At 37.4% G+C, this 116,570-nt stretch overlaps 9 protein-coding genes, 1 long non-coding RNA gene and 1 other non-coding gene across 15 annotated transcripts; 4 read left to right on the forward strand and 7 right to left on the reverse strand.

Moving 5' to 3' along the window:
* Positions 1-235: 235 nt before the first annotated feature.
* On the reverse strand, positions 236-15,908 carry LOC127431429 (B-cell receptor CD22-like). Its single transcript, XM_051681812.1, has 8 exons — positions 15,894-15,908; positions 15,572-15,644; positions 15,032-15,412; positions 14,622-14,939; positions 4,727-4,999; positions 4,482-4,572; positions 4,139-4,190; positions 236-3,837 (listed from the first exon to the last, which is right to left on the reverse strand). The coding sequence occupies exons 2-8, from the start codon at positions 15,633-15,635 to the stop codon at positions 3,613-3,615; spliced, it is 1,404 nt and encodes a 467-aa protein (XP_051537772.1). The 5' UTR covers positions 15,636-15,644; positions 15,894-15,908; the 3' UTR covers positions 236-3,612.
* LOC127431437 (uncharacterized) lies at positions 6,491-29,677 on the forward strand. Of its 2 annotated transcripts, XR_007895606.1 has the most exons (6): positions 6,491-6,608; positions 9,106-9,191; positions 14,280-14,366; positions 15,255-15,343; positions 28,090-28,176; positions 29,542-29,677. It is a non-coding gene; the product is annotated as an uncharacterized LOC127431437 (long non-coding RNA). The 2 variants fall into 2 exon arrangements; XR_007895607.1 differs by lacking the exon at positions 15,255-15,343.
* LOC127431430 (B-cell receptor CD22-like) lies at positions 26,392-30,356 on the reverse strand. 2 transcript variants are annotated; one of them, XM_051681813.1, is made up of 8 exons: positions 30,211-30,356; positions 29,862-29,934; positions 29,319-29,702; positions 28,429-28,740; positions 28,028-28,291; positions 27,689-27,773; positions 27,412-27,472; positions 26,392-27,229 (listed from the first exon to the last, which is right to left on the reverse strand). In XM_051681813.1, the coding sequence occupies exons 2-8, from the start codon at positions 29,923-29,925 to the stop codon at positions 27,011-27,013; spliced, it is 1,389 nt and encodes a 462-aa protein (XP_051537773.1). In that variant the 5' UTR covers positions 29,926-29,934; positions 30,211-30,356; the 3' UTR covers positions 26,392-27,010. The 2 variants fall into 2 exon arrangements, with proteins under 2 accessions (XP_051537773.1, XP_051537774.1); XM_051681814.1 differs by lacking the exon at positions 27,689-27,773 and having other exon boundaries at positions 27,038-27,229.
* A 3,421-nt stretch (positions 30,357-33,777) lies between these two features.
* On the reverse strand, positions 33,778-43,432 carry LOC127432116 (flap endonuclease 1-like). Its single transcript, XM_051682930.1, has 12 exons — positions 43,297-43,432; positions 42,919-43,028; positions 41,189-41,291; positions 40,786-40,888; positions 40,603-40,666; positions 40,412-40,521; positions 40,122-40,258; positions 39,702-39,768; positions 39,439-39,570; positions 35,323-35,474; positions 34,386-34,500; positions 33,778-34,023 (listed from the first exon to the last, which is right to left on the reverse strand). The coding sequence occupies exons 1-12, from the start codon at positions 43,368-43,370 to the stop codon at positions 33,946-33,948; spliced, it is 1,245 nt and encodes a 414-aa protein (XP_051538890.1). The 5' UTR covers positions 43,371-43,432; the 3' UTR covers positions 33,778-33,945.
* A 294-nt stretch (positions 43,433-43,726) lies between these two features.
* On the forward strand, positions 43,727-53,254 carry LOC127432003 (transmembrane 9 superfamily member 1-like). 3 transcript variants are annotated; one of them, XM_051682723.1, is made up of 10 exons: positions 43,783-43,798; positions 43,958-44,152; positions 45,179-45,399; positions 45,808-45,939; positions 46,234-46,356; positions 47,282-47,640; positions 48,776-48,930; positions 49,229-49,414; positions 50,000-50,273; positions 51,858-53,254. In XM_051682723.1, exons 3-10 carry the CDS (start codon positions 45,187-45,189, stop codon positions 52,249-52,251), a joined length of 1,836 nt encoding a protein of 611 aa, XP_051538683.1. In that variant the 5' UTR covers positions 43,783-43,798; positions 43,958-44,152; positions 45,179-45,186; the 3' UTR covers positions 52,252-53,254. The 3 variants fall into 3 exon arrangements, with proteins under 3 accessions (XP_051538684.1, XP_051538683.1, XP_051538682.1); XM_051682724.1 differs by lacking the exon at positions 43,958-44,152 and having other exon boundaries at positions 43,727-43,798; XM_051682722.1 differs by lacking the exon at positions 43,783-43,798 and having other exon boundaries at positions 43,908-44,152.
* A 940-nt stretch (positions 53,255-54,194) lies between these two features.
* Positions 54,195-58,157, reverse strand: LOC127432004 (homeobox protein Hox-D12a-like). The gene is made up of 4 exons (XM_051682725.1): positions 57,642-58,157; positions 55,838-56,181; positions 55,439-55,558; positions 54,195-55,167 (listed from the first exon to the last, which is right to left on the reverse strand). The coding sequence occupies exons 1-4, from the start codon at positions 57,994-57,996 to the stop codon at positions 54,838-54,840; spliced, it is 1,149 nt and encodes a 382-aa protein (XP_051538685.1). The 5' UTR covers positions 57,997-58,157; the 3' UTR covers positions 54,195-54,837.
* LOC127432214 (small Cajal body-specific RNA 11) lies at positions 55,267-55,398 on the reverse strand. Its single transcript, XR_007895723.1, has one exon. It is a non-coding gene; the product is annotated as a small Cajal body-specific RNA 11 (non-coding RNA).
* A 2,331-nt stretch (positions 58,158-60,488) lies between the features above and the next one.
* Positions 60,489-73,171, forward strand: LOC127432014 (importin-4-like). Its single transcript, XM_051682744.1, has 30 exons — positions 60,489-60,839; positions 61,105-61,191; positions 61,303-61,382; positions 61,472-61,513; positions 62,344-62,473; positions 62,795-62,974; positions 63,144-63,209; positions 63,404-63,505; positions 63,647-63,730; positions 64,809-64,958; positions 65,049-65,102; positions 65,281-65,390; positions 65,498-65,606; positions 65,705-65,834; positions 65,944-66,057; positions 66,138-66,251; positions 68,042-68,165; positions 68,264-68,375; positions 68,622-68,746; positions 68,829-68,906; positions 69,346-69,403; positions 69,499-69,604; positions 69,936-70,129; positions 70,785-70,835; positions 70,953-71,078; positions 71,278-71,504; positions 71,618-71,750; positions 72,285-72,389; positions 72,471-72,540; positions 72,636-73,171. Exons 1-30 carry the CDS (start codon positions 60,774-60,776, stop codon positions 72,758-72,760), a joined length of 3,252 nt encoding a protein of 1,083 aa, XP_051538704.1. The 5' UTR covers positions 60,489-60,773; the 3' UTR covers positions 72,761-73,171.
* Positions 73,172-73,407: 236 nt separating this feature from the next.
* si:ch211-196f5.2 (uncharacterized protein LOC556372 homolog) lies at positions 73,408-79,333 on the reverse strand. The gene is made up of 3 exons (XM_051682227.1): positions 79,035-79,333; positions 78,173-78,402; positions 73,408-73,893 (listed from the first exon to the last, which is right to left on the reverse strand). The coding sequence occupies exons 1-3, from the start codon at positions 79,331-79,333 to the stop codon at positions 73,781-73,783; spliced, it is 642 nt and encodes a 213-aa protein (XP_051538187.1). The 3' UTR covers positions 73,408-73,780.
* Positions 79,334-83,253: 3,920 nt separating this feature from the next.
* LOC127431960 (meiotic recombination protein REC8 homolog) lies at positions 83,254-99,978 on the reverse strand. The gene is made up of 18 exons (XM_051682635.1): positions 99,923-99,978; positions 99,513-99,581; positions 99,219-99,361; positions 97,146-97,221; positions 96,851-96,971; positions 94,659-94,713; positions 94,503-94,573; positions 94,057-94,138; positions 93,442-93,523; positions 92,330-92,498; positions 92,003-92,143; positions 88,159-88,231; positions 86,506-86,672; positions 86,294-86,342; positions 85,442-85,517; positions 85,097-85,213; positions 84,874-84,980; positions 83,254-84,110 (listed from the first exon to the last, which is right to left on the reverse strand). Exons 1-18 carry the CDS (start codon positions 99,976-99,978, stop codon positions 84,034-84,036), a joined length of 1,731 nt encoding a protein of 576 aa, XP_051538595.1. The 3' UTR covers positions 83,254-84,033.
* An 841-nt stretch (positions 99,979-100,819) lies between these two features.
* LOC127432041 (programmed cell death protein 6-like) lies at positions 100,820-115,656 on the forward strand. Its single transcript, XM_051682810.1, has 6 exons — positions 100,820-101,019; positions 105,082-105,143; positions 110,325-110,369; positions 114,294-114,452; positions 114,622-114,731; positions 114,936-115,656. Exons 1-6 carry the CDS (start codon positions 100,937-100,939, stop codon positions 115,032-115,034), a joined length of 558 nt encoding a protein of 185 aa, XP_051538770.1. The 5' UTR covers positions 100,820-100,936; the 3' UTR covers positions 115,035-115,656.
* The last annotated feature ends 914 nt before the right edge of the window (positions 115,657-116,570 follow it).

Below are 116,570 nucleotides of genomic sequence, written 5' to 3' on the forward strand. Positions count from 1 at the left end.
TGTAAGTTAAATCACATAACCTTTATCATCATTTGGTGGCTTGTCATGAAGTGAAAGAGTGAGATGTGTTCATGGCATGCATGTATATGGTGAGTAAACTGAGTTGTAGGACCAACAGTGGTAGAGGGAGTATGACGGGAAATGCATGAATACATATGACTCCAGTAGTTCTTGATTAGGCCATGCCTGTGTCATCATTAATTCATGCTTAAGTGAGTTTTAATTCAGGCATTAATTAATGATTATTCATGTGCCCTTTATTGTAAAATGTTACTGTCCTTTCCTTTGCAACACATTTTAAACATGATTTGATGAGCATGACTTTATATAATACTGACAACGCCCTAAAGTGGATGAGAAAGACATATTACAAAAGTGGTTTCTTCATTCTCTCTCTCTCTCTCTCTCTCTCTCTCTCATATTGTGGATTGTCATTAATCACCATAAATGATTTCTGTCCATATCGGTATGTGTTTTCATGTGTATACTTTCTATGATAAAAATTAATATATATTATTATATATTACAATGACATCTGAAGTTTTCATCTTACAGTAAAATAATTAGCAGAAGTCTATTTTCTGGGAGTAATGAAGAAAGCATTTAAGGAACATCTAAAGTTATTTTCTGCAAAGAGCCACTGTGTCCTGTTGGCTGATGTTCAGTACGGCTGCAGCACTTAAAACCCACAAATGCGCAACACTGTAAAGACAGCATGTTATGGCTTTAAAACTAGGAAATTGTGGCTAATTGTATTGACCTCAAGGTGGGAAGATGTACGCCAGAAAAAGAACTAAAACCAAATCTCCAAATAGATACACACTGGCCAGAGACACCGACACCTCTTCATTGTCACAAATAAATTGTCATGTTGGTTTCTTCTTGACAGCCAATGTGTAAAAATAGCCCACATTACCTACAGTGTCGTGGAGTATTTGCCCTTACTGTATTTCTGTATATTTTCACAATAGATCTTAACTTAAAAAATGTAATAGAACACCAATAAATGACCATTTAAATTGCAATGTGCAAACCACTGCTTAATAAGTGAAACAAAAAAGCACACTGATTACCCACATGCATTATGGAATAATGTTCTGTGTAAAGATGAGTAAAAAGTGATACTTTTTTGGAAGATACAGGTCCTGTTATGTCTGGCATAACGCAAACAGAATATTTAACAATAAGAACATCATAGTCAAACATAGTGGTGGTACTGTGATTAGCAGAGAGGTCATGCTTTACTGTCTCTTGGCCTGGAAGACTTGATATCATTTAGAACAACCATGAGTTGTGAAAATTCTGAAGGAATGTGTCTTTTCATCTGTAATCAAAAGTGGAAGCATTGGTTTATGAAACAGGAAAATGCCCCAAACATAAGATTAAAGGAATATTCTGGTTTTAATACAATAATACACAAGTTTTAACAAAATAATTAATGTAAGTGCTTTTATAAAAGTATAAGCTTCACATTTCTGCCTTAATACCCTCCAAAAATTGGCCCAATTCACTTTCATTGTAAGTGCTTCACTGTAACCTTGAGTTTTGCTTTTTTAAAGAAAAAGAGGGATGAGTGTAAATATTTTTTTGTGGTAATCAACTTTATGCCACAAATGCTGTCGATTGAGCTTAACTTGTATTGAACCCGGAATATTCCTTTAAGTCCCCTTTAGAAAGCCTCAAAAGAAGTAACAAAATGAATGTTTCGGAAAGGCCTAGTCACAGTTCTGACTTAAACCTCTTTGAGAAGCTGTTGCAGGACCTTAATTGAGTAATTAATACCAGAAAACCCTCCAATATCACTGGATTACAGCAATAACAACACGATTATCGTTCAGATCAAGCAGATTACACTGAATATTATTTGACCTTTAATAACAGGATTACAAATTGCAGTGCCTCACTGAAAACTTCACTACTGAAAAGTTAGATTGTTACTTGATAGCCTAATGTTTAGCACAGCAGCAACTGGGATGCTTCAGTATGTATATTACTCTTCACAAATCTGCTGTGTCATCTTGATCCTTAAAACAAATTACAGAATTACAAATGTTTTTGTGGTATGTATATATATATATATGCTTGTTTACATGGCTTCGACGCACGTGTGAACAGCCTGTAACTCGCCCTATACCCTTCTTGAAAAATAAGGGGAGGCCTTCATTGTGTATTGGCCCATGGGCCTCTCAGTTCTTAATCCGTCCTTGCTTGAGGTATAGCTTGGTTAATAGCAGCTATTTGAAGACTTTGGTGTCTTTCAGTTCCTTATTCTAGAATAAAAAAATAAAAAAAATAAAAAAATGAAATATATATATATTTTGTTCGTGTTTTGAGTTTCTTATGTTTATTTCTCTGAGTTTTTATTTAGTAAGCCTGCAATTAGATCCTCCTTCTCTTGCCTCATTCCTGCAAACATTACAGTTAGGGTATTAAGGCATCTTTCGCTTTATTATTAAACATGAAATGCATGCAGGACTTAAACATTTTAAATTCCTCCATATTGTTGCACGAATTCTGTCGCTTATATGAATTTAAACCACCAGCTTTGTACACAGCCAGGGTAAACTGCACCTTATTTTTGTGTTTGAAAGCGTTTTGTAAATCAAAGTCTGTTCTCTGTAGTCCTTCAAATAAACTCATTGCACCTGTGAGACACAGATTCCCTGAGTGCGCACTCCAGTGCCTGTGCTTGCGCTGCTGTAGCCCGGCACGCATTCGGCCGAACAAATGGGATTTCACATAAGGCTGACATTGACGTGGATATATAATAGATATCTCAAAATAAAGAAATAATTAGAATAATATTTAGAGCTCGGAGCCCTTTGGGTTTAGAGGCCCCTGGGCAATGGCCCAATCGGCCCGGTGGTTAATCCGTCCCTGACAACAAGAATGTTTACTTCAGTTTTTGTCGGTTCCTTGACTGCAACAATAGAATGTAAAAGGAAAAAAAAAAGATCTGAAAACATTTAGCAGCACCAGCAGCAGAAGACAAGATAATAATTTGTGTTTCTAATGCATGTTAGTGATATTTTGTACTAATGTTAACCCCAAACCCCATACATAAACCTAACCACAAATTTGAACCTGTGACCATGATTGTAATTGCTAAATATGTTTTGTGTACGACAGAAGAAATGAAATCTGAAGGTTTTGAAGGAGACGAGAGAAGCATAGGTGATTGGTTGGTGTAAAAGTCGTACGTTTTTGTTCGAACAAAGTCGTACCATTTCTTACGAATTCACAATCTCATACTATTCTTACAAATTCTCATGAGACTTTGGCATTTTAAGATATCAATGATGTGTTACTGACATGAAGGCTGAACTAAAAGAAGTAGTGTGATTATGCCTCTTTCAAGGATATGTTCTTTTACCCAAACGCTGAGGCAGCATCTCATGTATCCTTCACTATTGGCTTAGCATCATGCCAGTGGCAAACTCAATTGAGTCGATTGTCGTGCATTTTGCATTAGGAGCGCTAATTATATGACACACATTTGAGTTAGGATGCTACCTAAGAAGTCATCTGCCTATGTAGGCAGTAGACAGTAAGACAAGGTTATGGAACAAAGCAATATATTTTTTCAATTCTAGCGTTGGAAAAAACTTTACTTCAGCGGCACACTTGCAACTTTTTGCTGAATTGGATTTCAGCATACATTGGGCCTATGCTGCGGTTTAAATATTTCCTTGTGTTGTAGCTGGTCTGAATGTTGGAGAAGTCAATCTCGACATAGTGGATTTTGTCCATTTCATCGTCAGAAAATTTGCTGTCCTGGTTGATCACAATATCAGTGTCAGAATGTACAGGAACCAGGTCTAGATTTTCACTCCAAAACTGAATAAAACAGACAACATTAAATGTAGTTTGTAAATGGTCTTAAAATGTTCTGTTTTGTAAAATTAAACATCTTTATACTGTTTCATAGTCATTTCCACATTGGGAAGTTCCACCATGAGAAACAATAGGGATTAATGCACAAGCAAGGAAATGCTTTGTAGAGAAAATACGTGAATATTTAATTAATCAGACACATTACTATGTATTCTGAGACAATTATTTACATAGATAGATAGATAGATAGATAGATAGATAGATAGATAGATAGATAGATAGATAGATAGATAGATAGATTTACCTGATTAGAGGCTCTATGTTGAATGACGTTAACAACTCTGGAGGTCTTTCCCCTGGAGTATCAAGGAAAAAAAGAAAGAAAGCTGTATTCAGAATTCACTTAAATTAAAAAAATTATAAAACAAATTTCAGCTGCAAAATATGAAAATAGTTCACTGGAGCACCACATGAAATACCACAATTTAGAGTCTCTGTCATTGAACTTTGATAAGTGCTTCACTGTGACCGTTCTACCATTATAATGTTGTTAAAATTCTAATCAAGTTCAACACATTAGAACTTTTTTTTTTTAATGAAATGACATATTCTGCAAACAAAGCAGGCACATTTTTTTTTAACCTAACCTCATGATGAAAATAACCAGAGAAACCAGAAGTAAAACCAGAATTCCTCCCACACAACCAGCAATCCAAAAATGTGCCATCTCTTGTAAACCTGTAATACATGGAGCGGAACAGGAAGTTGGTGCTTCAAATGCTCTGAATTGACTTTGACGTAATAAAACTCAGTTCATTTAAGCTTAATTTACATGTAGACCTAATATGCATCCATATCAAACTGAAAAGAAACAAAACAATATGTCACATACCTATGCCAAACATATCCTTAATTTCCAGCTTGACAGCAGTTGAGGAATGGTTGCCACATTTGTTCTGTGCCACACAGAAATAATGTCCAGTGTGTGTTGCAATGAAGGAAATCTTCTTTTCACAAGCTAGAGGCGAGTCCTGTCCATGTTTATACCATGTGTAGGTTATGTCCTTTGATGGACTGGCTTTGCTTTTGCAGGTCAAAGTTACATTAGTGCCAACAGAGACTGAAGCAGATGGCTTAATGATGACATGAGTTTCTTTTGGGGGGACTTTTAAAGAAAACACAGATTACAAATGTAAAACTTGTGTCTGAGACATTTTGGTGAACAAAAATGTTATATCAAAGGAAATAAACTTACACAGAACTCGTAGCATCATGGTGGTCTCCACAGTTGTGTCATTAGATGTATTTCTTGGATATGTAACAGTGCAGGAGATGTTCTTTCTGTGATCCATGTATGAAGGTTTAAAGGTGATTTGTGAAAACACTGACTGGGTTTTATCAGGTTTCTCCTGTAACTGTGTTGTAATGATGGCAGATTTGGGGATGTTTGACCAGGATAATTTAGGAGGTTGTTTGGGACAGGGGGCTTCAGCAGAGCAGCTTACATTGACTGTTGTGTTCTCCATCACATACGGCAGATCTCTGGGCTTAAGTTCAGGAGGCTGCAGCGAATCTACAGGGTAAATGTTCATCAATACATTATAATCACTCTGACTCATGTTAATTATTACATGTCTGAGAAGCACCTTAAAGTCTGCTTTAACATTTCAAAACATACGTTGAGATAATTCTTGATACCTTGGACAGAAATACTAACATAACCGTGGGCGAATGTTTCTGAAAATACATTATTTGTCTTTGTTTCCATTCTGAAGAACTGGGAACTTGCATAACTTTTTATGATGTTCTTTAGGAAAATGACACAGTCACACAGAGGATGATTCCTAGTGATGTTTAGAGTATTAAAATAGTCAGTCGTGTGAGTCGTTGAATACACAAGTTATCTCTACACAACAGCCTTTAAGTGCAAGAATATTCCCAAACAACGTAACAGTATTTGATATACTGGTATGCGGAGTTGCTCTGTCAAATTAAGTTTAGTCTTTTGGAAATAATTATTCAAACTGTAAAGTTCACAGCACAATTTAAGAGAAGTAGTTGCCCAGTATGGTGTAAATTGTAAAAACAAAAACAAAGGGGAACCAAACTTGAAGCCCCAAGAAACTTCCTCAATCCCTCCACCACACACACAACAGAAATCATTATTAGATTTGCATATTATTAAAGGAGAGATTTACCTACCTAGAGTATCCTGTAACACAAAGCTAAAGAAAATGAAGGATCTTATACTGAGGACAGCCATTGCAAAACCTTCAACACATCCACACATGTAAAGACAGAATCAGTAAGGTTTCATATTATTGCGAAACTGATTTATCTGAGTATCCCCGAATCAAATATTATTAATCTATGTCCAAATGTGTGTCTTTGTTTTTATTTTAAAAGATATTTTTCCCCCAGAGAACCTTCTTCTTTTCATCAAAATAATCAATTATTTTTAACCCTCATAAATGCCATTTTCAACTATTGAATGTAAATTTTTACCTTTATGGCTGCTGTAGCTATTGTAATGTTTCGGTATATCAACATTATTAAAAACTAATTAATAAAAAGGTATTTAAATAACCAGGAAATATATAGGTCAGAGTTAGTGAAATGAAATCCTTACCACAGAACAGCAGAGTGTGTTGCTCAAAGAAAGGCTGATGTACATAACATTGAACTGACTGTTGTAACTCAAGCTGAACATGTGACTCAGTTGATCCAAAAAAGGCACTGCTACACAAACATCTAATGTATGCTGAATAATCACGGTACGTCATATCATGCTTGTTATAATGAATACCAATTGTTACATGATGTTTATTAGATGGTTTGATATTAGAAATTAATACAGAAAGGACAAATTTGGTGCTCTTGATTTTGATGCAATTGAACTGAAAATAAATTTGCAAGACATGAATAACTGTTATACTCTGTAATACTCTGAAAAACAAGTAAAAAAACTAAACATGATAATATTAAATAAGTCAGCCCTTTAAGACCAATGACAACAAAGCCTCTGTCAGACAGACAGTATAAAAGGTTACAGGATATGCTGTACATTTACATTTTTATCCAGTAAAAACACAATTGCAAAATTTTTCTTTCCACAACACTGCACATGCACAATCAAAGCAGACAAACATAGTACTATTCAGTGTCATTTTGTGATTTTAATCCTGGTCGATCTCTTTTCCTGGGCAGTGAACATAAAGTATACAGTTTCTTGACCTGGGCTTTCTCTATGGTGCAGTTGGTTTGGTCTCCTCATTGTGGATTATGAGAAATATTTGCATAAATGTCAGGAGAGTAGATATGTGCAAGGTTCTAAGAAAGCAAAATGTCTAAGTTTAATTTGTTATCTAACATTTTGGATATCAGCAGATTACAAATGAGAGAAATCCAATGAGTTAAAATAAAGATTAGACCAATAGAACATACCTGATATGTGCGGTCATTTTCCTTAACAATGGATTCATCAGATGCCTTTGCTCGATGTACTCTGTACAAATGAAAGAATCAGATATCCATATATTACCAGTTATGCACCTTTTTTGTATGCATTTAAGTAGCTAATTTCTCATTTTCATCTAATTTTAAAAGCACTTATTAGGGGTTGAAACCATGCACTTGACTAAACAAGACTTAAAGGGTCAAATAATTTTAATTTATATTTTAAAATAATAGGTTAATGTAAACATACTTAAAACAACCCGAGGTAGAGTAAGTGACTGTTATCCAATATATATATAGCAACATTACAATAATAATCAATTTGACCCCAGTAAAAAACACTTTAAGGTAGACAGTTGGCTACTGTGTTTACAGTAATCAGAGAATCTTTGCATGTGAAAGGCTCTGAGACCCCAGATATAAAGCAATACAACATTTTTAATGGAGGTCATGTGATAAATGTGATCAAGTTGAAATTTTGTACAGAATCAGTTCTCATAAAATTAGGAAAAGTCATGAAGTTTCAACATTAGCGATGTCATAAAATATCGATATATCGATTATTGATCGGCACATTATTTTATCGATAAATTTGTTGGGCATCGATATATTAACATTAGCCGACATTTAAATTAGAAGCCTAATTTGTGTGCTTTCAGTTCACTGCCAGTTGCACTCCATTCAATGTAGTCTGATGTAATAGCTTTGGGAGACCACAAGTGGGCAACATAACATTTACTGAAGCAGGTCGCAGCATGGACAAATGTGGTTACCACAATATTCTCAACGAGTCCACTGTATTTCACTAGGTGGTCGGAATATCCAGTTGGCTAGTGGAACTGCGATTGGTTGGCGTTTTGAGTGTAGCCGGTCTCTGCTTGCTTGCGTGTCATGCGGTTAGATTCTTGCTTTTTAAATGTTGTAAGATGTCTTAAAAATTCCCCGGACAATGTGTACAGTTAATGGTTATCCTATTAATCAAGTGAAACTAGAGTTTTATCTAAAACAGCAATGTTATGATCAGAAGCCACACGCAAAGCAAAGCACTCCAGTCCCAGATGCTTCTTCTTCCATCGGCTGCCTACAGAAGGATTGACTTAGGAACATCTGTTTGAAAAAGCTTGGAATAATTTGTTTGTGTGCTCTTTTCACTTTATTGGCAAGAAGTCAAGAGCGGGGATTACTTATATTATACACCGTTACGGTCCGGCTACGATAAACGTCCAGAAATGGAGCGCAATTAATTACATATAAACTATAGCATTATTGTGCTAACAGGTGTGTGTATACATGTGCTGAAAGTTCATTAGAAATGTTGAGAGTTTGTTCATTTCTATTCAGCGTTGGCTTTTCTGAATGCTCCACATGTTTTGAAATGGCATTATTACTGAGTATAAAAAGGAACTGTGTTTTTCCTGAACTGTGTGAATAGTGATGATGTTTTCAACTGTTTTCATACTGTGATGCTAAATTGATTAATTCTACAGTGGAAGACCATAATTATTAGATGAGACATGTACAGTAGTGAGATGTTTTATCATGTTTTAAATTAATTGTATTATGATTTTCCTCTTTCCTGCATTTTTCCTGCCTGCAATTCACTTTCATTTGAGTGTCTTTGCAAAATATGCATGTCTTCCCTCAAGGGGAAAAGGTGATTTGGAAAACAGTGTGGACATTAATTCAGTATCAGTTAAATTTATTTGTACAGTGCTTTTAATAATACATACTATTTTATAGTTGCTTTACAGAGAACATTGAACTTTTGTGTACAATGAGCTTACTACACATTCATCTCCCTCAAAATAATTGTAGTTTATCCGAAAAATGGCAGCATGAAAGGATCATCGCCTGAGTCCTGTTATACACGAGCATCCTGCTGGACCTCCCCTGTATCTGCAGTAAGTACATAATCTTGGTGCAACAAACTCTTCTGGTTCTGACTAGATATGCTTTTATATGCTTTAAAATAACAAATTATCTACAGCTCTCAAAACATGTCCAACTTTACAGCTGTGAAGGCACTAATAGGCTACATAGCTTTTCAGGTTAGTCTGCTCAAGTTTTTACATCGATGGATAAAGACTCAACAAAATAACTAAAATGCATCTATATTTGCGATATTTGGCCATCATCCTGAAATCCATAATCATTAAACAGATAGGTGAGGAAGAACAATATCCCCTCGCTATAATTCTGTGATCATTTGTTCTCAAGTTTCCGTCATTTTTAATGCTGCATTAGTAAAAAATTTACGCTTAAACGGAAGATCCACCCACATCATCCGCAAAGCGTCATGGGACTCAAGAATATTGTGGATAGCTGCAGGCTGGAGACCTCCAAATGGGGGTGGAATCTCCATAAGAGGGCGGGGTTACTCCAAAAGGGGGTTGTGCCAACTCCAAAAGGGTTAAGTTTAGGGGCTCCCTATATATCTAATGACGATTTGGAGCTCATGCCCCTTTTTGGAGCACTGCCTGCAGCTATACCCTTCTCCATGTATAAGGGACAGATATCACACACACATTACGAACTGATGACAGTCCAAAGTTACAGAGGTTTTTGTAGGCCAACTTCAAGAATTAACAAAGTGACACTGATGAGTTTGCAGGTTAGTGTATGAAACTGGTGTAATTGTGCAAACTGAACAATTAGAAATGGCAAAGTTTATTATGCAATTTCCCTGTATGTAGCATTTAATAGGTCTTTCTTTCAAGCTGTCAGTCCACAAAAGACATACTTGTAACTGAAAATACATTGTGTTGGCTCTATGAAAGATACGTATACACAATGTATCTTCCAGTAATGACTAGAGTAAATATTCTATGTCCATTGATAATGATTAGGGTTGAATTTAATGGAAAACCATGCGAGTTGAGCTCTGTGGCACAGCAGAATTTTTAACTGCCTCCGGTGGCGGTGAGCCCACAGTGTGTGCATTATAGAAAATAATTGTTTTTTGCATCTGGTGTGTGACCCACTTTAATTAACCCTGCCGTTAACAAAGTTTTGTTGAGAAAATGTTTGGAAAGACAAAGGCTTTTTTGCAAAGAGAAACCCTGGCTGAATTTGATTCAATCATGGACAGTAGTTCCAAAAAACGTTTTTTTCTCGAGTGTTTGTGCTGTGAGATGTTAAATGTTCCTCAGGGTATCAGACCCCATAGAGAATATTTTATTTTACACTAAAAATGTATTGACAAAGCAATTTCACAAAGAACAGAGAATGACTGTATCTAACTGTACATACCTTCTGAAAATCGTTGCCAGTAGAAATAACAAGAGTAAAACTAAAACTCCTCCAACACAGCCTGTGATCAAAGGTATGAAGTATCCTAAAATGAACCAGTTTAAATAAGGCAAAATTAGGCATGCTGATGTTCAGTTAGTTTATTAGTATTTGAACATATTACATCACAAGTTTGGACTCAAGATGGTGCCGAGTATGGCTGCTGCATTGCAAGCTCCGACACAACATTGTAGTGTTTTGTTTGTTTTGTTTACAATTCTTATGTTTTTTGCATTGGATGTTGTCTGCCTTATTGTCTACGACAGACAAACACTTTTGGAAATTGGTTCAGCAATTACACACCGTACACCGGACTTTCCTCAATGCCGACCCGCTGTTTACAAACACACCAGCGGAGCCCTTTGTCTGGGCTGCCCGGCCGCGGAAACGTAGTAGGAAAAGGGGATATAGAGCCGGCATTCTCATCAGAGTAAGACATCGCGCAAATCGACCCCTGCTACCCAGTATTCTACTGGCAAATTTTCAGTCTCTGGATAACAAGCTCTGCGAGCTGAAAGCACGAATCTCTTTCCAACGAGAGATGAGGGACTGCTGCATTATCTGCCTAAAAGAAACTTGGATGTCTGCTGAGATTCCAGATTCAGCCATTGAACCCGCAGGGTTCTCCGTGCGCCGAGCGGACAGAGCGAAAGACCTCTCAGGTAAAAGCAGAGGTGGTGGTGTATGTTTTATGATCAACAAATCCTGGTGTGATCAGAGGAACGTACATTCTATCAAGTCTTTCTGCTCTCCTAATCTGGAATTTCTCATGCTTCTGTGTCGACCATTCTGGCTACCGAGGGAATTCACAGCGGTCATTATCACTGCTGTGTACATCCCGCCACAAGCCGACACAGACCGGGCAATCAAGGAATGTACGGGATTATAAGCAAGCAGGAAACCGTGCACCCTGAGGCCGCGTTCATTGTGACCGGGGACTTTAATAAAGCCAGTTTCAAATCAGTCGCACCAAAATACCACCAACATATTAGTTTTAACACACGAGGGGACCGGGTTTTGGACCATTGCTACTCTCCCTTCCGGGATGGCTACAAATCCCTCCCCTGCCCACCATTTGGCAAATCGGACCACTCTTCCATTCTGCTTCTGCCCACTAACAGGCAGAAACTGAAACAGGAAGTACCCACCCTCAGAACGATCCAGTGCTGCTCAGACCAATCAGACTCTATGCTACAAGACTGTTTTGATCACGCGGACTGGGAGATGTTCCGGTCCGCCTCTGATGACGACATCGAGCTTTATGCTGATAGTGTAACGTGTTTCATCAGAAAGTGCGTAGAGGATGTCGTTCCGACCAGAACAATACGGATCTATCCAAACCAGAAACCTTGGATTAATAGCGATGTTTGCGGGGCACTTGATGCGCGGACCTCCGCTTTTAATTCCGGGAACGCGGAGGAGCATAAACAAGCCAGTTATGCCCTCCGAAAAACAGATCAGATCAGCAAAATGTCAGTACAGGAACAAGATTGAAGGACAGTTTAACTCCACCAACTCTAGAAGCATGTGGTAGGGAATTAACATCATCACGGACTTTAAAGGGAATAAAAACTCCGCCGTGAACACCGCTGCCTCTCTCCTGGATGAGCTTAATACTTTTTATGCTCGTTTTGAGGGAAATAACACCGCCCTCACGGAGAGAGCTCTCACAGCCGAAGCTACAGAGGTTAGTTCACTCTCCGTCTCTGTAGCGGATGTAAACCGATCCTTCCGACGGGTGAATATCCGCAAAGCCGCGGGTCCAGACGGCATTCCGGGCCATGTCATCAGAGCGTGCGCGAACCAACTGGCTGGTGTTTTTACGGACATTTTCAACCTTTCCCTCTCTTTGTCTGTAGTCCCCACATGCTTTAAAACATCCACCATTGTGCCTGTTTCAAAGCAATCAAAAATAACTTGCTTAAATGACTGGCGTCCTGTTGCTCTGACCCCCATCATCAGCAAATGCTTTGAGAGACTAATCAGAGATTACATCTTCTCTGTGCTGTCTCTCTCTCTTGACCCACTGCAGTTTGCTTACCGCAACAACCGCTCCACTGATGATGCCATTGCATCTACACTACACACTGCTCTCTCCCACCTGGAAAAAAAGAACACTTATGTGAAAATGCTGTTTGTAGACTACAGCTCAGCATTCAACACCATAGTGTCCTCCAAGCTTGATGAGAAATCCAGGCTCTGGGCTTAAACAGCTTGCTGTGCAGCTGGATCCTGGACTTCCTGTCAAGCAGACGCCAGGTGGTTAGAATAGGCAGCAACATCTCCTCATCACTGACCCTCAACACTGGAGCCCCGCAGGGCTGTGTTCTCAGTCCACTCCTGTATTCCCTGTACACACATGACTGTGTGGCAACACATAGCTCCAATGCCATCATTAAGTTTGCTGATGATACGACGGTGGTAGGTCTGATCACTGACAATGATGAAACAGCCTACAGAGAGGAGGTGCACACTCTGACACACTGGTGTCAGGAGCAAGAACCTCTCCCTCAATGTCAGTAAGACAAAGGAGCTTGTGGTGGACTTCAGGAGAAGAGATAGAGAACACAGTTCCATCACCATCAATGGAGCACCAGTGGAGAGAGTCAGCAGCTTCAAGTTCCTGGGTGTCCACATCACTGAGGAACTAACATGGTCCATCCACACTGAAGCCATTGTGAAGAAGGCTCATCAGTGCCTCTTCTTCCTGAGACGGCTGAGGAAGTTTGGAATGAACCGCCACTTCCTCACACGGTTTTACACCTGTACTGTAGAGAGCATCCTGACTGGCTGCATCTCCGCCTGGTACGGTAATAGCACCACCCACAACCGCAAAGCACTGGAAAGGGTGGTGCAAACTGCCAGACACATCATCGGAGGTGAGCTTCCCTCCCTCCAGGACATATATACCAGGCGGTGTGTGAAAAATGCTTGGAGGATCATCAGAGACTCCAGCCGCCCGAGCCATGGGCTGTTCTCACTGCTACCATCAGGCAGGCGGTATCGCAGCATCAGGACCCGCACCAGCCGACTTCATGACAGCTTCTTCCCCCAAGCAATCAGACTTTTGAACTCTTGATCTCCCACGATCAAAGTACATCAGCACTGCACTTTATTACTCTTACTCTTATATCTCACACCGGACTGTCATAAATTATATTATTATTATATTATATTCTCTCTTAACAACTTACTATCAACCGACAGCCTGAATGTCAATACAATAGAATACAGCCTACTGTACATTCTATATATTCTATATATACTTTTTTATTGTTTAATTTGAATTCTATATTGTGTGTATTGTATACTGTACAGTGTATGTTATTATATGTACATTGTGTTGTGTGTAATTATGTGTATATTAGATTTTAAATTGTGTTGTAAATCTGATGTTTATTGTAAATTGTCTCATCACTGTCACGACTACTAAGTTGCTCGGAACTGCACCCAAGAATTTCACACACTATTGCACTTGTGTATATGGTTGTGTGACAATAAAAAGTGATTTGATAAAGTGTTGATATGTCTTTGAATGTCAGATGGTAATTCAGTAACAATGAGCCAATTATCAGCCTTCATTTCAATTTACCGTATGCCACACATGGGGATTATGTCAAATATATGAATTAAACTCACCTTCCACGATCAACTGGACCTCTTCTGACTTCTGGGCACCATGTTTGTTTTTTACCATGCAGAAGTACCAGCCTCCACTGGTTTTACCTACACTGAAGGTCATTTGATCTCCAAAAGCCAGATGCCTCTGCTCTCCACGCTTATACCAGGTGTAGTTCATATCATTTGATGGACTGGCTTTGCTTTTGCAAGTCAATGTCACATTAGTGCCAACAGAGACTGTAGCAGATGGCTCAGTGATGATATGAGTTTCTTTTGGGGGAACTTTGGGGGCAAAAAAGAAACATGTTTGTTGGTCTCTTAAACATAAATTGTGTGACTAAATTACATCATAATTACATTATAATGGCATCAGAACATGATAGTGCTTATAAAAGAGAGCAAAACTCCTTCAAATCTCTTACACAGAACTCGTAGCATCATGGTGGTCTCCACAGTTGTGTCATTAGATGTATTTCTTGGATATGTAACAGTGCAGGAGATGTTCTTTCTGTCATCCATGTATGAAGGTTTAAAGGTGATTTGTGAAAACACTGACTGGGTTTTATCAGGTTTCTCCTGTAACTGTGTTGTAATGATGGCAGATTTGGGGATGTTTGACCAGGATAATTTAGGAGGTTGTTTGGGACAGGGGGCTTCAGCAGAGCAGCTTACATTGACTATTCTGTTCTCCATCACTTCCTGTAGATCATTGAGTGTAAGTTTAGGTGGCATTGGCACATCTACAGAGCAAAGAAAACAATGTTTAAAAACAATATTGTTAAATTTATGGAACCAAACACAACACTAAAACAACATGATAGACCCCACTTACCTGAGACAGATATGTTGATTGGACTGTTGACAAATGTTGCTCTAAAAACATTATTTGGCTCCATTTGCAACCTAAAGTAGTAGATGTCTGAATGATTCTTCATGATGTCATAGAAAACAGTGGTGCATTCACGCTGACTAACATTTCCAAGCATCTCTATGTGACTAAATCCTCTGATGATGTTTTGACTACCATTGAAAACGATGTTGTCTGGTTTTGTTAGGTCGACCTGATCTGTCTTTATCCAGCAACCAAAAGTAATGTCTGCAGTCTTCAGTCTGTCTTCAAAATCAGACACTTTGAATGTACAAGGTATCTCCACACAAGAACCGCTCAATGCTGTTATACTTCTTGGCAATATTGCATCATATTTTGGTGTTTCTGAAAACAGAAAATAAATCATACACAAAACTGTGTGACATCTTCAAAATATTTAAAAAATAAAATTGTGATTCAACTAAAATCATGCATAAAAGAATTCTTTAAAGTCTTCAGCTTTCTGATCACTTTAGTTTCTGTTAGACAGCACTACGAACTCACCTGAGGATGAATGTAGCAGCTTAGATATGATGACAATAAAAACCATGAATGCAAAGATAGACATCTCAAGTGTCTAACAACAAACACACAAACACCAAAACACTTCAGTTCTCACTATATGAAAACATTCTACTAAACTCCAATTGGGTGCCACAGTTTTTTGACTGGCACCTCTTAAAAAAGTGTTAAAATTTTCTGTTCATATCTAAGTAATACTTTTCATTATGATTTAGTACATAACATGAATATCTTTAAATGTCGTAAAGTTTGAAATGTGGCAAAAGACAGAATACAAAATATCTAGTTAATTGCAAAGTCTCACCTACAGCAATTCGATCTGTCAAAGAAAAGCAGAAGAAGAATGATTTCCTGTTAGAACACTGAATTTGTCCTACCTTTACAATTATTATGCAAATATTTTCAGACACAGAAGTGATGTGGAGATTAACTTTTTCCAGGAATATGTGGTTTTCACTGGTAAAGCCTTTAACATTTACAAATGAAAAGTAAAATGAACCTAACAAGTCCAAAAGGTGTACAACATATTTCAATACATACATTTATACTTCTATACACAACAGTATGTGAACACCTGAACACCACACCCATTTGTGCACACCAATATGTGTAGTAATTAAAAAACTTTCTTCCATTCTTTTGGGAAAGCTTTCCACTAGAATAGATGTTGGAACATGTCTGCAGTGATTTGCTCCCATTCAGACACAAGCATCAGTGAGGTCAGGCCCTGTTGGGTGATGAGTCCTAGCTCACAGACAGTTTTCCTATTTGTCCCAAATGTGTTCAGTGAAGTTCACATCAGGACTTTGTGCAGAGGGGCCATGCTAATCTTCTCTGTACGTCTTCCTCCAATCCCGGGTTTCGGCACCACTGTGGCAAAAAAAGAGGCTTAGATTAGCATGGCCCCAGTCCTGTCCATAAAATGATATTTAGAAAGATCATATGTGAATTGATTGCTATGATTTTTGATCATTATATTTAAATATCTTGATCATTGCATTAAAAACTTCTTGTGATGGCATAAAGACGTTGAATTAAATTAGCCTATTTTAGATGTTAAAATATAACCTCAAAACATGCAAGACTCGTAAACTCCATCTAAAATAAAATTATATATCATATGTGAATTGATTGCTATGAGTTATATTCGTTATGTATTATGTATTAAAAGTATGTGGACAACCCTTCTTATAAACTGGTTTGGCTATTTCAGGGACACTCATTACTATCAGTTGCACAAAATCAAGCAAACTGCCATACAATCTCCTTAAACAAACACTTTAGTAGAATGGGGGGTACCGTGGCTTCTGATGTGGAAGAATTTGACTGGCGGATGACACGCAGGTCCGTGTGTCTCTCTCTCTCTCCCTGGTGTCTCTGGCTCCTCCTTATCTCTCTCTCCCGCTGATTGGGGCAACTCAGCACCATTTTGAAAAGTACTGATTTAATATCTTAATTTCATGTGACGGAGTTGAGTTTTTGTGCTTCTGACTATAATATACTTCAAAATATTAATACAAATTATGATATTTCTTACCTGATTTTGCACCACACTGTTGAAGAAAGCTGAATGATATCACTTCTGGCAAATAATATCACATAGGGGTGGAACCAAAACTTTTATGGGCTGAAAATGGTTGGTGTGATGGGGTTGAGTTCAGACTGAGGGACAAAACTTTATAGCCTTGTTTTTATTTTAAAAAATCATGCATTAATGACAAAAATTATAGACAGTGCGCACATTTTATATATTATTTAGGTACAAATTTTGTGACAAAATGCTTGGTTTATGATAGAAGACATTGTTTTATGATAAAGATTGTTTTAATGCAATAATTATTTTAATTCATTATAATGGACATATATATGGTAAAAAGCTTTTAATTAGTGCTGTCAGTTGATTCAAATTTTCAATCACGATTAATCACATAATTGTTTTGTGGTTAATCACAATTAATCACAGATTTTAAAAGTGCTGAATTTGATATATATACTTCTTGTCAAAATGTATGTATTTTCATCTTAGGAAAGAAAACAAAACAATATGATGCTTTATTTACATTTTCCTAACAAAGCCACAATATAAAGACAATGCACTAAAATTGCACCAATTCAAGTAACATTAAACGTTTCCCAGAGTCTAAGTGGGAGTTTGACTAATTAAAAAAAACTAGTCCCTACATAGGTTGCATATTCATTGCAATGGACATTAAATCCCTTAAACTGTCATCCTCCACAATATTAATGTAGACTGTGGCAATCTGCTTTGTTTTCAGCAATCGTGAAGCTGGGTTCATGATTCTCTTCAAAATGGCAACGCCAGTGTTGTGCACTGCTTTGAACTCACAATGAAATGCGCTTGCAAACATAAACATCTCATTCTGCGTTTTGGTGATAGTTAAGATTTGGTGTGCTTCTGTGATAATTAAAAAGTGCCTTACATAATCTGAAAAATACTTTCTATCCCAAGTCCCATCTGTGCTTGTTTTGTACATCAAATAGTGTTAAGACCTCCTTTCTCCATCATTTTATCACTGACAGGGAAGCACTGTCAGAGATTCTTTTATATACTGAAATAACAACCTCCGCGGCTCTATCATAGGAGAAAGCATAACGCCAGAGATTATTAAGCAGAGATGGTCCTCTTCTATTAAAATAAATGGGAGAAATTAGAATGCTCAACCAAGGAGCTCTGTGAGCCCAACGGGCAATGGATGTAGATAGGAAGTCCCGCCTTAAGCCCCGTTCACACTGTCAGCAATTCTGTTGCTGTATGCAACGGGAAACTATTAATTTTCAATGAGAGCTGGGGACTTCTGGCAACCCAAGCGACAGCAACCGTTGGCGACAGGATGTGGGCGTGTCAAGTGATGAGACAAAGTTGAGAAAAGTTCAGCTTGATGCAAATGCGGAACGATATCGCACAGCGACAGCCAATGAGAAGACAGTGAAACTCACGTCATCTGTCTCCTGTGAGACTAAGTGCAATGGTCTGGTTCCGGAAGTAAAAATCCCATACATTTATCCCATAGACAAAATGATTTTCAATGATAACTTATAAACCTTTAAAGATGGACATACTGTGAGGTCGATGGTATATGCTTCCGTTGAAGCCATCCGTCTGCATTATCTCAACTTTATTGTTTAAAAAATGTGTTTGATAACAGAATTCATGGTAAACAATTACATTACCCATGGTACATCAGAGAAAGATCCACCAATCAGAGAACAGCTGCCACCGAAAACCACGAAACGTGCTGACCGCGCTCCCATGATGCACTGTAAATGAAGCAATCGAGTCGGTATCCCTTCACCCTTAAACTATTTATATATTTGTACATATTGGGATATTTTGCAATAAACAAAATATATATTGTTCTATACTAATACAAAACAACCTAAAATCAATATTTGTTATATATTTCCATAGTTTTATATTCAATTACATCATTCGAAATGCTTCATGGCATTGTAGTTTGTGCCTTCATGAAAGACGGTCAGTACACAGCCTTGTACCTTTGTCTTTATGTCCAATTTTCTTTTTTGATTCACCTTGGAGCTGGATGGTTTGGTTCATGGCTCACAACTCTTTTATGAAGGATTTTATAAATTCTTCTATGGAAGAAATGAATGGAGAAAATACTTCCGGAACCCAGATGGCTGAAAAAGTGGGCGGTCACTGTAGCGTTCTATGGAAATGTGTGCAGGAAAGAGGAAGGAGTTGTTGTTTTCATCGATTTCACCTCTCTTTATCATGTTTCTGTTACAGCTTACATGGATATAATAAAACAGTCATGCGTGGAAACCCGTGTCAGACATTGTCAGCATTCTGAGTGAGTTTGATTGATACACTGAAAGATCGATCTTTGTGTTGATATAATGCGTGAGTATTGATGCAGTTTATAAAAATTTCCCTTCCAAAATGCTAATTTTTAGCAGCAGGTAAATTCATTTCTTATCAAATTGGATAATGTACCAGAAACTGTCAACATTTATAGTGGGTTTAATGCATACATTAATAGACTGTTCGTCTTGTTCATGATAGGATGCACTGAGCACAGCTGTAGTTTATACAGTATAAAAGCACTCTCCTCAGCAGAATGTTCATTATTAGAGGCAAAGCAAATGATTCCTTGTCAACTAAGAATTATACATTTGTTTTACTGGCAATCTAGCTCATCTGTGATTAAATCTTCTGAAGCTATGGCCAGTTGTGCAGCCAACCAATAATGTTAGAGCGACAGCAGTAGGAACGCCCACTAACGACAAGAAATACAGAGACTAGCGAAATCTAGCGATAAAATCGCTGACAGTGTGAACAGGGATTACTGTTAAAAGAGTCAGTCACCTTTTAGATACAGACATCACCTGTCAACAGGGCCGGACTGGCAATAGGGAGAACCTGGACTTTTCCCGGTAGGCCGGCCGCGTAATGGGGACGAATGGGCTGCGATAACCTGAAACGGCTTTTTGGGACAGTTTCTATGTCAAATCCAGGGCCGATTTCTCTTCCCAGTCCACCCCTGCCTGTCAATCAACTTTAGAACGTGCATGTGCAAGCTATACAAGCCGGGGAAATGGCGTTTTTTTTAAAAAAAAAATTTATTTTATTTTTTTTATTGTAATATGAGGTAAAGAATCACAGTTTATGATTCCAGTATTGTCAGATTTTATTGCTGATTTGAAATATAATCTTGACCAACCGTTTTTTTAGATTTTGGTCTTTCTCCATTCAAGTAGATAGGAGCTGTACTGTCATGAATGGAAATAGCCTCCCGAGAGTGTTCCAAAGATGGCCGACAGTAGACTGACTTGCTAGAAAGACTTTGATAATGGTCAAATAGCGTTTTAAGACAGTTCCACCAATTGAATGTCTATGGGACCGCCGCCTTCTGCTATTTTATGCTAAGCTTAAGGCTCTCTTGGTTGAAGTGCTCTGGCACTGTGGCATGTGTGTCAGTGTAATGACTCCGGGCGGACACATTACAAGGGTTCTGCCCTTCACACCAGTGTTTATGCTGTATTAACGGTAAATGCGTTAATCGCAATTAAGAAAAATTTAACGCGTTAAACTTTTTTAATTAATCACATGCAATAATACACTAATTCTGACAGCTCTACTTTTAACATTTCATTTGAGTGAACCACCACTTTAAAAAAAAGTCTGGGGTTAAATCCCAAATTAGATTCTTCTAATCTTACTGCCCAATCAGAGATTTTCATCCTGGACAAAGAGACTACACATATTATACAAATCCACATTCATCATACTCTAGAACTGATCATTTTTTGGCATTTGGAAGAGACAAATATAGAATTGGTAACTGTGCTATTGGTTTAATTGATATATCTGACCATGCATTGATATCACTTTCACAAAATTTAGGGAGTAAACTGAAAAACACTCTCTGGAAATTAAATTCCAGCATTCTGAATAACAGAGAGATTAAACAACATCTTATAGCAGAAACAGAACAATATTTAGAGCAGAATGATAATGGACAAGTGTCCCCTATCATATTATGGGATGCTTGTAAAGCGGTCCTCGGGGGAAAAATTATAGCTATTACTTCTAAATTGAAGAAATGTAGACAAAAAAACTTAACACACTTAAAAATAACTTAAATCAATTAGAAATGAACAATAAGATATATCCTAATAAAAAATTATTTCAGGAAATTAAGAGAATTAAAGTGGAAATAGATAATTTATATACTCAGGAAATAGAGAAAAAAAAACGAATGTTTTAAAGCAGAAATATTACGAGTCTGGAGGGAAAGTAATGAAATTACTGGCTAGAAAGTTACGCAAACAACAAGCTGATTCAACTATACAGAAAATACTAGATCCTATGTCAAAACTAATATTTCATAAATCAGAAGATATTCAGAGAGTGTTCGAAAATTATTATAAGGGATTGTATTCCCAATCACAGACGGTAGATCCTTTGAAAATTGATTTTTTTCCTCACAACTTTAAAACTCCCTTATATTGGTGATAACCTGAATGCTAAGCTTCTAGAAGATATAACTGAGGAAGAAATAAATAAAGCAATATCCGGACTCAAAACAAATAAATCCCCAGGTCCAGATGGATTTACTTCCAAATGGTATAAGATATTTAGGCAACAAATTACTTCGATCTTATTATCGTCTTTTAATTGTGTTTTACAAGGAGGCGAATTGCCGCCCTCATGGCGTGAAGCTGTTATTTCTGTGATTCCAAAAGAGGGAAAAAATAAACAGGATTGTGCAGCATATAGACCAGTTTCTGTTTTGAATGTGGATTATAAGTTATTTGCTTCTATTTTAGCAAAAAGGATTTAAATGGTCACTAATTAATTCAGACCAAACAGGTTTTATTCGAGGTAGACAAATGCAAGACAATATTAGATGGACTCTCCATACTATCAACCATACCCTAGATTGTCATTTACAGGCTGTTCTTTTAAGCCTTGATGCCGAAAAGGCCTTTGATTCAGTTAATTAGTGTTTTCTTAAGAGTGTACTTTTCAAGTTTAAATTCCAGGAAAAGTTTATTCAAGTAATACAAAACATATATTCTAGACCCTCTGCATGAATTAAAATAAATGGTGATTTGTCAAAGATGTTTACACTAGAAAGGGGCACAAGACAAGGGTGCCCTCTTTCCCCTCTGCTCTTCGCATTATTTATTGAACCCCTGGGACAGTGTATTAGGCAAAATTCAAAAATGAAAGGAATTAATATAAAGGAAGATGAGCACAAAATAGCACTATTTGCTGATGATGTGTTAATGTACTTAAAGGATCCGTCTGGGTCATTTATTGAGCTCATGGAAACACAAAATTATCTTTGGATCCTTTTCAGGATTTAAATTGAACATTCTAAAAACACAAGTATTGACTTTTAATTACAACCCCCCAAAAGAAATAAGAAAGGAGTATAGTTTTAATTGGGATCTTAAATATATTAAATACTTAGGAATATATATCCCTAAGGATATAAAAGACTTAGAAATGCTTTATTATGGTTCCATTAAAAAAACAAATTTAAACAGACATAGCAAGATGGATTCTTTTACCTTTTTTTAATATGGGATCTAGAATAGACTCAATTAAGCAAAATATACTTCCTAGGCTTCTGTATTTGTTTCAGTCTCTACCCACTGCCTTGCCTAAAAAACAGATTACCAACTGGGACAAATTGCTCTCCAGATTCATATGGCAGGGTAGGAAACCAAGGATAACATTTAAAACCCTGCAGTTAAGTAAAGAAAAATGTGGGGTGGCTCTACCATGTATACAAAAATACTGTTGTGCTGCACAAATGAGATTTATAGTTTGTTGGTGCAACCCAGAATATCAGGCAAGATGGAAAGACGTAGAGACTCATTGGTTCAGAGAGACACCTTTAAAATCGTCCATTGCAGATGAAAACTAATCAAAAAGAAATAAGAAAATCAATGGATTAAGGTAACTCTAAAAATTTGGTATGAGATTATTAAGGAATATAAAATAAAGGATTCGGTGAAAATACTGAAATGGTGCTCATATGATTCAGAATTTAAACCAAATACGTTAGACATGCGCTTCAAAACATGGACTGAGAAAGGGCTCACAGCCTATTGCACTATTATGAATAGAGGACAGTTATTAGATTTTCAATCTCTTAAAGAAAGATTTAGTTTAGAGTCAAAGGATTTTTACAGATACCTTCAACTGCGTCAACATTTTTATCACAACATTAAAAAAGATACTGATGAAGTTCCTAACAATAAAGCTATCATTAAAATAATCACCTCAGCATATAAGGCTCAGCCATTGGAGAAGATTATTAGGGGCCTGGGTAGCTCAGTGGTAAAGACACTGGCTACCACCCCTGGAGTTCGCTATTTCGCTAGTTCAAATCCCAGGGTGTGCTGAGTGACTCCAGCCAGGTCTCCTAAGCAACCAAATTGGCCCAGTTGCTAGGGAGGATAGAGTAACATGGGGTAACCTCCTTGTGGTTGCTATAATGTGGTTCTCACTCTCAGTGGGGCATGTGGTGAGTTGTGTGTGGATGCCGCGGTGAATAGCGTGCAGCTATGTCTCCACAACAAGCAACTGGGATTCATCCTCCACCACCCGGACTGAGGCGAATCACTACATGACCACGAGGACTTAAAAGCACATTGGGAATTGGGCATTCCAAATTGGGAGAAAAAGGGAAAAAATCCACACAAAAAAACCCACAAATTATAAAAAGCATTTTTAAATTAAGACACATCCCTATACATTAAGGAGAGATGGGAAAAAGAAAGCAGCATCACAATAACAACTGAGGAATGGGAAAACATATGCAAAATTCAATGGGCAACCTCCTGCTCCTCATCCATTTTTCTTCACTCCAAAACAGAAAAGTATATTTTTAGGTAACTCAATATGTTGGAGGCAATGTGGTTCTCAAGATGCCAATCATTACCATATATTCTGGGACTGTCCTAACATCAAACGTTTTTGGGAAGATATACACTCTGTTTTAGAAAAGATTCTAGACACCTCAACTGATTTTAATTTTAAGGTTCTCTATCTAGGCAAAGTTTCTTTGGTCTCCTGGGAAAGTAGGAACAAATATATGTTTAGGATTCTTCTTGCATCAAGCAAAAAAGCAATAACCACATGTTGGTATAAACCTAAGCCTCCACAAATTCAGGATTGGATTGAAGTTTTAAAAAATATTTTTACCATGGAGAAAATTACGTTTTATGTGAACTTTCAGAGAGACGTATTTGTTGATTATTGGTTTAAATGGATTGAATATATAAACCCTATTGAGCCAAACACTTTTTGCCTTTAGATTGTATTTTGTACGAGCATCTGTGATTGTTGTGACCCACTTCCCCTTCTTTGTACATAGTTTTTTGTATTGAATCTGTAAATGACTTAAAGAGATTCATTGTATTGTTTTTTCTTGTATTTTTTGTGAGGAATTTGTCACTTTAGAAACCTGATACTCTTGTCTTCGAGATTAATGTACTCTGCTTTTAGAGGAGTTATCTCTAGAAAAAATGTTGTAGAGGCTGTGGAAGTGACAAATGTCATAAACAAATGTTGAAAAATTTTATCCTTTATGCAATAAAAATTTAAATAAAAAATATTTTAAAAAAATTCTGGGGGACTGAAATATTACAAAATCCCAAGAATTACCCTAAAATCAGTTACCACCTGATGTTTCAACTGATGTTTCAAACTTTATTCGAATAAGTGGCAGCTTATAAATCTGAAAACAAGAGACACATCATCACGGCATCTCATGTCATGTTATAATAAATACATTCCAACGAGGGGCGGGGCCAGAAGGGTGGCACGGGATGGCAGCTGCCACCCTAAAAATTAGCTTTGCCACACCAACTCGGACCCCGCTCGCGTCCTGGTGATGGTGCGCAACGGCTTAACACGTCCGTGTCGTGCATGGTCCATAACAACGTTCCGCCCGTGTCTGGCAGTACACAGTGTTTCGCCTCAGTAGACAAAAAAAAACAAAACAAAAAACACATTCGCTTACCACATTAATTTTGCCCATGTTAAAGTTCTGAGGGGGCCTTGCAAAAAAGCTCACTGGATGTTTATTGTTTTTGGCACCATTTTAAGTAAACTCTAGAGAATATTATGCGTGAAAATCTCAGAAGATCAGCAGTTACAGAAATACTCAAACCAGCTCATCTGACACCAACAATCATGCCACGCTCCAAATAGCTGAGATCACATTTTTTTCTCCATTCTGATGGTTGATGTGAACATTAGTTGAAGCTCCTGATCCATATCTGCATGATTTTATGCAATGCACTGCTGCCACATGATTGGCTGATTAGATAATAATCACACACAGTAAATTAGTTGGTGTACAGGTGTTCCTAATAAAGTGCTCAGTGAGTGTACATTGACATGTTTATCCAGTAAAAACACAATTGCTAAATGTTTCTTTCCGCAACATACTTACACATGCATAATCCAAGCAGACAAACATAGTACTATTCAGTGTCATTTTGTGATTTTAATCCTGGTCGATCTCTTTTCCTGGGCAGTGAACATAACATATACAGTTTCTTGACCTGGGCTTTCTCTATGGTGCAGTTGGTTTGGTCTCTTCATCATGGATTCCAAAAGGATTATACTGGGGGCCTGGGTAGCTCAGGAAGTAACAACACTGACTTCCACACCAGCATTTCTATGACCATCTATACAACATGAATTCAATTTAGTCAAATTTGGAATGTGCCAAAGAATACAAAAATAACCATTTGACAGAGAAATCTTACCTACACTCATACAGTCTGTCAGCCAAATGAAAGCAGAAGACCAGAATGATTTCCCCAAACAGAACAGTATACATTTCTTGTACATTTACAATTAGTATGTAAATATTTTAAGACACAGAAGTGATTTGGAGATTAACTTTTTCCAGCAGAGCCGTTCATTTCTGGCTCCAATTTCATATGAAAAATAAAATTAATCAATCAGATCAATTAGAAAATTATATTTATTACTTTTCTAGATATGTCATGATCTTGTTCATCCATGAGTACACTAACTACAGATTTCTTAATTAAAGAGCATTCTTATAACAGTGAAAAGACATTCAGGGCTCAGGAAATACAGTAGCAGTCAAAGGTTTAGACCTCATAAACCTGTTATTTACTTTTACTATATTCCACATTTTAGACAGATGAATAAAAGAAAAAGAAATGGGATGGAGAAGAAAAATGACACGGCAAGTGGCAAAGGCTTAAAACAAGCTTTATACTGTACGTTTTATTTATCTAATAGAATCATGCAAACCTGTGTAGATATGAAACAGATATGGTTTTATATCCAATCATAAACGTGTAAATAAACATGAAATACACAAAAGTACATCCCTGAAAATATAATTTTTTAGCCAGTCAAATTACATCATTTCTTTTCATGTCTTAACTAGGAATCCATGCATTTGTTTCAGCAAGAAGCACTATATCAGGAGTGATTTTAATAATTGCAATATATCATTGTGCACTTTAAGTCTGTTGTGTGCCTTTATTTTCATCATGTTTCTTTTTGACAGGCACTGCGTTCCAAATGGCATAGATGATGCTTTCGCAGACTGACTTCACAAACTATGTGAAAATTGTGAACAACTATGTGGATATACAGTATTAGCCCTATGACTTTTAATCTAAACAATATTACACAGATGGGAACTACAGGATAAAGTTTATGTGCTATACATTAATAAATAATTTTAAATTAATTCTTTCAATTTTATTTTTAAAGTATAGCATTAAAATTCACATTAAATTCAGATTTCTATCCAGATTAAGCCGAAGTTGCTAAATAATATCATCCCACAATGCACAAAATACACATGAGACAATCTAAGCTGACAAAATCTTTTACTATTTATAACCCATGTTATCTGATGTAGACTAATCCCTGTTCATCGCTTTCCCTGGGCTGCAAACCAAAGCATAAACCGTCTCTTGACCTAAGCTTTTCTCTGGAGTGCAGTTAGTTTTGAGGTTGGAGAAGTCGATCTCTCCATAGTGGATTACGTCATCCTCATCCTTAGGGATCACTCGCTCCTCACTTGTCATGTAAGCACTATTATTATAAATGGAGCTGATCTGCACATGTTTTTTATGGTCCTGAAAAAAAAAAAAAAAAAAAAGGAACTTGATGATTACTGTGGATCCACTGTTATTACATTCTGCAAATAATATACCATTTCTTCTTACAGAGCAAAATGCACATTAGAGTATTGATATCTGCTTATGACAGTTCCTATTACCATAATAATGGCAGTAATGCAATCTAATAGTGAACATACCTGATCTGAGAGTCCAGTTTCCCCTGTAATGGATTCACTGAATGCCTTTGTTCGTAGTAATCTGTATCAATAAGAAATACATCCAATACTGCAATAGACCATCATATTGTGGACACCATATTTTATTTATGTTGGAAAGTGAAACTAGATAGCTCTGATTTTCCAAACTGTTAATAAGGAGCTGAACTACTCCTTTAAGATTTTATGCCTTTTCTTTACACTCTTCAAATGACAGTAAAGAAAATAGAATCACTATTCAAACAATAGTAGTCTCTACCTTCTGAAAATCGTTGCCAGTAGAAATAACAAGAGTAAAACTAAAACTCCTCCGACACAGCCTACAACCAAAGATATGAAGTATCCTAAAATGAACCAGTTTAAATAATTAGGCAAAATTAGTTAGCTTGGTTCAGTACCCATCACAAATAATGACAAATGAAGTCCAATCCTAAAACTGGGGCTACTCATGATCCTTAGTTAACATTTAGTACACATTACAATATATCATAAAGTTCTGATTGTAAATTCAGTAATATGAAACCAATTAGCAGCCATCATCTACGTACCAAACTATACCATAAATACTAAGTATGTCAAATGTCTGTTTTAAACTCACCTTCCATGATCAGCTGGACCTCTTCTGACTTCTGGGCACCATGTTTGTTTTTTACCATGCAGAAGTACCAGCCTCCACTGGTTTTACCTACACTGAAGGTCATTTGATCTCCAAAAGCCAGATGCCTCTGCTCTCCACGCTTATACCAGGTGTAGTTCATATCATTTGATGGACTGGCTTTGCTTTTGCAAGTCAATGTCACATTAGTGCCAACAGAGACTGTAGCAGATGGCTCAGTGATGATATGAGTTTCTTTTGGGGGAACTTTGGGGGCATAAAGGACAAATTTGTTAGTAGGTCCTTTACACATAAATCTTTGACAAAATTATAAAACATTTGACATTACAGATCTGGGGATAATAATGCTTATGAAATAGAGCAAACTCCTTCAAATCTCTTACACAGAACTCGTAGCATCATGGTGGTCTCCACAGTTATGTCATTAGATGTATTTCTTGGATATGTAACAGTGCAGGAGATGTTCTTTCTGTGATCCATGTATGAAGGTTTAAAGGTGATTTGTGAAAACACTGACTGGGTTTTATCAGGTTTCTCCTGTAACTGTGTTGTAATGATGGCAGATTTGGGGATGTTTGACCAGGATAATTTAGGAGGTTGTTTGGGACAGGGGGCTTCAGCAGAGCAGCTTACACTGACTGTTGTTTCCTCCATCACTTCCTGTAGAGGTGTAAGTTCAAGTGGCATTGGCACATCTACAGAGCAAAGAAAACACTGTTAAAAATACTGTTAAATTTAAGAAAACAAATAACAAAAATAACACATAAAAGATGACCTGATGTACACTGTTTATAATAATAATAATAAAACAGTTTAGTTTAAGCTAAATATAAGTATTAAGCATAACTTAAGTAGCAGTCTAGATGTGATGGGTCTTACAGATCTAGGAATGCCGCTTTATTGTTCACTGTAAATGTAAAGGCAGTTCTTCCAAAAACTTGCATTACCAAAAATGCATGTGATGTCTTTTTAGATAAAGTTTTTACAGTGAATTGTTCATGATTATTCAATTCACAGTTTACTATACATTATTTGCATCATTCTTCCAGTCACAATATTTTATAGTGTAAATAAGGTCATCGTTAATACAATTTTCAAGCATGTTGCAAATGTAACCAATACTGCAACACATTTTATTCGGATATTAATTGTAATATTTAGTTGTGATGAAACCCATGTCATCTTGAGTGGCTTCATCTATGCTACAGATATGATTATAGATTAGTTTTAAAGATATTATAAAAGCACATTATAGTTTTCAGTGAAGCTTTACCTGAGACAGATATGTTGATTGGACTGTTGACAAATGTTGCTCTAAAAACCTTATTTGGCTCCATTTGCAACCTAAAGTAGTAGATGTCTGAATGATTCTTCATGATGTCATAGAAAACAGTGGTGCATTCACGCTGACTAACATTTCCAAGCATCTCTATGTGACTAAATCCTCTGATGATGTTTTGACTACCATTGAAAACGATGTTGTCTGGTTTTGTTAGGTCGAAATGATCTGTCTCCTTTATCCAGCAACCAAAAGTAATGTCTGCAGTCTTCAGTCTGTCTTCAAAATCAGACACGTTGAATGTACAAGGTATCTCCACACAAGAACCGCTCAATGCTGTTATACTTCTTGGCAATATTGCATCAAATTTTGGTGTTTCTGAAAACAGAAAATAAATCATACACAAATCTGTGTGACATCTTCAAAATATTTAAAAAATAAAATTGTGATTCAACTAAAATCATGCATAAAAGAATTCTTTAAAGTCTTCAGCTTTCTGATCACTTTAGTTTCTGTTAGACAGCACTACGAACTCACCTGAGGATGAATGTAGCAGCTTAGATATGATGACAATAAAAACCATGAATGCAAAGATAGACATCTCAAGTGTCTAACAACAAACACACAAACACCAAAACACTTCAGTTCTCACTATATGAAAACATTCTACTAAACTCCACTTGGGTGCCACAGTTTTTTATAGCCATCCCTTAAAAAGTATTATTTCTCTTCATGTCACTTGCTGATTTTTCATAAGCATTCTCATCTATTAAATAATGTTGACATTTTTTAATGAAAACAATACAAAATAGTAGTCTTACAGACTGTCACTCAAAGAAGAGCAGAATCCCCAAATTATTTCTTGATATAACAGTTGATTACTTACACCTTTACAACTATTAAGCAAATGTTTTCAGACACAGTGATGATGGAGAGTATCTCTTTCCTGGACTGTGGTTTCCACAAGTAAAGCTGTTAACATCTACAAGTAAAAAGTACAAATGAACCAACCACCCAAGTCCACTAACTGTAAATGCTTCATAGTTGCATCTAACAATGAATGACATTGCTTCTTGTTTTCAGCACTAAAATATCAGGCAACACTTATTATTCTGCCCACAACAGTCTGTTCTTCTTCCTCATTTGCAAACCTGTTTTTCAACCCGACAGCATAGACACTTTTCTATGGAGTTAATGATTATTAACTTTAAAATAATGTTGTGTTGAAGTATAATGGTTAGAGATCAGATCTGGGTTAGCAACTTAAAGGTTTAGGGGTCAAGAGTTACTCAACAGGGCCCACAGGCCTCCTGTGCAGTACCATGGCTCTAGAGTGTTATAAAAACAAAATTGCTGTGACAAACTGTCTAGAAAAGGATGTAATGAAAACAGCCTGATCTCACATAAAATTCGGCAAGTGTGTGTCGATTTTTCTTTAGCCGAAATCGGTTTACGTTGACCGAATTTGAAAACACTGCCTCCAGAGGCTAAAGCAGTAAGTGTTTCAGAGCATATAAACAAGTGCAACGTGCTAACAGTCATGCCACGAGGGAACATTATTGTTGATGGGAGATAGGGCATGTCAGTGAGACGGCATACTGTTGCAAATCCTAGGGTACTGGAACATTAAAAATCCAAATTTTGATTTTAATTCAGATTAAACCAAAGTTGCTAAATGTTATCTTTTCACAATGCATTTGCACAAAATGCACTTGAGACAATCCAAGCTGACAAAACATACTACTGTTTATTCATAACCTTGCTCTAAATTTTCAATCATAGTCATAAGATTTTATGCCTTTTCTTTACACTGAAAAACAATATGGCATTCTATAACTGTGTGTACCTTCTGAAAATCATAGCCAGCAGAAACAGCAACAGTAAAGCTGAAATTCCTCTGACACAACCAGCAATCAAAGGCACAGAGGATTCAAATGATCTTAAAATGAACCAGTGTCAAATTGAAATCAAAAGGCAAAATTAGTCAGGTTGGTTCAGTAAATAACATCACATGAGGTCAAGTCATATGCAATGACAATGTTATATGATGTCCAGTCATCACTATGGCTACTCATGATTCTAAGTTTGTTTAGTATCTGTACACATTACACATTTTAATTGTTGATTTAGTTACAAGAAATCAGTGAGCACCATTGATATCAAGCTGTATACCACTCATAGGAAGTTTGTCAAATGTCTGTTTTAACTTCACCTTCCACAATCTGCTGGACCTCTTCTGATTTCTGGGCACCATATTTGTTCTCTGCCATGCAGAAATACCAGTCTCAACTGGTTTTACTTACATAGAAGGTCATTAGTGTCAATAGGCACTATAGTACATTGCTCAATGATGATATGAGTTTGTTTTGGAGGAACTTTGGGGGTAGAAACAAGGGGGCTTCAGCAGAGCAGCTTACATTGACTGATGTTTCCTCCACCACTTCCTGTAGAATCTAGATCATTGGGTGTATGTTCATGTGGCATTGGCATGTCTACAGAGCAAAGAGAACAATGTTAAATAATACTGTTACATTTTTTTTAAAGTAGCAGATGTGAATGGTCATACAGTTACATCGAGGAATGCCCCTTTGTTTTTCACTATAACTGGAAAGGCAATTAATCAAAAAGTTAACATTACCATAAAAATACATGTGTTGCCTTGTTTATTATATAATACAATTTCCACATTAAAATGCCCATGATTATCCAATTCACCATTTATTCTGTAAAAATGTGTACATCCTTTTTTCCAGTCATTTCAAACCTTATGCAACGTCGCAACATTTATTTCTGTCCAGAGTTTTGGCCGAGATCTTGTATTGATGACGGGAGAGTCGAACCACTCTGTAAAGTCTTCTCCAGCACATCCCAAAGACTTTCAATGGGGTTGAGGTCAGGACTCTGTGGTGCTCAGTTCATGTGTGAAAATGATTCCTCATGCTCCCTGAACCACTCTTTCGCAATTTAAGCAAGATGAATCTTGGCATTATCATCCTAGAATATGCCCATGCCGTCAGGGAAGAAAAAATCCATTGATGGGATTTCCTGGTCATTCAGTACATTCAGGTAGTCAGCTGACTTCATTTTATTGCTGCATAATGTTGCTGAGACTAGACCTGACCAATTGAAGCAACCCTAGATCATAAAACTGCCTCCAGAGGCTTGTACAGTGGGCACCATGCATGACGGGTGCATCGCTTCATGCGCTTCCCTTCTTACCCTGACGTGCCCATCGCTTTGGAATAGGGTAAATCTGGACTCATCAGACCACATGATCTTTTTCCATTGCTCCACAGTCCAATCTTTACGCTCCCTAGCAAATTGAAGTTGTTTTTTTCCAATTAGCCTCACTAACAAGTGGCTTTCTTGTGGCCACACAGCTGTTTAGTTCCAATCCTGTAAGTTCTCGTCTCATTGTGTGGGTGGAAAGGATCTTAATTTCACAATTAATCACAGCCGTGAGATCTACAGTATTCACAGTCAGCCATGATTACTTTAATCAATGAGTGAAAGTGTCAAATAACAGGACGGTTACTGAGATTAAGTGTGTCATATTCAGCTGGTCATGTGATTCTAACATGGCAGCCCCCATGTGCGGACCCTCTCCATGTAGAATAAAACAGATTTTATAAGGTTACTGATATGACTGGATTCTTCATTTTAATGTGAGTGGTCATGATTTCTAACATATATTGCAAAATTACAATTCATGTCTTTAGGAGTTAAACTTTTTTAATGAGGAAAAAATTACAGAGTGCAATTTAAGGGAGAAAAGTATTATTTCTATTCATGTCACTTATTTTGCTTTTTCTTAAGCATTCTTGTCGATTACCTAATGTGAACATTTCTGAATGAAAACTGAATACAAACTAAATATATCTGACAGTGAAGTTATACCTACACTTTACTGTCTGTCAAAGAAAAGCAGAAACCCAAAATTATTTCTTGTTTGAACAGTAGATTTTTTTTAGTAGAACTATTAAGCAAACCTTTTCAGACACAGTAATGATGGAAGTTAACTCTTTCTTGGAATGTGGTTTCCATAAATAAATCATTTCACATTAACAAATAAAATTAACATGAACCACCCAAGTCCACAAAGTGTAAAACATGCTTCAGTGTATGCATCTAAATAAAATTACAGGTATTTAAATGAAATCAGTTGCATTCATGATTATTTAACCTAAAACATGTTGTTCTACCTCATTTGCATGCCCATTTTTTAACCTGACAGCAGAGAGACTTTGCAATGAAGTTATTTATTATTAACACTAGAATAATGGGGCATTGTAAACAGTGGTTAGAGATTCTACGGAAAGGTTGTGTGCAAACCCCAAAGAGAAAAAAAAAATGTCTGTTTCTGTTATTTGTGTTCTTAAAAATATAACAACATCCTGTCCTACCACGCCAGCATGTGTGCCAAACAAACCAATCAACAAAAAACAAAACACACTGTCATTAATAGTTTTCTTTATTCAATATAGAATGTAAACAGAAAACAGGGTATTTAAAACTTTCCCCAGCAAGTGCATTAAAAGATTTTCAAAGGTAACACAATGTTTAATTCCTCAATATGACTAGGACACTGTCAGCTCTGAACTCCTTATATGACTGAAATATTTTATTTGCCCTTTTTGAATTTGCCTGGTGTAGCACCTGTCTTCTGCTTCTTCTTGGCAGAGCCCTTTATTTCAGGCTCCTGTGTAATGAAAGAAACAAAATTAGCTTTAAAAAAACAAAAACAAAAAACAAATCATAAGTAAATAGCTATATCCATAATGAAGGAATTCATACAATAATTAATTACAAAAACCTGCACAGGTCAAAATCCTGTCACAATCCTAATCGAGCCCTGATCTTAGAATACATATACTGTATAAAACAGAGGTTTGACACACAGAGGTAAATAAACAATTTAAACTACACATATATTGCGCCATCTTGCTTTTGCTTGCATACCAATGAATCTTCAATTTGCCGATAGTGACACACATGCATAAGGTTGCAGAGCCTGGCTCTACACAATCTTCAGCATGCAGATATTACCGTAAATCAACTTACCTTGCGTTTGGAGGAGACTGATCCAGTAACAGAAAAGAAAGTGTCAAGTCTGCCCTGGGTGCTTCCTTGTCTACTCTTCATAATTTTCTTGCAGCCATTACGGATACGGTCCTCACTGACAACAAATGAGTTAAACACTTTACACATCTAGCACAACTTTATTTTAAACATTCATCACAGACATCATTTTAAGACCCTGTTTTTCTCTCCCTGTCCTATAGTGGCAGTTTGGGACCATTAAAAGAACCCTTTAGGCTCTGAGGGTGTTTTTAAAGACTTCCTGTTTCAGTGGCATAACCAAAATTAAAGGCTTATAACAAAAAACAAAGGCCACAAAAGGGTCAAGTGTTTGGTATCATTGTAAAGAAAACATAGATTACAATTATGCAGAACAGAGAGCTGAGGCTGCAGTGGGCCTACCATCTGTGTACCTCAGCATAAATCGATATTTATCAGACTAGGCTGTTTTTCCAGTCTTTAACTGTCCAGTTTTGGTGAGCTTGTGCCCTGTGGCCATATGTAACCATCACCAATCACATGTCTCTCTGCCCAAATATGGATGATTTTTGCACCGATCTGAACCCAATCCCATTTGTTTAGCATTCCATGATGCTATTATTTATAAATTATCAAAACAGAACACTTCTGATTTGTCTGCCAATTTCAAAGCACTTGTTCAGTTTTGGTCATAATGCCTGCATGCATTGGAAAGTACAGCTTTCAATCTTTAAAAGGATACCTATGTGTAGGTCAAGACAGCAATTATTATTTTGACAATAACTTTTTTTCTCACGGGCCCATCCAAGCTTAAAGGGTTAACTGATCTGATTGGGGGGGGCGGGGTTACACAGTGTTGACAAATAGAAGGGACATTGTTATGTCTGTCTGCACAAAAGGCTTCTTTGAGAAGATTTGAGATGTTTAATACAATTCATACCTGAACTGTTTTTCAGCACACATGAACTGAATCAGTCCCTCCTCATCAGGTTCATTCCACTTGAGATCGACAGAGCTGCCGTCTACGACCTCAGGCTCCAAGAAGAGTCCTCGAGCCTCTTTATACAGCCAGTCCTCTGGAGCTGGGTGCTTCTGCAGGACAAACCAAAGACACAATATTTTAAAGACACCCAGCCTTGTTAAAAGATGAAGACTGGAGACAGTAGTGGTTAAAAATGCAGTAACATTCATTTGAGTGAAAGACTTGTTGTGGGTAAATTGCCTTCAGAGTAATGTGGCCAGGGTCTAAAATTAACACTTGCCAAGTGCAAGTAAAAATTGGATTTGGCAAGTAAATTGGAGTTGGCTGGCAACTTCAATAGAAACTCCCGATTTAACAACTTTTACCACCATGGTAGCTTTACAATTAGAGGTTTATTTAGGATGCCTAAAGTTGTTTTCTCCAGAAATCCATGTGGTGACAGATACACGATCAGCCACAACATTAAAACCACCTGCTTAATATTGTGTAGATCCCCCTCGTGTCGCCAAAACAGAGCCAATCCGCATCTTGGAATAGCATTCTGGCCTGGGCTCATAGTCTGAACCCCTACACCACCAAGTTCAGCCGAATACCACTGCTATCTGTGAATATTGGTTCTCTACATTCAACCACACTAAATAAAAAACAATGTGGTATTTCACTGTTATAGTGAAGCTTGAGTCTGTAGTAGTAGGAATCAGTGCAAGTGCAACACCATGTGAACTGTCTATTGAAACGTTTCCCCCCCTCATTTTACTTTTGATATAAACATTTGAGAATACGGACCGACTAAAATGTATTTATTTTATAAATGCTCTTTTTTTTAACAGCCAGGATAGAAATGATCTATGCAATAATATAACGGTGATGAATGGTTTATGTATTTATTGCACTCTCTTGTGGACTAAGGAAACAACGTCAATTTAAAAATCAGCTGAATTTAAAAATTCGGATATCAGTTCTTATATATTAATATTTCTATATTTATTTCATTTAAAAATGTACAATACATTTTCATGGTCCAGTCAGTATGGTTTAATTTTGTAATAAAGTTCAGCACTATTTTACTTTGAATGTTATTTTTTCATTCAATTTTAAAAACTATCGGTTGATTAATCAGTTATAGGCAGGTACTGCCCAACTTGGTTATTGGTATCAGTAAAATCCACTATCGGTCGACCTCTAGTTTCAAGTAGAGTGAGATTGGCTCATTACTGTTCGTCACATATATACAAGGGTATATACACAATAAAGCTAAATTCAATTAAAGGGAAAATGTTTTAATTAAAATAATTAGAGCTGTCAGAACTAACACAACGCATGCAATTAAATAAAAGTTTAACGCATTCATTTTTCTTAATCACGATTAACGCATTTACCGTTAGTACAGCATAAACACTGGTGTGAAGTGTGGAACCTTTGTAATGTGTCCGCCCGGAGTCATTACACTGACACACACGCCACAGTGCCAGAGCCCTTCTACCAAGAAGAGCCTACAAGTTTAGTATAAAATAGCTTAATGCAGCGATCCCATAGACATTCTCTCCTATGATAGAGCCGTGGAGGTTGTTATCTCAGTATATAAAAGCTTCCCTGTCAGTGATTAAATGATGGAAAAAGGACCTCTTAACGCTATTTGATGTACAAAACAAGCACAGATGGGACTTTTTTTTCAGCCTATGTAAGACACGTTTTAATTACCAAAGAAGAACATAAACTCTTAAATACCATCAAAAGGCAGAATAAGATTTTTGTTTGCAAGCGCTTTTTATGGTGAGTTCAAAGCGGCGCACGACACTGGCGTTGCCGCCCTGATGTGAATCATGAACGCAGCTTCATGATTGCTGTAGGAAAGCAGATAGCAACAGTCTACTGGCAGATTAATATTGTGAAGGATGAGAGTTTTAGAGATTTAATGCGCATTGCAAGAATATGCAACCTACGTGGGGACTAGTTTTTTCAATTATTCAAACTTTCACTTAGACTCTGGGAAATGTTTAATGTTACTTGAATTGGTGATAGCTTAGTGCATTGTCTTTATATTGTGGCTTTGCTTGGAAAATGTTAATAAAGCATTAAATTGCTACGTATTGTTTTGTTTTCTATACTAAGATTGAAATAAATGAATTTTGACGAAGTATATATACAGGTGCATCTCAATAAATTAGAATGTCGTGGAAAAGTTCATTTATTTCAGTAATTCAACTCAAATTGTGAAACTCATGTATTAAATAAATTCAATGCACACAGACTGAAGTAGTTTAAGTCTTTGGTTCTTTTAATTGTGATGATTTTGGCTCACATTTAACAAAAACCCACCAATTCACTATCTCAAAAAATTAGAATATGGTGACATGCCAATCAGCTAATCAACTCAAAACACCTGCAAAGGTTTCCTGAGCCTTCAAAATGGTCTCTCAGTTTGGTTCCCTAGGCTACACAATCATGGGGAAGACTGCTGATCTGACAGTTGTCCAGAAGACAATCATTGACACCCTTCACAAGGAGGGTAAGCCACAAACATTCACAAAGAAGCTGGCTGTTCACAGAGTGCTGTATCCAAGCATGTTAACAGAAAGTTGAGTGGAAGGAAAAAGTGTGGAAGAAAAAGATGCACAACCAACCGAGAGAACCGCAGCCTTATGATTGTCAAGCAAAATCGATTCAAGAATTTGGGTGAACTTCACAAGGAATGGACTGAGGCTGGGGTCAAGGCATCAAGAGCCACCACACACAGACATGTCAAGGAATTTGGCTACAGTTGTCGTATTCCTCTTGTTAAGCCACTCCTGAACCACAGACAACGTCAGAGGCGTCTTAGCTGGGCTAAGGAGAAGAAGAACTGGACTGTTGCCCAGTGGTCCAAAGTCCTCTTTTCAGATGAGAGCAAGTTTTGTATTTCATTTGGAAACCAAGGTCCTAGAGTCTGGAGGAAGGGTGGAGAAGCTCATAGCCCAAGTTGCTTGAAGTCCAGTGTTAAGTTTCCACAGTCTGTGACGATTTGGGGTGCAATGTCATCTGCTGGTGTTGGTCCATTGTGTTTTTTGAAAACCAAAGTCACTGCACCCGTTTACCAAGAAATTTTGGAGCACTTCATGCTTCCTTCTGCTGACCAGCTTTTTAAAGATGCTGATTTCATTTTCCAGCAGGATTTGGCACCTGCCCACACTGCCAAAAGCACCAAAAGTTGGTTAAATGACCGTGGTGTTGGTGTGCTTGACTGGCCAGCAAACTCACCAGACCTGAACCCCATAGAGAATCAATGGGGTATTGTCAAGAGGAAAATGAGAAACAAGAGACCAAAAAATGCAGATGAGCTGAAGGCCACTGTCAAAGAAACCTGGGCTTCCATACCACCTCAGCAGTGCCACAAACTGATCACCTCCATGCCACGCCGAATTGAGGCAGTAATTAAAGCAAAAGGAGCCCCTACCAAGTATTGAGTACATATACAGTAAATGAACATACTTTCCAGAAGGCCAACAATTCACTAAAAATGTTTTTTTTTATTGGTCTTCTGATGTATTCTAATTTTTTGAGATAGTGAATTGGTGGGTTTTTGTTAAATGTGAGCCAAAATCATCACAATTAAAAGAACCAAAGACTTAAACTACTTCAGTCTGTGTGCACTGAATTTATTTAATACACGAGTTTCACAATTTGAGTTGAATTACTGAAATAAATGAACTTTTCCACGACATTCTAATTTATTGAGATGCACCTGTAGTGTCAAATTTCAGCATTTTTAATCTCAGATTAATCGCGATTAACTACAAAAAAATGATGCAATTAATCGTGATTAAAATGTTTAATTGACTGACAGCACTAAAAATAATGTAATATACAATTTAATAATGGGTAAGAAATATTTATGTCTGGTAAAATTTTGTAATATCCTGACCACTGGTAGGTATATTTGAGTCAAAAACAGCAACACACTGACAATCACAAGAGGTCACTACAAGAACAAAATCATCCTGGATATGTGATTTGGAATTGCAACACTACAACATGGAATTACCACTTTAATAATGCAATGATCTAAATTTAGCCAGTGCCTTAAAATATACTTACATTGGAGTCAATGTTATCAAGAATCTCTTCAATAGAACCGTGCTGTTTAATGAGGTCAATGGCTCTCTTGGGTCCAATTCCTTTTATAGTGCCACAGTAGTCACAGCCGAGCAGGATACATAGGTCGATGAACTGAGGAAGACATTAAATCATACCAGCAGTTTAAAATAATTGTAACATCTACACAGGGTAGATATATTCATGTACAGATGACAAGAGAATGGGAACTGCTTCAGTAGTAATTGGAATAAGTCAGGTCTTACCTGCTGGTGTGTCAGACCCATTTCTTGTAGAATACGACTGAAATGAAACTCCTGGATAGGGAGCTTTCTTAAATAAAAAAGAAAAAAAAAAAGAAAAACTGTTTTAAATCTGCTTGTGCATGTCCAAACTAGGGATGAGCATGAGTAATTGAAAAACTGAGTGCTCGTTCTGCACAGTCGACTATTAAGAACACTACTCAAATATCACAAACTATTAATTTCATAAACGTGTCATACCTGTGTTGCATTTTAATTTAAGTGTAATCAATTACTCGTTTTTTTTGTAGGTTAGAGTACTCGACTACAAAATCACTCGATAATGCCCATCCCTAGTTTAAACAGCTCCATATATATATATATATACAGACAGATAACATCTGCATGAAGAGACACTCAAATTCAATGAGCATGCATTCATACTTTGCTTCACTGGCAGTTAAGTGCCTTAACAGGACTGAAGTTCCAAATGTCAGACCGTCCATATCTTCTGTTGCTGTTCCATACACCTTCCCTGCTTTTACCAGAGCTGCACAGCTAGCCTCAGCCTCACATGGAGCCTTAAGTTGAAACACATCACATTTTGCTCATATGCGAGCGTACAAATTCCTTAAACAAACAAATGTAAGTATATCTCATTTACACCATTCCTAATAGTAAGCGTGTATATTATTTTTAAGTATACAATTGACCGCAGGCAGCTAACGCAGTACCTCGATGTACGGCACTCCCATTAGACAAAGAAGCTTCTTGCATTCCTCATTGTGTTGTTTGGTGACCTTAACTAAGCGCTTGCTAAACTTGTCAATGTTCTCCTGTTCACCTGTGAGAAAGGAGAATGGCATCAGGACAAAAATCTCAGATTATTTTCTTTTAAGAAGTGCTGTTTTGAATGTATCTGTACCTGCTTCTTGAGCCTGAGCAAGAAGTTTCTCAGCCTCTGCTCTTCTCTCTCCTCTCTTCTCCAGCTGCAAGGAGAAAAAAGGGAACATCTTAAAAACATGTGAATGCTCTCCAGCACAGGTAACACATCATTCCTCATTCCCCAATGTTATATTGTTAAACTGATTGCAAGTCTCTGAAACACCTCTCCTGACTTCAGCTGAGGAGGTTTCCCATCAAACACATAAACCGGCTTGATGCCACTCTCAAGCATTCGGATGGTCCTGTAGAACATGCCCATGAGGTGGCTAGGGAGACAGAAGGGCAAATATGCACTTTATGTTATAATGCAAATGTCAAGAGGCATGTGGTTTATGAAAAGTCTTTAGCCTTTTTTATTTATAGGATAGTACAGGTAGAGAGATTGAATAGATGTTTAGGAATAGAGTTGAGACAAGACACATGCCAGACTTGAACGGAGCCTACCATGAGCCAACAGTTTTGTATGTGTGCACCACAGCTTTGACATAAACAACATATTTTATCTCAGTTAACTTGTAACGTGTCATTATAGACAAGGACAGGTAGTAGAAGACAACTCGACATACCTAGTGGTCTCTCCATCTTCATTCTGCAAGACATTACCGTCCTGTCTGACCGCGATTAAAAACTGGTAGATGCACATGGATGCATCAATGGCGATCTTCCTGCCTATATGCATATCAAAATAGAAACTATTGGTTTCAAAAAAATAAAAACCACGTAAACAATCAGAATGGGAAAGAACATATTTCACTCCAAAAGAAATAAGAAACTATATTTTGGTTTAATTTAATTTAAAATGAAACCTACTTTAGGACCATTAAGATTGTTTGCATGGTGACATTATTGTCAATGTAATAAAAAAAAAATAAAAAAAATTATATACCATTTAATGTATACTGAGTTTAATCAAATAATAAATAAAATTGTCCCATTAAGATCATTCTTATTAAAATGTGCAGAAAAGGGAATCATTATTACACTCAAAAGTAAAATCCAACTGTTATGAAAATAATGTCACAAAGCAAACTTAACCATTGTGTGTCAGTTTAAAAAACTTAGAGGTCCTGCCATAAAAATATTTATTTATTAATATTATTTTCCACTTTCTCTGTGAAACTTAGATTCTTTAACCAACATCAGTCCTGATAACTATAACTACCAAATATTCATTCATTTTCAGGATTTTAACTCTTTAAAAGCCAGTTTGTTTATATAATGCCACTTGTTTTTTATGGGGGGAAAAAAATACACAAAAAAAATGAATTATTTTCCATATACTAAATGCTAAGGGGATTTTCTCTTTTTTGGGGGGGGGGGGGGGGGGATTATCACAGTCTGGAATATGTCAATGATTAACAACAACATTGATTTTGATGCATATTATTTTTTGTGCAGTGTCAGATTTAAAAAACAAAAAACACTCGGGACCTTAGAGGACAAAAATGTGCGTGTCAAAAAACTGCCATAAAAATATGATATATCAATATTATTTTTCACTTTCACTTCTCACTGATTTTTTAAACCAACATCAGTCCTGATCATAACTACCAAATATTCATTCATTTTCAGAATTGTAACCCTTTATATGCCCGTTTGTTTACATAATGCCACTGTTGTTGTTTGTTTTTACATACACACAAATTTCTCAATACACACATAAAAAACACACTCTGACATCCATACCAGCATACACACACAAATTTAGCTGCATCATTTATTAAATTGGCCTGCAGTGCTCTATAATACAGCAAACAGAAAATAGGAAAAAAGCATGTATTTGCTCCATAGGCCAAACATGGAAAAATGGTGCCATATGGTGGAAAATATAAAACATTTACAATTTAAAGCCAGGGCTCTGGAATGAAAGCATAATATCAATGATTTTATAATATTTATAATATAACATAATATGAAGGATTTCATGCTTTAATGGCACTGGGATCAAATATTGCAGTTTTAATGGGTTTCAATGGGGACATTTTGTCCTTAAGGTCTTGTATGTAACTATTTTGTGTACACAGTGTATTATAGATGTATTATAGGAACTGAGGTTGAAATATCAAAATTCCCCAAAAATACACACATTTGGCAAAATGTATGCCGTTGGCATTAACACAGCCAAAATGATCGAAAAAATAAATAAATAAATATCCCGAAGGTCGCACAAGAGTTGACGGTCCTAAAAACAGACACAAATTTCTTTATGCGAAGATGTATTTTGACTTTGGGGTGAAAATGAGCTCGACATGTTCATCTTTATATTCACATAGAAAACATACATAAAATCGCTCACCAAAATAGTTTTTGATGTCTTGCTCCTTGATGGCTGAAGGCGCGTGATCTGCAATCAGTTTTGCAAGCCCGTGAATTCCCATAGCGATGAACTGTGTGACTACCAGACACCTATACAGGACAAGAACAATAACTTCAAAGAAAAAAAGTATATATCTTCGTCAAAGACACATGAAAGCGTCTTAACTCGAAAACTGCAACCAATATGAACCAAAGTTCATACATCAGTTTAAATAACAGAGAATGGACCAGCAGTTATTATAAAGCTTTAAAAGCCCTAAAGTGCCTCATAAAGCGGGTTATCCATATGTCGCATTTCTGCTTCAACGTCGTACAAATTGCAATAAATCGTAAATCACTAACATAAAAGAAAACTTACCAATGAAAATATGTGTATAGTAGCTCACTGTTCAGCGATATACAGTTTTTCGCGCGAAATCCAAATACAGGCATTAATAATCAAATTCCTCAACACGACATTTGGGAGACGATTGAATCGATTTCTCAAATCGTTCAGCTTCGCCTTCGCAAGGAAGAAAAGCAGAAAACGCATGTCGATCGATTTTCCCCCACTCAAATTGTATTTGTTTAATGAGTTAATAAATAATGAGGGAAAGTGCAAATACATAATACCGTAATGCACAGAAGATATGTAAAATAAAAATGTATAAATACAAAAAATTATAATAAATTAAATTGACAAATATAAGCAGTTTTGAGGATTTTTCAAAGAGTTTTCATGTTAATCTAAAAATCAAATTGAAAAAATGTGAAAGCTTTTTATGCTATTTTCACATACGATTTGAAGCGATTAGTCGGGCCTGGAGAGACATCAGCGAAAGCGAGTGAATGACACAGATGTTGCTGGTAATGTTTATCAGGTATTTAAACCGTTGCTACATATTTTCTTTTATTGAAGAAGAACTTGAAAATGTTAATTAAATGTTTAAGAACTGAATAACGCTGAAGCAGGTGCAGATGTTATGTTGTAGCTCCGCCCACCCCGGAAAAGTACGAATGAGCATATTTTTATTTTTAAGGTGACGTGGATTCGTCTGAAGTGCTGCTGCTCGCGACCTTTCGGCTATTTCTTCGCTTAAAAACATAGATCGGATTCTCCTGCGCGTCTTTCCAAGCAATGTCCAGATATGATATTACATGTACGCGCATGTTGTTGACTGGATTTTGAGAAGAAAGCAGCGATTCTGAGGAATCCGAAGAAGCATCTGAAACAGGTTTGGTGCATTTCTCTGATGCGGAAGTGTTCAAAGCAATACTTCAAAGTACCGAGATTGCTCGATTTATTTCTCATTTGTTTTGTTTTTTGCGATATGTACCCTAAATCGAGGGGAGGACGGAGGGAAAATTGGTGCAGTCGGAATATTTGGACTCTCCACAAGATCTGATTTGGTTTCAGTCGTAAAGCTTTGCATTGTAGTTCGTTTATATATCTATATCATGATCCAATTGTAATAATTATGTAAATGGTTTGTTTCTGTATTATAGCCTCGCATTATGTTTGTGGGTAATTGAAAACAAAGATTTTTGTTTAAAATATGTATGAATGTGTTTGGGAAAGTATATTATTGGAGCTGTAACAGGTGACTGGTTTTTACAATGAAACTGAATGGGGCCAATTTTTGGAGAGTTTAAAGGCAGAAATGTGAGGCTTATAATGTTACAAAAGCACTTGCATTAATTCTTCTGTTAAAACTTGTGTATTATTTGAGCTGTAAATTTCATGTTAAAATCATATTAACACACATATTGTGTCTACACTTCTGAAACAGTGAGTATTTTAACATTTACAGATTGGCCCCATTTACTTCCATTGTAAGTGCCTCACCCTAAAACGACTGTAAAAACAATGATTTAAACAACTTTACAGCTCAAATAATACATGAGTTTTAACAGAAGAATTAATGTAATTGCTTTTATAACATTATAAGCTTCACATTTCTGCCTTAAAACCCTCCAAAAACTGGCCCCATTCACTTCCATTGTAAGTGCCTCACTGAAACCTTGAGTTTTGCTTTTTAAAGAAAATGAGGGATGAGTCGAAATAATTTTTTGTGTCAATAAACATTATGCCACAAATGCTGTCGATTGAGCTTAACTTGTATTGAACCCGGAATATTCCTTTAAATGGAGCATACCATGTCAAACCTCAAGACAGGTCAACTTCCCAAAAGTCAGCTGTGTTGTTTGCATAGTTGTTGACTTAAGTTCCCCTTTAACTGTCTTGATTTGCTTTCTTACAGGTGTTGTCATGACAGCAAGACTGGAATGTTTAGGACCACGAGTCGCTGGTCGATCCATGAGTTTCTGTGTGCTGTTTCTTTGCCTGCTGCCTCACTTTGTCTTGGCAGTCAGTTACAAGCAAGGAGACCCAGTGATTCTTTATGTTAATAAAGTTGGGCCATATCACAACCCCCAGGAAACCTATCACTATTACACTCTGCCAGTGTGTAGACCTAAAGAGGTGAAGTGTGCATTACAAGATTATAATAATTTGAATGATGTGTTGTTATTGTGTTGTATAGAGAAAATTCCCCAACTGGGGGTAGAACTCACTGTCATGTTGTACCAAACCTATATTACTTTCTTCCATGGAACACATAAAGAGGAATTAGGCATTTTTCTCCTTGTATGGAAAAATATTCAATGAAAGTGCATGAATGAGGGTAACATTCTGTCTAACATCTCCTTTTGTAAAGTCATAATGACATGAAAGTGAGTAAATGGCGACAGCATTTTCATTTTTGGGTGAACCCTCTCTTTAACGTTTGCTATTGTGTACTTGGAGTTATTTAGACCTATTAGTGTCAAACACCTATGTGATTATCTCTTCTGGGTTTATGACCTCCATGGATGATTGATGTGTTTGCAGGTCCATCATAAAGCCTTGAGTCTGGGAGAGGTGTTGGATGGAGATCGTATGGCGGAGTCTCTATATAACATCCGCTTCAGGGAAAATGCTGAGCGACAATCACTGTGCCAGCTCACACTCTCTGAGAAAGAGGTATACAAATGGGAAATGAATATTAGTCTTACTTAAGGCCTATGTTTGGGAGATGATTGGTGCAGTTTGTTTGAGCCAGAGAATTATTTGTCACCCTCTGTGGCAGAGATAGACCATCCTGCTCCTACAGAGATGCCTTCCTGTGGAGTTCAGTTCCAACTCTTCTCAAACATAGCTAAACCTGCTAGTCAAGGTTTTCAGGTTCATTAGGAAACAGGATTTGTTGAATGTGGTTCCACTGCAAAAGGATTGGAATCACTTCAGATGTCTTTTATTTTATCTGTGTAATTACAGGTGGACCAGTTGCGAGAGGCCATTGAGGAGCTGTATTACTTTGAGTTTGTCCTAGATGACATTCCCATCTGGGGTTTCGTGGGATACATGGAAGAGAGTGGATTCCTGCCTCATAGCCACAAGGTTTTTTTCAATGCCTCTGTCACTAATCTAATGCAATGACATTCATACATTGTTTAGTATACATTAGTTAGAATAGTTCCCCCAAAAATGAAAATTACTCACCCTCATGCCATCCCAGATGTGTATGACTTTCATACTTCTGCAGAACACATTTTTTTTGAAGAATAATTCAGCTCTGTAGGTCCATACAATGCAAGTGAACCAAATGCAATACAATGCAGAGGGTACCAAAATTTTAAAGCTCCAAAAAGCACATAAAGGCAGCATAAAAGTAATCCATCAGACTCCAGTAGTTTAATCAATGTCTTCTGAAGCGATCCAACCGGTTATGGGTGAGAACAGACTAAAATCTAACTACTTTTTCCACTGTAAATCTTGCCATTTCAGTCTCTAGGCACAATCATAATTTTGAGCATGATTACACTACTTAGCGCCATCTAGCGTTCTGCACATGCATCAAATAATCAAGCTTGAAATCATGATCGCCAAGGAGACTGCTGATAGATTGGATCGCTTCAGAAGACATGGAATAAACCACTGGAGTCTTACGGATTACTTTTATTCAGCCTTTATGTGCTTTTTGGAGATTCAAAGTTCTGGCCACCATTCACTTGCATTGTATGGACCTACAGAGCTGAGATATTCTTCTAAAAATCTTTGTTTGTGTTCTGCAGAAGAAAGTAATTCACACATCTGGGATGGCATGAGGGTGAGTAAATGATGAGAGAAATTATCCTTTAAGTGTGCCTTAAGTTGTCAGATACTTGGGGTCACTGTATAGCTCTTTAGTCTTGGCCTTTTTTAGTTCAACATGTCTGCATGTTGCATTATACTATTTGACTACTTTATAGAGTTTTACTATGTCTCCTAAAAATGTTGAAAATGTGTCTGAGTCACGGTTCTCTTTATTCACACTGTTCTTCAGGTGGGGTTGTGGACCCACTTGGACTTCAACATAGAGTACAATGGCGACTCTGTGATCTTTGCCAATGTGTCTGTGAAGGATGTAAAGCCGGTGCCATTAGAGGAAGGTGGGATAGGGGCAGGCCATGGTGCTGCTGGCGGCAGTGGTGGTTTATCGGTCACCCACACCTACAGCGTGCGCTGGTTTGAGAGCTCGTTAGCCCACTCGCGCCGGGCGGAACGCCTTAGAGACTATTCCTTTTTTCCTAAGACTCTGGAGATCCACTGGCTGTCCATCATTAACTCACTGGTGCTGGTGGTGCTTCTGCTGGGCTTTGTCATCATCATCCTCATGAGGGTGTTGAAAAATGACTTTGCAAGGTGAGGAGTGATCAGAAGTGATTTTTTTTTTTAAAAGAGCGATTCTATACAAGGAGGGTTTTTCCTGGTGCAAAAACTGTTTGTAGTGGCAGCTTACTTGGTCATTCACACTTCTCAATTTCTTGGGTGATTAATTGCAATTAATTTATATATTTGTAATGTATGTTTTCATAGGAGAGTTAAGAATGATCATCAAAGTATCTAGAGCCTTAAATTGTTTTTATTTTGTCACCCTGAATAATTGACACAGATTTCAACAGTTAGTCTGTCTCTCTATTTGTGAGTCTGTCTGACATATTTTGAATATATTAACAAGTGTTCAGGGCTTTCTTAAATAGTCGATAAAAGTGACTTAAAAGTGAAGCGTAAAATAGCTGTTCCACTAGCGTCCCAAATGGAATGGCGAAAAAACATGATTGGTTGAGCCAGTGTTGTCGTGCCAAGCTGGTTGGGATGCTCAAACAAACAGAGCAATGTTTTGAAAGCACAACTTTCGAGGGAATCGACCTACGAATGGCTTACTTATAGTTGTCTCTGCTGCATAATAAACTGGAAGGAATCAATTAAAGGTGGAATTTATGGCAGGAATTCATTTACATGGTGAATAAAAAATATACTTCATAAAATTGTCATTTGTGTAATAAATTCTGAAATAAATGGCATGTTTAATGCTAATTCAATTATCAGCCCAGGTGGTACACCAGGGTGCAAATGTTTGCATTTGTCATCTATTAAATGTGTTATTGTTGTTTCCTGAGCAACAAATGCACACAAACAAGTCACCATGGAGTTAATGGAGTTTGCTGTCTTTAAACATTACATTAGATTTGAGACTTTTAAATTTTATTCGCAATCAGTTTTCCTTGAACAAGATCGTGAAGTCTCTAGGATTGCAGAAAAATGTAAACAATGAACAGAGATCATAAATGGTTTATAACTCTTGCCGTTTCTTCTCTGTGTTGACTTTATATTTGATGCAAGCCTCTCATAGTATTTCAGGTGAAAGCAGTGAAATGGACAGGTTTTTGCCCACATTTATAATCAATATTGGGGAAGGAAATAAGATTATAATCAGCATCTATTACCCAGAGATCATTAATGAACAGTGAAATGCTGCCATTCTCTGTTCCTGCAGGTATAATGTGGAGGAGGATGGGGGCTGTGACGACCTTGATCAGGGGGATAATGGCTGGAAGATCATCCACACAGATGTATTTCGCTTCCCACCATATAAGAGCCTGCTGTGTGCAGTATTAGGAGTTGGGGCGCAGTTTCTGACCCTGGCCACAGGTGTGACAAGCTGCATTATAGCATACGTTTTTGCGTAATTTTTGCAAATATAAAAGAACAAAGCACATATTCAGAAGAGAGTGTTTTGTTTGTTTGTTTGTTTTTTCCTGGGATGTTTTGGTTGTTGTTGTTGATTTCTCCATATTGTGTGTAAAACAATCATGCTAAATTAAAATTGAAGAGAGAGAGATAAGTAGCTGAGAATAGGGTTGAAGAATAGAGTTTCGTATAGAAAGAAAATGGCCTTCAGATAACTCTTAACCCTTCATCCATTGGATCTTCTCTCTGGTTGCTTTAGGAATCATAGTCATGGCACTTCTGGGAATGTTTAATGTCCATCGTCATGGTGCCATAAACTCGGCAGCGATTGTTTTGTATGCTCTGACCAGCTGTGTGTCAGGTTACTGTTCCTGCAGCTTCTACACACAGATTCAAGGCCAGCGCTGGGTCTGGAATATTATCCTCACTTCTGCACTATTCTCTGGTGAGACAATACAGTCTTCTATAGGCAAAGCATATCTGTACATATAGCTAGTGTACTGTATATTCCATGCATATTTTCCGAATTACCTGCCCTCTGATAAATAAAGTAGAATGCAGAATGTATATTATGTGGAATACTTGAAGTATACAACAAAGTACACAATGTGGGATACTGTAACCCACTATGTGATGCACTCACCTCGACCTTAAATTTCAAGTGTGACAAATTACCTGGAAGCAATATCAACCGTGATCTTTAACATAAACTTCTTGACTCAAGATTTGATCAGACTGCCGGAAGTTAAGACATTTTTACACTTAATTGGATTCAAAATGCAAAATAACCATAATTCTTTCCAAAATGATAACTGGACGGCACTTGCTTAATTAAACATGAGGTGATGTGACAACATTGTAACACACTATTATTTTGAAATGTGTATCGTTGTATAATGTGTATACACCGTATATACTGTGCAGTAAGCAGAACGCTTAAATTCCATTCCAAATGTAGCCCTTGTCATAATTATGAATACAATTTATTGAAAACAGATATGGTAAACTGACATTTCTCCTCCTCTTCTAGCTCCCCTCTTTTTCACCTGGAGTGTGGTCAACTCTGTTCATTGGTGGAGCGGATCGACTCAAGCCCTGCCTGCCACCACAGTGCTTTTGTTGCTAGGCGCCTGGGTGCTGGTGGGCTTCCCCCTCACAGTCATCGGTGGAATCGTTGGAAAGAATAGAGCAGGAAACTTCCAGGCCCCGTGTCGCACACGCAACATACCCCGCCAGATCCCTCAGCAGCCCTGGTACAAACACACGGCCGTGCACATGGCCATCGGAGGGTTCCTGCCATTCAGGTGAACAAAGAATCTAGTAAAAGATTCATTTCCAGACAGTTTGTGAGATCTCAAACTTCCCTCTGCTGGAAAATGAACAAGCCCTGTTGTTTGTATGAAGTCAGAATTACTTTTAATCAGGCCTTAATGGCAGGCAGCGAGATCCTGCGAAGGTTCTGCAGATTTTCAACAAAATGTCACCTGTCAGTCAAAAAAATGTACACATCCCCCATCTGTTGCATTTGTATAATAAATAGGGCTGTCGATTTAACATGTTAATTCAGTGCGATTAACTATATAAAAATAACACAATGCAATTAATCATGCCCCCTGACCTGTGCATAAATTCGATAAGAAAAGTAAAAATGTTCTTACCATAGGAGCAATTCAAGCTTGAAGTACATGTGTTTTTACGAGTCGCGTCAGTAGGGGGCAGTTGAGTGCACCTCAACAAATCTCACAGGCAGCAGAATGGGAAAGAAGGATCTGTCTCCATCCTGCAAGAATACGACAAGTTACACCCTCTTCAAAAAATGGCAAAATGCTGAAGTCTTGCAACAGTTGAATGTCACATTCATATAACTGTGTTTGTTCTGTTTATTTGGAGTCCCACAGAAACCCTACCCCTAAAACTAACCACAAAGATTACAAAATGTAATGTTTGTATAATTATTAAATATACCGCAACTCAAAAGTTCTATTGAATACAGTCATACCGGTGGTGACAATGAAGAGAAACGTGATTAAAATGAAGAAGAGAAGAAGCTGAACCACAGTGTAACTAGCAGGCTAATTGGCTAGCGGTATGCTAAGGTAATAGGCTAACCGGTTAGCTTGTGAGCTTACTGGAAAAAACATGGAGAAATTTTTAATTTATTATTAATTTTATATCTTCAGTTTAATAATATGATATGCGACATCATTTAAAAGTTGTTCTTTGTCATATTTACATAGTTGAGACAACATGAATCATACAAAGATTGCATAGGAATTTTAAAGTTTTTTTTTCAGCCAATAGAATAACTTTGTGATCCAAGAAGGGCCTTACTTGGAGTGGGCGTGTCGTGTGGTGGGTGTTCCCTGTCATCTTGCCAGACGCATACAGATACATTTGGAATGAGAGCCGGTCACTCAGGATGCATACTTGACAGCTGGATGAAGTACAACAGAATACAGGAATCTCGATGCATGATTTTCAAAGTTTTAACTACCTTCAACTTGACAGTGTCCTAGAAACACTGCATTTATAAGGCTCAAAATCCAAAAGCGAGCAGATGGAATGCAAGAACCTGACCAACTCAATGCAAAATATTAAATATTTTTGCTAATTTAACCATGCTTGAGCTATCAATACGAGTGTGAAACATTTGACACAGCTACATTTAGCTCTTGATGTCAAAATGTAAACCAACATACATACATTTAATAAGCTTCCAGAATGCTGGTAAAGGTGTTTACATGCAGAATGAAATCAGGGTAATGGGCAAAAATCTAGGCGTGCTGATCAGTTTTACTTAAAAAGCTTAAAGGTGTTTACATAACCTTTCATGTTGTAGGCTTATTATTCATTGTCTAGAATTACATTATCACTCTTTGTCTTCGCAGTGCCATCTCAGTAGAACTGTACTACATATTTGCCACCGTGTGGGGTCGTGAGCACTACACTCTCTACGGCATCCTGCTGTGTGTCTTTGCCATCCTGCTCTCCGTGGGTGCCTGCATCTCTGTGGCCCTCACCTACTTCCTGCTCTCAGGCGAGGACTATCGCTGGTGGTGGCGAAGTGTTCTGAGTACCGGCTCCACCGGCATCTTTATATTTGTTTACTCTCTTTTCTACTACCACAATCGCTCCAACATGAGCGGCCTTGTTCAGAGTGTTGAATTCTTCGGATATTCTTTGCTCACTGCGTTTGTTTTCTCACTCATGTTGGGAACGGTCTCCTTCTGGGCTTCTCTGGCTTTTATCCGTTATATCTACCGTAGCCTTAAAATGGACTAATGGGTGGAAGCTGATCACTTCCTCTCGAACTGCCCAAAATGGGGAAGATCAAGAGACTTATGGACCAAGCCCTCATGGAGCCCTGCATGTGCAGGTTGTGTGTTGATGATTTATATTAAACTGTCAAACTGTTTCTGATGACAATTTAAAGGGTTAGTTCACCCAAAATTAAATTTCTGTCATAATTTACTTATCCTCTCATGTTGTTCCAACCCATGTGAATTGCTTTCTTGCATGGAACATGAGCTTGGAATTCTGCTAGATACAGTAACTCCATTTTGTATTTAACACTAGAAAGATGGTAATACAGGTTTAGAGTGGCATGAGGGTGAGTAAATGACAGAATTGTCATTTTTGGGTGCACTATCCCTTTAAGAGGACTAAGAGACACTAATAGGGAATAGACAAAAGTGACGGACAAGACTAATTTAATATTTTTTGCTCACCAACACCCTGATATTTAAAATGCACAGATACATAGTTGCTTGAACAAATACAGGAGTATTTTAGACTCATTTGAATTGTTTTGCAGAACATGAAACTGTTGCATATCTAAAAATACATTGCCTACCTTGTATCCAAGCCCAAAAATACTCGAGTTCTTTTTCTTCTTGGATTTTGTTAAAGAAAATCTTGTGAATCCAAAAATGACAATGTCAAATTTAAATATTGGGGGGGGGACAGAAATCAGAGGCCTTCATAACTAATGTTCACAGGACAATTGAGGAGCACTTATACTGCAGGTGAATTTATTTACGATGAATACGTGCAGATGTCTGCTTATATGGAAGGGAAATATCTTAAAGAGAAATGTCATTGTATGCAATTTGTGCAATATACAGATTTTTGACCATAAGAGCAGTTTGAAGGAAAATCTTAAGAAATTATTAGGTTCTGGTAGCAATACAACGATCTTAAGTCTCCAACGGTGTTCAGCTGAAATGTAAATGTTTTCAATAGTCATTTTATTATGTTAAGAGAAATAAATGTGGGTGAAAAGCAACATGGGTTGTGTTTATATAATCACTGTGTGAAACCTGAAATGATGATTCAAAGCTTGGTCACACATGCTTTGCTCTTTGGGCCTATATTCTCATACACTTAAAAAGGGATATTCAACCAAAAATGAATATTCTGTCATGATGTTTTTCCATACCAATATGACTAACATAGGAGATGGTTGGCAGAATGACCGCCAGTCATTCACTTTCGATGAAAAGATGCAATGAAAGTGAATAGTGACTGAGGCCATCAGTTCCTAACATCGTGTGTGTTTAAAAAAGTCAAATGGGTTTGGAAGAACATTAGGGTTAGTAAATAACAGAATTCTGGGTGAACTATACCTTAAAGAACCATTTGGATCAGCACACTACCGGTCCTTACTACAGCAGTATCCATCAAGTACTGTGCACAGTATGCAAATTCCTTGCATGCATATTTCCGGATGACCTACAAATAATATTGAATGAACAATATTTAAGAGCTTACCGTGTGAAATACTGTACCATACCATCGTTTGAAACCTTTATTCCAGAATAATGTTGACGTTTCACTTAAGGAAATACTCCCCCCCCCCCAAAAAAAAAAAAAAAAAACTTGTGCCATCCCAGATGTGTATGACTTTCTTCTGCTGAACACAAAGATTTTTGTTCAATGTTCTGGCCACTGTTGACTTGCAACGAAAGGAACAAGAGTGGAGATATCCTTCCAAAAAAACAATTTGGGTGAACAATCCCTTTAAGTAGGCAGCATACTGCTTTTTAATGAGCTTTTCAGCTGACCATACTGAAGCCATTTAAGTAACCATTAAAGCAACGGTAGCAGATAATGTAGCCTTTCAAAACCTGCCAATACTTTGTGTAAATGTTAAAGCTACAGCAATAATAGCAAAATTAAACTTAAAACATCTGAAAGTAGCATGCAGAAAATAACCCACCTTAGGCACAAGTTTATGAACATCAGATAAAACATTTATTTCTCGAAACCCATGTCTCACAGAAGAGTTTAAGGCAGGAGTACTTTTGAGTGTAAATTACAACTTGGAAATTGTTGTTCGATTAGTACAGACCAGGCACAGGTAAGTGAAGACTCCTCTATACAAGCAAATACACACATTTAATCAGTGAAATCTAGGGAATGAAACAGAACAAAACACAGTGCAGTACAGACAACCTTATCCAGTACACATCAGATGTAGACCAGTGCCTTGCATACAAATTCATGGAACTCTATTGACAAAAACCAACTTGTCCTGACCAATCAAAAAAGTAAAAAGGTAGAAGCACTTTGAAGAGCAAGGGATCTAGATAATAAATACTCTGAAAAGTACATTGTAGTTATAAAAATAGATCTCCGGTATAAAACGCGCTGGGATTAAAAAGGCAAACTTTACAAGGTAATAAAAATTGAGACATGTCTCACTTTGCCACTACTTACCAACTTCTGACATCACTGCCTAAAAAACCCATTGGCCAACAGTTTGTTGCTAAAAAAAAATATTTACATGTATGGTTAAGACCATAGGCTGTGTGGCTGAAGAAAAAAAAAAATATATATATACACACACACACACACACAGAGCCAGAGTCACTCTTGCGTTGACCACTGGGTAGCACTAGGGACAGCTGGCATTTGAGTAGAACTGCTTCTTTTGTTTACTGCATTGCCGCCATCATTGTTGATGCTGGCATTGGCACGGGCTTGCATGTAGCTAGTACGGTTGGGGAACTCGTAGTGCGTCACATCTGGGGGCAGAGGCCAGTTTCTTGGGGGTCTTGTGGCAACCAGGGAAGGGGAGCGTGGTTGTGGGTAGCTGGGGTTGAAGGGTGTTTGTGGAGGACTCCTCTTGAAAATGGCCTCTCTCAACTGAGGGTTACTGTAGTGGTCTTGGTTTGGTAGGGGGGTATTGCTCTGAAACTAAAGGGGAAAAAAAGAAAAAAAAAAAAAAAAGGAAAAAAATTAGATGTGACAATGTGTCAATGACATACTAGGCAAATTCAAGTTCACCATGGGTCATTTGTATCATCGTGCCTTTAAGACATTATCCAAACTATTGAAATGCCTCCTTTGTAGATGATAATTTTGCTCTGCGTCCACACTGATTAGTCCTTGCTACTAACAAGACAGAACAAGCAACAGTGTGGACATAATGAACCATAATAGATGAAAAGAATGATCCCACGCATACCTGAGAGTGAGGAGCTGGTGTGTTGGGCACGCCACTAATGATGTATCTCTCAGTCATCCAACTACTATCTCTTTGGTGCCTCTTGAGTTTCATCCTGCGGTTTTGGAACCAAGTTTTCACCTTTGAGGAAAAAAACAAAACAAAAGTGAACATTCTCATTCTAAAAAGCATCTTCTTTGAACTGATTGCACTGTAAAGACTAGTCTCATTTTTGGTCAGTTTTCAAAAAGATAGATAAAACTACATTTGTAATCTTTAACGTTACTTTAGTCAACTTTTAGACACACAAGCATGTTGATGGCTTCAATGCCAATAGATGGATTAAAACCCACCAAACTCCCAATTTTCATTTAATGGACTGTTTAACGACTTTTATACCAAATTAATTTTTTCCCCAACCTGTTTGTATGTTAGTCCTGTCGATCCAGCAAGAGTCTTCATCTCTGCAGGTGTCAGGTATCTCTGGACATTGAACCGGTTGACGAGGGCATTCATTTGCTCCTCAGAAAAGGCTGCACGGGTCTTTCGGGGTTGGGCTGGAGTACTTGGCATGGACACTGGAGGCAAACCATCCAAACTCAGATTCAGACTCACTGAATCCTCTCCCACCATGGACCGAGTGTTTGAGACAAGTTCTGTCCCATCAGGACTGCCACTGTCCATTTCATTGTCCTGATCTCTCCAAGGGAGATTCAGGTTGGTCAGAACGCCCCCCTCTCGACTGCTCCCAGAGCTCCATGAATCTACATCAAATCAAGACAGAAGCACTTGTGAGGCAAGAATGAAATGGCAAAACTAAAACGCCAATACAACATTGGTATGTTTAGCAACTCCACCTCAGCAACTTTCCAATATTCCACAAATTATCAATTTGAGAATTTCACCTGGAAATCACTGCTTATATTAGGAATCCCTCAAGACACACAAGTATCCCATCATTCCCATCTGGTTATACCTACCATTTACACAGATCAGCCACAACCACCTGCCTGATATTGTGTAGGTCCCCCTTGTGCTGCCAAAACAGCACCAACTCGCATCTCAGAATAACATTCTGAGATACTAATCTTCTCACCACAATTGTACAGAACGGTTATCTGAATAACCGTAGACTTCATCAGTTCGGACCTGTCTGGCCATTCTCTGATGGCCTCTCTCATCAACAAGGTATTTCAGTCCACAGAACTGCTGCTCACTCGATGTTTCTGGCACCATTCGGAGTATATTCTAGAGACTGTTGTGCGTGAAAATCCCAGGAGATCAGCAGTTACAGAAATACTCAAACCAGCCCGTCTGGCACCAACAATCCCGTACATACATGATTTTATGCACTGCAGCCACCCGATTGGCCGATTAGATAAATCGCATGGATGACTGTTGGTGCCAGATGGGCTGGTTTGAGTATTTCTGTAACTGCTGATCTCCTGGGATTTTCACAGCAGTCTCTAGAGTTTACTCAGAATGGTGCCAAAAACAAAAACATCCAGTGAGCGGCAGTTCTGTGGGTGGAAATGCCTCGTTGATGAGAGAGACAAACAGAGAATGGACAGACTGGTCCGAACTGACGAAGTCTACATTAACTAGGATAACTGCTCTGTACAATTGTGGTGAGAAGAATAATCATCTCTGAATGCTATTGAGATATTGAGAAATATACAAGTCTACATCAGTTTGGGTTTTGTTGATTAGAAGCCTATCTGTTAAATAAATGGCAATTAAACTGCACAGTCTGAGCTATATTAATGTATTGCATTTAATATTTTAGTAATGTACCAAATTAGGTTGCCTGTATAATTACAGCATTAGCTGAGTGTGTTTTTAATATGCAAGCAAAATGAAAATTTAAAAAATTAAATCAGAATCGTATCAAAATCTAATCAAAAGCTTGTGAATCAGTGTATCGAAGACCACAACTACATTTCCAGGCCTGAAAACAACATTTCCTGATATTTTCAGTTTGTCCGTCTGCATGTGAACCATATGGTAGGCATTGTACATTACAGTACAATAGGTTTATAATTATGGACAAAAACAACAAATTTCATACATTTGTAAAGTTACAAAAATGCTACGTTATGCATGTTTGCAATCACATCTTAAAACGTAAATTAAATGTTTTAGTCAACCACTCTAAACGCCTCGTCTACGAAGCCATAATTTAAAAATCTAGGCTATTTTGGGGTCAGAGGAGGAGGTGGATTACCTGGTGTATGGGCCTCCGAGTCACTGGGTGTATCGCTCCCGGCCTGCTCCGCATCTTTCGCCTTCGGGTCGACCTCAGTCTTGTTATAAGACAGGAACAGTCGCCCGTTCTGCGTATGGCTCGGGTAGTGCCCATAATTGCTGACAGTGGTGTTCTGTGGGCTCCAGGGTGGAGACTGCTGGGCAGCTTGAGCGGAGTAGAAACTCGCCGTGACCCCGCCGGCTTGAGTGTACGCGGCCTCGGCCCAGCTCAGATTCGGGTGGCCCTGTTCAGACCCTTGCGGGTACACGAGCCCGTATGCATAAGCATAAGATGGGTTGAAATTGTAACTCACTGGCATTTTCCAATCAGCCATCACCTCGTTAGATGCGTCTGGTGAACGCGGAACAGAAAGTAGTTAACTTGCAGAGATTTTGTCACCTAATGACCTAATTTAGAACACTCCGTCAAAAAAAACAAAAGGGCGCTACTACCCTCAAAACCAGCTTCCAACAAACGCTATTCACCACATCATCGAACAAGTAGACCCCACTGAAATGACTTGAATAGGTGAGTGGTGAACCTAATTTATAAAGCCAGGTATGTGGGTGTGGGTTGGGTGGAGCTGGAGGTAGATGCTCGGACCAACCAGGTGCAGCTTTTGAAAGTGGAAGACACTCATAGGGGCTGATGGAAACCACACCCTCACTCGACATTTACCTGAGCCAGGTACCCTAATGTTTTTAGGTGTATGTACTTTTATATTAAAGAAAATGAATTGAAATGAAAATGCCTTTTAAAATTAAATTAAGACTCAAATGTCTAAATAATAATAATAATACTGGTAAAAAATATAAACATATGCCCAAAAAAATAAAATAAATAAATAATAAAAAAAATAATAATAAAATAAAAAAATACAAAACACTTACAACTTTTACATTTCTTTAAACTCCAATTTTTTTTAAAGCTTTTTAATGTATAAAAACAGTGAACTAATTCATGTTCAACATTCAATATCAGCTAATATCATGCCAAAGTATTGTATGTATTTACCTATTTTTAAGACACATTAGGCCTATGTGGAAAATAACGTATGAATTTATAATATGTATGTTGGACATTTTATTTATTTAACCCATGATTTTATAGTACACTTGTTGGTGTCAATGAGCAATCAGGTTTAGATTATTGAAAGATTATTTAAATTTTAAAACCTAAAATAGGCTATGAAATTAGTACAGTTTTTTTATTATTATTATTATTCCTTTAAACTACTGTGTCTTAAATGTCTTGCATGGTTTTTTTAAGGGCAGTTACAAGCTCACCAATCATTTCTTTAGATTAGCATGATTAATCATATAAAGTCAAACAAAGCCTCGTGTGGACTGGTTCATTTAAAAGTTCTCCAATCTAAACCTATTTAACTTTTAAAATGTTTGTGATTGTTTTTTTTTTTTTTTTTACTGGCAGGACTGCTGCCTTAAGCAGGTTTGCCTTAAAATTACCATCTCAATGGATGTGTTTTCAGTCCACCCCTGTCTGTTGTATAAGAATGGAATATTTCTGTATCAGGTGCAAATATGAGATAACGATGACCCTATAGGGTGATTGGATATCTGTTTATGGGACAGAGGTGTGAAAAGGTGGGGAGGTGGTGGCAGCAATACATCTGTATTTTGACCTTATTTACAAATCACTGATGGCAATTTTAAAAATATGTTGCTCCTTGAATTGAATTTATATGGCCTAATGTTACATTGTTCAGGTGTCTGTTTTGATATCATTGTGGTGTTTTAATTAAAGTTTGATTACAGAAGTACAATCCATTTATCTTAATTTATTAAGTGATTTATCTTAGTGTTAATGCTGTTTATGCAGAAATTTTGTTTTAATAAATGCACAATAAATAAAAATGTAAGGACTTTTATTGTTAAAGGAAAAAGGGAAGTATATATACTTTTTGGCTTGTTTTTCAGTAGTGCACTGTGGATTTTCAATGTTGAAGATAATGGTTGTTTTTCATCTATGCAGTGAATCTGTTTCTAAAGGAGATTCAAATGCAAATAACCAGTTAGCACCTCATCATCTCTAGTGAGCATCTGCCTCAACACGATCTATGTGAAAAGAAGGAGAAACAACCATAAAAACAGGGCTTTATTTTTGGAATGGCACAGAAACACAGAAGAAACGTTTTCAGATGGTTTATGCACAAACTATTGATAGTAAAGGTTTAAGTCTACCTGCATTTAAAATGGATTTGAAGTATTATTATATGTTAGAGAAGACACTGAATGAGAAAATGGACAAAATTAGTGAGCTTTTTTGCAGATTAATTGAGATGAAAGTTTTTCATTTCACTGTTATATATTAAAATGACTTTTTTATATATAGTTGTAGGTCTTAGTGCATATTATATATGTAACTTTATGTTATTGCTTAAATTAAATTGTATTTATTTGTATTTTATTTACGTATTTATTTTTATCTGGAAAGAAAAACTGTATGAATAATGGTCTAAGTATTATATATATTGTCTTTTAATTGTTGTTGAGTCTTTTTTTGTGTGTGTGAGTGTGTTTGTGTGATACTGTTTGTGATATATATTTATGTTGCATGTGCAATGTGGTACTAATACAAAAATACAAATAAACGAAGTTTATTTACTTTTTTGTTTGAATGCCACCTGAAACACAGAAGAAATATTTCCATATGCACAGTCTATCAATCTCAGTACAGCTTGTAAACAGGATAAAGTGGATTTTGTCCTCCGTTACTACAGCCGGCGCTGTTGCAATAGTATACGTCTCGCTGGATCAAATCTAAAATGTTTTTAGTGCTGCTGTCCCTTTAACAAACATCAAACTCACGTGGCGTTCTTTCCCTCTATCCCGCGTGTTCACTTTGGGAAGTCAGTGCATATGCGCTCGAGCTGGTGCCGAACATTTTCCTCTTGACAGTTGATTTAGTTAAGAATCACACTACCATCTGATCATTTTAGTCATGTTATAAGGTCAATCTGTTTCTAAATATTGTCACTGATTCCAGTTCGGTTACCTGTCATCTGTTCTGGGCTGTTGGCCGGTGTCGTTTTCATTTTTAGTATACATTTTGAAATAAAGCGTATTTAACGGTTAAATCGACACTGAAATCATGTCGGAGGAGCTCGAGCGCATCCTGGCGCAGCTGACACAGCCGGACAACGCTGTTATTCAGCAGGTAGACACCTATATCAAGATGTCATCCTATGCCAAAGGCTTGACATATATGTGATATAACTTTCTGTAATGTCGTTTTTAGCTGTAGTCTGTGTTGGTTCAATTCGTAAAACCACTCTAATAATAGTGTTCTTACGTTTTGCATTTCCATTAGCTAAGTTGGTAAATTATTAATGACATCGTCTTTGTTTAGTATTGGCATGATATATTTAGCCATGGTTTCTTACTCTCTGGTGAAAATACTGTTATGTCAATGCTCTTTTCAGGCCACAGCTCAGTTAAAACAGGCATTTAAAGATCCAGCCATCGTCCCTGCATTATGTGCAGTCATGACTGGTTCCCAAAACCCACAGGTAAACTCACAGTTAACTGTAATTCATTCTCAGCCCTAATGTTGCACACTTGTAAAGATATGAGTCATGGTGGTGTTGGTCAGCATTCAGAGCCTTTGATTTTTGCTGTAGATTCGTCAGTCGGCCGCAGTGATGCTCAGAATGAGAGTGAGAAAACACTGGAAAAAAATCAGTCCAGACCACAGGGAGAGGTTAGAGACTTCTTATTTAAACCAACAAACTAAGACAATAAATTATTCTGTTTTTCACTGTACTTTTATATTTTGTCCCCCTCTCTCAGCCTGAAAGCAGTGGTGCTGCAAGCTTTCCAACAAGAAACAGAGTAAGTCTGTAATCAGTTGCACTGTAACACTTTCAATATAAACCAGAGAACCCAAGTAAAACCATCCTTTGAGCATTTTACATGAGGTGTTAAAGTGATAGTTCACCCAAAAATGAAAATTCTCTCATCATTTATTCATCATTTATTCATGGTCAGGCCAGATGTGAATAATTTTTTTTTTGCTGAACACAAACGAAGATTTTTAGAAGAATATTTCAGTTCTGTAGGTCCATATAATGCAAGTGAATGGTGGCCAGAACTTTGAAACACCAAAAATCACATAAAGGCTGCTTAAGAGTAATCTTCATCACTCCAGTGGTTAAATCCATGTCTTCAGAAACAATATGATAGGTGTGGGTGAGAAATGGATCAATATTTGAGTCCCTTTTTTCCATATAAATTCTCCACTCCATCCAGTAGGTGGCAATATGCAAAAAGAATGTGAATCTCAAAAAACAAAAGAAGAGGAATGTGAAAGTGGAGATTTATAGTAAAAAAAAAGGACTTAAATATTGATCTGTTTCTCAACCACACCTATCATATTACTTCTGAAGACATGGATTTAACCACTGGAGTAGTAAAGATTACTTTTATGTGCTTTTTCGACCTTCAAATTTCTGTTCACCATTCACTTGCATTGTATGGACTTACAGAGCTGAAATATTCTTCTAAAAATCTGTGTTTGTGTTCAGCAGAAGAAAGAAAGTCATACACATCTGGGATGGCGTGAAGGTGAGTAAATGATGAGAGAATTTTCATTTATGGGTAAACTATCCCTTTAACACTCACTTTTTCCTTAATATGTTTGTCTTTCACTGTTTATTCCACAGGCACACTGTTCGTCACTCACTCTCTCAACTGAGTGCTGTCCTGGTAAAGCATGAGACCCCCGACCGCTGGCCTGCTCTTCTGTCCCTATTGAACCAGTCCACTAAAAGCAACAACCCACAGGACAGACAGGTAAACCCAGCTAACGCTCAACCTGTTACAAAAAGTACTGTGATGGTACCATGATACAGTGAGGGGATAAGATGGTAATTCCATTGTACTTTATTGCATTTCATGGTGCTGAGTGATTTCCATATTCATTTACCATGGCATTGCAGGGAACTTAAAAGAATAACGTTGTACTATCATGAGTAATTTCCAAAACATGGTATTACCATAGTTAAAAAAAACATGGTAGCACCCTACCCTACTTTTTGATTCTACATCATTAGTGATTTAAAAAACATCAATAATGAAGAATTAATCTAGTATGTTCCCACATTTATATTCCAGGTGGGTCTGTTACTGCTCAGCAAGGTGGTGGGATCAAACCCGGAGCCCTTCAAGCCCCACTACAAGCAGCTTCTCCAGCTGTTTGGGACTGTTCTCCAAGACCTGAACAACCCCACTGCCCTCTACTACTGCATTCTTGCCCTCACTTCCATCACAGCCTACACGGGCACAGAGGAGATGGTCTGTTCTGCTTTCTCTATCTGCTGTAGTTTGCACAACAATTAAAGGATTGAGTTTAACTTGTATTGAACACAGGATATTCCTTTGAAGAGTTAATGTAGCATGCATAGTACTGAAGAAAGAGAGACAAAGCAAGCAAGTTAAGTACGTTGTTTTTTCTCTCTTTCAGAACTTGATGCGATCTCTGATCCCCAAACTGATCATTGCTCTTAAACACCTCATTCAGGCAGATCAGGTGAGAATGCTTTGATCCAGTATATTTGTGTTCATATGGTAATGCTCCAATCATTGCTTTCTGTATGCTCCTCAGTTATGTGCTAAGCACTGTGTGAGCTGCATTACTGGTTGATCTGTTTGCAGAACAGCCTTTATGACTTAAGTGGCTCAATTTTTTTCAAATCAAAATTATATATTTTTTATTCTATTAAGGATCAGGCCAGCGAGGCACTGGAAGTTTTTGATGAGCTGATGGAGAGCGAAGTGTCCTTCATTGTCCCACACATTGCTGAGATTGTCCAGTTTTGCCTGGAGGTTTGTCCATACATTTTCACAAAAGTTAATGTTTCCTTGAAATCCTCAAAACATGCCTCCTTTCAAATTGGTTTGGTATTCTCATCAATAAACATATAATTATAAGCATAATTAAATAAAGATTTATTGTATTTTTTCTAGATAAGTGCAAACGTGTCCTTTAGTGATTCTCTGCGTGTAAAGGCTCTGTCATGTATTGCTTTTCTCATCAGACTTAAAAGCAAGGTAACCCACAATTTTTTGCTTTTTCTAAACCAGTACACTGTATGAACTTTCGATGTAAATTACACCTGGACATATATATGTATTTTTTGAAGGAAGTTCATAATTAAAGGGATAGTTCACCCAAAAGTGAAAATTCTTGCACTGTTTAACCACTGGAGTCATATGGATGATGTTAATGCTGATTGTCTGTGCTTTTTGGAGCATCAAAAATCGTGTTACCTTACATCCATTATAAGAACCTACTGAGATCTTTTTCTATTTTCCTTCAAATGTGTTCTGCTGAAGGAAGGAAGTCATATATATCTGGGATGGCATGAGGGTGAGTAATGCTGCCTTCACTTGCTATCGGAATTATCGTAAATACGAGTTTCCCACTCGGAATTGCACATGAACGACCCCTCAAGTCGTAATTACGACTGGAAAACTTGGAGATAATTTTGATACCAGAGTTTCCGAGATGGGAGGAGTCGTAAACTTTCAACATGGCAGAGGAGAGTACGGTCTCTGTAGTAAATGACAGGTCTTGTTAATTTTTCAAAATATAGCTAATTGTTGGCACTTACCGTTTTGGTCATATTCATTTATGTATATCAGCAACCGTTTGATGCATGTTGTACATTTTTACACCGTAAAAATAGCTTGTATTTGAACACAATTCCATTATCATCAGTAAGCTGAGAAATATTTTTTTATGGTGTCAAAATAAAAGTTCCTCAAGAAATAGATATGAATGAACTTGAACACGACTTACTCGTAATTACCACTTCAGAAGTGGGAAGTAGGATAATTCCGACTGCACATGAAGGCAGCATTAATGATGAGAGAATTTTCATTTTTGGGTGAACTATCCCTTTAAATGCACTATTTGAAGTAATGATTTGTTGTTAATTATTACAAAGTTTTAAAGCATTTTGGAAGCTAATATTTTACATTGTTTCTTTATATAACTATTTTTTAATTGTTTGTTGATGGACTTGTTTTTCATATCCTAGTTCATTACATCAGTCTCATTGTGTCCGTGATGATATAAAATGATTTTAAGTCTCATCAGTAACATAAACTTCTCTCTGTTTTTCAGGCTGTATTAAAGCAAAAGCTTTTACAACCGATACTGCAGGTTGTGTTTCCCATACTTAGTGCTGCGCCCCCTCCTGGTAAGGAGGACCCAGAGGATGAGGAGAATGACACTGAGGGCAACAGTGAGAACCCCAAACACTTTGCTGTTCAGGTTGCTCTCTTTACATGGTCTCACCCTCTTACTCATTCTCCCCCACACCTCACTCTCTCTGATTTGTTCATATGTCTGTTTCTACTGCAGGTTATTGACACCATGGCTCTTCATATGCCACCTGAAAAACTCTTCAACCAACTGGTCAGTATAGAAGCAGTACAAGAAACTTGCACTTAACAGTGTGTCTTACTCTAAAGATTAACCATGTATGTAACTGAAAAGCACAAAAATATCCCATTATTTTGAGTGGTTTATTTTCTCATTGTAGTAATAGGTCAGTGATTCAATTCAAATGTATTTGTCTTTTTGTATGCTGCAGATGCCTTTCACTCAGACCTGCCTGGCCAGTGAAAACCCATACGAGCGTAAGGGAGGGCTTATGTGTCTGGCTGTGCTGGCCGAGGGCTGTGCAGATCACATCCGCACCAAGTAGGCCTTCCTTTACATCCATCCAAACATACTACTCAATCCATGATAAAGCAATCTGTTCAATGCCCTGCTTTTTCTTTGTGTGTGTGTGTGTGTGTGTGTGTCAGGATGTTATCATCCATGCTTCAAACAGTGTGTCGCAGTCTATCAGACAGTAACCAGGTGGTCCGCAGTGCAGGGCTCTTTGCCCTCGGACAGTTTTCGGAACACCTGCAGGTTGGATTGAAATGTAATTTCAAGAAGGCCTAGTTTTAGAAGGCCTAGTTTTCATTGCTTTTTAAAAGTTTCTAACTTTGATTGATTTTGTCTCTTAGCCAGATGTCAGTAAATTCCATGCTGAGCTGATGCCATTGTTGCATGGATATTTGTCTGCAGTGAACCAGACCAAAATCGGACACATGACCAAGGCCTTCTATGCTCTAGAGAACTTTTTGGAGAACTTGGGTTAGAATACAGTGTATCATTCAAGATGTTTTTCCCATCTTGAATGACGGACATGTATCCAACTCTCTCTGTTTCTGTTTTTTCCCCCATCTCTTTCCTTCTCGATCAGATCAAGATATTGAGCCCTACCTGCCCACTCTAATGGAAACCATGCTGTCAGCCCTTAACAACACAGAAAACCTCAAACTGAAAGAGCTTGCAGTCAGTGCAATAGGGGCGATAGGTACCTCCTCCTTTCCATTAAAACTGCATTATATGTGATAGTTAGGCTCTCACACTGAGATCTCTATTTCTGTCTTTCAGCAAATGCAGCCAAAGAGCTGCTCGTGCCTTACTTCCCCCCGGTGATTGACAGTCTGAAGGGATTTCTGACAGACACGAGAGAGGAGATGAGGGCTCTACAGACACAGGCTTTGGGTAAAAAGAAAAAAAGATCCACATTTCAATGTTTTGTTACCAGTGCATCCGAATGCTAAAAAGTCTAGGATACAAAATATAATTTAAATCTATAAATAGACAAAGTTTTAGGATTGAAAAATGTGAAACAAACATACTTAGACATAAAACAAATAAGACATTTTTAAAGAGAGAGTTCATCTAAAAATAAAAATTCTCATCATTTACTCACCCTCATGCCATTCCCAGATGTGTATGACTGCTGAACACAAATATTTGTAGAAGAATATCTCAGCTCTGTTGGTCCGTACAATGCACGTGAATGGTGGCCAGAACAAGTGAATAGTGGTCCAAAAAGCTCAAAGTTAGCATAAAAGTAATCTATATGACTCCAGTGGTTTAATCCATGTCTTCAGAAGTGATATGGTAGGTGTGGTTGAGTCCTTTTTTTTTTTACTGTAAATTCTCCTACCTGCCCAGTAGGTGGCGATATGCATGAAGACTGTGAATCACCAAAAAGAAAAAGAATGTGGAAGTAAAAATTGGGATTTGTCAAAATCTTAAGTATTGATCTATTTCTCACTCACGCCTATGATGTTGCTTCAGAAGACATGGATTTAACCACTGGAGTCTTATGGATTTCTTTAATGCTGCATTTAAATGCTTTTTGGACCTTCAGAGTTTTGGTCACCATTCACTTGCATTTTATGGACCTACAGAGCTGAAATATTCTTCTAAAAATCTTTGGTTGTATCCAGTCAAAGAAAGACAGTCATACACATCTGGGATGGCATGAGGGTGAGTAAATAATTAGGATTTTCATTTTTGGGTGAACTGTTCCTTTAAGATTCTGCACCATTTCTAGGTCACTATTCAAGTAAGCAAATTTGTTACACTGACAATAATAAATCCTTTGTACAAAAGGTCAGATTTCCTTGTTTTAAATGAAGCACACAAAACGCTCATTGTAGCATTCTCAAATTATGCTGGGATAACATGGATCATCAGGGGCCAGTTGCATAAACATAGCCGTTAACTTAAGACTTTGTCTAATAATTAGTCTGACTAGCTAAAGACGCCACAGAAAGCCTTTTGCATAAAACAAGCTCACTGTTGTCTTTAGTAAGACAGTCTAATTCCCATTGCATTGTGGGAAAATTAAGACACCGAACAGCTTTTTTTTTTTTTTAAATGGCTGACAGTGGATGCTCAATTCAGTTTTCATTTACTAAAAATATTTGCTTATTAGAGGAATACAATGCTTCAAAATAGATTCTAATGAACAAATTTAGTGAGTTTAACCCAAATAATAATAAAAAAAAAAAACTTTGTTACCATCGAAGTCAAATCTTCTACAAAGTCTCAACTCAAGCTCCTTTTAACTGAAGCCCCCACTGGCTCAGCTGACAGTTATTTTCCATGGCAACATGGAATGTAAACAAAAGTTAGCCTAGGTGTCTGCTGTCTTACATTCTGGTCTTAAATTAGACCAATCTAAGTTTTTATGGAACTGACTGAAAAAGTTCAGACCAAAACTTTAGACGACTAACTAGTAAGACTAGTCTAAAACAGTTTTATGCAATCGGCCCCAGGTTTTTTACAAGCTTGTAGAATCCATTGAGTACATGCTGTCATTAAATCAAAAGAGGGACATACCAAATACTTCTACAGATTCTTTTATTTCTTGCAATTCACCCTTTCAAATCTCAGAAGAGAAATGCAAAATAGAATCTTTTTCACTAGTGGTCTCAGACTTTTGGACCTCACTATAATTGTTTTTTTTTTTTTTTTTTTTTTTATAAATCTTTCAGACACACTCTCTGTGTTGGCCCACACTGTTGGTAAGGAAGTCTTTAGTCCTTTGGCAGCAGACTGTGTGCAGCTAGGTCTGAACCTCACTGATACAGTGGATGACCCTGACCTGCGCCGCTGCACGTATGACCTCAAGAATGCTCCACATCTGCTCTTTAAAATTGCACATACTCCAAACAGACACAAACATCCACTCAAAGATTTTTTTTTCTTCTTTCCAGGTATAGTTTATTCTCTGCTGTATCTGAAGTGAGCCCGGATTGTCTAACCCCTCACCTAACCCCTATCACCACGGTGATGTTGCTGTCACTCAGATCCACTGAGTGGGTGACGGTCAGTACAGAATCTTTTTCTCAAATGTACATAGCAGAGCAATATTAACACAAACATGGGACTTGGGAGTTTTACTTAACTTAAGGTGTTCTTAGGGCAGCAGTGGAAATTTTGGCTTAATAAATATAATCTATTCCTATCTGTCCTAAAACACTTTTAAGTGTTCATTGTTACATATTGAAACATGTTACACTTATAGTTAAAAAGTTTTTCTGTCAACACGGTCATACTTTGTCTACCTCGAAGTCTCATTTAGAGGAAGACAAACAGTTTGTGCTTCTGGATGACGATGATGAAGGTGAAGAGGGTGATGTTGTTTTGGATGAAGATGGAGAGAATGATGGAGAGGTTGATGACACAGATGTTGCAGGGTATGTCTCCCTCTGTTTGCCTCTCTCAGTTTAGTTTTCTCTAATGTTAGAGCACTCATCAATATTCTCTCCATTCTCTCAGGTTCAGTGTAGAAAATGCTTACATTGATGAGAAGGAAGATGCTTGTGATGCTTTGGGTGAAATTGCATTCAACACTGGGTAATGTGTCAAGTTTTACATAAAACAAGCACACAAACTCATTCATTTGCTTTTGCAACCTAGAGGCTTACATGAGACGTGCATAAGGCTCCATTCCTTTTTCTCGAGGATTTGACTGCAATGAAACACACATTTAACTTATGACATTTCAGAGTGAAATAGGATATTCAATGGGAAATATGTAGGGTGTGATGTAATTTTATCTTTCAGGATTTCAAACAGCATTTAGCTTATTCTTTTAAAATTATGTTACCATATTCATTGGGAGACTAAATGGAATATATTGACTTTTAAATATTAACAGGACCATATAGAATTAACTTGTGAAGGCAAAAGTGTAATTAAAAAACTTATGAGAAAATATTCCCCAATATCAGTATTAGTTTATTACATATACCATGCACAGTATTGCAGCTAATGTGGTTGTTCTGTTTCTCAGAACTGCGTTCCTGCCCTTCCTGGAATCCAGCTTCCAGCAGGTGTATGAGCTCCGTGATGTAAGTGGCGTGAGTGTTTGTATGTAAAATTGCTTCCCTCTGAGTTTAATCCATTGTGTTATGGATCTTTGTGGTCTTTTGTGTATGTGCATTAGTTCGCACATCAGGATGTGAGGAGAGCTGCCTTTGGTGCAATGGGCCAGTTCTGCCGAGCTCAGCATAAAGTATGGCAGGAAAACCCAACAGAGGCCAACCACCAGGGTACACACACACACACACACACACACACACTTCTACTCCCCTCTGACTCTTTCATTTGCACCCCTTTGATATTCTCATCACTCTCTTTGCTTCTTTTCATCTACTTTCTGTCTTTGCTTCATTATTGACATCTCCCAGATAGATAATTACAAGGAACTTCACTTGACAAGAGGATTAATGTTTAACTCCAGGCTCACAACCCTTATCGTTTCTTTTCCTCCCACTCTATTAATAAATGAGTTTGTCAATATGAAGAGGAAAGATCTTGTACGTTTTAATTACTCAGAAACCTTTGATCAGCGTCTGGGTATCTCTCTCTTTTTCTCTACAGCGCTGCATAAGTTGTTGGATGTGGTTTTGCCTTGTTTTCTGGAGGCAGTGAGGCAGGACAGGGAGAGGCAGGTGGTGATGGCTGTTCTTGAGTCAATGAATGCTGTGATCAAATCCTGCCAGGGGGAGGCGCTGCAGACTCCAGGGCGACTGGCTGAGATCAGTAACGCCATCAGAGACGTACTCAAGAAGAAGGTCAGGGCACACCGGGATTAGGATTCAATTTTAAGATGAGAACTTTTTATCTGCAAAGCTATCATATGGCTTCAGAAGACTTGGAAGAATATAGCGCTCAAGTTATGTGGACCACATTTATGATATGCACTTTTTTCACCCCCATGTACTTTTTATTGTATGGAACAGGCATCCAAGACATTTAGCAAAATAGCTCTCTTTTGTTTTCCACTGAAGAAACAAAGGCATACGTGTTTGGAATGACACGAGTGTGATTAAATGATTACAGATTTGTTTACATTTTTTTTTATTTAGCTATTGCTTTAAGGGTTTTCCTTTCAGAAGGTGACTTGGTATTTGGTGGTTGTTAGATGAGATTTCTTCTATGACATCTACTGCAGACAAATGAAGACAGAAATATCCCAGGAAAAATTACCCTTTGGAAAATAAAAGCCTTTTAAGTCAGGAACAAACCTTAAACTGTGTCAAGGAAAATGGGCTTTAAGTAATCGAACAGCGTGACAGCACTGACGTATACTGGCTTCAAACGGCAGCTTATTCTCATTTATTAAAGGCATTACATAAGTCTGCAGTCATAAGTCATGGATGTTTATTTTTTTCTTTATGCTTGTAATCTTACATTCTCTCTCTCTCTCTCTCTCTCGGTCTTGCCCAGACCATGTGTCAGGATGTGGGTGGGGATGAAGCAGACGATGACGACCAGCAGGTGGTTAAAATAATTACACAGTTTTAAGATTTAGTCATAGTTCACTGTCAGCAATGACACAATTGACTGTGACAGATGTTTGGTGAAAGTGTGGAGTTATTGAGTGTTTGTGTGTAGGCGGAGTATGATGCCATGCTGCAGGAGTTCGCTGGTGAGGGGATTCCTGTTTTAGCATCAGCTGTACCTGCTGAGACATTCTACCCTCACCTCAATGATCTGCTGCCTCTTATCATGAGCAAAGCTGTGAGTCTTTCCCTCTCATCACAAAGATGGAATACTAGGAATGGAGTAGTTGCATGCTGTGCAATATATATTGCATACTACTGGATTTTTGGTATTAAAATACCAGTAAATACTGGTTATTTTTATTCAGTTTTGTTCAAGTTGTCCAATGTCTTTCATTTGTTAATGTTTTTGCCCATAATTCTCTCCTTTTCTAAAGAAATCCTCATGCACTGAGGCAGACCGCTCCTTCTCTGTTGGTACGATTAGTGAAACCCTGCACTCATTGGTGGGTGTGGCTGGAGGCAGGGCGGTGGCTGGACGGCTGTCCAGTCGGCTGCTGCCGGTGCTTGTAGCTGGAGTTAAAGACAGTGACCCAGAGGTGCGCAATAACAGTGTGTTTGGCCTGGGAGCTCTCGCACAGGCTGCTGGACCCATCATTGCCTCGTATCCTTCACAGATTCCTTGTGTGTGTGTGTGTGTGTGTGTGTGTGTGTGTGTGTGTGTGTATTGTCTGACCTCTGTGTCTCTGGCTTTAAGCTTTAACCCCTTTGCTTCAGTGATTACCCCATGATGCTGTCCCTCTTCTCTAACCTGCTCTCTAAAGAGTCTGACTTGAGAGTGATTGACAACTTGTGTGCTGCCCTCTGCAGGATGATCATGAGCCATGTTGATGGGGTCCCACTCGAGCAGGTTGGATGAATATCTTGAACTAGTTATTTCCATTTTTCTTTGTGGTATTTTTTTAAGGAATGTTCAAGTCAAGTTAAGCTCAATCAACAGCATTATTTTAATATCAATTATTTTTGTTTTGTCCCTTGTTTATTTAAAAAAATAATAATTTGCGGTTATCGTAAGACACTTACAATAGAAGTCTGTATGGCCTGTCCATAAACATTAAAATACTCACCATTACAAAAGTATAGCGACAAAATGCAAACATTATATATGGTAACATCATTTTAGTGTGATAAAATCAGGGATTTTCTGTTATTAGGGTGTTTACCAGATTACAGGGTTTATGTGGTCATGACAAGTAAGTTGTAATATTGGATGTAACTTTACACATTCAAGGTTAGTAAGCGATTTTATCACACTAAAAACATGTTAACATGTATAATGTTTACATCTTGTGGCTATGTTTGCAACCGTGTGGGTTTTAGTGTTTATGTACTGGCCCCATTCATTCTTACTGTAAATATGATTTTTGCCCTTCCTCTCTCTAAGGTGTTTCCTGCTTTGGTGGCTCATCTTCCTCTGAAGGAGGACATGGAAGAGAACAAGACCATCTATAACTGCCTTTCCTTCCTCTACTCACAGAACCCAATGCTGGTAAAAGCCTCTACTCCAAATATGCTCCACTCATAGGTCCCTATAAAAGGTGGAGTAACTTTTATTTGTTTCCCTTTCTAGGTTGTTGGTCAGCTCAGGCCAATAATATCTGCTGCTGCTCATGTACTGGGTACAAAGGTCATTGATAATGGTAAGAATGTGTTTGGCTTTATGCAGTTTGAATATTTTTTACATTAAGGATGAGAAAGTTTAGAATGTTTATATCCAATCTTTTACTCTTCTCAGAAACACAGAATACCTTGCTTGTGCTGCTCCGAAACGTAGCCCAGCAACACTCACAGGAATTTGAGAGTGCTGTGATGTCACTTCCTGATGAACAGAGAAGCAATATGACCATGGTGGTCACTTAGTCATAGCACCTGCCTCTCATCCTAAGTATCCAATCCCCCACTCCCAAGGGCCTTCCAGTCTTGTGAAAGCCAGCCAAGAAATTGCCGGATTAAATTAGCCGAGTATACGTTCAGTGAAGCACTTGGCTTTAATACTGTATTGCAGCAGAGATGTTGAGAATGGTTTCTCTTAATTTATTGCCCTGTTCACTTATTCTTCTTGCTAGTTTTACTTTGTTCTACTAACCTGCATGAAGGAATGAGTTTCTTGATTCATTATTGTTTACTTTGTCTATTATTTGTGCGTTCAATTAATTTTCTGCTTTCCCACCTTTTGTGGATATTCCATGAAGTTCTGGCTGGATATTTGAGTGTGAAGCTTTGAATTGCACTTGCAGTGAAAAAAATATATATTCTATGAATTGTTCATTATTATTCTTGTATTTGTTTAATATCTCAGCCTTTCTCGAAAACATTTTCACTGTTCAGTTATACAGAATTACACTAAAAGAAATACTGGCATATAGCATGAACATGTTGACTTTTTTTATCCAGACTTAGTTCTAATGATCCACTATCTTTTTGAAAAAGCACACTTAGAATTTTTTTATTGGAAACATGCAATTTATAAGTACAGGGCTTTTAGATTGCAGGCATTATAAAGGATATGTTTATACAACTTTTACAACCCAGTCTCCACTTAATGTCAGCAAAATATAGATAATATAGATTAATCTAAAATTTTATAGATAATATTACAGTATGTGTAGTTAAAGTTGTCCCTGATTAAATGACAAGATTATTCTAAAATACAAAAATAGGGCGAGAGATATGTATCTTCAGATATATGCCACACAAAGCAAGAAGTATAAATCAAAATCCTTATATCACAGCACGGCATGAGTATTTCAGAAATGCTCCAGTAGTTGCTATACTTTATATAAAGCACCAGTTTAAAACATCCAAAATCTAAAATTGCAATATATCGCTGTGTCATGTGAGGCATTAGATTGCATTAGCTTAGCTGTCAGATTTCTCCAGTCACTCCTCGTTTGGAAAGTCTTGTTTCTGTTCTGTCTTCTGCCATTTGGACGTGGACTCTGACACTGTGTCTAAAGCCAGAATCATTTCCACAGGCTGGAGTTCATTTTCAGCTGAGGGGGGAAAAAATATTTGCCATGTTTATATTGTGAGGTATTTTTATGTACATCAGAATTCCTTGATAAATTCTACACACAAACTCAGAATTTTTTTTGTGGTTGGAAAAATCAAGAGATGGAGGGGGAGAGTGAACATCAAACACTCTACACACCCACTGAGAGAGTGCTGAGCGTGCGAATACCAAACACACTTACTCAGCAGCCATGGAGTTATGTTAGCTCACCTCACTGATCTGCAGATGTCATTTGTTAGCTAACTGTCAGGAATTAAGCCATATATTATTGCCTGACACTGTGGCCTAATGGAAAGTGACAGGCTGAAAAAATTATCTTTAGCAGGACTGAAGTAATACAAGTAATAAATACAGTATTTGTACAATGAAAAGGTCTGTGTGAACTACAATTGTGTGAAGCACAATATTTTCATATTTGTGTGGTAAATCAAAGAGTTAACTTTAACAGGGACTTGTATGTTTATAGCTTACCTTCTTTGACTATGCATACTTTTTAATGTAAATATTGCAAATTACATGTGCGCTGACAGCTGATTACTCCAAGTGATTTCTCAGAAGGATTTACTAAATCAAACTGTTACCTACATGCCAGAACCGATCAATTTGGGGAGCCAAAAGCCAATGGGGAAAGTGTTATCTTGAACTTTTAACTGAAACAGTGCAGTAAAATCCAGCAAACATCACACAGTCCAGTTTTATAGTGCATGCAGATACACTGAGAACATTGCTGCTGATGAAATCCTGTTTTGTTTAAATAAAAGAGCTGTTAGAACTGTAGAAACCAAATTTAACTATGTTAAATTATTAGCTTTTATCAACACATAATCAAAATTAAAATGGTTCATTTTAAGCAGCCGACCACTTTATTAGGTACACCTGTACACCTATTTGTTCATGCGATTATCGAATCAGCCAATCGTGACAGCAGTGCAAAGCATAAAATCATGCAGATACAGGTCAGGAGCTTCAGTTAATGTAGGGGGAAAAAATGTGATCACAGTGATTTGGACCGTGGCATGATTGTTGGTGCCAGACGGGCTGGTTTGAATATTTCTGTAACTGCTGATCTCCTGGGATTTTCACACACAACAGTGTCTAGAGTTTACTCAGAATGGTGCCAAAAACATCCAGTGAGCGGCAGTTCTGTGGACAAAACATCTTGTTGATGAGAGAGGTCAATGGAGAATGGCCAGACTGGTTCAAGCTGACAAAGGCTATGGTAACTCAGATAACCACTCACAATTGTAGTGAGCAGAATTGTATTCGCTATCTAACCCTAACCCTACAATTGTAAAGAGTAGTTATCTGAGTTACCGTAGCCTTTCTGTCAGCTCAAACCAGTCTGGACATTCTCCGTTGACCTTTCTCATCAACAAGGGGTTTTCGTCCGCAGAACTGCTGCTCACTGGATGTTTTTGGCACCATTCTAAGAAAACACAAGAGACTGTTGTGCATGAAAATCCCAGCTCATCTGGCACCAACAATCATGCCACAGTGGAAATCACTGAGATCACATTTTTTACCCATTCTGATGGTTGATGTGAACATTAACTGAAGCTCCTGACCCGTATCTGCTTTATTTTATGCATTGCACTTCTGCCACACTGATTAGTTGGCTGATTAGATAATTGCATGAATAAGTAGGTGTATAGGTGTGCCTAATAAATTGGTCGGTGAGTGTATGCAGTGCATTCAGAAAGTATTCAGACCCCTTCATTTTTTTCACGTTTTATGTTGCAGATTTATACTAAAATGCTTTAAAATATATTTTTTTTCACATCAATCTACACTCCATACCCCATAATGACAAAGTAAAAACAGATTTTTGATAACTTTGCAAATGTATATAAGTAAAAAAAAAAAAGAAGAAGAAAAATAAATAAGTATTCAGACCCTTAACTCAGTACTTAGTTGAAGCACCTTTGGCAGTGATTACAGCCTCATGTATTTTTGGGTATGATGTGACAAGCTTTGTACACTTGGATTTGGGGAAATTCTGCCATTCTTCTCTGCTGAGTCTCTCAAGCTCTGTCAGGTTGGATGGGGACTGCTGGTGGACAGCCATTTTCAGGTCTCTCCAGAGATGTTTAATTGGGTTCAAGTCCGGGATCTGGCTGGGTCATTCAAGGACATTCACAGAGTTGACCCTAAGCCACTGTTGTCTTGTCTGTGTGCTTAGGGTCATTGTCCTGTTGGAAGGTGAACCTTCAGGCCAGTCTGAGGTCCTGAGCGTTTTCATTAAGGATATATTTGTATTTTGCTGCATTCAGCTTTCTTTCAACCCTGACCAGTCCCCCAGTCCCTGCCGCTGAAAAACACCCCCACAGCATGATGCTACCACCACCATGCTTCACCGTTGGGATGGTATTGCGCAGGTGATGAGCGGTGCCTGGTTTCCTCCAGACATGATGCTTGGAATTGATGCCAAACAGTTCAATCTTCATTTCATCAGACCAGAGAATCTTGTTTCTCACAGTCTGAGAGTCCTTTAGGTGCTTTTTATTTGTCTTGCACTAAGGAGTGGCTTCCGTCTGGCCACTCTGCCACTAAGCCCAGATCGGTGGAGTGTTGCAATGATAGTTGTCCTTCTGCAAGTTTCTCCCATCTCCACACATCAACCAGAGTGACCATCGGGTTCTTAGTCACCCCTCTTACCAAGGTCTTCTCCCCTGATTGCTCAGTTTGGCCGGTCGGCCAGCTCTAGGAAGAGTCCTGGTTGTTCCAAATTTCTTCCATTTAAGAATTATGAAGGCTACGCTGGCTACCACCCCTGGAGTTCACTAGTTCGAATCCCAGGGCGTGCTGAGTGACTCCAGCCAGGCTTCCTAAGCAACCAAATTGGCCCGGTTGCTAGGGAGGGTACAGTCACATGGGGTAACCTCCTCATGGTCGCTATAATGTGGTTCGTTCTCGGTGGGGCACGTGGTGAGTTGAGCGTGGATGCTGCGGTGGATGGCGTGAAGCCTCCACATGCACTATGTCTCAGTGGCAACGCGCTCAACAAGCCACGTGATAAGATGCGCGGGTTGACGGTCTCAGATGCGGAGGCAACTGGGATTCGTCCTCCGCCACCCGGATTGAGGCGAATCACTACGTGACCACGAGGACTTAAAAGCACATTGGGAACTGGGCATTGCAAATTAGGGAGAAAAGAATTATGAAGGCCACTGTGCTCTTGGGAACCTACAATGCAGCCGAAATATTTTTGTAGCCTTCCCCAGATCTGTGCCTCGACACAATCCTGTCTCTGAGCTCTGCAAGCAGTTCCTTTGACCACATGGCTTGGTTTTTGCTCTGATATGCATTTTCAGCTGTGAGACCTTATATAGACATCCTTTCCAAATCATGTCCAATCAACTGAATTTGCCACAGGCGGATTCCAATATAAGTTTAGAAACATCTTAAAGATGATCCAGAGAAATTGGATGCACCTTAGCTAAATTTCAAGTGTCATAGCAAAGGGTCTGAATATTTATGTCAGTGCGATATTTCAGTTTTTTTTTTTAATAAACATGCAAAGTTATCCAAATTTTTTTTTTTTTTTTTTTTTTTTTTGCTTTGTCATTAGGGAGTGTAGATTGATGTGAAAATAAATTATTTAAAGCATTTTAGCATAAGGCTGCAACATAACAAAATGTGAAAAAAAAAAAAAAAAATGAATGGATCTGAATACTTTCTGAATGCACTGTATATGCAATAGTGAATTTTTGTAATAGCTGTTGGGTGAACTTTGTAAAACCACACAGCCATACATTCATGCAAGGGTCAACTATATAATGAACATAATGAGTTTTTATCTGAAAGCTTTAAATGTTTTTACCATAAGGGTATTTTTCATTAATGCCAGGTTGGGGCAAGCTGTCACAAGCTGTAAATTTCAATTTCTGTTGGCCTAAACAATGGTTTCATATTTTCTTTCACCTTTCCTATTTTTGCTGTTTTGTGCTTCATAATTATTTTGAAAAGCCATTAAATAGCCTATGATGTGCTATTTAATGGCAGGCTCCCATTGTACCAACCTGCCCCATGTAGTGTGACAACATGTCCTGTTATATGTTATAGCGGTCAACATGTTAAATTATTTATCTTTTTTAATTTTTAATTTTTAATTTCAACTTTAAGGTGTGTCTATGTAGAATTTGACCTTGAACCTACCCTGAGAAATATTCACTAGAGTAAAAAGTGTGACAATTGCCCTGGTGTACCCTATATATACATATTTTATCTGTACTGTATGTATAGCTCCTTTGTGCCCCCACCTGGCTGTGTGTGTCTCCACGGCAGGATGTCCACCCCGCTTCTGCAGAAGGAGCGATCAGTGTGGGACTCTGTGCTGTAGAGCACCTCCTGACTCTGACGCTCTCCAGGGTGCTGCGCTTTCACACGCACCTCCAGAACTGTCACCTCTTTCTCCTTCAGCTTCCCAGACTTCCCCTTCACCTGCGTGCGCTTGGTGTCCACCCAAACTACACGCTCCTTTACTGCCGATCTGGGAAAACATGGGGATATTAGATATAAGCAAGATATTAGCATGTCTCCAATGATGGCAATGGGGATTTGAGTAACCCTAAACCCTGATATACTTTTGCAATAAACACTTTATGTGTGGGCGCCACCACACATAACTGACACACAGCTGACACATAAAACTGACAAACAAAAAGCTGATACATTTTAATTCATGAGTCATATCTTAAAAACAAACAGTCATCATGACATTTAGAAGTGGAAAACATGTTTTACCAACTGTGCACAACTGGCAGACTCACTAAGGTAAAACGTTCCTTACAAGACTACACCTGCTGGGGTATACAAATTATTCAAATATTTTTTTTAATAAAAAATACCAGCTTAAACCAGCCTAAGGTGATTTGCTTGTCTAAGCTGGTCTCCATGCTGGACAAGATTGTATTTAACTGGGTCTCCCAGACTGACCAGCTGAATTACACCCCACCCAAAACCACTCAAACTATGAAAACAGACCAGGGAGACCACGTGGACCACCTAAAATCATGTCTTACTCAGTATAAATTATTTAAGTATCAAATCATATAAAAAATACTTTATATACTGTATACACACACACAAGCTCATCAAATACATCTCTCAGCTTGAACTTACTCTTCGATGCCCAGGTCAGCGAGTGTGGCATTCAGGAAGGGAAAAGCCTGGTCAGGGTTGAGAACTTCAATGGGTAGGGGGACACACATGGGTACCACCCATTCCAGCTCAGCCCGTACCATTTTGTTATTGGTGGGGGAGTCCAAGTGATTCTCACCAGTGTCACCATTCACGTGAATCTCCTGGGGCAAGTCCCCATGCTGGACCTCTTTTTCCTGGCCTGCCAGTTTGACTCTGTTGTCTTTAACTGAGTTGACCGGCAACCGTTCACTTTTTGCTTTGTTTACGTCTATGATCATTGAGTTAATTCCTCTTACAGCTCTAACTCAAGAAAAGTCTCTCTGGTTGAAACAATAACCCTTACTTTCTCAGCAGATGTTCCCCAAACGTGAGATCAAATGTAGACAGAGTCTTCCCAGGTGCTTATCTTTCTCTCTCTCTCTGCTGTTGGGTTGTGAAGAGAGCCAGTGTGAAACTCCGGGGTATATTCAGATGTCCAGTGGAGATTTAAATGGTTGATGTGAATGTGTATAATGTGGCGCTTATCTGCGAGGTTTATTAGGCTGTCAGAAGCTGACAAATTATGGAGACTTGTTTATGTTCTTGAATCATCTTTCCCCTTTGCGTTGCCTTTTTTTTTTTTTGTCCCTGCTTTCATTTATTTTTTCCCCACTAACAAACAAACTAACTAACTAACTAACTCTGTGGGGCTTAACTTTATGACACTTTGTCCCACATATTAACTAGCTGCCAAAAATCAACAGATATGGTTTGGGGGCCTTTTAGTGTAATTTATAGTTACTTTAATAATTTTGCATCAAATACTAACTAACTAACTAACTATCTATCTAACTAATTATGTGGCAATTACCTTTGTCACTTCGCACCAAATATTAACTACTGTAACTAGATAATTTTACAGATATAGTTTGGGGGTCTTTTAGAGTGTTATTTATAGTTACTATGACAATTTTGTAACAACTAAATAACTTTGTGTCCCTGCTTTCATTGAATTTTTTTCCACTAACTAACTAACTAACTAACTAACTAACTAACTCTGTGGGGCTTAACTTTATGACACTTTGTCCCACATATTAACTAGCTGCCAAAAATCAACAGATATGGTTTGGGGGCCTTTTAGAGTGTTATTTATAGTTACTATGACAATTTTGTAACAACTAAATAACTTTGTGTCCCTGCTTTCATTGAATTTTTTTCCACTAACTAACTAACTAACTAACTAACTAACTAACTAACTAACTCTGTGGGGCTTAACTTTATGACACTTTGTCCCACATATTAACTAGCTGCCAAAAATCAACAGATATGGTTTGGGGGCCTTTTAGTGTATTGTTACTTTAATAATTTTGCATCAAATACTAACTAATTAACTAATTATGTGGCACTTACCTTTGTCACTTCGCACCAAATATTATCTACTGTAACTAGACAAATTTACAGATATAGTTTGGGGGTCTTTTAGGGGCCGTTCACACGACAACGTTTTCAACTAAAAACGGAAAACTTTTTATGCGTTTTGGCTGTTCGTTTACACGACAACGGCATTTTGGGGCCTGAAAACACAAACTTTTGAAAACGGGTTTCAAAGTGCAAGTTTTAGAAAACGATGCCGTTATCGTCTCGGTGTAAACATACAAAAACGATGACGTCATGCGCACGCGTATTACGTGTTATATAAAGAATGATGGATTGATAGGCATCAATTTGAGAATAATTATCAATATGAATACTGGTGTTTGTGCAAATAACAATAATCAACAATTTATTCATTTGGAGTGTTTTGTATGGAGTGTGAACATTGTACAGTAGGCAGAACCTGCAATTTGAAAATCTTGAAATTAATGTATGGATTCAAATGGGAAAAATGTATTTGTATTTTAAATGTTATTTATTTACATAATTTTATTTGATGTACCTTTACCCTGCAATTCATTCACCCACCGCTTATGTATATAGCCTATAGACAGAGATGTGATGCCATGTACAGTATTCAATGATATGTTTAGAATATGAAAACATGAAGCAGTGACAATGCATGTTAGATCCAGTCTCCATCAGAAGATATCCATATATCAGAGTTCTGTCTGATATCCAAAACGAGTCAACATCAACAGCTTGTTATGTTAACTTAGTCTCCTACCAGCCAAGAGTCAGCAGGGGGAATACAGAAGAAGGCAGGAGACGAAGTGATGGTAAAAATGAGCAGAGTTTATTGAATAATCTTGAGAGTTCAGTCTATAGGCATGCGCGCGAGACATTCAAAACTACAATGGCGGACTACAGGACTGTGTTTGTGCTGCTCAAGATTTTGAGTTTATTGACGCTTCTCCAGCAAAGTAATTGTAGTAATAAAGCAACCTCATCATCCATCCAGACAAAATTGCTCTATGCTTTCTCCATCTTCATTGTTTGTATTCACTGCTCTGTGGAAGAATGCTTATGTGCGCAGGCGCGTAGTGTTTCTTTACAAAGTGACATCGGCAACTACTGACCTGCATGCATAATACAGCGTTTTTAGTCGTTTTCACGGATCCGTGTGGACGGGGATAGTTTTGACAACGTTGTCGTCTGTACGCGAAACTTTTCAAAAACGCAAAGGAATAACTTTTCCGTTTTTAGTATATCGTTGTCGTTAAAGTGTCATTTATAGTTACTATGACAATTTTGTAACAACTAACTAACTTTGTGTCCCTGCTTTCATTGAATTTTTTCCACTAACTAACTAACTAACTCTGTGGGGCTTAACTTTATGACACTTTGTCCCACATATTAACTAGCTGCAAAAAATCAACAGATATGGTTTGGGGGCCTTTTAGTGTATTGTTACTTTAATAATTTTGCATCAAATACTAACTAATTAACTAATTATGTGGCACTTACCTTTGTCACTTCGCACCAAATATTATCTACTGTAACTAGACAAATTTACAGATATAGTTTGGGGGTCTTTTAGGGGCCGTTCACACGACAACGTTTTCAACTAAAAACGGAAAACTTTTTATGCGTTTTGGCTGTTCGTTTACACGACAACGGCATTTTGGGGCGAACGAACGAACGAACTAACAACTAATGGACTGACTGACTAAATAACTGCTTTTCTTTATGAAGATATGCACCAAATAGAAGATAACCAGATAACTAATTCTGAACGAATTGGCAAAGATGTTTTGGGAACTCGTGTAATTTATAGGAACACAACAATTGTTATATAAACATCAAAGTTCTCACAATTTCTTTTCACAGCAAACTGGTACGTGCTTAAGTTTAAATATATAGAGAACCATACTTTTCAAAATTCTTCTTTTTGAAGGTCAAGAATATTTTTACTTTGCTAGTTGATCACTTAAAAAAATGTCTGACTGGTGATTACTTGGACTGACTGATTTACTGTGAGCTTACAGCAAAGTGCCACATTTTAATGCTCTAAGAAAACATGTCACCCCATAACTCTGCATGTTCATCATCATATGGCACATATTATAGTACTGCAGAACCTCTGTGATTCTCTACTCTTTCACTGTGGCCTCTCTTCCTCTCTACTCGTACAAGCTGCTTGGGATATGCGACATTCCAGTTTGTGTTCAAATGTAGATTTACTGTCCTAAATCTAAATGTGATTGTCCTGTTATTGAGTAGTTTTAATGTAAACATCTCTGATGTTGTTATGATTGGTGTTCCCTTGACCATGCACAGGCTAGACATTGAATGATGTGTTGAAGTTTCCACACAGATGGTCTAAAATTCATAGCATCTGTGCTATGGGCTGGGATATTGGCTGTCCAAGGACGATGTGAAGTTGTTGTTGACCTCACATAGTTTTACAGTGACACTTCATTTGCATGCAAACTACCTAGCCATACAAGTCTATTCTACATACGTCACTCTTAGTGCAGCAGCAGCGTACTATGTTAGCATTCATGTTATTGTGCCCAGTTGCTGCTGATTAAATGCTGGCGTGTTTCATTTGTGAGAAATGTTTCACCACTCTAGTTTAATAGTGTGATGCAAGTCAGGCATGAGATCATGACCTCTGAGATCACTGTCAACATAGCACAATTATAGGATTTCTGCTGACAGGGTTAATTGCTACACTGATCCAATACTGCCCCCTACAGATTACAATAGATAAGCGGTAATTGTAATTTATTTATTTGTAACTAAACTCAATTGATATAAAACATGTAATTCTATACCCAAAGATCTTTATTGGCCTTAGGAAAGAGATGGCGTGTACACATGTAACAGAACCTTAATTTCTATGTCATGTGATGGATGACTCAAACAACAGAAGTGTAGAAAATAATCTGACAACTGACAACAAATGCTGGTAACCTTGCATAGCACATATAACAGAAACACATAATGAACATCACTTTTGATTGCATTTATAGTATGTTAGTCTATTGCAATAGCATTTCAACATTTTCTGGGTGATTCACTAAACATCTCTCACATGACAAGGAAACAGCTAAACATATCTGTTTTACACAACTATTTCTCACGTTACATTTTAAAAAAGTTTTTTGTTCTAAAAAACAATCTTAAAAAAAAAAAAGATAAAAAAAAAGGTACTAATAAATTCATTTAAATATATAAAAACCAAACAATTACAAACAAGTTAATATATTAAAACAAATATTATTTTAAAAACATTAAAATTCATAAAAATGTAACTGCAATTCAAGACAATTATCATAAAGATAAAAATTACAGCAACCGATTGTTGTGTATTGATCGAATATTCTCAACATTATCAAACAGTATTTTAAAATTAAAGAATTTCTATTTGCTCTGTTTTATTTGTGAATATTTCATATTTCTAGGCTATAAATGGTGCTAACTGACCTCTGAACTATTTATTTCAGCATAACAGTGTGTGTGTAAAACAATATAATAGTCCCAATTTGCTAGATTAGTTTCGCGTGTTTGAATGTGTGTTCAAAAGTCAGTATGTTTGCACTTGAGGTGTGTATCTTCTTCAGTGGTTCATGGTAATGGTGATCACTCCAAACGGTTCAGTCTGACATGCACTTAGCTTCTGAGCACAGATCAGCTCTGTGGAAGAAACAGATCACATACAACATAAATAATCTCATGAAGCATGCATCACCCTGAGAAACAAGCACATACACACTGAAACCCCGATTTATGTCTTTATGGAAGTATTTTAAGCTGTGAATATTTCAATTGAATCAACTGTATAATTCAACAATTTCATCATTAAAAATTAAATAATACATTTTCACTTTCCAAAATTCAGCTCCATATTTCATCTTTATTATCAAACAGGTAATATTCAGTCCATTATATTTTGCTTTGCAAATTCACCTCATTCAACCACAATTTCAGTGGTTAAAATTTGGTTGGAAATTCAATCTTGTACATCCTGGCATTGCAGGAAAAGCAGTAGAGTGCCAATGAACAATCTTCACTCTCTGCTAGTGGGCTTCACCACTAAGTGGTGCAATCGGGTGTTGATGAAGATCAAGAGCAACAGGGAGAGGGCATGGACAATTGCCAGTTTAAAAAAATAATAATTTAACTAACTTGACAATAAACAATAAAATCATTTTAAACAATTTCTTTAGTTTGACACACTACTTTACTATGTGTATCATCTTCCGTTTTAATGTACAACAGTATCTGAGTGAGGCAATTGTTAGGGAAAGTGTTCCTGGTATTTGAGGAAAATTTACAATCATATGAAATATAGCATCCCCAGAAAATGCAAGCACTGATAATGCAATGTGTTTATTTTTCAATTAGTGCAATTCAGCGTTTCAGATGTTTGTCATTAATATACTTCCATATGCCTTACCCAGCATTTTGTAGAACAGATGAGCTGGAGTTCTTCGCTCTGTCTCTGGGGGCAGCAGTGAGTGAAAGGAGACCTTTCCAGAGTGCTTGATGAAGCTAATGATCAATCTGTTGGACAGAAACAATGACATGCACCCTTCACAACAGACAATTTACACACACTGTGCATGGTCTGCAGGTGATCTGTGGGTGTTCTGTATGAGGCTGAGTTTACTCTGTATTACCTGAGGAGCTCAGAGGTGGTGATTTCTCCTTTCTCAGGCTCTGTCTCTCCCTGTGGCAGTTCAACATGCTCTTCTAATATCACCTCCATAGAGACAGGAACCTCTTCAATAGGAGACCTACAACCACATAACTTGTATTTCATAAAATCTTTTAATGCTTGCTTGTATAGTTTTCTTGTTACAATATGAATAGTCTCCAACATGTGGCATGAGTAAATGTGCCCGCAGGACCATATGACGTACAACTACAGTACTGAATATGACACATATTCTTATGATCAGTGTTTAGTAACTGCCTCTCTGTATTAATATGCAATCTGAGTTTTTTCTTTTGTTATTTCTCACCATCTGCCGATAGGAGTGATGAGGTCATTCTGAGACTTGTCTCCTTTAGACAAATCCAGTGGCACGTCTGAGCTAGCTGCAAACACACATACACACACGGCCATATTCTGCATTTATTTATGAATGGTGGATACACAAACTATAGTTTGATTGACTTCTTGAGCCCTGGCAGAGTAACTAAAGGTGTAGTTCATCACATTAACTGTTACAATAATTTAGACAACCAAAAAAGTTCCAAATACTTTGAACAGTACACCTCTTGGTTTATAATTTAAAACCTTACAAACATCTTTGTGCAAAATGTTTTGCTTGATAAATCTGATTGTGCTATCTTGATATTTTTTTTATATAATCCAAAGACATTTATGCATTTTAAGTGTGGCTTAAGTGTCCAAATACTTTTGAGGTTATATAATAACCAAATAAGAAAGACATCAATCCTGACTTTAGGTTTCATAATATTCCTAATGTTCAACATATTTTCCTTCATTAAACATCATCTATAAACAATATGATCTGGGAGCTGTCACCATTATACAGTAAATCTTAAGTAAAATGTTCAGAACATTACATACATTTATCCAAACAGTTAAATGGAAATCTGACCACATGGGTTCATTATACTTAGACCATTTAGTCCATATCAGAAAAAAATCTTCTTTCTGAGAATTCATTAGAGAATTTTTTATTTTTTTTAAATACATATACTGTGCATCGTATCTATCAGTTCATCAACAGCAGGAGGGCTCTGGCTTTAACCTGGGTTTTTGGTTTTACAACTTATCAATCACAGAAAAAAAAAAAAAAACAGCAGTGTATTCACACTGCAATCTTTTAGTGTTTGGTTCTCACCTGAAAGCTCAGACAGAACCAGAGCAGCCTCACCAGACTCCCTGACCATCTAAACTTCCACAAAAAGACAAGTGAAAAACAAAAGTGGGATAAGTACTGTACAAGCTTCTAAAATGTGCGCACTTTGACAACTGTGAAAGACCAATAAATAAAGCTCTGCCCCTGACATGACCAGATAAGCATCCCCTATTGGAAGATAATTATTTCTTCACCTCTCTGCTAGACTCCCTGCTCCTCTCCTTTTCAAACATTCCTCTTTCTCTCTCCATTTCTGACAGCTCACTCTCCTCCTGTGCCCGCCGTTTCCTTGAGGAACGGGGTAGGGTAGGAGGAATGCTGCGGCATTTCCACAGTGACTGGAGGTCAGGGTGAATGAGCACTGCATTGCAAGAACCAGAGTCATGTCAATCATATTAAATGATGTTTGCTAAGCTGGGGTTTGTTTGTGACTTTTTAAAACTGCGGAGCCTTTTGATGGTCCAGTAGTTTCATTATTAAGATCTGCTACACTGTTAAATTTGTGTCCAAGCAGCTGACGCATTAAGCCTGGTTTATACTTGATGCAGCCCGTTCATGAGGGTTTGCGCGCACAAAGTGACATCATCGCGGCATTCGCCAGGCCTCCGCAAAGCTCCGTTTCGTGTGGTTGTGCACATACCAATTTTTGTAACTTTTCACGCAGTGCATGCGCACTGCTTCAATCACACTGGATGAATTCGAGGAAAGGGGCAGGGAAGATGTGCCTGTGCTTTTGAGGCAGAGTAAAACTACTGCAAATAATGTTAAAAAGACAATGTTTTCACTGTGAAATCAACTGTTGCAGCTCCTTAGTTGTTCTTGTGTAGAAACACAAGCAATCCTATTCATCCACTACCTATTGTATACTGGATAAAAAGATCTAAACAATACACTAAAGTATTATAATTGAACAGCTCTTGTTTATTTTATACTGTGTAAAATAGAAAAGTTTATAAATGTGTTTAAATGTAAGAATCATACAAATATTTTTAATATAAAAGTCATCATTTTGACTAGGCTCTAAAGCATAAAACTAGTATCTTAACAGTAAACGTAGTGCTTGAGTTTAGCCACAGACAAACAGTGTAAAAAGCCTATAAATGGTTCTTTATAAAAGAGTTTTTGTTTTGTTCACCTCTTTCATATGACCAGCGAACATAAACCATTTACTATCGTTCCTGGCTAGATAAATGTAAAGTTCAGTAAAGCTCTTCTTCGCTGCTGTATCCTGCTGGATAAGCTCATATTTTCTCTGCACTTCTGCCTGTCGTTTGGAGAAGAGTGCAACTGGGTTGTACGCCAAGTATAAATGCCTCGAGACCTGTGTGATCAAGACATGCTGCGGTGCCAGGCAAAAGTATGAACAAGGCTTTAGCTTTCCAGTATTCTTATAAATATTTGTTCTGTATAAGTGTTGGAGCAAAAACTAGTTTTCTAGAGCTGTTGATGACATTATGACAAATAATTTAAAGGAATAGTTCACCCAAAGTGAAAATTCTTTACTCACCATCACGTTGTTCCAAACACGTATGAATTACTCTCTTCTATTGGAACACAAAATAAGATTTTAGGCAGAATGGCTCACCATTCACTTTCATTGTATAGGAAAAAGATGCATAGGAAAGTGAATGGTGACTGAGAATAACATCCCCTTTTGTGTTCCATGAAAGAAAGAAATTCATATGGATTTGGAACAACCTATGGGTGAGTAAATGATGACAGAATTTTCATTTGTGGGTGAAATAACCCTATAAGTTGGAGTCGCATATAAAAAAGCCATATTCTCTGATATCTATTCCCATTTATTGGAGGTGTACAGTCCAGAGCATAAGGGTGTTATGACATACAGTTACATGGTGTGCTGAGCAGAACTGCTGCTGATGCCTTCAGGGAGGCAGGAATACGTAGGAGTACATCAGACTAGGGAATAAAAGAAAGAGAGAGGCAGATGACCAAAAATAGACAGAGAAATAAACAAAAGAGAGAGACAAACAGAGAGTATGTTAATTAGAGACAAAGGCTCCTAATAAAGTCCTTTAATTTATCAAATAAGTCTTGATTTATAACATAAGCAAATCACCATCAGATTAGTAAGGGTGGGGGAAACAATCAAATCACAGATGCAATGTGAATCATGATTCTTTCTCAAATGATACTACATCCATAAAAATTCATAATCAGAATTTAAAATAAACATACAGGTAAGTGCAAAACTGATAAAATTGACACATATACCACAAAAAAGTGTTTACACAGTGGTGTTTGTGCAAACAAACATACATAGGAGCCTTCTGAAAGCTATTTAACAATGCTATGATGCAGCAATTCATTTACACAGAACAAAGACCGCAGAGCTCTTATTTTAGGTACTGTACCCATTTCTACTGAATTTGTATTTAGCTTTCTATCTATATGTATTTAGCACACTGTAAAATGTGGTAATCTCATTTTGTTAACTCAGGGAGTAACTTCTATCTGAATTAACCTTAAAATGAGTTTTAGTTAGGGATGCACCGATATATCGGCTGCTGGTATTTATTATTACAATTATTGACCAAATTAAAACCATCGGCATATCGGTTATAAGCATGAAAACGCAGATATGAAAAACCGATGGTTGATGTATAATTAATTAGTAACACACCATGTAAAATCTCTGTGAACTAAACCTCACAATCCAGAAATAATAATAACTACAATATGTAGAAGGGTTGGCACTCCTAACATCATCTAATATTTAATTTTTATTCTTTCTCGTTTTTTATGTTAATGCAGAAAAACCGCCATAAACGGATGTGACAGTTGTGAAAGTGGCACTTACCAATTGGCCACATGATGAGGGAAACCATCTCGCTTTGAAACCAGCAGAATTTGACTTCTGAAACACTGGTATAATATCTACAGTATTAATGTTGCATGATTGATTGAATTATGTTTGAAATCGCAAAATGGCCTTGTGCGATTACTAAATCTTAAAAGGCTGCGTTTCTGCATTTAGCGCTTCAGTCAGTGCTGTGTGAGCAAGCGGTGCCCTCTAGCAGTCTGGATGGGATAATCCATTGTCCATTATACTACTATAACACAGAATTCAAAAGGGGGTTTTGTTCTTTTGTTTTAAACTTTTGGTTGACATTTCAGTGGAATTGCCCAACAGATGCATGGTATGAATTTGTAATGTTCTATCATACAGTATAAAATATAGTCATGTTGTTTTGAACCGCAAAAACAGACGTGAAAAAATGTTTTAGAAGTACAAAATAACGTTTTTTTTTTTTTCAATATCAATAACCATGTTATCAGATTTAGTTCTTTTTTCCTTTTATCTCCTATTTATCTTTCATTGTGGCTCTCTTTAAAATTTTGGCCTGTCATGTGTTCAATAGATCCAATCCATTTTCAAATAAAATGATTTATTGTTAGAACAGTAAAAAAGCTTTTGTACCTCTTTGTACATATTTAAAGCATAATTCTTAAATAAAACAGTGATCTGATATCAAAATAACATAGGTGGCAAAATATCTGTATTGGTCATGTGATCGGCTAAGCACAAAAAAGCAGGAACATTTTCATATGAACATATATTACATTTTTTCATTTTTTGTATATGTTAACATTACTTCATGCACTAGGAACTAACATAAACAATTGTATATTTATTGACCACCATTAACAAAAATTAATAAATGTTGTAAAAAATATATTGTTCATTGTTAATTCATCACACCTAAATCATTTACCTAAAAAGAATTAACAAGTGTTAACAAATAGAACCTTATTGTAAAGTATTGCCATTAATTCTTGACAAACACATACTGAAGCTATATACATATTTTTTTCACCCAATTTGGAATGCCCAATTCCCAGTGCGCTTTTAAGTCTTTGTGGTCGTGTAGTGATTCGCCTCAATCCAGGTGGCGGAGGATGAATCCCAGTTGCCTCTGCGTCTGAGACCATCAACCTGCACATCTTATCACGTTGCTTGTTGAGCGTGTTGCCACGGAGACATAGCACGTGTGGAGGCTTCTCGCCATCCACTGCAGCATCCGCGCTCAACTCACCACGCGCTCACAGAGAACGAACCACATTATAGCGACCACGAGGAGGTTACCCCATGTGACTCTACCCTCCCTAGCATCCGGGCCAATTTGGTTGCTTAGGAGACCTGGCTGGAGTCACTCAGCACACCCTGGGATTCAAACTAGCGAACTCCAGGGGTGGTAGCCAGCGTCTTTTACCACTGAGCTACCAGGCCCCCACTGAAGCTATTATTAATCAGCACAAAACCACCCAAATAGAGTGCAGAAGTTATGAAATCTATAGCCAACATTTGGGAAGGGATCATTTTGACAAGCTTTGTGATTTGGATTGAAATATGATGAACATTGGATGACCTCATATGTCCACACTGCCGCTAGATGGCGCCACTAGCTCGTGCATCGCTGACTGAAGCAGAAAATGCAGACTGTTTTAATTGCAGTTTAGTAATCACTGATTACTAATCATGCAAGGACATACTGCAGTTTCAATTTTAATTCAACCCATACTGCTCCATTAACAGATATCATACCAATATCTCAGACGTCAACTTTTTCCCTCAACATGAACTGTAAGTGCTGCTTTTACAGTTGTCATGCTGCTTTTTCCACAAAAATGAGAAGATTTATGAATATGACAATAACAAAAATGTTCTTAGGAGTGCCGACCCCTCTTCATTCTGTGGCTAGCATTATTTCTGGATTGTGTATTTAAATTCACAAAGTTTTTTTTACAGAGAGTGGTCTCCCAAAAACTCATGTCCATTTTTTTTTACACCCGTAACCAAAGTTCATTTTCCGATCTAAATGGGGAAAAAAACTTGTCTAGGCTGAACATTTTCTAATGTCTAGATCACTGAACTACTGTATATATTATAGATCAGTGGTCTAGACTCTATCTGCAGGGTTTTATGATTATACATACAAATGGTTTGGTATTCTGGCAATGAACACTTTATCTGTGAAGATACATTTCAGGATTTTACTGCAAATATCACGTCAGTAACGCTGGAATTGCCCCTTAACAATGGCAACTTTTAACCTGTCAGCAAACCCGTTTTCTATCCAACCATTTTATTTCTCTTGATGAATTAAAATAAATGTATTTGAATGATGTCCGAAAATCAGGAGCTTCCATCTCGCGCGTTCTCAACGAAGTGTGTGCGTGACGCAGAAGCAGCAGTGAAGTTTGAATGAGTGAAGTATGGTTGAAAAATGCTTATCGACAGGACATTGTCGATAAGACATTAACCCCCATGAAATATAATTTTTTTCCAGATTTACACAACTCATGCGGGTCACGTTATTTAGGTCAGAAAAAAACAGAGTTCCGGATTAATCTGGAAGAATCACATCCCTTTAATTTAACAGATGTTACCATATGAAGCACTTGTGATTTTTTAGGTTAACATTTGTTTAGTGCAGACATATTGTAATACAGCTTTTATAAGGAATCTCCACACAGAATTTAAAGGCTCCACCTTACCACAGTCAAGATTTGCTCCCCTAGACTGTTGCTAAAACATTGAGATGCACTGAGAATCTTTTTGTAATCACATCGTGACTCCCTGAATCGAAATGGAAATCCAATGTAATCATGAGCCTAAAGATTCCTAGTTCTTCTGATTAGATCTGTTTTCTAACACAGAGCTCCTACCAGAGAATGAGTTTCAATCAGAGGATTGTTGATTTGTTGTCGCATGGCATCCTGGGTTATCTGTGTGTGTTGGTCGGCAAAGAGAAGTTGTCGTTTGCGACCTCGTCTTTTCAAAGTCACAGGTCCGTCCACTAAGAGGGTCTGAGAAAGAGAAACGTAATAAGAAAAGAAAGAGTGAGAGGTCATTAAGACAGTAGCACATTGTTGTGGATTCAAGTCAATGTAATTTTCTTTCTACAGTAGCTTTCACGCTTCAAAACACATTTGGATTATGTACCACTACAGGATAATGGGCAAGGTAATGTGGACATAGCTTCACACACACACCTCGCTGGAGCACTCCATCTCTTGTGCTTGCTCTATGTCTCTCTCGCTGGCCTCTGTGGTTGGTGGCATGATAAAGGGGGGAGGGGTCATCTCCATAGTGACCCTATCTAAGGTGACCTCTGTAAGTCGTCCAGTCCCCTCGTCCATGATGCATGCACTGTTCTTCAGTCTGCAAACACCCAGACATTAAGCAAACATGCACTATCAGCGATTTTTCAAAACAAACAAGTGTGTGAACCTTTATTGGGGAACCCTGTTAAATAAGGACCAGTTGTCCAGGCAAAGATTACCACGGTTTGAATTAAACTATTCAGTCCAGTAGATTTTTTTATTTCAGTTTTCAAATGTTTTATTTAAAATTTGAATTCAGTCTTTTTTAAAGGGTCATTTACATTTTTTATAATTGTTTTTTTTTTTTTTTTTTTTACTTGTGGCCCATTTATTAATGTAATCCAACGTTTTTTTTGCGTTTTTTTTTATTTTTTTTAACCATTTTCCACTCTCTCTGATTTGTTTAGAATTAAAATGACCATTTGTGCTGCGGTCTTCTAAGTAAACTTGTAAGTATGTAAAAGTTAAAAATTTTTTAAAAAAATCATTCAAATAACCTTTTTGCAAACATGCATTATATTGTGACAGGCTTAAACATCAATCTGTATTGACATTTGCAACTCAAACTATTATGGTTGGAGTTGGAAAGATCAGGGACCTTGATAAAAAAATAAATACTTCAGCCACTCATTTTGAACGTACAACAGGGATCCTTCGAAAGGGAATACAAAGCGGCAGATGCTACAAACCCAGGAAAACCACATGGTTTGGCGGACTTCCAACATTTGACACTTATTGATAGTTCTGTTGTTTTGAAATAATAATATCTATCATTCTTACTTAATACCTCACTGTGACTGGGCGGTAAGAGAACAAGGAAACACCAAATATCCATCACTGCCATTTTTACAGCTTAGTTTCTTTATGGACTAGGGTAGACGTTTTGAGTCCATAAAGTAACAGTATGTTCTCATAGTACAATGAAGTTTTTTATTTCAAAACATCAAAGAAAAAATATTTCTCACAATATTTATTCACAGATTTCTCTTATTGTTACGCACTGTTCTATGGAGACCATAGCCGGCTCTATCTCTCCTGATTTCTCCATCTCTGTCGCCCTCTCTCTCTCTCTGTCTTCCTCATCTGAGGGAGTATACAGGAAAAGATGAGACAGTCATAGTAATTTCTTTTAAAACCGTGTTTATAGTTGGCCACTGCAGTCAACAAAGTGATCAAGATTACGGCTAATAAAGACATGTTAACTCTGCTAAATCAGATTAATTTCTATTTAAATAGATTGACCATACGTCCCCTGTTTCCCGGACATGGCCTCTTTTTGGGACCTGAAATAGGCATATTTACATACTATCCATATAAAATATTAAGTGACAAGCACAGAATGTCAGCCAAAAGAGTTTGTAATAAAAATTTGATCTTCAGGGTTGTACATGGGCACAGCAGGAGAACTGAAAAGTGTTTTTTTAACGGTATCTGATCTTTTCTGTTTTTTCATTTTATGTTATATTTTATTTAATGGCCAGTTTTAAATACATTCAATGAATAGTATGCCTCCCAGGTCCACAGTGTCCTTTTTTGGACAACCACAATATGGTTACACTAATTTAAGTGCCTATCCATTTGTCTGTCTATGACATCCATTTTTCTACCATCCTCACCTCCAAGGTGGAACTGATCTTGTTGTTCCATGAGCATGTCTATCTCATGAGCTGTGGCCTCAGGTAACTCTGCCCCGCCAAACTGACATTATGATCAGGAAAATGAGAACAGCAGAAACACAACATTGGACAACAGCATATGAAGTGGATAATTAAATAAAAAAGGGGGAAAAAATAATTATCATAATATCAATGAGTAATATCCTCCTGGTCATCTGGTGTTGTTCATGACTAACCCTTATGTGGGCAGATGATCACTTTTTATATAACACTTCACACAGTGTTGAGTTAATTTTGTGGAGGCAAATAGTACAGAAGTTGCATCAAGCATTTGGTTTCAGCAAAGGCTGTGAACAAAGACTCAAATATAGATCTTATGTGCATTTTATATTGGTTATTTGGAGAAGTGAGAGGCATTTACGCAGACCGAAAACTAAGTTATTCACCTCAACTGGAAGCACAGGCACCAGCAATGCGTCTTTGATGGTGATCGATTCAGGAGAAGCAATGAGGCCTTAAAAGGGAATGAGAGAAAGCCAGAGAGAGTGTCTGAGAACCATAAAGATCAACTCTTTGACTGCAATGTTTCAAGTTCTCAACTTTAGGTGCTGCAATTTCCTTTCTGAACACCAGAGGAGATGAGGCCTCCATAAACAGCTTAGACTGCCAATAAACAATAAATTCAGTCATGGTTGAATGGCTCAGAAAGGATTGCAATGGACTCATGTGGTTTGTTTGTGTTAAATTCCCTTTTATGTACTCTGGATATGAGATGGAAGTGAATGAGTGTGTGAGAGTCAAATGTGTTCATATATTATTCACAGCATTCAACACAACTGAAACAGAGTGTGCATACATAATCATATGCCTGCATTAAAGTAAGTAATGTTAGAGTGTAACTAACAGTAAAATGCTGTTTTGTCCAAGTCTGATTGGTTAGAAAAGTAACAACACTCCTCTCTTAAACAAGCCACACACTTTGAGGTATCATTCATGTCCGTAGCACAAACAGTGTGCGGCATGTTGTGTGACAAATTTTAATCAGGTATGCAAAATCATGAGAGGTGAAAAAGTTGAGAAAGTCATAGCAAGTGTTCCACATGTATATTTTCAGTTGTTTTGTTTGTTGTATTTAACGCTTTTTGTTATATTTTTTGTAGTTAATTGTTAAGATTTGGTGTGCTTCTGTGATAATTATAACGTGCCTTACATAGGCTGAAAAATACTTGATTTCTATCACAAGTCCCATCTGTGCTTGCTTTGTACATCAAATAGTGTTAAGAGCTCCTTTCTCCATCATTTTATCACTGACAGGGAAGCACTGTCAGAGATTCTATTATATACTGAAATAAAAACCTCCATGGCTCTATCATATGAGAGAATGTCTATGGGACTGGCGCATTATGCTATTTTATGCTAAGCTTGTAGGCTCTCTTGGTAGAAGGGCTCTGGCACTGTGGCGTGTGTGTCAGTGTAATGACTCTGGGCGGACACATTACAAAGGTTCCGCCCTGCACACCAGTGTTTATGCTGTATTAATGGTAAATGCATTAATCATGGTTAAAAAAATGAATGCATTAAACTTTTTGCATTAATCGCATGCATTAACATATTAATTTTGACAGCTCTAATTTAAAGTTTTCTTTTTAAGGGTTTAGGCTTAAAGTAACATTTTCAAATCATTTTAATAAGGAAAATGTAGAAATTTTTACCCCAAAATTGGGCAAATTAGCTTAAGAAAAGGTGACTTTGGGGGTACCTGGGTAGCTCAACAAGTAAAGACACTGGCTACCACCCCTGGAGTTCAAATCCCAGGGTGTGCTGAGTGACTCCAGCCAGTTCTCCTAAGCAACCAAATTGGCCCAGTTGCTAGGGAGGGTAGAGTCACATGGGGTAACCTCCTCGTGGTCGCTATAATGTGGTTCGTTCTCGGTGGGGTGCGTGGTGAGTTGTGCATGGATGCCGCGGTGGATGGTGTGAAGCCTCCACACGCGCTATGTCTCCGCAGTAACGCGATCAACAAGCCACGTGATAAGATGCGTGGGTTGACGTTCTCAGATGCAGAGGCAACTGATATTCGTCCACCGCCACCTGGATTGAGGCGAGTCACTACGCCGCCACGAGGACTTATGAGTGCATTGGGAATTAGGCATTCCAAATTGGGGAGAAAGGGGGAGAAAAAAAAAAGAGAAAAAAGAAAAGAAAAGGTGACTTTAGCTGAAAGGTAAGTAGTTTGCACCCCTTTTTAATACTAAAGGCCAAAGTATACTTCAGGTGTGCGCATTGCGGATCGATCCACGTACAGTATGTGTGACACAAATTGCATCATCAGCACAGCCATGCGACTTGACCACACGGCGCCTTGATTGTCTTGACTTCTCGGCTATGCACGTCATCTGCGCATGCACTGGCCATTGACTGTACTAAAAAAAGTGTCACAAAGCAGTTGTAGTGCGCATGGGTCGAACGCGTTCCTATTCGTTCGCGGTCAGAAAAGTATATTCAGAAAGGCAATGTGGACGGCTGTGCACGATCTGATCTGGAAAGTGAAAAAATTAAGTATACCTGAATCTTAAGGGTTAGGGGTTTGTTAACCACCCTATGAGCAATAGTAATAGAGATGTTTGCTCTAAAAGCTCCACTAATAAGGAAAGACAAATAAACTTATAATTAGTTAGGGATAAATAGTATTTTGTGAATGACAGGCCTTCCCATTCTGCAAAAATCTGTGGCCATCCTTATTTTCTAGCTGTTAATTCAGGCATAAATGTATCCATGTGTTTCATTTTATCACCTGTGGTGACATGTAGGGACTCGGCAGCTCACATTCAACACCCATCACTCCAAAGAACGGTTCCAGTGCCCACTCTCCCTCTTCCAGCTGGAACAGAGAGTCAGGGACATTCAGCACCAACCTAGAAGAAACGACACAATCCCAACATAGATTCATTAATGACATCTCAAGGCAGATCATAGCAACGGTGATGTTATAAACAACTTTCATGCACCTATAAAGCACAATATGAATGTCTGTGTCAGAATGAATTACATTAGTGACACGACATGACAGTGAAGACCTTGAATCTGACCTATCAGTGTCCGGCATGTCAATGCGCATGTGTCTCTCTGAGCGAAGCAGCCGCTCGATGGTCTGCTGGACCTCCTCTGTGGAGAAATGAAACAGATACTTTATTTTTTTCAATGAAAAACACATTTGCAGACAATACAATGGAATGCTATGCAAGGAAGTTCCATTCTTTACAAAAGGAAAAATTATTAATTGTAATTTAAACTATTAAAAGTATAGTTCGCCCAAAAATTCTGTCATCATTTACTCACCCTCTTGTTGTTCCAAACCCATATGACTTTTTTTGCTTTGTGGAACACAAAAAGAGATGTTAGGTAGAATGGCAGCCTCAGTCACCATTCACTTTCATTGCATGGAAAAAAGATGCAATGAAAGTGAATGGTTACTGAGACTAATGGCCTAACATCTCTTTTTGTGTTTCACGGAGGAAGAAAGTCATACTGGTTTGGAACAACATGAGGGTGCGTAAATTATTAAGATCCTTCAGTAGCAGATGCTACCATCTTTGAACAATTGAGCATGTCTGCACTTCTGTACATACTTCAACATCTCTGATTTCCCTTCTGTGAGATCTGTGTCATTAACATGAATGCTGTCAATCTCTGCTCACACAAATTGCTCCCCGATCGGTTTTTGCTTATCAGTTCCTTACTAATCTCTAGCAGCACTCAATACATGACAATGTGTTTTATTGTAGACTACAGAGAGAAGATCTTAAAACAGCATTAATCGGTTCCTGACTGCAAACAGAGTTGAAAGCTTTTTTAAATTGTATTAACTGAAGCTGTCAGATCTTTATTCTGCTGAGCAGTGACTGGAAGCAGAAGACTTTGCAACAGTCTTCTCTGAAACAGACAGCTGATCAATAAAAAAATGTTGTGAGTTATTTGGCCATCTGTGCATCCCTCATATGGTCACGTAAAGGCAGAAAGACACCAGTTGAGAACACTGATGACAATAAGTGTCACATCAAATGCTGATAGAGGATGATTGTTCGCTTATCCTGTATTGCACATTGTACACTGCAGAAATTACATGTATTGTGCAAGCAACTTTCTGATGTTGCAGCTCTACCTACAGACAATTTCAACCATCCCAAACTGTGCTGCAATAAAGATTCTATTCTATACTATTCTATTGACTTGTATAGGTGTATTTGTGCATGTAGCTTTGATAATTGTTGGTTAGACTGCATCTTTAGTGACCTGGGACCTCATTCCACCCCCTTTACCTCATCAGTTTTTTGAAGTTGTGCCCACACCTCTTTAGTATTCCTCAATCTCTCTCTTATAAATAGTGTAACACACAAAAAATGCCTAAATTGCAAAAAATATATATAAGTTTAAGTACCAAAAATGTATAGACCCTCAGTATATAAGAATGTCTGTTTTGTTTTTTTTCAAACTTTCATAAATGATATTTTTTTATGATTATTTCATATCTATTTAAGTTTACTATCACTACTATCATCGGAGTAAGCCAGACCAGTGGCGCCCCGGCCTGAATTGGGCAGGGGAGGAGTGTGACGAGGAGGAGGGTGTGGCCGGGCATGTGCGTGTGTTTATATTTATTTTATGTTGAGTTTCTCATTAAACTTTATGTTGACTGTTCAGCTGGTTCCCGCCTCCTCCTTGTCCATCCTTTAACTGTTACATACTGAAATTATGTAAGCTGTGCATCTACTTAGACTCAGTAAGTGCCTGAGAAAATACTTATGTGTAACTTGTGTGTCTTATGTGTAACTTAAGTTCAATATGTGTTTGACAGCCAGTTGCATCTCATGAAATTTCAGTGTGAAAGTAATGAATCCTGTTCTAGATTTGTCCTGATTTGTTACATTTTCTCTTTGATATCTGAAAATAAAACATCAAAATATTTTTTATTCTATTATTTTCTAATTGTCTTGAAAATATTTAGAAAATCTGACACTATCTGGGCATTTATAGATACTTTTTTGATAGATACACGTGCCGGGTCTCTAAAGACCTGAATATGTAAGAGTGTTTGGTGAAATTCTAATGCATTTAAGGGTTAAATACACTCATCATTTCCCCTGTAGACATGATAATCTCACCCAACAAAAAAGCACACTGGCGATGGTAGACAATGATCACGCCATACTGCAGCTGAGAGGAAAGATAGAGAGAGAAACGGGGCCGGGGAAGACTGGGGTGGACAGGAGGAACCTGGACCATCACATAATCCACAATGTCCTCACTATACACATACACACAAACAGATGATAAACATTTCAAATTATGACATAATAGTGATGAGGCCTCAGAAAAAGAATCATGGGTCCTCTCACATTATCACCACTTTGAAATGCTAAAAGAAGATTTTTATTGTAAGTGTTAAGTGCTCTTACCACGTTCTCCCGACGCTGACCTTGAGATATTCTCTTCTGGAAATCCTTATGCCTTTAGTGGCTGCCAACCTGAAAACAAAACAAAACAAACAAACAAACATAAACACTTCAACAAACAAAACTTTCATTCAACTAGATGTTTTACTATAGCAATGTGTTGACATATTTTCTTGCGTAGACCAATAATAGCTTTGTCTTAATGTACCTTGAATCTAACTGTACATATTTAATACAACTTTAAATATTTTTCAGAGTTAATTTTAAGAGAATGTTGTATGCAGTTACCACAGAGGGGTTAGCAAGCGAGTAGGATGGACTGTAACGTTACTGTAATACAAATATTTCAACAAACAAATACGAATAAATTAAAATTTATATTTTCATTATGATATTAACACTACAGTGCTTACCAAATAGTAGAGAAACAGCCTGTGTGACGCTGAAGCACGTTCGGATAATAAAACATTTTACCTCAGAGTTCAGTTTTCCTCAAATCTGAACACAATTGATTTCTAATCTAAAATCTAGGCTGATAACTTCTGGTTACACTTTATTTCTGCCAAATGAACAAAGGGATAATGTGAAAATCAGCTAGAAGCGCTAAAATAATAACTGTTGGGGATTTTTTTTCCACATTCAGTCAGATGAGAGTTTCTGTGAGGATTGACTGACAGGTGAAGGTGGTGTCTCAAAATCTTGTACGCTGTCTACGTAGACAGCATTTTGGCGCGTTTCGAGGCCCCGAAATGCTGTCTAGGTAGGCAGCTCACTTGGTTTTAAGTCACTGTCGAAGACACACTGAAATATAATAAATTCTGATGAAATCTCTGGTTTATAACGACGTCCCTTTAACTATTTCGCACGTAATAACATAATTCTGACTAAAAGGCTTCATAACACAGGAACGAAGCTCTGCCTAAACTCGTTTTATCGTTTTCAACGGTTATTCAACGTCTGTTTTAGGAGACACCATGACAAATGATATTTCTGTGAAAATGTATTCACTATAAGGTTGTCCAATAAATTATGCTACGCTACGAACACCACGACATCCATCATCGTGGCCTTGAATACCCTGTTGGTATTTGTGGAAAAAATAAATTCAACCTGTCAAAATCTGCCATTCCAAACCAAACAGCAACATTTTGTTTTAGGAACAGTTCACATTTCCATTAGTCAGGCTGTTGGCCCCGCCCATTTAGCGCAAACGATCCGCGCAGGCATGAGACGAGCCAATCAAAGTCCCCGAGAGAGTTCGAAAGGGGCGTGTCTGAATGACGTCTGTTAATTTGCTTATGGGAAGTGGGGAGTTTCACGCCACGCCTCTCTGCGTGAAGAATTTTACAAGTCAGATTTAAGCAAGTTCAACTATCTTGCTGTTCAAGAAGAGCACATTTTATCGTTTAACGGGACACGCCGTGGACATGGCCTATCATAACCAGTACAGACCACCTCATTATAACAGCGCACCGCCGGATCAGGGCTTTCTATGGAACATATTTCAGAGGTAAGTGAAAACACGACCACCGATTCCGCATTTGAACGCCTGCCGATTTAAAAAGCACAGCAGGAGCAAGCTTGTTCTTGCAAGCCACGTACAAGTAGATACGAAATGCTTTGGGAAACTTAAAATAGGAGGTTGTTTAGCTCGCTGAATCAAAGATCTCATTGATTTGGACTTCTGCCTCATTTCGATGGCAGAATTTGTTTTGCTTTCCAGCTGACAGCAGACACTTCTCGTTTGACTTTCAGTTTCAAGCATTGTCATATAATAATTTTTTTTTGTTGTTGTTGCAAACTGAATCCAACTATGTATTTAATTATTACTCTAGTTGCCTTAAGTTTCCCTCTTGGTGCCGATTAGCCTTAAAAACCGTAAACATTGTTATAACATTCACATACATGTCAGTATCTGCTGAGTGAATTGGTTTAAATGAATTGCTCGTAATGAATTATGCAATACTGCAGAGGATTGGCTCTTGCTTTCAAATAACATTATATTGTGTGTTTTCGGAATACACGCAAGCTGAGAAACGCAGAAAACGTAACTATTTGCTTTACCTCCGGAATTTACATTGAATTAACATTCTCAATAGCAAACGATGGGTTGTCCTTGGTCATATGACTTTGAAATGTCTAAAGGTGTTACTGAGTCACCTTTGTTTATCTGTACCATAACACATTACAATGAGTCATTTTTGTTTATCTCTGTTGCTTAAGAGTTTCCATGATAATACTGAACAGCAAGATGATGTACAGTATTATTAATGTGTCATAATATGTATGTCATGGAATATAGTTATTCTTTGTGTTTATATATATATATATATATATATATTAGTAGCTCTTTGTAACTGGAACTGATATACAATTTTGTTATGATGTTGAGTATGATTGAGTCTTTATTGTAAACTGAATTACCTGACCACTGTAATGTAATAATATGGAACTGTTTGAAACAAAAAGCTCAGTATAGAAGCTTACAGTTTGATTTGAACATTGGAGAAAAAACACCCACTTTAAAGGAATATTCTGGGTTCAATACAAGTTAAGCTCAATCGACAGCATTTGTGGGATAATATTGATTACCACAAAAACATTATTTTGACTTGTCCCTCCTATTCTTTAAAAAAAAGCACAGATCTGGGTTACAGTGAGGCACTTACAATGGAAGTGACAATGGAAGTGAATGGGGCCAATTTGTAAACGTACAAATACTCACTGTTTCAAACGTATAGCCACAAGACATAAACAATACGTGTGTTAACATGATTTTAGTCTGATAAAATCACTTACTAACCTTTTTTTGTGTAAAGTTATAGCCAATTTAAAACTTTGTTGCCATGATGATGTAATGTCAACAAACCCTAAAACCCCAAAATGACTGTAAGAATGACTATTTAAACAAATTTACAGCTCAAATAATACATGAGTTTTAACAGAAGAATTCATGTAAGTGCTTTTATAATATTATAAGCTTCACATTTCTGCCTTTAAACCCTCCAAAAATTGGCCCCCATTCACTTCCATTGTAAGAGCCTCACTGTAACCCAGATTTGTGCTTTTTTTTTTTTTAAAGAAAAAGAGGGACGAGTCAAAATTATTTTTTGTGGTAATCAACATTATGCTAAAAATTCTGTCGATTGAGCTTAACTTGTATTGAACCCGGAATATCCCTTTAAACTCGAAAAGTGGGATAAAACTAGACCTAGTTTTTTTTCCACCTTGGCTCTAGGAATAAACAAACAATAGGCCCAGATGTTCCTGATATGGGTCATTCTCAAACAATTTTGACTTTCCGACTTACAAAATATTGAAATGTTCAAATCAGTTCAGTTTTCACTCATAAAAGCTGAGGATAAAAAATGTTTAACATCTTGACATTTTTTATTCATAAAGGGCAACTTGACTGTTGTTCTTTATTATTTATTTTGTTTCACAAATGAAAAAAGGGTTGTAACACAAGTGAACGATAAACGATATATTTTCTAAGTCAATAGCATCACACCACTGATCAGACTAAAATGAATAAATCATACCGTTAAGTATTTTTTTTCAATACAAATATTTCACATGAACATTAAACAATGTAACACCAATGACATATTTAAATGAACCATGTGATAAAAATTACAGTTAAATTGTAAATGAATAACTTCAACATGGTGGGAAAATCACATTTGAGCAACCTTTTCTTCCTCTGAATTTTGACTATTGGAGATCTTCTTTCACAACTTTTAGTATTTTAAAAAATACAATAAAAATAAATAAATATTGATAATACCAATGACATGGAAGTAAGGGACAAACGTTCTTTTTTAATTATTTAAATTATTAATTACTTATTTTGTTTTGCTTTTTTGCACACTTGTTAGGCCTCGCAGTGATGCTTGACCTAAGGAAACAAAATGAGATAAATATAAACAGATAAATAACTGTAAATGTCATAGAAGTAGTGTACCTGATGAAGGGGACAAGGGTTTTTTCAGGCAATTGACAAATTTAAATATATTTTCTAAAACAATTTGTAAAACAACCAAGAGTCAAATCATTTCATATTATTTAATAAAAGGTTATGTTATAGAATGATGCCTATTAAATGTGGTTTCTTTACTATTTGAAATCTTTTTCATGACTGAAAAATCAAGGGACATGTGTGTCACCATATTTTGATAATGGCCCATTTTATAGTTTTCCTTGAATGGAGGTTCTGGTGGAGTCAGGCCACCCAAAGCCTATTAAAAACAACTGAAACAGCTGAAAAAGATGGTTAGCTGGTCTTAGCTGGACTCATTTCCTGCTCAGGCTGGTTTTCGAGGGATTTTGGGCATTTTCCATCTGTTCGAGCTCAGCTTAAACCAGCTAAAACCATCGGCTTAGACCAGCTAAGGCTGATTTAAGGTGTGTTTTTTTTTTTTTTTTAACAGCAGGGACATATGAAGCATTAAGTTCTGTTTCTGACTTTTTCTCACTGTAAATGCTTATCAGAATTCCTTCCTAAATAAACAGTGATTTAAGTTGACAGTTGATCCTGAATTCCTTGTGTGAATAGGAGTCACGAGTTCAAACATTGGCTGTTTGGGCAGGGTCGTGCTGGACAAACAAGTCAACAAGACATTCCTTTCACAGCTTACTGTGGTTATGGACCAGACTAAACTCTCTTTCAAGGTTTTTAGGGTCAGAATTATTGAGGAGGCCTCTCTTATGCCAGTCACTACTGTTTTTCTATGGTCTGCCCCAACCCCCAATGTTTTTTTTCCAACAGCCTAGAAATACTGGGTTTTTGTTGGTGTGCTAAGGCATGCCTGTGTCAGTGGAATGTTGCTTCATGTTTATTTCTTAACAGTAGGACCCAGGATTGTGTAAAAATCAATCCATTTCTACTGTAATCTCTCTATTACAAATTAGAACAAAGAATAATTTAATGTAATTTCCTCATGGAAAAAAATTCCCTGCAAAATCAAAACAGAATGGTTGTTGTGGAAACATGTGATCTGTTTTACGATTCATGGAATATGTGTAATGGAAATGACACTCCCAGTAGCATAAATAGTCAACCCACTCTTTGTATGGCAAAGCTTTTCTTATTGCTGAAATACCATGCCTTAAATGAATCATAAAAATGTCAGCATGGGGCTGTGCCTTTGTAACATGAATTAATGACTGAAATAATGAATGAACAAATGAAGAGAAAAATGATTGACCTCTCAAGACACACTTTTTCCAAATGTGTCATATTTACATTTCTTTAAATTAAAATCACTTTAAATGTAAACATACATATTTTTGACTGGGTTTTAATCCTTTCTTTGGAGTATGGAGTTTCATGTGTATGACGTGGATGTGGAGATATGTTCTCCACGACAAGCTTTTACTTTCAGTTTCACTTGACCAGGCCCACATCCTGTTCTGTCACTCACTCTGAGTGTTTCTTATTTCTCTTGACATCTTTTACTGCCATTTAGTCAATTCACTATATAATTTTTTACATGAAATATTAATTACATTATATATAAATACATTATTATTGGCCAGCAACTCATCAATTTTTTTTTTCTGCTTCCTCCAGGGTAGATAAAGACAGGAGTGGGGCAATATCAGACACAGAGCTTCAGCAGGCATTATCAAATGGTATGTTTATTTTTTGTTCTTAATTTGCCATTTTATTTTTCTTTATTCTTAGTTATTTGTCACCAGTACACACATTTAGTACATTTGATATGTATGTATTTAGCAAAGGGCATGACAGCACTTTTCCATCAGCTTGACTCTATTTCAAATAATAACAGTCTGTATTGTTATAAACGGGTTTCTTGTACAAGCAGCAACTGTTTTCCTGTAACAGTCACCTGATGATATAGCCCTACTCACCACTATTATTTGTAGCAGCATGATTTAGCTACATTTACATTTACTTGCACTACATCAATATTACCATATAGAAATGAGCTCATCTGTTTTTGTTTTTTACACATATTTTATTTTTATTTAAATCTACAGTGAAATCGTATTGTGTAATGACCGCTAAACTATATAATTGGACGTTGTCCCAGGTAACCGATTTCTTACGTAGCTGTGCTAGTTTCATGTGTCTCGTTTCACTATGCAATCTCTTTCTTCTCGCATAATAAATAATAAAATTAATTAATCTCAAATCAATATTTCACATCCATTAATTAAAATTTTTAGGTAATTATCTTTGTAATAAGCAGGATAATGTACAGTCAGCCGATCAATATCACAAAATAAATCCTTTCAGTGTGACACAAGACCTGATATTTTACAATAATGAGGAGCTGTCTGTACGTTATTTACATATTTCTGTCTTCCCCCACACAAGGGAAAATATCCACAGTTTTACTCTTGTTGTTGAAAATGCCTGGTACTTAAATTAAGTTTAGTGAAGTCAAACCTCTCTAAAGTCAATTATGAGATGGCCTTGCTGCCAAAGTGGGTCAGAGGTCCTTCACACCTGCCAGAAACTATCTGTCCTGAGCAGTAATATTGGTGTAGTGAACGTCTCAATGAGCTGCAGTATTAGCAGGAATCTCTGTTGTCATTCTTGAGAGCTGGCTGTGTGAGTTTAGGCTGAACCATTCAGTAATTTCAGTGCTTGTTCCTGTCAGTCCTGCTGGAGTGCGTTGTTGTGTTATAACACATAGACCAATGTCACACTCTATACTTGTCAGAAGTGTGGCGTCATGAAGTATAGAACTGTGTAACGTTGCAGTAGCCATGATATCCTGAAGAAGTATGTCAGTAATGTCAGTGTGGTGCTTTGTAGTTGTTGTATTTGGAAACAGACATTGCATGCCACTTGTTATGTAGTGTATGTTGTTCTGCATCTTTTCCTGAAATTATTGGTTCAGTCTGGCCTTATACACACTGCAGCTAAATTCGGTTGTCAGTTCACCTTTTAGTGCTTAATCCTGTTCAGTACACAACACAATTCAATAAAATATGGGAGTGACAACCGCATTCTAAAACCAAATTAACTCCCGAAGTGACAACCGCACTCTCAGAAATTCCACGTCGTGAGTATGGAACCGAACTGAACAACTCCTTGTTAATGACGTGATTAATTTTGTGTGTGAGATGTGTCCGTCTTCTTCTCCTGTGCCCATCTTCACACAAACAGAGGTACGTGTCTTCATTCATTCACATTTCCAGCCTCTCTCTTCACTGTAGTTTCTCTCAACAGCCCTGTGGTCTTGGCGCAACCCATACATTACATTCTAAAGTGAGCATGCACGTTGTTAAACCGCAGCCGCTTAGACGAGCATAAACAAAACATGGCGACTCTGTCGATGGCAGCTAACGAAACATTGTCAGATGATAATATAATATAACAGCGAACACAAAACGGGTTAAACTGGTGGCATTCTTTTTTCTTGTTCACAGGCATGAGATGCTAAAGCTATATCACTTGTCAATCATCGCAATTGTGGGAGTCAGTCCTGTATTCCGTACACACAATGGAATAAAAATTTAGGAGATTCACGCCAGCATTTAAATGCGGTTGCCACTCCTGAAACTTTGTAGTGTGTTGCCACTCTGTCAGCACTGCTAAAGTCCATGCATGCACCTCAGGGACACTTGACACAGACCAGTCTGTCTGAGTCGGACCCCAACCCCTAGTGCAATATATGCTGAATATGTCCCCATATGCCTACACTGACATGTTCTAAAAAGCATTATTAGTTGTGTTTGCTAAGGCAAGCTTCACAATTACTGTTGCTCATATTTAGGCTTTGGGATTTGAACAAATACCCTTAACCCTAAGTATTAAACTTTGGCATGTAACTTTTTCATACACCGCTTTTGGCAGAAACATGAATGATACCTCAAATCATGTGGGTTGTTGAGGAAAGGCTTGCTATTACTTTTCTAGGAAATTGGACCTAAGATTTTTGCTTTGGGACCCAAAGACCCAAGGCATAGGGATAAGAATTCCATAGACGCTTGGGGGTGGGACCTTTTGACTTGGACCCGTATCAACTGCACAGAGCACTCTAGCAATCGAAATAAAGCAGTGATAGATGTAAAAATCCCATTCAATAAACCTTTAAAGACAGACCTACCATGAGCTCTTGAGGTTGTTAATTATTTCAACTTCATTTAAAAAATAACATTTACTAGCAGATTTTATGCTGAATAACTACACTACCCATGATCCTGTTGAGAAAGGTCCACCTATCAGAGTGTTGTGGCAAACAGAATGCGCAAAAAGAGCTCTGCAGCGACCGTCCACTGCCATGACATACTGCAAATTACATAATCGAGTCGGTCTCCAATCTCAAACAACTTGTACACTCACTGAGCACTTTATTAGGAACACTGTGGTCCTAATAAAGTGCCCGACGTGGTCTTCTGCTGTTGTAGCCCGTCCACCTCAAGGTTCGACATATTCTGAGATGCTATTCTGCTCACTACAATTGTAGTGGTTATCGGAGTTACCAGAGCCTTTCTGTCAGCTCGAACCAGTCTGGCCATTTTCCGTTGACCTCTCTCATCAACAAGGTGTTTGCAAAGTGTTTGTTCGGAGAAACGGACATGTTCTGTTCATCAAGAAAACATTTGATTTGAAAAGTCAAAAGTATAAATCATTGCATATATAACAAACGTACATTTGGGTAACGTTGGATGCAACTTCACCAGCAATAACAAATTTCACTGTTGTTGTTTAATACAATTTTTATTATCAGTCTTAATTACTCTCTCTGTTATGGACCAATTTTGAAAGCACTTTTTAGTTATCAGTTTTTTTTTTCTTTTTTATTTTCTTTTTTTTTAGAATTTTCTGCTTGAAAATTGTTCTTGTGGAAATTTTTTTTAAAGCTATGAACACAGACGTTTTATTTATATTGTAAACAAATATAATAGACCTACTATAACAGGATATCTGATAGAAGCTTTATGTAAAAATATTCTTGGTCCGCATGCATCACAGATTTTTTTTCCAGCTGGCCCACATGTCGATGAAGTTGAATAGCCCTGTTATAGGGCAAGTGAAACAGTGGCAGTGGTCAGCTGTGATTTACAGATTTGTCTTAATCTTACAGTGACCACAGCCATGTTGTGTTATTCTTTCATGTGAACTGGATCATCATGAATTTTATTTTAAAAATGTATAACAAAAAAATACAAATAAAACTTCACATAAGCCCTAGGAACAGGTATGTATATGAAGCCATAGTTGGCTTCATTTTAAACGACTATGTTACCCTCGCTTATGTCTCTCAGATGTGGTTTGTTGCTTAAAGGAGAGTTTAAGGGATGTTTGTGGAGTTGCTTGTGGTGTTCAGGGCATTAAACTTCAAATTGTCAAGACTGATTTGGTTAAACTTTTACATTTAGATGGACTAGAAGTATAGAGTGCTTTGACCTTGCATAAACATAGTATAGAACCTTTACCTAAGACTACTCCCATTATGTGATATATTTTATCAGCTGTGTGTTAGAAGTATAATATAAAAGGAAGGCCTTGTGTTAATATGTGCAGTGTTGTTGTATGTGGTAGACTGCCTTGTATTTCTCTGTTGGGATGATGTGAATGTTGCTGTTTTTCCATGATTCCCTCCCAGTGTGGGCAGTACAGTGACTGGAGCCAGTGTGCAACACATAGGGGCGGCTTTGTGCCAGAATTCAGACCACTGTGGAGACTGAACTAAACCTAAAACCTGCCTCCACGTCAGTCCTTGTCACTAGCATGCATTTGCTCTTTAGCTATCTGAGATGGGAAAACATTATTCACTCTATTTTGGTTCTAGTCAGTTGGTCAGGGTGACCTTGGCGGCTCGGGAAAATAAAGCAATAAGCCAAGAGAGATCATGCGTTAGAGTGATTTACAGTGTTCTTTAAACACCCATGTTCTTACCCATGGTAAAATCACAGTAAAGCACAGACTTGAGGGGCTTATTATTAGTATTAAATACTAACAATTCATCTTAGAGGCAGGTAATTAGAGTAAAGTAATAGAATTATAATAGACATAAGTCTTATAATAATAAAGTAATAGAATCATAAATAAGAAAGTTCATTATTTTATTAACTGTGGGCTATGTGTAGCAACTTGACACATTAATATACTGCAGAATGAGCTCATTGAATTAGATTTTAGTGTCAGATCTATCCATTTTATGTGTAATTTGGGTCTATGTTTAACATCCTATAAAACCATTACAAAACTTATTTTCCATCCATTCTGCTTTACATTCTCTATTTTATGTCCCAGTTCAACCATAAAACTATGAAATTGAATTCTAATTCTTCCCCGATTGTCCGTTTCAGAAAGTAGTTCCTCACCACCCGAGTCCTTCCTCTCTCTTAGCAGCTCTGTGTATGTGAGTGTGTGTGGCAGGACATGACTCAGCATAGCGTGGAAGAGTGGCTGATTTTTACAGCTGTACATTTTAGTCCTGTGCCTTTTGGTTTCGTTACCCCCAGCACACCCACTTTGATGAGTAGGTTTCTAAAGATAAGCACACACAAAAAAAAAAAATAATAGTGTTTTTCTTCAGTTGTTGCAGAAAGGGAGGGCTCACTATGCTGGGATCATTGACTGGCCTATATAGACTATAGTGTGCATTCCTCAAGTTCAGCAAAGGGTCCCTAGCAAAACTTACCTGAAACATATAAGTTTACAATACTATATTAGCACCTTATGTGATGAACACAATGCCACTCCCTGGTGATCTCACCTCAGGGATTACAGCTATTAGGCATCAAGCTCCTATTTATTTATTTATTTATTTTTTAATGACTACTGTGTGGCTTTATTTGGAAACTGAATTTATGCTGTTTCATCTCCAGGTACATGGACACCTTTCAACCCTGTGACTGTCAGATCAATTATATGTGAGTATTATCACTGTCTTGCAATCACAAAATCACAGACATGCACAGCCTTTCTTTTGGTTGCCCCATAATGCTCCATTCGTTTGCTTGTGTGCTCCATGGCAACACAGAATGTTTCCTATTAGGACATTAGCTCATAATATGGAAGGAGTTTGTCTTAAAGGGATAGTTCACCCCAAAATATAAAATTCTCTCATAATTTACACACCCTCATGCCATCCTAGATCCTTCTGCAGAACAGAAACCAAGGTTTTTAGAAGTGCATCTCAGCTCTGTAGGTCCGTACAATGCAAGTGGATGGTGATCAGCACTATAAAGCTCCAAAAAGCACAGACAAGCGTAATTAAAGTCATACGGACGACTCCAGTGGTTGAATTAATGACTTCTAAAGCTTTACAATGGATTTTGGTGAGAAACATCAATATTTAAGTCCTTTTCACTGTAATTGTTTACTTCCATTCACTCTCCGATGCGCGTTCACGAGGGGACTTTTTTTGGCATATTCAAATGAAAGCAATACCAATTAAGCTTGTGAACAGCGTTCTCTTGTAAACAAAACAATTGCACTTCCGGTTGTATCACATCAGTTCTTGCACGAACATGCTAATGCGCTTGCATCACGCAAGAGGCAGTGTGAGCTGAGACCCCTTGTGGATGTGACCGGAAGTAAACTAGGATAGTGAAAAGGACTTAAATATTGATCTGTTTCTCACCCAAAGCGATCGTTTTGCTTTAGAAGACATTAATTAGATAATTAACTGATCCTCCACCGAATTTCACAGTGGGTGCGAGACACTGTGGCTTGAAGGCTTCTCCAGGTCTCCGTCTAACATTAGACGACTAGGTGGAGGATTGGTGATGATCTGGGTGTGCTTCAGCAAGGCTGGAATTGGGCAGATTCATCTTTGTGAAGGATGCATTAATCAAGTCACGTACAAGGTTATCCTGGAAGAAAATTTGCTTCCTACTGCTCTGACAATATTCCCCAACTCTGAGGATTGGTTTTTCCAGCAGGACAATGCTCCATGCCACACAGCCAAGGTCAATCAAGGTGTTGGATGGAGGAGCACCAAATCAAGACCCTGTTATGGCCAGCCCAATCTCCAGACCTGAACCCCATTTAAAACCTCTGGAATGTGATCAAGAGGAAGATGGATGGCCACAAGCCATCAAACAAAGCCGAGATGCTTGAATTTTTGCCCCAGGAGTGGCATAAAGTCACCCAACAGCAATGTGAAAGACTGGTAGAGAGCATGCCAAGATGATTGAAAGCTGTAACTGAAAATCAGGGTTATTCCACCTAATATTGATTTCTGAACGCTTCCTAAATTAAAACAGTAGTATTGTGGTGTTTAAAACTGAATATGAACTTCTTTGTATAAATCGAGGTCTGAAAACATTGCATCTTTTTTGTTATTTTGACCAGTTATCACTTTCTGCAAATAAATGCTCTAAATGACAATATTTTTATTTGGAATTTGGGAGAAATTTTGTCAGTACTTTATAGAATAAAACAAAAATGTTAATTTTACTCAAACACTTACCTGTAAATAGTAAATCCAGAGAAATTTTGCAGTGGTCTTTTAATTTTTTCCAGAGCTGTATATAGTACATGTTATTATTACAGAAAGTCATGGTATAATAAATAAATCAATAAAACAACAATAAGACAACCAAAATGTAATATTAGGTGGTTAGATGATTAATTTTTGTATAACTATTGCTGCACTGGAGAAGTGCATTGCCGATAAGATGAAGAGGATGCTAACATGAGCTTTTCGAATGGTCAAAACAGTGTTACTAAGCGAAGAATGGAAACTGCTTACCTTTCATCTTAATTCTCCGTTTAAAAAAAAAAGAAAAAAAGTTACTTATGAATTTGTGCAGATCCGATGAGTTTTGTCATTTTCGGGCGGATGATGGGTGTCCAATTTGTAACAGTCATGTTATAAACATGAGCGTTCCATGTTTTGTTGCGAAGTAGATAAATAAGTTCAGAGCTCCACATTAACACTTTTCTGGGACAAGTGGATTTTTGAAGGGGCAAGTGAAAGAATTTGACTTGCCTGACTGGACAAGTAGCCTGATTAAAACGTCAATAACAAAAAAATAACCAGCTATATCTGTGATATAGCCTAGGCCTGTGTCACTTATTACAAAGTTCATATTCTTATTCTGCTGTTGAAAATAATCCAAAAGCCGTAATTTTATATTTCACTAGTGATCTAGTAATAGCTGCGCGTTGATTGACTGACAGGTAGTTTATGTGTGTGCGCTGAACATGCATGTGTACTCCGAGAACACTGGTGGTAATGCAGATACGCGCCAGAACAGTCAAAAATATTTCTAAATTGCCAAAATGCCCGTCTTGGTGAGGTATTCATGTAAACACTGTGAGTTACCTGTATGTCTAAAGTGAACATAAACAAGCAGATTTGTATCGAAGGTTCGGACTTGTAAATGTAAATGTAAGCTAATATACCTGCTGCTGTCTAATGTGTCGTTGATATTAATCAAACAACCATAACAAGAAAATCACTCACTGCTCTTGGCTGGATAACATTAGTAGCTTTAAAAAGTATTAATGTATTATAATCAGACAGTAAAGACCAATACTAATTTTATGTTGCATTTCATTCTGAATGTTTACTTGAATACTTGATACTACTGTTAAAAATTTTAATTTTAATTTTTGTTCACTTATTTTGTATTTTTCTATTCATTGCTGTTTTATTTATTTTTTTATTTTATTTATAATTACTTGAGAATTTGAAACTATTCTTAAATAATTAACAAATTAGTTAGTGTTATTATTTGTTGTGGTATTGAAGCTGGTATCAAGAATCATCAGATTTCCCTACCGACTACTGAAATGGTGGTATTGTGACAATGTACACATCAAACTGATCAAATAGCCATGTGTCATATGTTGTTGGAAAGCTCTCAAAGAGTAGAATACAACATAACATAAAATATCAATTACCATTACTTAGAGGATTTTATTATCTTTCAAACGAGCTCACACACAAGGTAATTGGATGCATGGATCATTAGATAATCCACACGAAGCACAATGTTACATATGGCCACCAGGAGATGGTGCCCAGTATGTGACACAGACTCAGTGATGCAGACTCATTGAGTCAAATGGCACTCATTCTGTGAAATCTCTTTACTAAAATCATGTCTGCATGCTATGCAAACATTTAGTCATTGTTGTGTTTGCATGTGTAATTAGTTCTTATGTAAAATTATTTTTTTATTTATTTGGAGAGACTTTCGGACACATGGAGACGTTTTTGTGCACTAGGATGAATTATTTTGTAATGCTATAACTATTGATTGCTTTGTCGTATCAACACAAAACTTTTCTCAGTTTTCTGGAACCACCTTATTTACACCCAGATAATCATATATATATATATATATATATATATATATATATATATATATATATATATATATATATATATATATCATAATCTAAATTATAATGTCAAATCAGAAAAAATAAGAAAAGAACATTTTTGGCTCAAGTTTTGTATCATAGAATGTATAATAATCTATATCATTAAAAAATGTGAAAAATTTTCTTTACAATGATACCAAACACTTGAACCTCTTTTTTTTTTTTTTTTTTGTCGAGTTATAAGCTGAAACAGGAAATCTTTAAAAACACCCTCAGAGCTTAAAGAGTTAAAAACTATCAGCCATTAATCGGCTTTTGGCCTGTTTTCCCACCTTAGTTATCAGTTTCGGCAAAATCCTTCTAGAAATGATCTCACCGTTTACAGTGTCACGGGAAAAAATACAAATTAATAAACTCAATCTTTCTGAAGAGAACACATATACTGTACTTTCTACTACTGTAAATTCTAAATTGTGACCAAACATTCCCTATTAAACTGTTCCTTTGATTTCCAGCTATGTTTGATCGAGACAAAAAAGGCGGGGTCAACTTCAACGAGTTTGCCGGTGTTTGGAAGTACATCACAGACTGGCAGAACATCTTCCGCACCTACGACAGGGACAACTCAGGGTTAATCGACAAGAACGAGCTCAAACAGGCTCTCACTGGCTTTGGTGAGTTGTAAATGATTACATATTTACTGCTAAAAATGGAAAGCCAGAGGTAATAGAAGCATTCAGTGGGGAAAATCCTGAAGTTACGAGAAAAGGAGAAGGACAAATAATCAGATGGCCAAATAACTTATGGAAATCATTATTATTGTCACCTTCTCTCTTTGCTCAGGTTATCGTCTTTCAGATCAGTTCTATAACACACTGATAGAGAAATTTGACCGTCAGAAGAAAGGTCAGGTGGCTTTTGATGACTTCATTCAGTGCTGTATTGTACTACAGGTAATGTAATCCATGGTAGGAATATCAAAAAGTACTGGTACTTTGGTGCCAAGTTGTTACAATAAAAAGATGTATTCATACCAATCTTTCTGCAGTATCCTTTTTACAGAGTAACAGCTTGGCATTACATTATATTGTTACACAACAGAGGGTCACAGTACAGTAGCATTTACCAATAAACAACTTCCTTTTTCATTTTAACAGAGGTTAACTGATGTGTTCCGGCGATATGACACAGACCAGGATGGCTGGATCCAGGTGTCATACGAGCAGTATCTCTCAATGGTCTTCAACGTTGTATAGCACAACTCAAGCACGCCTGCACACTCATGTGCCAAACACCAAATGTCCCTCCCCATGCGGTCTTCCAGCAGAGACCACACAACACTAACCTCTACAGGAGGGTGTGGGGAAGGAATCTTATGACTCTTAATTCTGTCTGTCTGTTTGTCTGTTAGTAGTCATATCATATTTCTTTATGATGTTAACCATATTATTATTGTAATAATCTATGGACTACCACTCTCTTTCATTGTTTAAGTAATGTCGCATTGTAAAAAACATACCATGACTCTGTTGCATGCTTTCTGATAAACCTCCTTAATGTCAAGGCATGAACTAATAGTTCTTTTTTTGTGGCTGAATTCATGTTTACAAAGAAATACTGAGCAGGTTGTGTTTCGCCATTATAAGATCCTTTTTTGGATTGACTGTCAGCTCTTCCATTTATTTGTAAATAATTATATTTTTAATCTTCACAGTAATGTGACAAATTCAACCTTTTATTTTAGGAAGGAGGTACATATGCTTTTGTATGCCTTTTTCATGCATGATGCCTTACAACTGTTGAAATATCTAAAATGATAACTGTTTTATTAAAAACTGGAAAATATTTGAAAATCTTTGCATTTTCTTAGAATCCCTCATTTGTATTTGCTTCCCTTCAAGAATGGCATATGTACACCTGATATGCATGATTTACAGCCAAGATAAATATGAAGGACAGAGTACATACTGTACCTACTAAACGTCTGATAGCATACAAAGCTAGGTATGTATCATTGTTGAATTAAAAAAAAAAAAATCGAATATTAATTTATTTAGACATTTAGGTAAAAGTTGGTTTAAATGTTTGTTCCCTTCCTTATCCGTAGCTCAACTCTACCTCCTCGTGGAAACTTTAGTGCAATCATGCATTTGCATTTAAAAAAAAATCTGCCCCAGCAATCTATTTAAGTATATCAACACAACATTTATTTTTTATTTATTTTTTTAGAATAGAACATGTATTTTAGATAACAAAAAGTGTAAATGTCAAAAAAAAAAAAGAAAAGATGGTGTGAGAAAAGGCTGTAAAAAAAATAAAATAAATAATATTTTGTTTAATCAGGTTGCCATTTAATTGGTATGTACTACAAATAACTTTTGAAAGATCCATGATAATATGCACAGATTGTTTATGTAGGGATAAAGACTTTGATAACTGAATGAATAAATGATTTGGAGAAATAGAAGCTGTAGAAACAGTAGGCTAAATCAGTAAAAGGACCCACTACAAAATATATTCTCAATACAACAAAACTAAATGGGGGAAGATTATTGTGGAAAGAGAGACCTGAAGAAAAAAATTATGATAATCCTCACAAAGTCATACTGATGCTGGAGAAACAGGAACAGGGAAAACCACTCTCATCAGTGCAATGGTCAATTACAGTATGGGTGTCAGATGGGAACACAAGATTTGGATGGAGGTAACTGAGGTTCTTGAAAACCAAACTGAGTCTCATACAATAGCAGTCACTGTTTATAAGTTTTCTGCATGGGACAGTCCGTTCTTTC

Source organism: Myxocyprinus asiaticus, chromosome 41 (genome assembly GCF_019703515.2).
Source record: "Myxocyprinus asiaticus isolate MX2 ecotype Aquarium Trade chromosome 41, UBuf_Myxa_2, whole genome shotgun sequence".
NCBI lineage: Eukaryota > Metazoa > Chordata > Actinopteri > Cypriniformes > Catostomidae > Myxocyprinus > Myxocyprinus asiaticus.

What these genes read in the sequence shown, in the direction of transcription:
- LOC127431429 (XM_051681812.1), bottom strand. Translation starts at nt 15,635, where the DNA reads ATGTCTATCTTTGCATTCATGGTTTTTATTGTCATCATATCTAAGCTG. An exon ending in CTGGTTATTTTCATCATGAG is followed by an intron (nt 4,191 to 4,481) that starts GTTAGGTTAAAA and finishes TTGATACTCCAG; the next exon opens with GGGAAAGACCTCCAGAGTTG. An exon ending in AACATAGAGCCTCTAATCAG is followed by an intron (nt 3,838 to 4,138) that starts GTAAATCTATCT and finishes TGTTTTATTCAG; the next exon opens with TTTTGGAGTGAAAATCTAGA.
- LOC127431960 (XM_051682635.1), bottom strand. Translation starts at nt 99,978, where the DNA reads ATGTTTTATTATCCGAACGTGCTTCAGCGTCACACAGGCTGTTTCTCT. An exon ending in GCTATGGTCTCCATAGAACA is followed by an intron (nt 92,499 to 93,441) that starts GTGCGTAACAAT and finishes GGGTGTTTGCAG; the next exon opens with ACTGAAGAACAGTGCATGCA. An exon ending in ACCACCTCTGAGCTCCTCAG is followed by an intron (nt 84,981 to 85,096) that starts GTAATACAGAGT and finishes TCTGTCCAACAG; the next exon opens with ATTGATCATTAGCTTCATCA.
- LOC127432004 (XM_051682725.1), bottom strand. Translation starts at nt 57,996, where the DNA reads ATGGCTGATTGGAAAATGCCAGTGAGTTACAATTTCAACCCATCTTAT. An exon ending in CTCGGAGGCCCATACACCAG is followed by an intron (nt 56,182 to 57,641) that starts GTAATCCACCTC and finishes GATTTGATGTAG; the next exon opens with ATTCATGGAGCTCTGGGAGC. An exon ending in CAGGACTAACATACAAACAG is followed by an intron (nt 55,559 to 55,837) that starts GTTGGGGAAAAA and finishes TTTTCCTCAAAG; the next exon opens with GTGAAAACTTGGTTCCAAAA.
- si:ch211-196f5.2 (XM_051682227.1), bottom strand. Translation starts at nt 79,333, where the DNA reads ATGATCATAGACGTAAACAAAGCAAAAAGTGAACGGTTGCCGGTCAAC. An exon ending in GCTGACCTGGGCATCGAAGA is followed by an intron (nt 78,403 to 79,034) that starts GTAAGTTCAAGC and finishes ATGTTTTCCCAG; the next exon opens with ATCGGCAGTAAAGGAGCGTG. An exon ending in GTGGAGACACACACAGCCAG is followed by an intron (nt 73,894 to 78,172) that starts GTGGGGGCACAA and finishes TTCCCCCCTCAG; the next exon opens with CTGAAAATGAACTCCAGCCT.
- LOC127432014 (XM_051682744.1), top strand. Translation starts at nt 60,774, where the DNA reads ATGTCGGAGGAGCTCGAGCGCATCCTGGCGCAGCTGACACAGCCGGAC. An exon ending in GCTTTCCAACAAGAAACAGA is followed by an intron (nt 61,514 to 62,343) that starts GTAAGTCTGTAA and finishes TTTATTCCACAG; the next exon opens with GCACACTGTTCGTCACTCAC. An exon ending in ACAACCCACAGGACAGACAG is followed by an intron (nt 62,474 to 62,794) that starts GTAAACCCAGCT and finishes TTTATATTCCAG; the next exon opens with GTGGGTCTGTTACTGCTCAG.
- LOC127432003 (XM_051682724.1), top strand. Translation starts at nt 45,187, where the DNA reads ATGACAGCAAGACTGGAATGTTTAGGACCACGAGTCGCTGGTCGATCC. An exon ending in CAGTGTGTAGACCTAAAGAG is followed by an intron (nt 45,400 to 45,807) that starts GTGAAGTGTGCA and finishes ATGTGTTTGCAG; the next exon opens with GTCCATCATAAAGCCTTGAG. An exon ending in TCCTGCCTCATAGCCACAAG is followed by an intron (nt 46,357 to 47,281) that starts GTTTTTTTCAAT and finishes ACTGTTCTTCAG; the next exon opens with GTGGGGTTGTGGACCCACTT.
- LOC127432116 (XM_051682930.1), bottom strand. Translation starts at nt 43,370, where the DNA reads ATGCCTGTATTTGGATTTCGCGCGAAAAACTGTATATCGCTGAACAGT. An exon ending in CTATACACATATTTTCATTG is followed by an intron (nt 43,029 to 43,296) that starts GTAAGTTTTCTT and finishes TGTCCTGTATAG; the next exon opens with GTGTCTGGTAGTCACACAGT. An exon ending in TTAACTGCCAGTGAAGCAAA is followed by an intron (nt 39,769 to 40,121) that starts GTATGAATGCAT and finishes TTTTTATTTAAG; the next exon opens with AAAGCTCCCTATCCAGGAGT.
- LOC127432041 (XM_051682810.1), top strand. Translation starts at nt 100,937, where the DNA reads ATGGCCTATCATAACCAGTACAGACCACCTCATTATAACAGCGCACCG. An exon ending in TCAGCAGGCATTATCAAATG is followed by an intron (nt 105,144 to 110,324) that starts GTATGTTTATTT and finishes TTTCATCTCCAG; the next exon opens with GTACATGGACACCTTTCAAC. An exon ending in GACTGTCAGATCAATTATAT is followed by an intron (nt 110,370 to 114,293) that starts GTGAGTATTATC and finishes TTTGATTTCCAG; the next exon opens with CTATGTTTGATCGAGACAAA.
- LOC127431430 (XM_051681813.1), bottom strand. Translation starts at nt 29,925, where the DNA reads ATGTCTATCTTTGCATTCATGGTTTTTATTGTCATCATATCTAAGCTG. An exon ending in CATGATGCTACGAGTTCTGT is followed by an intron (nt 28,292 to 28,428) that starts GTAAGAGATTTG and finishes ATGCCCCCAAAG; the next exon opens with TTCCCCCAAAAGAAACTCAT. An exon ending in GGTCCAGCTGATCATGGAAG is followed by an intron (nt 27,774 to 28,027) that starts GTGAGTTTAAAA and finishes GGTTCATTTTAG; the next exon opens with GATACTTCATATCTTTGGTT.